The sequence below is a fragment of the Molothrus aeneus genome, chromosome 2, assembly GCF_037042795.1.
Source record: "Molothrus aeneus isolate 106 chromosome 2, BPBGC_Maene_1.0, whole genome shotgun sequence".
In the NCBI taxonomy this organism is placed as follows: Eukaryota; Metazoa; Chordata; class Aves; order Passeriformes; family Icteridae; genus Molothrus; species Molothrus aeneus.
The window spans coordinates 112063988-112207366 of NC_089647.1; the positions used below are offsets into that span (position 1 = coordinate 112063988).

At 43.0% G+C, this 143379-nt stretch overlaps 4 protein-coding genes across 9 annotated transcripts in view; 1 reads left to right on the top strand and 3 right to left on the bottom strand.

Annotated features, from left to right (window-relative positions):
- Positions 1-7611: 7611 nt before the first annotated feature.
- PKNOX1 (PBX/knotted 1 homeobox 1) lies at positions 7612-43397 on the bottom strand. The gene is made up of 12 exons (XM_066571682.1): positions 43303-43397; positions 32707-32786; positions 28421-28522; positions 26237-26364; positions 24901-25072; positions 16819-16989; positions 15330-15429; positions 14408-14505; positions 12209-12337; positions 11129-11205; positions 9414-9586; positions 7612-8017 (listed from the first exon to the last, which is right to left on the bottom strand). Exons 3-12 carry the CDS (start codon positions 28469-28471, stop codon positions 7806-7808), a joined length of 1311 nt encoding a protein of 436 aa, XP_066427779.1. The 5' UTR covers positions 28472-28522; positions 32707-32786; positions 43303-43397; the 3' UTR covers positions 7612-7805.
- A 17235-nt stretch (positions 43398-60632) lies between these two features.
- Positions 60633-69018, bottom strand: NDUFV3 (NADH:ubiquinone oxidoreductase subunit V3). 2 transcript variants are annotated; one of them, XM_066545529.1, is made up of 4 exons: positions 68920-69018; positions 68746-68821; positions 64587-65543; positions 60633-60921 (listed from the first exon to the last, which is right to left on the bottom strand). In XM_066545529.1, exons 1-4 carry the CDS (start codon positions 68968-68970, stop codon positions 60764-60766), a joined length of 1242 nt encoding a protein of 413 aa, XP_066401626.1. In that variant the 5' UTR covers positions 68971-69018; the 3' UTR covers positions 60633-60763. The 2 variants fall into 2 exon arrangements, with proteins under 2 accessions (XP_066401626.1, XP_066401627.1); XM_066545530.1 differs by lacking the exons at positions 68746-68821; positions 68920-69018 and adding an exon at positions 66866-66954.
- Positions 69019-69082: 64 nt separating this feature from the next.
- On the top strand, positions 69083-89878 carry WDR4 (WD repeat domain 4). Of its 2 annotated transcripts, none has more exons than XM_066545531.1 (11): positions 69083-69204; positions 71213-71275; positions 72035-72181; positions 74435-74591; positions 75129-75241; positions 77606-77666; positions 78701-78799; positions 83820-83884; positions 84553-84736; positions 85619-85688; positions 88731-89878. In XM_066545531.1, the coding sequence occupies exons 1-11, from the start codon at positions 69083-69085 to the stop codon at positions 88910-88912; spliced, it is 1263 nt and encodes a 420-aa protein (XP_066401628.1). In that variant the 3' UTR covers positions 88913-89878. The 2 variants fall into 2 exon arrangements, with proteins under 2 accessions (XP_066401628.1, XP_066401629.1); XM_066545532.1 differs by lacking the exon at positions 69083-69204 and adding an exon at positions 69435-69466.
- A 17870-nt stretch (positions 89879-107748) lies between these two features.
- The window catches only part of PDE9A (phosphodiesterase 9A), a 57916-nt gene continuing 22285 nt past the window's right edge, over positions 107749-143379 (bottom strand). The window contains exons 5-19 of one of the 4 annotated variants that reach the window (XR_010783219.1): positions 139471-139525; positions 138557-138627; positions 134167-134251; positions 129133-129214; positions 126905-126979; positions 123043-123129; positions 118505-118609; positions 115649-115731; positions 114396-114552; positions 112328-112441; positions 111571-111675; positions 110685-110813; positions 110392-110487; positions 108492-108856; positions 107749-108449 (exon numbers count right to left, since the gene is read on the bottom strand). Coding sequence is in view for 3 of the 4 variants with exons in the window: in XM_066545534.1 (XP_066401631.1) it covers positions 108806-108856; positions 110392-110487; positions 110685-110813; positions 111571-111675; positions 112328-112441; positions 114396-114552; positions 115649-115731; positions 118505-118609; positions 123043-123129; positions 126905-126979; positions 129133-129214; positions 134167-134251; positions 138557-138627; positions 139471-139525 (1295 nt within the window). In the remaining variant the exon portion in view is untranslated. Of the gene's footprint in view, positions 108857-110391; positions 110488-110684; positions 110814-111570; positions 111676-112327; positions 112442-114395; positions 114553-115648; positions 115732-118504; positions 118610-123042; positions 123130-126904; positions 126980-129132; positions 129215-134166; positions 134252-138556; positions 138628-139470; positions 139526-141742; positions 141830-143379 lie in introns of those variants that run through there. The other 3 variants (XM_066545536.1, XM_066545534.1, XM_066545535.1) reach the window with 3 other exon arrangements.

Consider the following 143379-nt stretch of genomic DNA (forward strand, 5'->3'; position numbering starts at 1 on the left):
TTGTAATTGCACATATCAATAAGTCCCCTTGTCTTTTCTGTGTGCCAGTCTCTGCTGAGAGCAAGGAGTCTAAACCTTAAAGACCAAACAGGGCCATGAACTGAGCTGTGCAGAAACGTGAGGAAACAGAATTTGATGAATGTTAAGAAATTAAGGGAAGTGTCCATAGTTTGTAGCTCATAGTGAGATGTTGCAGGAGGAGGGACACACACAACCCTCAAGGTGGAAAGTCAATCACTGGATACTTAATTACAGGACTATTAATGTTGGAAAAATCCTCTGAGATCGAGTCCAAGCTGTGCCTGGTCCCCACCTTGTCCCAGCCCAGAGCTCTGAGTGCCACATCCAGCCCTTCCTTGGGCACCTCCAGGGCTGGGCACTCCAAACCTCCCTGGGCAGCCCCTGCCAATGTTTAACAACCCTTTAATTGAATATATTCCTGCTGCTGCTGTCCAAGCTGAGCCTGCCCTGGCCCAGCCTGAGGCCGTTCCCTCTGCTCCTGTCCCTGTTCCCTGGGAGCAGAGCCCGACCCCCCCGGCTGTGCCCTCCTGGCAGGGACTTGTGCAGAGCCACAAGGGCCCCTGAGCCTCCTTTGCTCCAGCCTCAGCCCCTGCCCAGCTCCCTCAGCCCCTCCTGGGGCTCCAGCCCCTGCCCAGCTCCGTTCCCTGCCCTGGACACGCTCCAGCCCCTCCAGGGCTCTCCTGCACTGAGGGACCCAAAACTGGACACAGCCCCTGAGGTGTGGCCTCAGCAGGGCCAGCACAGAGGGACAATCCCTGCCCAGTATGATCTGCATATTTCTTCAAGACTTCCAAAAATCTAACTTGAGAAATCCTTGGATCTTAGCAAAAATTATCTAAATTAATTTTTATTACCACAGTCACATTTAGTGTATGCTTCAGTTCGTATTTAGGATTCAGGATCAAGTTAATGAAAAATGTGCAAGGAATAATTTTCAGGAGTTGGTCCAAGGGCCTCAGCTCCTGCTTTGTGCAGTGGTGACACCAAAGTCCAACAGAGAAGGGAAATACCCACAGATGTTCCCTGATTACTTCACAAGCCCTAGATCACAGCTCAGTTGCATCAGGAAGAAAAACCAAACTTCACCTGCACAGGTCACATTGCTTTCAGATTTTAGGAGGGTACCAAAATTGATTTTTAATTCTGTGTTTTAAATACACGACAGATGTAATCCCACATAACTCACACACTCTGAACTTGCATGAATTTATAAATGGATAAATAAATACCTACTGTGTCCCAGCCATGTTGTTGGGTTGTTTTTGCAGAATTCTCATTTCACACTGTGTGTGTAGTTTATTTTCCTTTGCTTTAGCTGTGAGGATATTGCTCTGGTTTTTATGAACAGAGTCATTTAGGAACAGCCCTAAGCTGCAGACTAAAGGGCTTTGTAAACTGATGCTCCACAAAAGCAAACCAGCTCACCAGTTATTTACAACTATTTACTTCTGATTCCTGTAATGGCTTCTTGAAGAGGGGATTTATCTCTCAGGGGAATTTGAAACCATCCAACTAAAAATACTCAATATGGGACCTAATTTAGTTGACATAATCATATAATCACAGAATGGTTTGGGTTGGAAGGGACCTGAATCCAATTCCAACTTCCCTCACATGGGCAGGGACACCTTCCACTGTCCCAGGCTGCTCCAGCCCCAGTGTCCAGCCTGGCCTTGGGCACTGCCAGGGATGCAGGGGCAGCCACAGCTGCTCTGGGCACCCTGTGCCAGGGCCTGCCCACCCTCCCAGGGAAGAATCTTCCCTAGGATCTAATCTAACCCGACTCCCTCTCAGTCTGAAGCCATTCCCCTTGTGCTTTTCAGGTGGGGGATTTTTTTGTTTGTTGGTTTGTTTATTCATTTCAGATTAAGGAAAAAATTGCTGCCTGGCAGCAGTGGAGTTAAAATTATTTCCAGTTATATCACCAGGAGTTATTGTCACTACTCTCAGACACCCTTCTAATGCCAGTCAAGGAAATGATAAATACTCCTTTGTCTGCAACACAAACTACTTGTCTATCCACAGATTAACCCTCTAACCACAAACATGATCCAAAATCTGCTCTCTTCCCTCTGGAGGCACTCGTGGGTGTCACCATGCCAGATGCTGGGGAAGAGACAGCAGGAATAAATAATGCTCCAGCAGGAATAAATACTGCTCCAGTACTCAACAAAAGTAAATCCAAAACTACCTAAATCTGATTTAATCTCTGCTGAGCAGAATTTGCTGGATATGAAATGAGTTTGAGATTCTTAGTTGAGAAGAATCTTGTAATAAAGGAGCTGCTCATTTCCTGAAGATTTCTGATTTGGTAGAACATGGTAATTTTAGAGATGTGTTTCAATCTGGCTAAACAAGTTAACACATGGGATTTGTAGGGAGGAAGTGTTTTCAAATAAGTCACTACCATATATGCTTGGAACCATTACTTGAAGTTTGATGTCCATGCCATTTTAATTAATAATTTCGAAACAACAACAAAAAGAAAACCCCACCCAAAGTCACAAACATTGTGGACTATTTACCTGCTAATTCTTTCTTTCATCCAAGCTGCTCCTGCATTACAAAAGAGTAATAAAAATCCCCACACTGGTAAGAACTAGTAAACATTTTTCTTCATTTGCATAAACAAGTAACCCCAAACAAATACAAGGGCCAAGGACTTTCCCTGGCCAAGAACTGGTTAAATAGTTTGAAACTCTGCTCAAGATTTCCTGAAAACGTATTTGTCTTTCAGCCAAACAATACTGTTAAAGCAATGTAAATGCTTTGCTTCCAAAATGTGCTTTTTCTGTTCACAGAGAGCAGCAGTGTAAAAATAAATCGTCCATGAAGCATATTCTCATTTTTAATTTCATCCCTTGATAGATCAGTTGCTCCAAAATCCCTTAACAACCAAAGAGAGAAAAGTTACAGGGTTCACATTTTAAAGATTGTCAATTGTACAGACCCAGTGCTGCAATCCTTGGGCAGGTCATGGGCAGCTTCTGTCACCACCTGAAACACTGGATTTTATTAACACCAACTATGAGTCTTTATGGGTGTCTACAAGGTTGGAAAGGCATTTCCCTGCCTTCTCACACCTTGCTTTTCTCTGGCAAAACCAACTGTGATCACTCAGCAGGTCCTAAAGAACTAAGTCACAGAAAAGGAATGGATTTTGTATTTCCAGGTGACGGGAATGAACAAATTACCTGATTTGGGCAACCACCAAAAAAACACATCAGTGCCAATTTCACTGCACTTTGCACTGGACCATCAGGCTCTTGTAGGACTTGAAAATTAAACAACCCAGAAGGTCTTTGAAGGAGCTGAGCATGCCAAGGGCAGGGGAGGGGGGGAAGGAATCCATGCTGAGTTTGAGTTTGGCAAAATGAAGCTGCTTTTGTCCTCAGCAGAGGGAAGAGCAAAGTGCATCCAGCTGCTGGTTGGGTGGTTTGCACATCACAGTCACACGTGCATGTTCATGGATCTGCTGTTTTCAGGAGGTGGTGAGAGCTTGAATTTATTATTAGGAAACCAAAACATTTCATTTAATTGTTTAACATGCGAGATTTTCATGAGGGAATGAAGGTTAGTTACATTTCCAACAGGATTTCAAAACTACATTTTGCCTGTTCAACTCCAAGCCAAATGTAAGGCTGAAAGGTTGAAGAGACTAATCAAAGGAACAGAAGTCAGAAAGACAATAACAATACAGTACCTAAATATGGGTAATTCACACATTTTTGACATTTGTGTCTTGCATAGACAAACACTTATTCATTTTTTTTCTCCCAAGATGACTCAGCTTCAGAAAATAAAATGTCAAATCAACTTTAATTACAATGAAATGCATGTGTTCCAATTTTTCAGAACGCCAGGGTGTTGTGGATTTTTGTTTGTTTAAGTGCAACTATCATCCCTTGGAAAGGCTTTGGGCTGCCAAGTTCCTAAAGTCAGGAAGGTGGACTTGTGATTCTTGCAGAAACAAATCCATGGATTAATTCACAGAATGTCTGAGGTGGAAGGGACCCACAAGGAGTCCAGCTCCCCAGGGAATGGCCCAAGTGGGGATCAGAGCTGTGCCCTGGCTGTCACTGGCACCAATCTCTGACCAACTGAGCCAAGCTCAGGCCAGGAGCTGGGATTTGAGCCACGTGTGCTCCTATTCCATTCCAATATCCATGGACCTAAAGCTACTTCGGAAGCACAGGAACTGGGAACTGCAATTCCTCACTCAGCTCTGCCTCCTGGCTGCATCCTGAACATCAAAAAACAATTTATTTGTTGCACCCCAGGTCACCATGAAATCCTGCCCTGCCAAGCTCTTCATCCATACCCAGGTTTCCACTGGAAAAGACCCAGGTGTGCAGCAAGGTAGAGCTGGAGGGCTCTCCAAATATTCCTGACAGAGAGCAGGTACCAGGAGAAGGCAAATGAGCCTGACATGGATCCATGTGGAGCTTCCCTGAGGTCAGCAGGACTCCATTGAGACACAAAATCCAGATGGAGAAAACCTTGTGCAAAGCCAGAGTTGATTCTGAGTATTTTCTGACGTGATTGTTTCTTTGTAACAGTCAGTCAGAAACCTCTCCTGATCGTTTTGGAATTGATTTGCTGAACTGCAATGCTTCCAAAGTTAATAAAAAACAACAGAAAATTGCCTTGCCTGTTCCAGGAATATTGAAAAAAACGGGCTGAGAACCCTGTTTTGGGTTAGAGTGAAAAAAATTTTTTTCAATAATTGTGTTTGCAGAAGAATCACATTGATTCAAAAACCAAATTAGTTCCATTGCATATGAATATGACTTTAACTGGGGGCAGGGGGAATTATACACAGACTCAAATCAGGTCCCCTGTAAAGACTTTTTAACTAATGTAAACATGTACCTTTCCTGAATGGTGATGCTTTGCTGAAACCAGCAATCTTTCCTACATAGAAAAAAAAACCAAAAACAAAAACAAACAAACAAACAAAAAACCAAAACCCCAAACTATTCATTTTTTCTTCTTTTAAATCATGAAAAGAACAAGCACTTCCCTGCAGTTCACACCCACTACAGAATTCTCACTAAACTGAAAGAAAATATTTGAGTTTCACATGTTAAGCAATACTTTTACACTGGTGAAGCCTTTTCAGTTATAGGAATTCAAGTCCCTGTATTTTTTTAATGTTTCTAATCTGACAGTGAAACTATTCCATATTCCCCTTTCACAGTACACTCTGTCAACTTCAGTCTCCAGGAATTGATAAAGTAGCCGAAGACAAGGTCATGTTTTGGAAGAACTTCTGCTGCATGTAAGGTGGGGGGAGTAATAATTTAAAATAAAATTAAAAGAAACTAACTAGAAAATGGCTTCTTTCTGAAAAATAAACTTTCAGAAGTTTTCAAACCCTGAGGCCTGGTTGTTTCCAATAAAAACCCCAAACAAACCAACAAATATAATCTGCTACTGAATGGAGATGGTGGGGGTAATGGAGCACTCTTGGAGTTAAAGACAATTAAAACCAAAAATACAGAATCTGAGTTCCAGTAATCTGAGCTATCTTTTGTAGGGCCAGGTCTGGCCCTAGGCTGAATGCTTCCAAAGGAGCAGGATTTGTACATGGTTTGTCTTTTAAAGTGCTTTGGGGTCAAACTGGATTTGACAGCAGCCTTTGAGATAGCCATGCTACGTCAAAGCCTTCCTAATTCATCTCCCATTATTCATTTACTGTGCTGTTTATCAAACATGGCACATGAGTGGCAAAGCAGAGAAGTCAGAAGAAAACAAATTCTTAGAAATCACCAGTCCAGTGGAGCAGATCATGACAGCACTTGAACTAAGGAAGATCATCAGCCAGGGCTCAGTGAGAGCCAGAGCAGAAACACCTCTCGTGTTGAGTAAAAACCATTAAAAATAAAAAACAAAACCAACTCCCAGTCACTGAGAATTCCTGTTAGTCTCCATGTGTGTATGGCAATGCCACTGATATTTTCTCCTGAAGCTTTTCTTCCTACCAACTCAGCCTTGCCTTGGAAGACAATCTGCCATGAGCAGCTTCCAGCCCCTTCAGCATGTCCAGCAGCACAATCCTCCATCCTCCTGAAACCAAGGGGACCTCAGCGTGTGCCTGAGTGTTCTGAGAAGCACAAATTAAGTATTCAATTAAATATTTGCATCTGCCAAAGGGCTTTGTTCAAATACAGTGTCTGAAGATTCTAAAGGTGACCACCTTTCTCCCTGTCATGTCAGAAACACGCCCAGATTTGGTCAAAATCAGAAGGAAATTCTGGCTTTGATCTAAGCCAACACTGTGACAAATGGACAGGCACAAAAGAGGGTGTTGATCATAGCATGAGGCTCTTGAGTCTCTTATTTGTACTCAACAATGGGAAATACAAAGTTCCAAAAGCAAGTGTTCATGGATAGACAATCACAGACTTCAAACCTTGGGAAAATGAAAGAAATTAACTGTTACCACAACAAAAAAAAAATCCCAAAACAAAACCAAACCAAAACCCAGCTGTTTTTATCACCAGCTCTTCATTTTTTAAATGACACACAAGGATTTCCTACTCTAACAAAGCCTGCTGTATATTCTGGTAGTAAACTTCAGATCTGAAGAAATTTTATATAAATCCATGTTATATTTTTCTTTTTGTATTAGGGGAAAATATTTCAAATGCAATAAAATAGCAGAATTCATGACTGTATAGTAGGCAACTTTTCATTTTTTTAGATTCAGTTGTACAAACTATAAACTGTTAAATTTCTCTAATAATTGGAAAAGTTGTGGGTATTTGAACTTACTTACCTGAATATTCATTTAGCAAATATTTTCAGATACAAGTCTAGATACAGAGTTATGCAATTTGAATATTAGTTTACACATAATATAAATCAATGTTTGACAATATCAAAATCCCATCAAACAGTGGGCCCTTCTTATGCTATTATCAAATATAGTATATCACTGTGGGATAGCTGAGAATCATAGAATGCTACTGTAGGCTTGTTTATTAAATTGGGTCAATTTTCAGACCTTCCAAATAGGAATACTAAACATTTATTTTTCCCCTCTGGAAATTATTTTTTTTTCCTCCTGCTTAATACAGTTGTCATCCCAATTTCTACTGAATTTATAAAAATATTTTTTTTTTTATCCAATAACCCCAGCAAGGTAAAAATAGGAGTTTTTATAGCAAATGATAAACAGGCTCACGGACTATGAGAGAAACTAAACTTATTTAAATTGCCATACATTCTCTACTGAATCACACATCAACAGTTCCTTTTTATGTGTGTTGCTGTCCACCTCAGACTAGCAGTTTTTAAGGTGCAGAAGCATCTTTCAAATATATGCATCTAACTCAATAATCAAGTTTCACACACTAGTGTCACATGCTTTAAATTTACATCACCTGCCCATCAAAAGCTGTGTTAAATAACAGCACTAATTGAAACTGCATAATTCCTCAGAAACTGCAGCACTTCCAATTCAGAGAACAAAGGGGTGCTTATGTGGTTCTTTATATTACTAGATATAATTTTCTGAAATAAGGAAAGGAAAATAAACAAACAAAAAAAAACCAAACCAACAAAACAAACCAAAACACATTTGAAAGAAGTTGCTGCACCTGCAAAAACACTCTTTAAGCTTACTATGAAATACAAAAAAGTGCACCCTTCTATATCTACATATAAAACATATTAGAAATAAAACTTGTGTAAAATGTTTGCTGTGCAAACTATAAAAAGTCAGTCAGTCAGTCCATTCTTTTTCCTAAGTGTTTTTTTCCTCCAGGCTCTCTGGCTTCCTACTGCAGAGAGTCGCTGTTGTCCAAGACCAGCCCACTGATGTTGGCTGTCGAGAGGTCGCCGCCGTCGTCCTCGCCGCTGTCCACGGACTCGTCCTCGCTCTGCCCTGCCATCATCACCTGCTGCACAGCCAGGGTGGCACCATCCGAGGACAAGGACTGCAGACTGTCCACATTCATGTTCACTGGAGCTGTGATGGTCACGACAGCACCTGCAGGAGGCACAAGCACAGCACCTCAGCACCTTTCCGGCCTTCTGTTTATGGGTAACGGGGATTTTTTCTAATCAGCAGCTACCGCAGAACAGTTATCTCTAATCAACAGCCACCCACCACAGAAACTCAAGGAACTACATTCAAATACAAGATACACAGGTTGTCAAATACTTAATGTCAGGAAATGCCAGAATTAGGTTGGTCAAGAATCTTAAACTTTGCTTTGTGAATCTTAAATCTGTCTTATGGACACCCACTACAGCGATTCTCCAATCAAGTCACCACAAGGCCATTTCTGCAAAGTATTCCAGCTTAATTCCTTGCAGAAAAAGGGTAGATTCAAGGTTCAAAATGTTCAAGATTCAAAAGGTTCAGATTCAAGGTAACTTCAGTGGATACAGCTGTTGTCAGATCCAGCAGAGGCTTGTCACAGACATGTTTTATGAAAAATCTTTTCTTTAAGATTTTTTCTTTTGAGAAGCCGAGAAGCTTCAGAAACAAAATGTAAACAATAATTATCTGCTGCTGTGGAATGCAACAGGTGCATTGCTGTGATTGGTCTCATGTGGTTGTTTCTAACTGATGGCCAATCATAGTCCAACTGTCCAGATTGTCTCAGTCAGTCACAAGCTTTTGTTATCATTCTTTTTGTATTCTTAGCTAGCTTTCTGATGAAATCCTTTCTTCTATTCTTTTAGTATAATTTTAATATAATATATATCATAAAACAATAAATCAAGCCTTCTGAAACATAAAGTCAACATTCTCATCTCTTCCCTCATCCTGAAACCCCTGTAAACACCACCACAGAGGCTGAAGGAAAATTTGTTACAAATTGGAAAGAATAAAGCACCAAGCAGCAGGACAGAAAGGATGATCCTGGCATTAAAGCAGTTATTTATCTTTCTTAAATTAAATCTTTTTGTTTGATCTGACATTGAGGAAGTTACTTCAGTCAAAGTCTGTGGAGGTTCTGTGATATTTTTCTGCCTCTCATTGTTCAGCTGGAAGCACGTGAGGCAGATATGGAACTGCAGCTGCTCAGCCATGAAGCTGCAGCCCAGTGTTGCTCATCTAACAGGACACTCCTGACGTGCACACAGAGAGAACTCAGCTGTACATCTCAGTTTTACATCTTTTATTCTGTCATTTCATAACTTCTGAAACAAAAGCAAGTTTCTCAACATGAATTCCAATACAATACCCTTGCTTAAACCACAGAAAAGTGTTAAAGAGAGGAAAAAGTGACATATTTCTGTTATGCTTTCCCAGATTAAAACCACATTAATACTGAAACATCCAGAAGTTTCCCTCCCAGCACAGGCATCAAACCCTCCCTTTCCCTGTCAGAGAGGAATAACTTTCTGCTCCATGTTCAGGCAGCTCTCCTCACCATCTGACATCGTGAGCTCGTTCGATTGCTGCTGAGCAACTCCTGAGGCAATGGAGTCAGGCCAGAACCTCTGCACTGGTCGGTTCTGAGCTGTTTTCTTCTTTGTTTTTGGAGTTTCAGAACAACTGGAATCCAGCATTGGCTGAAGAATTCGCCTTCTAGCATTGATAAACCTAAATACAATCAAGGGCAAGGTGAACTTAGGACCAGTTGGCTGTAAATTCTGTGTCTCTCTCTCACATTCACAAAGTATGCAGCAGGAAAAAAAAATTAGGAATATGAAATCTTCTATCAGCTGGGCTTCACATTCTTTTTAAAGTGTAGAACCACTCCTAGAACATTAGCATCCTTCAATTTTGGCAAACTAGCTAAGAAAGCACTTCTATCATTTTGCAGCTAACAGCATTTTTCCCCCACCTCAGAAGGAAAAATTCTCCAGACAGCACAACAGATGTATGTACCCTTCAGGATCTTATTAAAAACTAAGCACCAGAAAACCTGCTGACAGCCCAGCTCAGAAAGCTGATACTCCTCTCATTAGGGTTCACCTAAAGTCTAGCCCCTGCCTAACCTGCTTTGTTTGGTCTGGTTTCATTTACTCCCTTAAGCTTCTGCATCACTTATTTCACAGGCTCCCTGCCTTTCCAAGGGCTGGCTCCTGATCCAGGAGATGACAGCAAACACATCTGTCAGATCTGTCCTGGTTCCTTTTAGTTCTCTAATTTTCACTTCCTTACTTTAGCATGCTCATTGCTGCCCTTCCCCTTTCTGCTAGTGAACAAGAAAATACTGAAACTGAATCAACTTCAGCATGGTAAGCTATGGCAGGGAGTTGTGACTGAAGACATCATCTTCAAAAAAATACAAAATGATACATCTAGGTCCCAAGTTTACCTGCAATGGGAGGAAATCAGGTGCAGCTGGCAGGTTCCTAAGTTGTAACAGAATGCTCTGCAAAGACAGCAGTCAGATCCCAGCACAGAGCTCCATGGCCACATGTCACACAGGCACAGCCACCCTGTTCCACTTTTGGAACCAGTGTTCTGTCACTATCTTGGCTATTTCCCCCCTGGACCCCTCCACAGCCTCACAGCCAGTGTCATCTTTGAAATCTGAGGCAGATCCCAGCAGGACTTTGCTGCAGCAATTTTAGGAACTGATGCCACAAGGAGAACAGGACATGTGTCAGCACCTTCCCTCCTCTCTTCTGCAGGGCAGGTGTCTTATCTTACACCTCCAGGAAAGATAAGACATGACAAAACCTGCTGAACCATGAACTGGTGGAGCTGAGGAACTGCCTCTCCATTCAGACATCACTGCTCAGGAGAGCACCCTTTGATCCAAGAACAGAATCTGTTAACAGTAACTTCCTAAACACCTGCAGCCACCAGGCCACTAAATGCCTTTAGACTTCACTTACAGAAGAGAGATGAGAGTACTTCCATCTCTCTCAGCACTGGAACAGAACACAATTCCTAGTGCTGCAATGTTTTCTGGAGTCCTTATATAATTTAAATGGCATGAGTATTATTATATCTTATAAAAATAACATGCTTGTGTGCCAGTGCATAGCTCTTGTATTTCTATACATGTTTTGTAACATATGTAGAATGTTTAAGTTCAACTCCAGATGTCCAAGTTATCCTCCTCACTATTTCTGAGCTGTAAGCACGTGGAGACAAGGACAGATATTAAATTAAGGGCTTTGCTCTTACCAGTTGTTAACCTGGAGTAGTGTCAGATTTGTTTGTGCTGCAATCTGCTTCTTCTCATCCTCTGTTGGATATGGATGCTACAGAGGCCAGAAAAGCAAACAAAAAAAGCATAAGCTTGTTTTCCATCTCCTCATCAAAAATAAGAACTCCTTTATTATATCTGATTAAAAAGGGTGGATTAAGGCCACCTGACTCATTAAAACACAAACCTTAGAAAACCTCACAAACTTTTATAGACGAAAATAATTCAACAAAGAGTGCTTTACTACACAAAAACTGATTTTATCCTTGAGAGTGTCTGTGGCACCATGAAGCTACTGCTGTGTAATTCAGAAGAAAAAGCTTCTCATGGCTGACAGTTTTTATTAAAGAGCGTGATCCCTGGGCAGCACAGCATGTGAGCAGCTCTGATTAGTTCTGCTGGCCAGGGCAGTGTCATATGAGAGAAGTGAGGAGCACTCAGTTAAATAAAGGAGCACTGGAGTTAAATAAAGCTGCTCTAAGCAGATGAGGACAGGGCACGTAACACAAGAAGTGCACACGCAGCTTCCCTGGATCAGTTCTCTGCTCCAAACCAGTTGTAAAAGGCAAAATATCAATCAGCTCAGCATTGAAATAGCTTGGGAGCCATTTATCCTCTCAAAGTATTCATGCAAAGGGAGGACAACTGAAAGCACAAGCAGATAGTGACATGCTTGGTACACATCAGAAGGACTGGAAAGGAGATAAAGACAGAAAATGTGAAATACCCCTAAAACACTGCAAAATACAGGTGCAATTACTTTTCCTTGTGCCATGAACCAGGGTGTAGAGAGCATTAAATTCTCAACACAGTGAAATGAAGAAAGGCTCCTTGTAAAAGCACTTATTGAGACCATGCAGTACAAATGTAACATATTTATTAAAACACTATTAAAAGTCAACCAGCATTAGACTGTGGAACTACTCCAAATGACTCCAGGGAAAGCTGAACTGAGATTCCATAACTGACAACAGAATAAATTCAACTTGTTTATGAAGAAAAACTGTAAGAGACCACATGAAAGAGCTACATAAAAACTGCCCATGCTCAGTCCTTACCCCTATGTGCTGAAAAAGCCAAGATCTCATCACATTTGTAGCGTGCTTGGGAAGAACTCCTCTCTTATTTTTTGATGAGCCATCATCTTGATGCAAGATGCCTAGATCTTGGTTTAACTGCAACTGGAGCTGCACATTTAATTTTAGGAGAAATAAAACAGTTAACATAGTAATGGCAGTTTTGTATCAATAAATGAAAACTCATTTATAGAAGGAATGAAAAGAAATTAGGCTTGAATATCTTGCATATACTCACTGTGTGCAAACATAAACAACTATGGAAGCTGTAAAATATTACTGATTTAACACTTAAATGAAGGATAAAGTAAAATTAATTATTATGCTGCAGTTGTAAAAAAAAGATGCTAAAGGTCCTGCTAAATAAATGCATTAAATTCTCAAAGAGCATTAAAATCCATACAGCAGAACCTATAATTCACTTTACAACATTCATACTTCTTCCTAAATATTCATATTTTTTATCTTTGTTTTTCATTTCCTATGGATTCATCAAATCACTTGCACATTGGTAACCTGAACATTTGGGAATACATTCTTAAATGCTTATGCAAAAATAGAAAGAAAACAGCATAATTTATGTGCTGTCATATAAGATTCTATTTCAGACAATTGTAACCAAAATAATTCTAAATCAGGTTTTCCAGACAAATTGGAGCAATTTCTTAAGCCAATCAATATGTAGGAAATTAGTTTTAAACAAGGTTTAGGCTATCAAATTACTACAAATATATATCTGGAGCACATTTTAATTTCCAAAGTAATGTCTAACATTCTAAATAACCTGCTTGCATATGGAGGCTTTATAATGAACTTTCAATAGCTTTTCTACAGTGCTTTTCCCTACCTCCACAGCATTCTGAAACACTGAAAAAGAAGACACTGAAGAAGGATTTTCACTTAGTGACCTTTGCATAGGTGGGTTTGGAGACTCCAACTAACATCAAGAGTAGCCACAGATGTATCCAGGAGGTCAAGTCCTTTTTTATTTATAGGCTAGAGGCATTATTTTTTCCCTCAGTATTTTATTTTTTTTTCATTAAAGGTAAAAAACCCTCAATTTTTCCAAATCCCTCCAGTCCAGGAGAGTAATTTTACACATTTCTTTCTGAGAGGTGTGTGAGGACAGAGCTGTCTGTGTTCTAGGGAGGGGACATGGCTGAGTACAGATATTCTCCTGCCAAGTCAAAGAACACTCTGTGCACACTTTTTTGGTTGGAAGGCCAGAAAAGGGGGGGGAAAAAAGCCAGTGAGTCAGTGATTACCAACAGATTTTATGCTGGGGAGATGGGAGCTCCTCATTCACATTTCTAATTAAATCCAGATTCCAGGAAGATTTGGTTTACCACTTCCAGAGAAAGCCAGCAAGGTTTTCTATACCAGATGATGGTCTAGTTTTCATGTTTCTTTTTCTTTAGTTGTTTCTTTGAACTTCAGACCCAACTCTTAAGAGCCTCCCACAAAAGAGTGCTGGCCCTTATATTTTAGGGTATAAGGGGACAAAATTAGGAGCTCCCAGAGTCTCAATTAAATATTTTGAAGGTTAAACTCTGAAATACAGTTTCACAGTTCTATTGGTTGCCATTGTAATAAAAAGTCAAATTTCTCAAACTAGCAGTGTGGCACCTTAATGCAATACATGAAATCTATCCAGCCATAAACAGAGTTCAATGATTAGAAAAGTTCTAACCATTGAAAAAGTATTCATTTAATTCAGAGGGCTTTTTGGTTTGCATTGGTGTGGGGTTTGTCTGTCTTTGTTTTGTTTGTTTGTTTGTTTTGAATGTTGATTGTTTGGTTTTGTTTGGTTGTTTTGTTTGTTTTGGTTTGGGTTTTCTTTGTTGTTGTTGATTGGGTTTAGAGGTGGGGTTTTTTTAATTTTAGTTTCTTGTTTGTTTGTTTGTTTGTTTTTAATTTCATGTACCTATAATTCTTCTGGCATCAGCAAAGGAACACAATTAAAATGTAGGAACTCTGATGAGCTGCTGTGGCAAGAAGGACCTCATGACATATCCTACAACCTGTACCTCCCACAGCAGTGGCTGCACTAATTTACAATTCATTACTCTGTGTGTACACAGAGCTCCTTCTGCCAGTGTGTCCAATTTAAATCAAAACTCCTAAACCTCCTGAGATGTATTTCCAGCCAGATCACCATTGTGTGGAGCTTATGGAACAAACCTGGGAGTTCTGGATCCGAATAGTCCCAGGTGACAGTGCCTGTGTCACCACTTGTCCTTGTGGAGTGACCACAGTGACTGGCTGATACACTGTCCCCCCTTGAAGCAAAACACAAACACAGATTATGGGGAAGAAAAACCCCTTCAGGTATTATTTTCTTTAAACATATCACCACTGCACATCATACAAGACTTTTAATAATATATCAATTACTCTTTTCTAGTCAGCAGGCAAGATGTGCTCTTTGCACACTAAAATTTTCATCCATTCACAAAAAAGCTGTACAAAATTTGATTCTATTTCCCTGTATTTTAGGCATTCTAAATCTACTTTCAAAGGAAAATGCCATGATTATCAGGCTATAAAACAGTTCTTCATGTTGTTTTAACTGAGCTAAGGGTCCCAACACCAAAATCACACCTCAGTGTAGCCAATTCTTAGGACAGCTGAGTTTTAAAATCTTGCTGAGAGGCAAGACTAAACACTTCATCTCAAATGTAATTTCCATATAACAAGGACATCGAGGATTTTACAGACTTGTAGGTGTGGTTCCAAACTCCAAGGAGCATGAGGCAACCAACAAGTGCAATGGTTTAGGTAATGCATGCTTTTATCAAATAGAATTTTTCTTTTTAAAGGCAAAAAAAAAAAGTCAAACACCACATCCTGTGAAAATTTAACAAATGTAGTGTTGCACATTAAGATGTCTTAATATTATATACATAACTGCCCCTCCCATGGACATGCTTGGAAAATATATAAATTAAACAAACATTCAGAAACCAGTAAAGCACTTGACTGTACTACAACAACTTTTCAGGTATTAAAACACACTTTTTCAAGAATTTGTGTAGTTTTTGCAACAACCATAAAGGAAACCAAGATGAAGAGCAAGGTGCCAGTTGTTTTTAGTGTGTCATACCTGCTACTGTTGCCATAGTTACATTTCCCTGCTGCAATGCTGATGCTGGCACCACGATCCCTTGGGGACTGAGTGTGCCTGCAATGGCACTTGGAATTTGCTAGAAAAATAAAACAATTAGTTGCTTACATTTTTTAAATTTTTATTTTCATGTAAGGAGATCAAGCATGCTTGTGTATTTTTGTAATTTGTTTTAAGTATTTTTGGCTCTAAAATATGTTTGGAGTTTAATCACAGGATTACCTTCAAAGAGAAAAATACTTCATTAGGGGTTCATCATTACCTCATTAACTTCCTCATTATCACCAACCATTACCTTTGAAAACCCACATGAAAGCAACTGCTAGAAAAGATGTGAAACAATTTTGAGAAATTTTAGTTTTAGGTATGTAAAGAATAAGAAACAGTTTCCAAAGGCAAGAGGGAAAAAGGACAAATGAAATGATCCTTGATGCTCTTATTACAAGCATCAAAGCTTTAGAATTTTAGTTATTATCTCAATTCCTTCAATTTGAACATAATGTATTAAATATTCAATATGTTTTATTCTGCTCAAGGTAGCTCTTACTCAACCTTGGACATGCAAACTCTTACACATTTCCTTAGTATGTATGAATAATCTCTTTTGATAGCAAATGCAAAACGGGTCCCTCTTGTCTCTACAGAAAACTGTAAGAGATATACAGAAAAAAACTTTTAAAGCTTTTTTTGCCTGATTTAAAACCTCCTTTCCACACTTCCAGACATCAAAACCTATAAAAGGAGTACAGAAAGTGAAGTTTAAAAGTCATTGGGGCTTTTTTTAATACAGAGCATCAGATACATGAGTAATTCAGTAAAGGCTATTGGGGTGGCAGGGCTCACTCTGCAGCATCTGACAGCAAAAACATCAAGCATAACTATTAATTGTGATCCATTTGATACAAAAAATGAAATATTGCAACTTTAATCCATCAGATATTGTCTTTTTATTCCAGAATACAGGTTGTGTATAAAATGCATCAGACATCTCAATGTTTTAATGAAGGAGGCAGACTAAGGAGGCCTTAACAAGCAAAAGTTTTCTTCTTTGTTTATTCTGTTTCCTAACCTCCCTCCAACCAAATAGCAGATCCAGGCTATTCTGAATATCTCCACTTGCTGAACTGAGAGAAAATCATAAAAGGAAGACAGACGAGAGAAAACTGACTCTGTGCTCTGGCACATTTCAACAAATTTGTCCATAGGGCAGTAGCACAAAAAAACCACCCACCCTCCAAAAAAAACCCACCCCAAAAACAAAACAAAACAAAACAAATAAAAAACCAACAAAAAACCAAGACAAAGCAAAAAATAAACAAACAAAAACTCTTTCTACTCGTAATAACTGATTTGAGAGAATAGAGGAAATTGCAGAAACTCTGTTTGCAAATTGATAGCTAAAGAAGCATGGCTGTAACTTCCTAAGGAAATCTAAGCAAAAATCCACTGAACAGCATTGGAAACACACCTGAGATTGCACAGGTGAATAAGGACTTCCAGGCTCTCCACTTAATAGAGTTTCACTATTCATTTTTGTCTTCAGGCAGGCAATGTAACGACTACAGAAATCCTTGCAGAGTTCATTGACCTTTTCCAGCTCCAGCAGATGGATACGCAGAACTTGGATTGCTTTTACCATCTGGGGAGAGAATTGGAAAAAAAAATCAGAAAGAAAACAATTGTTCCTTAAAAAAAAAAAATTAATGTGAGATTTAAGCAAACACTGCTTCCCAGTAACAAAGATCACCCAATTAAAGCAGAGGTTCTAATTGCTAAATCCTGGAATGTGAAAGAACACAAGGAAACTACCACACAGGGGAAAGAGAACAGGACAACAAAGTGAACTTTGTCACGTGTGACACTTCAGGAAGACAGAGCAGCTGAGGTGTCACAGGGCACAGGATGAGCCTGGATGTCCATGTGGTCTTTAACCCCCTGCTACACCTCTGGGGCACAGACCACACAAGAGTGGAAGTGATGGAAAGCAATCCCATCCACAGAAATGGTTTGGAAGGCAGGGCTGGGACAGGCTTGGCCAGCAGCAGTTCTCTCTGGAGCTCTATAAATCAGAAACACCAGGTTCAGTTCCACCCTGACACAAGGAAACCAGAAGGGTTGGAGATACAGTGAGAAAGAAGACGCTCCTGTGATTAAGCATAAATTTGTTCCACAGATTGCTAGGGAGGATGAAAGCTTTTCTTTTTCAATAAAATTAGAATAAAGAGGTCCCAAATTTAGCTTAAAGTAATCAAACAGTTCTTCAGTGCTACAGCTTTTAAGTTCCTCTGTGATTGTATGTCAAAGATGAACAACTCTCAGGTAATATCTTGTAAGCACTTTCAGGTGAGGAGACTGATTCTGAAATACAAAACATTAAATACAAGGCACTAAACCAAATAAAAAAAATAATCCATGTTTAAGCTAAAATCCAAGTGCAGGAGATATGCATGTGAGGAGAATATTTGTCATGCTCACTGTGAGAAAAGCACTGTAAGCCTGGATAACCAATGGCATTACATACTGCACAAAAATAGCTTAGGTGATTGTAAGGGTCATGGCAGAAGATCAGAAGCTAAAACCAAATGCAGATGGTCTAACAGCAGCAGGAAATCCAGGACATTCAAATATGTACACAACACACCAGCAAAGTAATTATCTTTTATACAACATGCCACCCCCAACATTTCTGTGCTGTGCTGGATCTCTGAGAGAAATATCCTCCAGTTCCATGAAAATGAACAGTTGCAATTTTAAAGCATAGTGCAGAGCTTGACTTTACAATTATTTGGAAAAATCTGCCCACTATGAGGGGTTATTTACCTGGGCAGAGCACTGATCCAGTGAACAGAAATTAGACCCTCCAAACTATTATCTATCTATTAAATCTATTATAAATCTATCTATTACTTCCAACTCCAGAAGCCAACTGGGAGCTGAAGATGACTTTGCTCAAGGTACCCAAAGGAGATCAAGGCAGGAAAACTTTTGAGTGTGCTCCCATCTCCATCATGACATTTTAGCTTTCATTGAGACAGATATTTTCCCTGTTTTTTCAACAAAAGGTGCTAGGACACTCACTCAGTGTAGACAACTGTGTGTTAAAATAAAGAAGATGAAAAAAAAATTAAGAAATTAGGTGATTAAAAAAAAATTCTTTTCAGGGATAAAAAGAAAAAAAACATATTTCAAAAAACAGCTGCAGAAACACCTGAGCTGTAGATTTGAGGGAATTGATTCAAATTAATATCTGGTAACTCTTGTGACCTATGACACTGAAAGCCTTTGAAACACTGAGTGCAGTGACCCAGCACTTAGACACAAACCAGTGATTTTCTAACCCAGCCCAGGTTGCTTTTTAAACTGTGCTTAAGCACCTTTAAACACAACAAAGTTAAAGCATGCAAATGTAACTAAATTTTAACACAAAACAAAGGTCATCTGTTTCAAGAAATTCTGTTTCAGAGACAAAAAAGCTTAAAATAGAAAATTCTTCATGTGTGATCAGCAAACTGCACATCATATTAGTGAGTGTTTTAAACATTCAGCTAAAACTGAGGTAACAAAATGTGTTTTTGGACACAAAATATTTGACCATAATAGAGTTTAGTTTATTTTTGCTCAGTCAAGAGAGTTGTGTTTTTTAAAACATTCGCCACATTTGTACTGTTTATTTATCAGCATGTGCTTAGAGGAAAAATGAAAGCCCTTTCTTCAGCCTAGACTTAGTTTAAAATTGATGGTTGATACTTGAGGTGAAAATTGAATTAAAGTCAGAATTACCCACAAACCCAGAGTCAGTAACACTAGCCAGGCTTCTGCAGGGCCCCTCTCCATCACACTGCTCCTGCAGGAAGCTGTGCTGCTGTGTTAGGAGGAAAACAAAACTTTGTAAATGTGCCATGCCTGTCACCAGGACTTATGAATTCATTTATAGCTATATTAATTGTGCCCATATGGCTCCTGCTCTCTTGCAGCACAGGTGGACCAAACTTAATGTCAGCAGAAGTTCACTTTTCCATTAAAACTAAAAAAATCAAGAACTCCTGATAAAATAACTCAAGTTGGACAAAGGAAATACAAAAAGGTGTTTTCAGACAGGTCACAGCAGTAATATTTCATTCAGTGCTACTGCATAGAATGTGCCACAGAAAAATGACATTTTATAACTGATTCAGTCTTTTCAGCTGTAACAATAAAACTGGAGTATCACTTCAGAGAAATGCACAAAGATGAAGTAACCATGAGATTTGTGTATATTCACACAATCCTAGAATGGTTTGGGTTGGGAGAGACCTTAAAAATTATCCTGTTCCAACTCCTGCCATGAGCAGGGACACATTCCACTATTGCTGAAATTGCTGTAAATAAAGACAGTGGTAAACTATTAGAGAAAGAAAACTTATTGAATAAACTTCCAGTTCCTGCTATCCAGAGCCTATTTATATATAAATATGTCTCCAAATTTAAGAAATTGATGCTATCTTCAGCCTGAATATGTTCTAGGTTGTGCCTGTGTCCTGCCTGCAGTGCCTCAAGCCTGTGGTGCAAAGGCACAGAAAGCACAAACTGCCTCAGTCATGATCCCCAGCTCACCTGTGCTGATGTAAAACCCAGAGCCACATTCCTCATGGATTTCAGAGCACATCAACTGCACATGTGGGCAACACACATGAAAGAATCTCCATGTACTGACACATAATCTCACTCAAATGACTCTTCATTTGCAAAAAAACCCAATTGAAATAGATACATTCACAGCTTACCTACCTCCCTGACCCAAATCCTCCTGCAGCAATTCAGATTTTCAGTGGAAGAACACAAACTCTGGGAGAAAAGCTATTTTGTTTTCATTCATTTTGATTTGATAACCTCACTCCTCTATTTTGAGTCCTCAGCTATGAGACATAGCTAGAAAAGGTGTAACTAGAGGTTTATGGGACAGTTCTGCACATTAAAACAGCAAAAACACTTTTCAGAAAGGCTTGGTCAGTCAATATTCAAATGACACCAGCTGGCTTCACCTCTACAACTCAGGTTTCAGACACAACTGAGAATTCAAGAGAATTGAGAAGAGGGTACTGAACCAAAAATCCTTACCCCAAATGAAACAAAAAACTCGGGGGTCTTCAAAAAAGGCAGTGTCCTGTTCAAATACAAAAGGGAGAGTAGATTTAACAGCCCTTGTTTTGGACTGTGTCTAGACTTGACAAAGCCATAAGTAACCTGCTCTGACTTCACAGCTGACCCTACTTTGTGCAGCAGGTTGGAAACCTGAGCTTTTAGGGCAGCCCAAACCATCCTATGGTCCTGTGAATGTGGAGAAATTAAAAAATCCACCCATGTGTGGGAAGAGTTTACTCTGAACAGAGAGGCAGGAACCACCCTAAGGCAACGTGGTGTTTCTGCAGTGTCTGGGTTAGCAGTGAGCAACAAAAAAATGTTAAGCAATGAATGTCTTCAAACATACAATAATCTGAGAAAGGTCTAAAAAAACTCTCTGCAAGCAGCCATGCTGAACAGCTTCTTAGGCATGGAGGAGTCTGTGGATGTCCTATGCACAAAAGGAGACTGATGGAGAACACAGAGCAGTTGGTTCATTCCAGGATCTGTTTGATCTGTAAAAATGAGGCAGGGACAGCAAAGGGTAAGGGGAAAAGGTGATACTCCAAGTTATGTGGATAAGCTGAGCACACTTCCAGAAAGCAGCAACAGAGACCACCAAAATCTGGTTTTTGACAGCAAACACACATCTTCTGACACTGATGCTTGGTAAGAGGACTAAGGGGATGCAAATAACATTGCAAGAAGATATGGAGGAAGTTGAAGCTCTAGGAAAGCACATTTCCAGTCTAGTAAGAGCACAAGTACAACCTTCAGCTTCCAATTCCTTCCCACAGGATTTGAAAACAGGAGATCTGCAGGACAGAACCACAGGGTTATCCCAGAGCATGTGGCCCTGGATTGCACCCAGACCTGGGAAAGACCCTGCAGAAGTAAAAAAGGCCTGGCAACAATTCTCCTGGATTGACTATGATCCTTTGCCCTGCTGATTCAAGATCACCAGCTGATGTTGTTGGAGAGCTTAACTGGGAAGAACAGAATCCCCAGAACAGAATCCCTCCAGCTGCATAGTAACAAGGGTTTGAAACCTGGTTTACAGGCAATTTAGCAATTTATCCTTAAAATCGAGTTTAGGTGGATGCTACCTACATTTCCCAATGCTGAAATCCTTTTTAATACTAAACCAGGAAGCCACCAATTAATTTAGAATGGTAATTATAATACCAAAGTAACAAGATAATCTAGACCATAGCTTAGTAAGAGCTACTCAAATTGGAACAAGCATCCACTGCTCTTAATGAACTTCCTTTCTGGTCAAATTGATCTAATGCCTGTGCCACCAGATTAACATTCTGTGGTCCTCTGGATGAACTCCAAACTCCTCTTGTGGAGTATTCAAGGCACTTCAAGTGAGTGCACAATGTGGAACATTGCCAGGACTGTAAGTGACCCTACAATCACTATCTGTGACCCTTCCTAATTTCTGTTATCTATTTAATTAGCCCACAGGCAGCATGGAACATTATATTCTGGAGAATTCATGAAGAATTATATTCTGCTGCTTTGGAGCTGTCACAGTTGAAGCTCTGTCACAGAAACTGCAATCTGGCTGAGTTCTACATGCCACACCTCAAAGGGGTAAAAAGAAATAAAAAATGAAACAGCTGACCAATTTCCTTACTGTAACAGGCCTGTGACTCTCAGATAGGACTTGAATTTGACTCTTTAGCGTTGTGATGCTCAGTTCATCTCAGTTTAGCTCTGGCCCCGAGTTGATCCTACTGAGCAAACATTTACACCTTATTTGTTTGACTCTGCTCCACCCTTCTAGCCCAGTCTAATTATCAGCCTTAACAGCTTCTCCTTTCAGATGAATGGTTGAATTAACATTGGAGTTAAAAGGGGAAGGACAGCATGAGCAGAAGATGGAACAAAGTTGCACAACATTGTTTCTTGCTACTAAACAGAGATCTTTTAATCTCTATTAAAAATATATATGTGACAGGAGGCAGAAAAACTGCCTTCCCTGTGGCAAGCACCAATATTTCAAGCTGAAAAGAGACTGAAAGCCATGCTAGCCAGTTCACAACTTAAGAGAAACTTGTGCTCACTGCCCCACACCAAATGAGGAGCCTGTCAGAATGTCAGCTGTTCAGAGCTCCCAGCCTCCAGGACAGGCAGAGGACAAGCTGCACTCAGGTTTCATTGGTATCCAGTAACAGAAAGTCACAGCTCACAATACGACCACAGGACAGGAGTTCAATGCCAAGGATTTCTGATTTTGCAATGTGGTTCCAGTTTAAGCCACTACTGACCTCAGCAGCCATGGAATCCAGGACATAAACAATTCCTCACCCACTTCAAGCAAAACCAGCCAGGTCTGTGCAGCCCATCAGCAAAGGAGAACACCACATAATCCAAGAGACTTTGTCACTAGAGCCACAAACTGAAACCATAAACAGGTCAGTGACAGGAAGGACTTTTTGAACACACCAGACCCAGCTACAACCAATGCAAGCTGGATCTGAGAGTGTTTATATATGACCAAAAGCACAGGGAACAGGCCAAGGCAAGCAGGATCTTGGGGAAACCAATCTTTGGAGGCTCACAGAAGCCACAGAATTGGAATTGGCTGAGGTTGAAAGGGACCAACAGCTGAGGTTGGAAGGGACTCTGGAGATGGTTTAATCCAACCCCCCTGCTCAAAGCAAGGTCAGGTAGGGCAGGTTCCTCAGGTCATGTCCAGCTGAGTTTGAATATCTCCAAGGATGGAGACTCCACAACTCTCTGGGACTTCTTCTGCCCCACAGATGGGCAGAAGGAATCTGAGGCAGGATTTCAGGGTCTTGGAGCAGACAGGATCTATGGGGCACAGGGGATCTACAGGGCAGGATCTATGGGGCAGAAGGAATCTATGAGGCAGGATTTCAGCATCCATGGGGCACAGGGGATCTACAGGGCAGGATCTCTGGGGCAGAAGGAATCTATGAGGCAGGATTTCAGCATCTATGGGGCACAGGGGATCTACAGGGCAGGATCTATGGGGCAGAAGGAATCTCTGAGGCAGGATTTCAGGATCTATGGGGCACAGGGGATCTATAGGGCAGGATCTATGGGGCAGAAGGAATCTATGAGGCAGGATTTCAGGATCTATGGGGCAGAAGGAATCTCTGAGGCAGGATTTCAGCATCTATGGGGCACAGGGGATCTATAGGGCAGGATTCAATCACCCTCACAGTAAAAAAGGTTTAATGGAACCTCCTGTGTTTCATATCCATTCCTGATTAAGTTCATGCCCATTTCCTCTTGCCCTGCTGAGTCAGTCTGTCTTTTTCCCCCACGAGGACTTGGCATTTCCCTTTGCTGAATTCCATGAGGTTCCCATTTTTCTGCTTCTCCAAAAGCAATGAAGTAGCTCTGAATGGTGGCAGAGCCATGTGTGCATCAGCCCCTCCTCCCAGTTTTGCAACACCTGCAGCCCTGCTGAGGGCTCAGCCTGCCCCATCACCCCAGTCAGAAATGGAAATGTTAAACAGTTCTGGTTCCACAATCAGTCCCTGGAGAACAGCACTTATGGGAGCCCTCAACTGGATTTCCTGCTGCTGACCAGAACCCAGGGGTTCACCCATTTTTCAGTCCACCTCACTGCTCATTTATCTTGTCCCTGTCTTGTCAGTGTGTCAATGAGAACGTTGCAAGACACCTCAAAAGTCAAGATAAACCACAAGCACTGTTCTTTCCTCATCCACCGAGCCACAGCTACTACATTCCAGCTATTAGACCTCAAATGTGCTTCTGAAATTAGAGAAATATGGGTTAGAGAAATATGGGAAAACAGTAATTTTGTGTTGGATTCAGAGAGTTACAAATGAAGAAAATAACCTGAGGCTTAACAAGTCAGCAGACCTGCTTCATGCAGAACAGAACAAACTCTCATTTTTGAGTAAAATATTGAAGGCAGGTGTATTCAAAATAGGGAAATCACAGCTTCATCACAGGAATGACTTTCAGAAAGCTTAAAGGAGTTAATGACATGAAAGAAAAAATTCTATATGGTGAAGACTTTCTAAGATAATCTTATAATAGCTCTTCCCTCACATTAACTAGGTGAAGCATGATTTAAATAAAATTGGAAAAAAATTACATCAATTACATGTTTTTGATAAATATGTTAAACACCCAACACTCTAAAATTATTGGCAGAGTCAGTCTGGCTATGGAAAGGATTTTTTTCTGTTTGTCTCCAATACACTCATGTCAGCTGAGAATAGGAAACAACTGTGAAGAGCCCAAAGTAAATTTACAGATAAAAGGGAAAAGGGGGTCAGAAGGAATTTTAAAAAATATTTTTAATCATTAGCATAAAGAAGAATCTCTCACAGCAGAAAAATGAGAGGAGAAACTACAAGGACCAGTTGAGATCAGAAATTAGGAAGAGGCTGCAAATATGATGGTTATTTCAGAAATGAAAGAAACAGCCAATACTTACCAAATTATCAGTTTCTGGATCTTCACAGAAAAAGGGTTTTCCTTCTTTCTCCTGCTTCCTCACAAAGTTTTCAATATCTACATCAAAACTGGCAGAAGTTGTGCCTTCTGAGCCTTGTGTAGATTGTTCACATTTTTCAAATAATAGTGCTAACAAGGGAAATAGTGGGTGCCTAGAAATAAAAACAGTTTAAATACATGAATAAGTATTTTCACTTATGTGAAAATTAAGACATCTAGCTCAGAAAAGCTCACAGTCACTCATGTGAATGTGACAAGTTCTGGAACAGATTGCATATAACAGCATTGGCTAGAGCAAAATAAGATAAAAATTTATTTTCATTTTGATTTACCCCACTCCAGAGGCAAATACAGCAGTAAAATATGTATATATTTAATTAAAGAGAACAATCACAAGCAAAAAAAGCTCTGACTGTTTAATTCACTGTAATTGAGTGGCACTGAGACAGATTAATACAGTGCACTAGAAATGAGATTTAGGATTTACAAAGAGGATAAATGTAGATTTAAATGAAGCCTGATAAAATTAATTTATTCTTCAATGTGGGCCATACTTACACATCATGAAATAACTAAATAAAAAATTGAGAAGAATATTCAGGCTGTGCTCAGAGGCCTCCTGTGAAATCATGCTCTAAGGAGAAGATTTTGTTAGCAAAACTCTCTAAATGAATGGATACATCTTTCTGCTGAGGCTGAGGTTTTTTTGGTGTTTTGTTTGGCTTTTTCCTGTTTTGGTGGTTGTTTTTTGTTTTTTTTTTTAACCTGAAAACCAGTAATACTTCTGTCTTTATAAAGTAGTTAAAGTGAAAGAACACTCCACCCCGTGAAAACAGAGCATAGTGGTTAGCACAGCACTTTTCACTGAAAAATCTCAAATTAGTGTGCTCATATATATCAATATTTAATCCATTTTGAGGTAATTACTGGGGAATAGATTATTATCCCTAAAGAAACAGAGGAGTAAAAATTGACCTAATTACAATAAAAGTAAAAACCCATATTAAAGATAAAAACAACAATATGACAAATAGTGACCACAGTTTAAAGGGTAAAGCAGCTTTCTAAATTTGGCAACCACTCTTAGAATACCCTTTAAAATAGCTGAAATTGAAAAATCCCACAGGCTCAGGAGGTTTTTCCTTGGCTGATGACTTCCAGTGAAGCCTATTTGGTCTCACTCTTTCCCTACAAATGATGGAGACAGCCAAGAAATCACGTGATTTTATGCTACTTATTATTTATTTATTAAAAACCCCCAAATCCTCTACCCTATCCTTCACCCTTCAAAAGACAGAACAGGAGTCCATCACTACCTGTAAATGGCCTGCTTGTCTGCATCCATTGGAGTCTGAGATTCTACAGGGGCAGGACTCACCCCTTCGGCATCAGTTTCAGAGCAGTTGGGATCTTGTTCAGTTTTTAACTCTGTTACCACTTGCATCTGTAGAAAAAAAAAAAAAAGTAAATTCATAGCCCTGACGTAAAATAAGGGTGCTGTGTTCTTAGGAAAGAGCAATGCAAAGGGCTCCTAGATTGCCAGAAGGTTGGTGTGACTTGGCAGTGACACAAGAAGTTGTAGCAGCAACAAAACCCCTCTTTTAATCCCTGACACTTTTTGATGGATAAAGGTCATTTCCAAGTTTTAGCATTTGGCTTTAAAATGGGAATGATAGATATTAGTAAATTGCTGAAGCATTTTGTCTCTGAAGTAGCTGGTTTTGGAATAGCCTAGAGTACTTTGCTCCAAAAAGTTCATGGGAATGTGTGCATAAAAATCCTTTAGGATGAAATCAATGTAAAGAAAAGTTTATGCTCTTAAGAGTTCTTTTTTTTATTTTTTACTGTGCATTGTATAAGGGTACTGAAGAAAAGGATCTTCTAGGGTTTTTTGTCCATTAAAATGCACATTTGAAATATTCTGTGTCCCTCCAGTCCTTCAGTTATAGGAGCATAACCTCCCATGCCCCTTAGCACTCCATTTTACATATTGCAAGAACCAAGGATTTTAGTGCTCTCAAACTACAGGAGAACAGCAGTAACTCCTCCTACACACCCATTTTACCCACATTTATACCATGGAAAAGCACCACAGAGCCACAGCTTCACCTGAGCACCTTCTAAATTGAATTAGGAGGCTGGGCACACCTTTGGGGTGCTTTGAAGATGTTCCAAGTGTTTTTTCCATCACCTCCAGCTAAATATCTTTTGGACTAAAAGGTCTTCCAGGAACCTGAACTGTGAAAGTCACAGTTTCCACCTCATAGCCCAAACTCTTTGGTTTTCTCCCATTTGAGCATCTGCACAAAGACATGAAAACACTGGAATTTTTTCTCTTAATTCTCTTTTATCTCAGGTAGAGGACAGGCACTGTTCTAGGGACCTCCAGGCAGCCAGAACTGACAGTTCCAGAAACTATTAGAGAACCTGACTTTAACAGAAATTAATTTATTTCCACATAAATGCAGCAGAAAAAAATTACAGTATTTTTAACTATCTGGGAGAACCAAAAGGTTTGTTATTTAATACCTAGTGGGGCCAAGCCATCTCCTAGAAAAATTAGAAACTGAGAAAATTCAGCATCTCCCACCCAACAGAGCAGCCTGCCTTGCAGAGAGCTCCCTCAGCAAGCAGAGATGATTTTCAAACCAGAATGCTTAAAAAAAAAAAAAAGTAACTAATGGACTAATTTCTTGGCTAATGACAGGAAGGAGGAGCAAATTAGAAGGGGATGACTCAGACAAGTGATTATAAATGTTGGCCATAAATCTGCAGAGTTTGAAGGGAGGGAGTGTGCCCAGTGAGGGTTCTATTGCCCTAGGAGGAGGAAACAGCTCACTTAAAACTGCAAGTTTTTTTCTGTGGGCCATTTCCAAACTAGAAAAACAGCAGGCACCTGAATTGCCTGTCTACCTTGGACACTGAGAACTTGAAATACACAACAAATAGGAAGAAAAAGCTCTCTCCCAATCTGTTCTTTAGAAAAAACCATATTTTACTTTCACTGCCACAGGATGGTATTTGCTGGGGGAATAAAGTCAAATATGTAAAGTAGGTGAAAGGAGAGAGAGAAATTAGAATTGCAATAAAAGAAACAAACAATAAAACTAAAAATCAAAAACCTGACTGCATTGAGATGAACATTTTATAGGAGATGTGGAAAGTTGCTGGTTTTTTTCTGACAGTTCCCCATTGTTGCCATCTGCTGACAGAAGTATTTGCAGTTATAGCTTAGGGCTGACACAGAGTAACAGAAAAATGGGTCTTCAGAGTAGAGGCCACCCCATGAATTGCCTTCAGTTAACAACATTTTAATTTATCAATTTAAAGTGTAAAACTACACAGCCCATCATACAAAAAAGAAACATTACCAGATATGCATGACTATGTTTCATTATTCCAGCTTAAACAATGCCAAAGCAGGCACTAAGGACAAAGTCACTATTTTTTCCCCTCTTCCTAAGTGTATTTAGTTCCTATAGAAATGAAAACACACCTACCTGTTGTCCATCTTGATAGTTGTCTATACTTAATGTCTGTGTTGCCATCATGGTTATTAAGACATTAATTGTGTCAAATCATCCTAAGTGTGAACAAATAGTCTTTAAAGAAAAAGAAACAGTCAGTTAAAAAAGTGGCCACTTAGAATCCAGTTCTAAAGGGTGAAGAAAAAATAAAGGTAGAAATTCAGATTGATGCACACCTCTCAGAGAGTTTATTGACAACAATGGCCACATGCAAATTCAAACAACAAATAAATTCAGTTTGGAAATGTAACAGGTTTTATAAGCAAAAAGTTCATTGTCTCTTTATATTTTAAAGTAAAACTACTAGTAAGAGGCTGAGGTTTTTTTATACTCACAAGCTCAAGTGAACTTTAGCATTAATTTCTGCACTACTTAACTGACATTCTAAGGTCATACATGAAATCTAGAAATGGGCAGGTTTGTGTTTCTGTGTTTTGAAAAGGCTCCCAACCCACTGAGCATCACTGTAACTGAAATAATAACAGTTTAAAATGATGAACCAAATGCAAAATGTTAAGGAATACCCTGTTCACTTTTGGGTGTGAATCCCAGATTCTAAAGCAGGGCTGAAACCACTTTCAGAGACGAAGCCTCAAATCACTTCTGACATCAGGAATTTGCCATCCAAGTCATTTAAGCTTCAACAAAGAATGGAACAATATCAAACCATTTTTAAACAATTGGGCCCACGTGATTATAAAGTTTCAAAAAGGACCTAGGAATTCAGAACTCTCAATTTCAGAGACATTTGATACTTTGGGAAATATTAATTACAGTAGGATTTAAACACAAGTAAAAGCATCATGTTAATCTCTCTAGGCATTAGCTGGAGTTTGGTACCCAGATGAGTTAAACATTTTTAAATTAAGAGATACCATAATTAAAAAAAAATAAATTAGGAAAGCACCACCACCAGATAGAGTGTAGCCAACAAATTATTACTTCACATTTCATTTTCTTGTCAGGTCTGCAGCCATTACAACTGAAATCACGTAACTCATTAAGCTATTACCAGTAACTATTAACACAGAAGTCAATTTTCCTTGACACATAGGAGTTCTAATGTTTAGCTACTATTAAAAAAATCCATATTAAAAAAGAAGTCAGTGCTGATGTCTTGAAAAACATTATATCCAGGTAATAATTTCAGGCTTTCCGCTCTCTTTCACTTATGTCAGTATTGAAGAACTAAGTTTTAAAATTTTCAGCATTTTAAGATCTGAAACAGAATTTTTTTTTTCAATGTGTTCAATCACTATAAATTTTTCAACTATTTTAAGTCCTTCCCTTATTGCATACTACTACTGCACATGACCATTTTTAAGAGCAATTTTTACATTTCTGGATATTTTCCCCTGCAGATTATAACAGTCTCAAGTGAGTGTTTCATTTTGCAAACACAGGACAAATTTCAAGGTTCCCTTCTTTGACAACAGTTTCAGGCACAGAGACAAACCAAACTCCTCAGGAGAAACCTCAAGCCTTACTTTGCATCAAATTCACTCAGTGTAATTCCTAAGTATGAGTGCAATTTTTAAAATCTTTTTTTAAACATCTTCAAAGACCAGAGAAGTTCACCAAGATGATGTAAGCTTGGTTTCCTCTAAAAACTAGGTTATATCTGTTTTTACAGAACATCAGTATTCTTTCTTTGAAACTCCAAAAACATTACTGATTTCCCCACCAAAATGAAAAATAAAAAAGGAACAACCTAAGTGCACTCACTGATAGAAGTACTTCAGATTTTAAATTTTTTTTAGTTACAAATCATTTAGTGTTAAAAGCTAAATCAGCATTTGCCACAATAAGTGAGACACCTCTCAAAATCCTTTAAGGGAACACATTCTGAAGCATCAGCCCTGTAAGCATTTGTCTGATGTTTAAACATTTATTTTCTTTCATAAATGGCAGCTGACAGCCAATGCAAGTGCCTGTCTGTATTGACAGAGTGAACAGACACATAGAAAATGCTGCTTTTCTTCCTTCTCAAAAGACATACATTTAATTTATGACTGTGACATCCAAAGCATGGACCAGACTACCCTCAAAATAAAAGCAGAACAGTTGAAACGATCAACAAAGAAAGAGCAAACACTATTTAATGATTATTTTAAAGCTAAGAAAAGCACAGAAAACACTGCTAAAGAAATTGTTTAACTGTGGGAGAAAGATGAAATTCTTAGGCAAAAATGAGAAAATAAAAGTACAAGTTGTTGAAAAGGAAGAAAGTCTTAAGAGTTCACAGGGATGTAAGATCATATTTGTGGCATGAAGAAAAACCTGGAGAGAGGCCACAAAGATAATACATGTAAATTGGTAAAGACAGTAGGACATGGCAAGAATTTTTGGAGAACAAGACAAGCTGGAGCAACCCCTCCTTCCAGATTTCCATAATGAAGAGACGTTCCACATCTGGAAGGCCCTCAGGTCCCACAAAAGAAGAAAGGAGGTGCACAGCTTTGAGCTAGATCCATAGATTATTGCATCTAGAAGGACTTTGGCCATATTTTCTCCCAGAGGAATGACTGGAAAGAATTCTACATGGGTATTTCCTTTATTTCTCACAAGAGCTTCCCCTCTGACTTATAATTACAGTAGAAAAAGATTAAGCTATTAGGAGAGATAGGAACCGATGAGATTTAGTGAAGACAACCACTGCAAATCAAGAAGAACAAATTGAGCTAATCACACACTTAAATCGAGGCAATTAACTGAGGAATTACTTCTGTTCACTAAAAAGAAACATTTCCTCATTACTCAGTAGAGACAAGAAACAAAGTGAGTTAAACTTTAAGAAAAGTAACCGGGAAGGTATTTACAGATTTGGCTTTCATGGCCTCATTTGGGATGCAGCAGCCAGGGCTCGTTAGCAGGCACAGCCCCAGCAGATGCTCAGGCTGCTATAGCTCCCAGATGTTTATCACTGCCACAGCTAATTACTTCCACAGCTCCTCCACCGAGCTCACACAACACGTGGATGGTTTCTGATGCTTTTTACACCGAGTCAGGCAGGCTGGTTCAGGCCTCTCCCCGCTGAAGGTGGCTGTGATGGAAAGCAGCTGATGTGGTCTGAAGGGGTTGTGGTGCTCTCCAATGAGCCCTGCTCTTGGCTGACCCACTCTGTGTGTCCATTCTCAGCTCACAGACCAGCTCCAACCAGCACACCCTGCCCCAGCACACAGAGTGTTTGGGTGTCTGAGGGGAACCCAACAATATATATGACTTCTGGATATCTTACCTTTCAAAATGCCAATTTTTCTCTGTGAAAGAAATTGAGAGCAGAGGGAAAAGTGTGTTTTCGTGTTATAGTCAAAGACTTACAAATAACAAAAATAACCCGAGGGTGAGTCTGCTGGTCTGCTTCACACAGAACTAACTCTCATTCTATTTATTTTGAAAGTAAAATGTGTAGAAAACCCAAGGAAAAACTTAAGGTCATGTAACTGGAAGCTAATGCATGACCTGCAATCAGAAACTCCACTGATACCTGTGGTGAAAGGGAATTCATAAAAGATCATGGTCTACAAAGCAAAGGGAAAAAAAAAAAGAGAAGCCTTTCATAAAATGAGGTATGAAGGAAAATGTAAAGCAGAAAGGAAGCTAAATGAAGAGGGGTAATCATAATTAGAAATGTGGAGAGCTTGTGCAAGTTGAGTATGTAAGAGAAGAGATTAAATGTGAGCTGAAACACACACACCAAGTGATCACTTAATACTCATCACTCCACTCCTGGCTTGTTCCACTTACTCCTTCATAATTAAGGGCACAGGGACCACCCAGTAACGTTAACAGGAGGTACAAGTGAGCTGCTGGAGATCAGTGGTATCATTTTTAACATACACAAGCTACAACAGATGTTTGTAAGAGATATAAATAGTTACGCTTCAGGCTACGACCTAAGCACCGACCCTCTCAGGGTTGTGAAGGAACTGCCCAACAGACTTGTTAACAAGTAATCATTCCTTCTCATTTTCTTCATACATGTTTCTTTGAAGTCCTTCAGAGAGAAATGCCTGACTGGCAGATTCAGCATGGCTTTTTGTTCATTCTTATTTAACTTCAGTCCTGGCACTTGCTATGCAACATTAGATGCTTACATTCACACAGCAAGTTAAAAAGAAACAAAAATCAATTCTCTCTGACACATGAAAAGCAACAAGAACTGGCTTCCTTTTCAACACAATGGAGGATGATATTTATTTCCAAGGCACGCTGTTTTCTAAAGAAGATAAAATATTGGCCATGAGAAAGCTGCTCACCCCTTTCCTTCAATGAGTTGAAGACATTATCTTGTTCCAGCACAGAGATCCCACTTATGTACAAGGTGGATGACAGAAACCTAAAAACCAACAGAGAAATAGTCAGAAGAAAATAACACCTTAGAACAAACATTCTAAGACTCAATATGATTTTTTTAAAAAATTGTTTTATTATGTGGTTCCCTCATCAAGTGTTAATTAACAGACAAGAATTTTTTTGCACATTTTGCAAATCTTTGCATTGTTAATAATCTCTAATCACACCCATTATCCCACACTTGAACTTCTTATCCCATTATTTGATCTTTCTCTCATCTTATTCCATTCATTCTCTACATTCACCTTTGTCTGTTGACACCTCTAACAGAAGGCTCCATTTGGATAATAACTCCCTCACTGTTAAATTTTCATATTTTACTCCTTGGCTCAGTGTCTGTCTGCCAAGACAAGACACATGCCAAAAATAAAACCATGAAATGCAAATTGGAGTAACTCACCACTGTTGTGAAAATTAAGCACGAAATCAAGAAAGGTGAGAGATATTTTTGCCCTATTTAAATCTCCTTCATCATCATTTGAATATAATCCATGGTAAAATCAAAGCATGATGCTAGAAATGGGCCATTGTTAGGATCCTCTGTTCTGTGAGGACAGGTTCTGCTACAGGATTATTTGACCATTAAAAAAAGTTTTCCAAAAATTACCACTTAAAATTACTTTAATTACATTTAATAGCACCCATTTGATACAGTGAAGCTACTTTTCAAAAGTAGTAAGGATTGTGAAAGCAAAGTAGCAAAGATTGTAAAAACATATTTAGAAAACACAACTGCTGAAAAGCATTAAAAAACCATCTCAGGAGAAATTCCAGACACTAAGGTTGCACAGAGGCCACCAGAAATTAAATGATGGCTAAAACACAGCTGAGATCTTGAATCTGATTATCTCTGTTTCTCACACAGATAAAGTTCACAACAAGAACTAGAGAGAAAGTAACTCCAACATTTTTGAAAGCAAGATGAAATTGGTAATTGAATTGGTCTTTAAATTAATTAAAATTTATGCATGTGTTGTTTTCCAAGAAGTGATGTTTTTCAGACAAGTTTACAGAAAAACAAAATGTGAAGGGCCACTCAATCTAGATGGCATCTCTGGTTCATGAAACCTGGTTCTAAACAGGGCAGGGAAGGTATGGGAGAAGTTTTAAGGCAATTTAAATTTCAGCCATTGGTTAGAGACTGAACACTGAGCAAGAAGGAGTTTCAGCCCAAAGTGATAGACCTGGTCCTGAAGGTTCAAGGAGCAGATGGCACATTAAAAGTTCTTCCCACTTTTCCTTAAAATGTCCAAGATCTATGTCTTCAGAAAATGGGCTTCTCTCATTTTTGCAGCTTCTTAATTCTGTTCTGAGGACAGTGTAACCCTCTTATTCCCTTCTTCACATGCCATGCATTTTGGTACTCATTCTCACTTCAATTTACTGGGCTACTTTCAAATAAAAGACTTCTCACTATTCATGGCATCTTCAGAACAGAGGTCACTGACAGATAAATCAGGATAGATAAATAGATGAATTATCCATTCCTTGTCTCTGCTCAGACATAAGGAGGACTGCTGCAAACCTGAAAATCCTGCTCCTGCATTCAGAAATAACTGCAGCCAAGAAATGGTTGGGCCACTGCTGCCAGATCTGGTCACACAATATTCAGTGTATGAAGAAGTAGCCTTTGCCTGCAAAGCCCTCAGCTGAAACTCTGGAAACAGCAAATTTCTGGACAGTTTATGAGATATCCAGGGCAGGAACAAAGAGGTGCTAAAGAAATGCAGGCCTGGGTGAAAGATGCTGCAGAGGGAAGGATGTGGCTGAGAAGAGCCAAAGGATGTTGCAGTGATATTGCCCATTTCAAAGAGACACTGGACAACATTTAACACTGCTGAACCCTAAAACATATCAGACAAGAGAGATCTGAGCTTGCAGATGATGATGCCTTGCACATTTCAGTGGGAAAAGGAAGAGGGAGCAGATACACCGTTACAGGGTGGAGACAACACCCAGGCACTGTGGAGTCTTCACCTGGACTTGCTATTGCCAATTTTTGTTTTCCTTTAATTCCTCTGGCAGACAAGCTTTAAAGTAATGCCATGATAATAAAAATACCTAAGTATGAAACCAAAACAAAGGGCAACTTGCTTTGTCTCTCAGAAAGTGAATCAGCACTGAAGTTTTAACTACAAAGTCAAATAGGAACTTGTTCATTCAAGCATTGAAGAGCCCTTGTTTGAGTCACCCTCTCATTCTGCATTTCAGATCACAGGATGCAAAGACCCGTGAGCACATTCACATGAACAAATATGAGCAGACATTAAGATCCATGTATTTTTATAGTTTCAAATGATGATAGTAATAATTGGTTCAAATAATGAAGCAGTAAGTAGAGCACACATGCCAACATCCAGGATTCATTCCACCTTTGCTGCAGTTCATTTCCATCTCCACTGACCTGCCCACGCAGAGTCATTCACAGAAATTAAGACAAACAAATCAATATGAAGTTGATGCAGACAAGTTTATTAAAAATGTGCTCAATGAGAATGTTCTCCTCATTTAGCACCAAGGTGGCTTCCATTTCCTCTGTCTCATGTACTTAAAAAGTACAGTCATTATTTAGAATATTATACTTTTAAGAAAGACAATGTTCCTGTTCAGGAACATAATACCAGCCTCAGGGAGTTCCATCACACAGATACAGCCACTCAGTTACTCTACAACAGCTATGCTGTCAATTGCCCTGGGAGTCAAGCCCTAAAAAGCCACAAAACCAATTTTGGGCTGCAGTAAAATGAGATTTATTTTGTGTCACTTTGTTCCCTTTATTGTTTGGTGGTGCAATAGAGTTATTTATATGTTAATCTTGATGAATATGAGATTACATTAAAAAAATGAATGCAAATTATACTTTAAGAAACGGAAAATTAAAAATCAATTAAAATCCACAGCTAAAGTTGAATTTCTGCAGAAATACAGGCTACATTCCAAGCTACCATCAACCTTTCTTTACATGGAGGATTTTGGACAGAGATGCTACAACAGTGACTTTATTCAGCAAGGCCTCTCCAACAGTGCATCCACCGCTTTGTTGTCCCATTAATCTTTCCTAGCATCCTCTTTTCATGTCCCTCCATCTCAGATCTTAACAATCCATATAAAATATTCATACCACCACACACTCTCACACAGCATGACCCACAACAAACCATCTCATTGCAAGATTTGTGCTCCTTTAGCAACTCACTCTTGTTTAAACTCTGCTTTTGGTACATTTAATTCTATAAATTCTCCTATATGCAAGTAACAAATTAAAATATATATATATATATATATAATGTGCCACTTTATGAGCTAAAATTGCTTCTGCTGTTAACTGATAAAATGAATATTAAGGATGCATAGATCATAGGGATTTCTCCAGGCACAACAACAGAAATAAAACTGAGGGGATCTTGGAGTGAAGAACTCCAGCTCCTGATTCTGCACACATCCTTGGTGTGTACACCAGCATATTTCTAGGGAAAGGAGCAAAATCATGGCTCACATTCCTGATTGCATGTCATCACCAATTTACCACAGTCCTTCTCAACAAGGATGAGAAAGATGAGGAATTCTACCCAATCCAGTCATAAAATGATGTGTGCCAGGTATCCTGCCCCCAGGCAGCTCTTGGAATTCTGGAAGGAAATCCTCAGGTTGCTCTCCTACCTTCTGCAAAATAGAATCCTCATTCTTCTGACTGTGGAAAGATCCTCAAATTCAAGGAACTTCCTGCAGCATCTCATTTCTCCTACCCAATTCACACTGTAATTTGACCCTGCTTTATTAGCCCCATAAAGTAATAGTAAGGAATTTAGGGGACTAAACAGCAATTTTGGCAAGAGAAAAACAAAACTTGGGGGAAAGGAAACCTCCTTCTTTAATTGTTCCAAGACTCTTGAGGGATTAGGGTATGAGGGAGCAAAAATATTTCCCATCACTCTCATCCACCATCAATATTCACATAATAAATGAAGATTCCTTTTTTTTTTTCTGTATCCTTAACTACACACAGAAGGACTTTTGGGTCCAGCATGAGAATCCTCACACTCACATCATGAATCCTCACACATATTTATTGTTACAGGACAGAGAAGGAGTTTTTGCCCTCAGTTTTTACCCAATGTGCTTTCAGAACATTTTGGACCCAAAAATCAGGAAGATGGTGTCACATCTGCCCTGCTGCTCTTGTGACAGGAGGGTGGCACTGGAAAGACTCCAAACACTCCTCACATCCCAGACCAAATTTCATTAAAAAAAGACAAAAAACAACTCAATAAACAGAAAAAAAGGTGAGAACTCCATCAGCCTCACCATTTCTCTGGCATTCCCCACATGGATAAACAGGGTTGCTTATACCCCAGACACAAATCCAGCCCTCTGCCACTGAAGCCTTTGGAGTATCCACATGAGCACATCCCAAAATTCTTAATTTTGGAGACACTCATGCAACCATCTCCTTCCAGGCAAATTAATCCAAAGCAACAGGAAATCCTATTTTAATCATGATTTGCATCAGCACCCAATAAACTATGACTGAAATGAATCTTGTTTTGTGTTTATACTTTGTGGTTTCATAAGGAAGACACAGAATAACCACCAGCCTCTCTGCCTTTATTGCCATTGAATACTTTACAATGTGAGCAGTTTGTGTAAGCATATGTTATGTTTTCCAACCTTTTTATTATAAAACCATAAAAGTTTCCAATTATTCTATGAAGGGGTGAATTCCTGATGCTGTTGAAGTACAGTTGAAGAGTGAATAGGAGTTTTTATTTAAATAATAAATGCATTTAAAATGGACTTTAGATGTTGAATGGATAAGAAAATGCCCTCTACACATTTTTGGCATTTAAACAATTCATCAAGATCAAGATGTTCCCTTACCATCATTTAATTTTTATATCTTTAATGATTTCTGGAATAACAAGCCCATTAATGAATCAAGCATTAACTTGGACCCGAAAGTGAAACAAAAAACCTGAAAGTGACAGAAAATCCTGGCCCTGCAACCCTCTGTGAAATCCAATTCCAATCCATCACTAACTTTCCCAGAATCTTCCCTGTTCTGACTCCAACATTTGGTCAAACCTGAACAACTAACTTTGTTTTGCTACTGAGTTTAGGTCTTAAAATGAACTGTTCTTTTCATTTTGAAGTGAGGATGAAATAAAAACTCTTCCTTTCCTGCTCCACTCTTGTTTCCCACCTCTCCCAAACACAAGTCTCCATCCTCCCAGGAGTTATGACTGCTGCCTAAGTGTTCTGGGGTAAAAAACCACAATTTAGGATTAAACATACCCATCACCTACTGCTGTGAACTGCATCATGCTGAACTGCTTGGTCCAGGTGATGCCTGCACAGGCAGGTGGCATGCAAGGACCAGCAGACAGGAGGACACTCACAGAATATTCAGGTAATTTAGGTAATAAATATTTGCCCAGTACCATATAAAGCAGGTTTTCCAAGAGGTTTTGGTGTGGTGAAGGTTCTCAAGGAACAGCCAAATGCTCCATGTGAATGCTTTTATGATCCTTTCCCCTCTGCAACACTAAAATCCACAACTCAGCTGCTGATATGCTCCTAAATAAGAAGAATCCTGCCTTTTTTATAAATGAACATATTTACTTAGAGTCATTCTCAAGATGCTGAGTCATTTTTAAGTTGGCAGAATAACCCTGCTCAAACACATTCATCCTGGCAAATTTCAGTAGGACTAAGAATTAAGCTACTGAAATTAACACCTCAAAATAATAAGAAAGATAACCAGGTAATCTTCCTTGTGGTATTGCTACTATTATAGCCTAGACCACATAAAAATGGGCTAGAAAACATAAATTAAGTGATCACAGACTGACCCAGAAGTTCTTTAGTTACAAAATCATACAGCACACATATTTTCATTCCCCTGTTCTCTAGGTGTGTCAAAAACATGTAAAGATCCAATTTCTGTTCTCTAATTGCCTCTGTTTCCTTGGAATATAAAAGGCTTGGACTTTATTTTTCAGCAAGTATGATAATATCCTTTTTCCTTTGCTTTGTTTGCTGTGTAACTCATAAAAAGCCAAGCAGGATGTGAAGTACAGCCACACTTCCTAGCTTCTTCTGCCATCAAGAAAAAACACAGGCAATTTCAAAACCTCACCGATAAAATAAAAATTGGAATTTGGAGGTTTAAAAGAAATAGATCCCCCTTTCAGTATACCAGAAGTAAGCTGCCATATTCTACTTTTTGCTTGTATTTTCCATCAGCTGCAGAAGAGAGCTGCAGATCCCTGGGCACAGCAGGGTGAGGGACAGTCTGTGATCATCACACTCAGCTCCCATTTTCAAAAATCACCTTTTGACTCTCTGTGTACTTAAACAGCCCTCAGCTTTAACAGCAAATACCTCTTTTGTACACCTTGGTACTAAAAAATGAGAACACCACGGCCTGGAGCAGCTGCCACATCAAACCCCAAACAAAGTGTTCCTGTGGAGGATGAGAACCAACCATGCCAGAACAAGATCTGAGTTTTATTTCCATTTCTAGCACCAACATTTGCCTCCCAGTGCCATACAGGATGTGGGATCCCCTCACTGCTGGCAGGGGAACCACGTTGCTGCCCCTCAGCAGCTTGATAAAAATGTGCCACAGCTCCAGAACACCAAAACTGGCATTTCCAGATCCATAGTGCCACTATTTTCTTTTCCACCCCACCCCTGATCTACCTGATGAATCCCATGTTCCACAGTTCTGGCATGAAACCACCTCACAGTGAACAAAGTGAAGAAGCTGCCACAAGTGTGAATATTTCACTGTTCAATTCCCTTGGGGACATCTAAAATGGTCTGGGTAAAAGATTTTGGCAACATCTGGCATCAAGTAAGCAAATGAAAGAACTCCATCAGCAGCTTTTTCTCCTTGCTCTTGGAATCCTCTTGTTTAGAAGAGCAGTAAGTTGTTTTACATTTTGTACAGCACTGAGCTGTAGCAAAATAAACCCCTCTGAGACTTCTCATTTTTAAACCTACAGACTCTTTGAACAAGTGAGAAGTGAAGTAACCAGCTGCTGCTGCTGCTGCAAGAGAAGTAACATTTGCAACATTTTTAATTTCACACACAAAAAAATTGCATTTGGTCTTACTTAGACCAAAATAAAAATATTAATCTGCTTTACTGTAAGCTTTCACATATGTGCCAGTTTTGCAGAGGCAACATTTGGCTGCCAGACCACGACATAATATTCTGAAATACAATTTGGGCTGCTCCTCTCAGGACATTAACATGGCCATTAGAACAGGCAGTTCCACTGCCACAGTGGTGGCTCTGTGATCAGTCACCCTCGGCCACTAACACAGGGTTTCATTTCACCAGAGAGTTCCTCTTTTCCAGGAAATGGAATTGCTCCTCAACACAACTTGCTGTGGTAGCAATCAGAATTATTAGAGATTTATTCGAGCACTGCATTTACAGTACAGAAAAATACAGTTGGAAAGCTTGGAAAAAAAACAGTTGAAAAATTCTGAAGAAGAAATTACAGCTTCCAGAAGACTTAGCATTTTGTAAGACTAAAGCACTTAAAATAAATTAAATTTATATTTAATTCATCCTGAACTCCTTTCAGTCCTATCATGGAAAATTACAAGGATTTAGCTTTAAAATATTATTTTTATTTAACCCAAATATTACAAATTGTATTAAGAGTACAAATCAAAGCTGTAAGTACTTAATACCAGCTTGACTTTTTACATGCCCAAGTGAAATTTCCAAATACAAAACAAAATCCCCACCAACCCTAACAACAACAACAATGTACTTAAAATGCAAAGAATTCTTGGGTTTTCTATCAGCAAATGGGAAATGGCAACAAGAAAAAAATTCAGCCCAGTAAAACACACTTTAAAAAAATGCATGGCCAAAATCCACTGGGGAGATGAATGAGAAATGATCTGAGCCTCCAAAATGTCAGTGCAGCACAACAGCCCCTACTTTACCCTGTGACTTTCCCTTTTCACCCCGAGACTGCAGCACACTGAGCTCTGCCTTTCACCACTGAACTGGAGATTATGTAAAGAAAACACAGTAAAACCTACACTGAAGTTTTCCTGTGGATACTTTCATTATGAGATGACAAGAAAATATGTCAAGTGGTGACAGTCAAAAAAATATACTCTGTAGTTAATAAAATAAACTGAAGATAGAACATTAGTGAGAAAAATAATTATATTGAATAGATTACGTGAAATGTTTAGGGGATTTTTTTCCATCAGAAATTGTTGAAAATTTGAATGTAATGATTCTCTATGTGATGACACACAGACTCAAAAAAGGATAAATCTGCGATTTTACTTGACAGAAAATGCACTCAAAATGCATTTGCTGTTGCTTGATACTGTAGCAATGACAGAGTCTGGAAAACCATGTAAGGATGGATTTCTGATACAATCACAACATCTTGTTTCCTGGTTGAGTGTAATCCATAAAATTCACACATGCAGCTAACAGGGACTGACCAGGGCTCCATGCAGCTGCAGAAGCCATCTCACTCCAACCACACACACAGCCACAGCTAAAGGGATGCAACCCCACGGCCCAAAACAGATTATATCCCACAGAGGACAGGGAACAGCCTGTGAGTGTGTGCACAGTGTGGAGAACAGCAGCATGGGTGGACAGCCTAAGCCACGCTTGTTACAATTCTCCTCATCAAACAATCTACACTAATGAAATTTTGTGCAAGAGCATGCTCGAGAATAAAATTAGGAGCTAACTAAACGTGGGCTTTTTCATAAAAAGAAAGGAATTTTTTTTTTAAAAATTAAATGAGATATTTAGCATACTTTGAGAGTGACCTACAGCCTCTTGCTTTCCTCCACAGGATTTTGGCCCAAGTGTTTTCCCACATCCAGAACATAATGCCATGTTCCCTGCTCCTGGGATCTGTTTAATGAAATGCACACAACCTATTCCAAAGAGGGGCAAGGACAAAAAAATGAATCTTGCCTGGGCAGCACTCAAGTGCAAGCGGGGAAAACAAAAAGCCAACAAACCAGCAATTCATTCACTTTTAAGGGTTTCATACCAGATATATTGGCTTGCATGAGGAATAAATTATTTACTGCCCCATCCATAGAAGTGTCCAAAGCCAGGTTGGACACTGGGGCTTGGAGCAACCTGGGATATTGGATAATATCCACATTGCTCATGGCAGGGGTTTGGAACAAGATGAGCTTTTACGTCCCTTCCAACTCAAATAATTCTGGGATTCTCCCTCCCTAAACCACACCATTTACTCAGACAAAACTACAAAAGGGACTAAAAACTTCAGCAGCAGTTGATGAAAAAAATAAGCCAATACTGTGACTTGTCTATAAAATTCCACTACATATTATCATTTAAGCAAATATTTAATAAATTATATTTTTTTAAAACAGCAATAAGCTATACAGAGAATTACCACAGGAACGTGTTAACTACTCATATTATTATATTGTTAATTGACCAACTCCGGCGTGGTGGGAGCGAAGGAAAGCCGGGGGCTGCTCCATGAGACCTGGGACACGCGGCTCGCCGAGGCAACACTCGGGGATAAAACCAGCGCTTGATTTATTATTGTTTACACACATCCCCAGCAGGGCCTCTGGCCAGTGTCAAGTCTCAGCTCCTAATTGCGGCCGCGTAAACACCCGGCAACCCTGGGCCTGGCTGTGGGGAAGGTGTCAGCTCCCAGCCCAGCCGGGACAGCGCGGGGTCACAGCGACAAGGAGCCGGGAGCGAGGGACAAACCCGAGCGGGCTCCGCTCGCTGCCAACGGCAGGCGGGGGGACATCCCCCGAAGCGAGGGGAGCGTCCCCCAAAGCGGGGAACATCCCCCAGAGCGGGGCGCATCTCCGCCTCCCCCCGGGCAGGGCAGGTGTGCCGGGGGAGCGGGATGGCAGCGCGCAGAGGAGGAGAGCGGGGAGCAGCAGCTGCGGCGGCGGAGCGAGCCCGCGGTGCGGCCCCGGAGCGCCCCCCGTTTTCCCCCCCCACCGCCTCCGAGGAGCGGCCGGCACGGCGCTGCCCCTTTAAGCACCGCGTCGCCTCCTCTCCCTCCTTCCCTCCCTCCCTTCTTCCCTCCTTCCCCCCCATCCCATCGCCCCCATCTCCTTCCTCCTCCTCTTCCTCCTCCTCCTCCTCCGCGCGGACCCGCGCGCGCTCCCGCGTCCCCTCCCCGCGCGCGCCCCCGCCGGGACACAACGGGCGCACGGCGGCCGTTCCAGAACCTTCCTCGCTTCGCTCCCCCCCCCACACCCCTCCCCGCTTTTCCCCTCCTTCCCCTCCCCGCGCCCGCCACCGCCCCTTAAACCCCCCGGTCCGTGCGAGCGGCGGCGGAGCGCGGGTGCCGCTTTCTCCCCTCGCCGCCGCCGCCGCCCCGCTCGCCCCTTCCCCAGCCGCTGTGCCGCTTCCCCGGTGCGGCCGTGCCCGGGCGGCGGGCGCGCCGTGATGGACGGCGGGGCTGGAGCGGGGTTTGAGTGACAGCGCTTACCTCGGGTGCCAATCTTCGTCACACTGACAAGCGGCTGCAGCAATCGGGACCCGCACCGCCGCCGCGCGCGTCACCGCGCGCCGCCGCGCCCGGCCAATCACCGCCCGCGCCGCCCCCGACGCCACGGCGCGCCTCATCAATATTCATCGCTCGGGGGCGGGGTTTGGGTGCACCGCCCCTCCGCATTGGGGCCGCCCGTCTCTCCTCATGAATATGGATGAGAGGGCGGGGAAAGCCGTGAGGGTGAGGCCACGCCCCTCGCCGTGTGTGAGGCGGGGGGTGAAACCACTGCTGGGGCTGGGGGGAGAAGGGAGGTACCAAGTGTTTCCGCCATGAGGGGACCGGCGGCGGTCGGGTTTGTGCCGCGTTCCCTCGGGCAGCGCTTGGTGCTCGCCCTGGGGTCGCCTCAGGGCGCTGCTCCCCGGGCTTGGGGGAGTCCCTGGCCTCGGCTGTTGGAGCTGCGAGCCCCCGCGCCTTGTGGGGTGCCCCCGGGAGCCGCCCCCCGGGGAGCCCCGAGTGCGGGAGCCGCGCTGGGGGGCTCCTCACAGGCTGTCCCAGGAACTTCTCCGGCCTGTGTGGGGTGAAACTGCCCAGCTGAGCCTTGCGACCCTTCCGGCCCCCAAGCTGCGCCCCCCTGTTCTCCCCAAACCCCCGAACTGCGGGGTCTGAGGGAGGGCGGACCTGCGCTGTCCCTCAGGATCCTGCCCACGGATCGGGCGCTGCCCGGGTTCTGCCATGCCCTGAAATAAAGATGTTGATCACACACCGGGTTTTTTCTACTGAAACTCCGCTTGGGAGGAACCAGTGCTGTCACATCTTCTTCCCGCTGTTAAATATTCCCCCTTTTCCCAAACCATTCCTATACAAGTGTCAGGAATGTGCTTTCAGGAGGGTGCCCTATGGCTTGGCCGTTTTGCTGTTGGGATATTTAAAAAGTGGCTCTGCTGTGCAAAAGGGCTGGGATGCCTTTGAGTCATGCGTGTCACAGGTGATGGATCTGCCATCTCCACCTTGTTCCTCATTCTCAAGGCTTCTGGAAGATCATCCCCACATCACCTCGCTGGCTTTGAGAGCAGAGAGCAAGGGGAGGAAGAAAGTGCTACATAAAAAATCTCATTTTAGGGAGCTCAGTTTAAACCCAAAGCAGTTTTGCTTTCAGGTCTTGTACTCTCTCTGCAAAGCCGCCACTGGGAATCTACTTGATTATCCTGTTCCCATTAAACTGGGAATACCCTACATTTTTTCATGATCCGTGTCTCTCTCCCTGGTTTAACAGTAGCAAGTCAGCTATTTTTTTTTTTTTGGTTTTACATAACACTTTTCCTGGGCTAGGCCACTTTTTAAAGATCTGGCTAATAGTTTGGCAATAGGAACAGCTACTTAAATGTTCCTGCAAGCCAGGTCTGCCCTCAGTCCTCTGCATGTCACTGCTGTGTCAAGCCAACACAGTTGCTGCAGGAATCTTGTCACCCTGTCCACACTGCCACCATTTGTCCACTGACAAAACAGTTGCTCCATCCCCTTGCCAGACTGCCTGGAGCCTTCTCAGGGGTTCCTTTTCCATTGCCATTTCCCCCTGCCCAGTCAGAACCATGTGGACATCAGGCTTGTGAGCGAAGAGGGAACTTCTGCACCAAGCAGAGAGGGTGGAATGGAGCTGTGCTAATCCAGAGTGCTCAGATGGGTAAATCATGGTTCAAAGTTAATGGGAATGATTTATTTAAACAAGATTAGGAAAAAAAAAATTACCCAACCAACTCTTAGTTTGTCTCATTCACAGGAGAATCTCTGTTTCCGCTTCTGTGCTGTGTAACAGCACCTCTCATACAGTTCCTGTGGCCAGGTTGGCTGCTTCTACCACAAGTTTCAGCTCTCATTATCCCTGACACATTCATTAGTGACACATTCACTAAACAGTACTTAAAATTAACTGCTTCCCATGTCCAGACCTGCCTCTTCTTCAAATTTGATTCTCCCTGCAACCCCTTTGTTCTCCTTCTGCCTCGCCTGCACTTCTTTGGATGGGAGTTCACTGATTTCTTCTGAGAGCGAACAGATTAAATTAAAACTAATTTAGTTTCTGTTTAATCTTTCCTCCCAGTGATCTTCAAAGCCTTTCTTGATGCCTTTCTCAACCTGAATTTTCTTTTCTCCTCCTGCTTCCCTTTGCTTTTCCTTCCCTTCCTGGCTGCCACTTTCTATTCCTGAGCTCCCCCCTCACACACAACAGGTGTAGAAATTCCTCATCTGCTGTTTCTCCCTCACCCCAGTAATCCCATATTTTGGTCGCCTTTGTAGTTAAAGTTACTCCATTCATTACTCTCCTCAGCCTCTTACTCTTTTTGTGATTTCAGTAGATGTTTAACTCCCTCAAAAAATTAAAGTTTTTTATCAGAATGAAGGAAGCCTGGTTCCCTACACATCTGTGCCTCATGGTTTGTTAAACTTAAGAGTGTAAGGTGCAAGTTTTAACTGAAATCTCTTCCAAAGCTGTGATTTATTTAAGATTTCTCTTTAGCCAGTGCATGCTCTTGCCCAAAAGTTCCCGCTGCAGATTTTCCATGATTAGGGGAGAACATGATACATCCTCCCTGCTCCACAACTTATCTTCATGAAAGTCACAGGAACTAAATTATTCTGTCAGATTTAATCCTGTCTGGAGTAAGCCAGTAGATTCAAACATTATTAAATAACATGGATACATCCTCAGATATACCTCTGCCTACATGACATGATCATATAAACCTCATTCCCACAAGAAAATAACCTAAAAATCATTCCTGATCAAACTTGTGACTTTCAGCTCACCGAAAGGTCTGATCCCACTCACTGTCAAGAGTTCCCTGCTTTTCAGTTTGTCTTCAGTCATGTCTGATACAGCTTCTGCAGGCTTAGTTTTTAAAGGTTAAACTTAATTTTTAAAATATCACAGCTGAAATGGCTCCAGGAGATGAAGATTTAAGAAAAGCTCTAAAAATTACAGGACCCTTGAGAGAAGCTGATAACTTGGAAAGCAGGAGCAACAGGGGAAAAAGAATGAAGAAGTAACTGAGATGAGTGATCCAAAAGCAAACAACAAAAAATCCCAACAAAATGAAACAGAAAGAGAAAGTACAGGTGCCTTTCCTTTCTATTTCTGATTGTCCAAACAAGCAGTGTTGTCCCTTGTCAGTTCTGCAAAAGAACAAGGATCCAATCCATGGGATGAAAGACAGCACTCCTGAGGGAATTCTCCACACTACAAATCTTACAAGGATTATTACACAGCTGATGAGGTTTTGTGCTCAGAGCTCCCATTGGTATGGGTGCACTCACTTCAGTGCAGTGGTGAGAGGGCTGCTTTTCTTTCTAAAAAAGCAAAGTGCCAGGGTGAATTAAATGTAACTTTAATACTTTGTAATAGCAAATTACAAGTACATAAAAATGGGGTTTGACAACATTCAAGCAAATAACACTCAGGTTCTCTAACTTCTGTTACCTTCTTCACATTGTACATATTAAATGGAATTATTAAGTATAGCTCATTATTTCAAGCATGCCCAGATAGGTTTGTGACCCAGATAGGGTCAGGGCCTTACCTGACTACTCAGAACATTCCCCACTATATAAGAGCACTCCTCACAGCTGGCACAAATAATTGCACACACTGAGCTGTTGAGGTCCTGCCTCATCAAATGAGAAAAGCACCTTCCCAGATCTCTTAAATACACTTTCAGTATCTATTTAGGCACAGTAGGATTGTGTAAGTGTATTGGGGAGGGGGGGCAAAACTCTATCATACATACAACTGCTAGAGGAATTAAGCTCACTCTGACATCCTTCAGCAATTACCAAGTTATGAATATTACAACTGTGTGCAAAACATAACATTCACCTGCATTTAACCTGTTCAGATCACTTCTCGTACCTCTCGACTGTGTACTGGCAACTCTTTCATAATTAAGCTTTCAAAGGCAACATTTACATAAAGGTGAAGGATGGGCTTCCATGCAGGTGGCAGTAATCTGTACTCATAACTTGTGGAATAAAGCCTGTAATTGCAGCGATAAGACTGGAATAATCTAAAGAGAACAGGGTTTCCCCCAGATTTCCATAAAAATCAGGTGAGTTTTTAAGTGTTGATCTCCTGACAATGGGAGGCCTCTGCAGAAAACCAGTTTCTCCTTTCGTCATTCCAAGGGAATAAAAGGATGTAGTAAGACATGGCAGGAGCTTAGATGTCCTCTGGCTGTTTGGAGAGCGTTCCCAAGAGCAGCATGGTGTGCCCTGTTTGCAGGCACAGCACATTCACATCTGCAGCCACAACTTTACGTGGTACAGGAGGAGCCTGGAGAAAACGTGGGATTTACTTTATGGTGGAGACAGCTTTTAAGATCTTAAAGCCAAAATTAATGAGTTAACTCAGTCTAAATAAATGCTTTTGCTTGAACTAGATCATAGAGATCTGTGTAACTCGGCTGGGAACACTCCCTCTGGAGAAATTAGGAGCTCGTGTCCCACAGCAGGACTTGGGCTCAGACCAAGAGCTGGCACTGCAGTGCAGCACTGCTGCAAGGAGTTTCTCTGCAAGGACCAGGGATGCCATCCCTTGAATCAGCTGTTATGGGCTTATGTTTTTCTACTCTGTTCAGTAGAAAAAACAACCTACTTAAAGCCTCCTGAAACAAAAGGAAAAATTAGAAATGTCTTATTCAATAATTCTCCTCATGTTAAATCAAATTTGAATTTTCCAGAGCTGTACATTAGCTGAATCACTGGCTGCACGCTACTCACTCCATCTGTTTATATGGTTGAGTCACTGCATTACCAATATTTTAACACGTTACTTGGAAAGAATTTTGGGCGATCTGGAAGACAACCCCCCAGAGCTCTGTAAGATAATGTTCCCTTCTCTGGGCTCTGTAGCACCATACTCTACTCAATGCTCCCTTTCTGCTACCAGAAGGATGTTAATTGGAACAAATGGCTATTTTAGGAATAAAAGCACTTCCACTGAAAAGCTGAAGATTGAGCTGTGCTGTAGAAATCCACTGTCACCTCCCTGTGTGCCATGTCTTGCCCTGGGAGCTGTGCAAGGAGTTTCATGGTGATGGAACAAACATCTTTCACAACCCAGCATATCTTTTTTTCCACTTGAGATACTACAAATAGCTTATTTTCTGAGGGCAAACCGTCTGTTTTTAATGATGTGGAAAGCTGAGGGTATTTTACTGTTCAAAGTTTCTTCCAAAATGTGTAAATATTTTATGTAAATTAGAAAAAATAATTTTAAAATTGTATGAAAAAAAATTATTTACCTCTGTGTAGAATGTCAGGAGGGTGGAAGGGGCCAAAAAACAGGATTGAAAAACAGAGTCAGAAGGACAGAGGTGGAATTGCTGATATGCATTTTATTTTACAAAAAACATAAAAAGAGAATATTTTGTATGAATGTCACCATGGAGGACTATGAATGCATTCATGTTATTCTGGGAGTTGAGAAGCAGAAAGTGAAACCAACTGAAATAAAAGAAAACCAGCGAGACTAGTTTTACTTTTCAGACCAGGGGTTAGATCCAACTCTCACAGAAGTCAGTGGAACAATTCCCACCAGCTTGAGCAGGATTTGGATTCAGCAAAGTGAAATGCAGAAAAAATGGCCAGGAAGCACTAATGAAAGGTTCTCAAACACTGCTCTACAGAACACTTTCTTCAGTCCATGGAGACGTGACTTCCCTCTCCATTCCTCATTTACTTCCAGCTGCTTTTATGGGTTTCTGCATTTTGGAGCTCTGAAGGGCTGAGAGGTGTTGGTAGCCAGGAATGAGAATGGGCAGCCAGCAGAGCTGGCTCTTTTGGAGATGGAAGAGGAAAAGGAATAAAGAAGGGACTATCTGAAGGAGCAGAAGGCCATTAAGCTGAGAGGATTAGGTGGCCTTCAGTGAGGATTAGGTGCTTTGCTGCCTAATGCAACTGTCTAGCCAGGCACCTGAGCTCCAGCACAAGGCAGAAGCAAAGCTGAGCCCCTCACAGGCGTCTGCACGGAGCTGAAAGCAAAGAGGAAATGCCAAGGGCAGAAGCCTTCCACAAACATTCCCCTTCTCCTCTCTGCCAAGGTGGGATTTGTGGAAACTACCACACACCCCCTCCCTTGGGGTGAAGGGAGCCAAGCCCATCTCTGATGGTCCTGGAGCACTTGCACCATCTCCTCCAGGCCCACATCCACAGTGAATCCCAGAGCTGACACACGTTCCTACCACCATCTCCTCCAGGCCCACATCCACAGGGACATCCCAGAGCTGACACACATTCCTACCACCATCTCCTCCAGGCCCACATCCACAGTGAATCCCAGAGCTGACACACGTTCCTACCACCATCTCCTCCAGGCCCACATCCACAGGGACATCCCAGAGCTGACACACATTCCTACCACCATCTCCTCCAGGCCCACATCCACAGTGAATCCCAGAGCTGACACACGTTCCTACCACCATCTCCTCCAGGCCCACATCCACAGTGACATCCCAGAGCTGACACACGTTCCTACCACCATCTCCTCCAGGCCCACATCCACAGTGAATCCCAGAGCTGACACACATTCCTACCACCACATCTGGCTGAAGCCCTGAGCTTTGGAGCAGCCAGGCCTCTGGAGCAGGCTCTGGATCAGCTGATGGGTTATGTTTGGGGCAGCATTCCCATGAATGCTTTCAGGCTCTTCTCAACACAAGGGGCTGCTTTCATCTGGGTACAAGGACAACACAGGCATTTAGGTTGGAAAAGACCTCCAAGATCATCAAGTTCCACCTTTATGGATCTCCCTCTTGTCAGCCAGAGCAAAGCAGTGAGTGCCACATCCAGATGTTTCTTGAACACCCCCAGGAATGGGGACTCCAACACCTCTCTTGCAATGCTTGGCAGCCCTTTCCATGAAGAGATTCTTCCTGATTTCTAACCTGAACCTCCCCTGGCACAGCTTGCACCTTTCTGAATCAGAAGTTGCAATCAGACCATCATATTCAATGGCCAGTGACAGACCTCACCTCCATTAATTCCTTTATTCCCATTTTGAACAGATTGCAATTCTACAATGTCCTTTTGCCTGCCAATTAAGTCTCTCCTGGAGTCAGATTACCCAAGTCAGCCTTTCCTCACAAGAAAGAGGAGATACAAGAGAATTTCTAGACAGTTTTTCTAAGATTTACTGATAAGAAAACATTCTAGGAAAGAAAGGCTACGTCAACACCTTGCAGAGCAGTAAGGTACAGAGATCCCCATACTGGCTCTGCATGAAAGAGCTTTGGATCTGGAAGCAGCAGAAGAAATACCAACCTCAGGCTGTGCCTGGGTTAGCTGGGGGGCTGGGAGGCAAATTGGCTTGAGAATGAATGCTGTGCCAGCAAGGCAGTGCTGCTTCTGGGATCCAGGCTTGAATCCCTGCCAAGCTCTGCTTCTTCCTCTGAGGAAGACTGGCCCATTCCGCCCTGGGCTGGGGATGGGCAGCACAGAGATGCTTTGTGTATGGCATCCTCCCAAAGCTCTGCAATACCTGCAGCTACAGACCCACCTCCCCCATGGACCACCAAACTGGGCAGTGACTTTTCAGCCCTTTCCAGTTTGCAGCATCCTGTTCATTTCCCAGAGCAGGGCAGAGAGACTCAAGCCTCCTCCCATAGAAGGGGTGCACAAAACCCCACAGACCCCACAGCCCACACCATGGCTGTAGGGCCTCCTGGGACAGGGGCTGTGCCCATCCAGCACTGGGATTCTTCCTCACCACACACAACATTTATTCATTGACCAGCACAGAAAACAATGGAACAATGCTCTGCAAGGGGATGTTTGGGTTGGCTATCAGGAAAAGCTTTTCACCCAGAGAGTGGTTGGGCATTGGAACAGGCTCTTCTGGGCAGTGGTCACATCCCCAAGCCTGACAGAGCTCAAGAAACTTTTGGACAATGCTCTCAGGGACATTGTGGGATTCTTGGGGTCCCAGCTCACAGCTCCAGGCAACAGCCAATGCAGCCCTGGAGAGGAGAGCTGTTAGCAACTGATTCCCTTTTACTCATGTAAGGAGTAAGTCACATTAGTAAGATTTTTCTTTTTTAAATCTAGTAAGTGAAGTTCAGGTAGACTGCATCTCTTTTCTAATAATCTGTATGTTTTCAAAGAAATAAAGAATCCCAGAATGGTGTGGGCTGGAAGGGACCTCAAAGGTCCTCTTGTTTCACTCCCCTGCCATGGACAGGGACACCTGCCACTAGACCAGGTTGATCAGAGCTCCATTGAATGTGGTCTTGAACACTTCCAGAGATGGGGCAGCCACAGCTTCTCTGGGCAACCTGTGCCAGGGCCTCAGCACCCTCACAGGGGAGAATTTCTTCCCAATATCCAGTCTAAAGCTACTCTCTGTCAGTGTGAAGCCATTCACCCTTGTCCTGTCACTCCAGACCCTTGTAAAAAATCCCTCTCCAGCTCTCTTGAAGGGTCCCTTCAGGTATTGGAAAGTCACAATTAGGTCACCCAGCATATTTTGATAGCTTTACTCTCATAAATACAGCATTGATCATGGGTAGAGGGACTGGAATCAGCAGAGACCCTTCAAAAGGTGCCAGAAACAATTCTGCTTCTGGCTTTGCAGGTTCATAGAGCAGGGCCAGCACTGCAGCCCATTTCATGACTAAACCCTGCTCTCCAGAAGTAGTTTAAATTAACAGAAAAGGCAGCAATGAAATCCACCCTTCATTGAGAGGTGACTCTTGCTCTGCCCCCTCCCCATTTCAGGGATTTACAGTTCAGCTCCCTCCAGGGTTTGCTTCCCTCAGTTCTACTTTCTGACAACTATCACCAAAGCCAGTCAAAATTGTGCTTTTGCTTTGCACTGCCTTCTCCAATTCTCTTCTAAAAATGGTCATGCTTTTGCTTTTCCAGTCACACAGGAATCAAAAAGCTGTTTCAAACCCAGCGTGTTTGTTTCCGTACAACATCCCACATATAAAACGTGTGCCTACTTTGCATGTCAGTCTTCATTATTTTCTTTACAGATACAGGGAAGCAATCATGAGATACTTAGTGGATTTTTTTTTTCCTCAGTGCTTCTTCAGGATGCTGGCATTCCTTTGGCTGCCAAGGAAGATATCCCCTGACTCCACAGTCTCCACAGGCAGCAAGCAGCTGAGCTCCCATGCTCCAGTTTGTGCAACAGACTGCCTTTGCACAGTGAGATTCAATCCTGTCTGCTTTTAGGGACATTCTTTCTTTTTGAAAACTTAGGAACAAAGTTTTACATTATCAAAGGTTTGATGTTTTGTGTTTTTTCCCTCAAACAGTGTAACACAAGCTGCATGCAGCCAGAATCTGTGGTGACTATAAATTCCAGCTGCTTCCTTGGTCAGTGCAGTGTAGGACATTACTGAGGCAGTTAAACATGGAAAAATGGAAGCTTTCAGAGCCTCCATTTTCCTGTCATACCTAGAGCCAGCCTTGCCCCTTACTCATCCTCCTGTTCCGTTTTGTATCACCACCTCCACTGCTGACAGTCCTTTTTTCAATGGGAATATCACAGCTGCGGCCACTGCCAGAATCTCTTGGCAAAGGAGCTGCTCTCTGAGTCAGAGCCTAATGCCATTACAAGGTCTGCAACAGCTGCAGCAGTCAGACATCTGCAAGTCATTTGAACATTTTATGATGAATAAAAACTATCCATTACATAGACCTATACATTATATATTAACCCTAATACTTATTCAGTTACACTAACAATAACCTTTTCCCTCTGCATGCTGTAAACTTCTTTGGCTGCAGCACATGGTAACAGAGATACTCAGAGCTCCAGTCTGGTGGAGCAGTCCCTGTGTACATATTACCTAACTTTTCTACCTATTTAACCATGAAATGATGGAAAGAAAGAAAGAAAGTGAATGCAAAGCTATAAAAACTCATACCATGCATAAGGAAACCATTTTTATATAATTGCATGAGACTGCATACAAATGGAGAGGATACAAAACAATGAGAAATGCAGAGGAAGAATGAGAACATGGACTCAAAATGTAGAGTGAAGAGATCTGATTATGATATGCACAGATTTCAGACCCATCCAGATGTCTCCAGCCAGCAACCTGATCCTCCAGCCAAGCCATTTGAAATCTAAAAAATCAGAATACTGAAGACAGAAGAGCAAGGCTCATGGAAAAAGAAACTGGAGTTGCGAGTAGTTAAAATCCTTTAAAATAATAACGACAATAAAGAAACATAAATGTGGTTTCATGAAGGAAATATATCCACAGCCACAAATTATGAAGTCAGCCCTCCAGGACATTGCATTCCTCGTGCAACCTGCTGAGCCCGCTGCACATAAAGAGGTGTAAAATACACTCACCGGCTGGGTGACTTCAGGAGCAGAGCCCCATATGTGATTCCCTACCACTGAGTCCTCTACATATCTACACTTTACAACACCAAATGCAAACTGGGCAACACATACCTCTCCCTGAGTTTCACCATAAGAGTTTTAAAGAGACAAGGCAAAAGTCTGGCATGACAGAAGTTACCATAAATTCTCTGTGAGGTTCATCCAGAGCCAGAATTTTCCTAGCAATCCATATGCACATCAATATGATTTCATGTTTGCTTGTAAGTATCATTTGCAAACTCTTTGGATTCTCAGAAATGCACCCCTACTGCTTCCCATTCACTTCTAATCTGTATTTCACGTGGCAGTTTGGTGCCCATCATAACAGCAGGATTGCTTTGGAAGCAGAATGTCAATTAACTTCCACTTTCACACCAAGTTAAATGTGTGGGTTAATAAACTGGAGAACAGTGTAGGTTTAAGTAAGAATCAGCCATTAGAATTGCCTTACAGTTAGAAAAGTGACTTTTAGGAAATGTTTTCTTGACTTGATCTGCTTCCTCTGTGCAGTCAGAGGCCAAACTGTTTATTTTACTGGCAATCCATCTTTATTGCTTGAGTTGGCTTTAATGTTTCCATTCAGACAATCCACACATTAAATATGAGACAGCCCCTAATATCCTAAAATCCTAATAAGTTTACAAACCATTCATTTAAAGTGGATTCAAAGGGAGTCCAGCAAAGTTCTTTTTTTTTTAAGGGTCAGAAAAGCATTACATTTCAAGGATGAAAACCCACTTTACCTCTGACAGAAGGGACACTTTACTCAATATGACCAAATCCCCACCATCAATTTGTGGAGCACCTAAAAATCTTTTAAAAAAGGAACAAATTTTTTTTTTTTTAAAGAAAAAAAAAAAAAAGAAAGAAAAAAAAAGGGAAAATCCTGGCCCTTCTGATGGCAAAGATAACTTACCCAGCGTGACGTGACGCAATGATGCCTTTCTAAGTCAGCAGCCAGCCAGCTGTCTCCCTGCTGCTGCTCCTGCTTTTCCCATGCTCTGGAGGAGCAGGGCTGGAGCAGCCAGGCCACTTGCACAGCCGCTGTCAAGTCAAAGGGCAAGAGCAAAGCTTAGAATAAACACGTTGTTTTCACCCGCTCGCTTGAAGTGCTGCCAAATCTCTAAACATCAACGCGCATAAATCGGGTGAGGATCACGGAGCCCGAGGCCCGAGCAGCAGCTGGAATCTTGTAGCTGTTACCTGGAATCCTAAGGTCCGAATAAACAGCTTCCCCATTCCTTGGGGCTACGTGGAAAAGCTCAGAAAACACAATCGTAAAAGTGCAGCCAACACCAAGGAAAAGAAACCCCCAATTATTTCTGTCTTTGGTTCTCTTTTTTTATAGTCATCTCAAATTTGCAGCGATGGAAGCAGAGGGGGGAGGAATGGGGTGTCCTTTTGGAGATCTTTAAAGATGCTGGTTTTCCAAGAAGAAAGCAGCCATTGATTCTAGAGATAAATACTGAAGTTATTCAGAGGGGAGGAAGACTGAAGATAAGCAGCTCTGGGCCCAGCAGTAAAACCCAAACAGCAGGAGCTGAGCAGCTGCAGGAAGGGTAGACTGGTCGATTTTTCTCAGTCCAGTGGTGACCTTCAAGAGGCAGGAGTGGGGCAGAGTAGTGAAGTTCCCTCCCTGAACTCCAAAATTCAACAGCTTTGAAATGGTTCTTCAGCAAGGACTTGAGAGAAAAACTCCTTCTCCACATCCAGCTGCCAAGAGAAAAGGAGTTGAAAAACACCAATTTCTTATGGCTAACGGGAGGGTGATATAAAAGATGGAGTCCATTGACTGGTGTCCAGAGACAACAACCTGGTATGAATTCCAGCACCATTCCACTTCCCAGCAGCTGGATTTCTCACCAGGGTGGATTGCTGGTTTTGGACACCTCCCCATTTTTTCCTGTCTGTTAACAGTCTTCCACTAGTAAGTATTTGGAACAGTTGTAAAGCTTTTTTTGTATCTCAACGGCCTTGCCATTGCCTGAATGCAGTTTCAAAATCTCTGGCATTTCTGCCCAGCCTATCTGAAGTGTATTTTTGTCACGCTGTTAATAAGCACTGCATCTCCTGGGAGAACCTCAGCTAGCTCAGAGCTCTTAAACAATGTGTGCCCCCAAGACAGAAGTTGTAAGGAAAACATGTTTCCCATGTTTTACTCGTTTTTATTCTGGGTTGCTCGCTAAATAGATGTGATGTACAAAGAGAAAGTTGGGACCACTAACTCCTCATCTATAAAGTAAGGATGAGAACCTAAGGAATTATGCAATTTGCCAGGCAGCCAGAGGTCTCACAAATGATCCAGTCCAACACCTGAGTCATAAGGAGCCATAAGGATTCATTAGGACCATCCTTGCTCTCAGTTCTTGCATTTTCCTTCTGTATTCTGAGTTTCTTTCCAGCTCCCCTCCCTTTTCTCACAGTCCTCAAACTATAGGATGGAGCTCACTTCTAGGAATACCCCAGGAGGCCTTGGAAACATCCATGCACTTCAGAATGGCTTTGTTTGGCATGATTTTAAGCTAAATTAAAAAAAGCATGGAACTGCCTTTTGGAAAAGGAGCACGTGGAAATGAGCAATGGAAGTGTGGAGGGGTGGTGATCTCAAGTCCCTTTCCAAGCCTCCAGGGAAGGGTAACTCCTGCTCTCTTCTTTGAGGCACAACATGAGCATTTGTGTAGCACAAGGTGTGCCATGGCTTGCATGTTCCCTCTCCCCTGCCAGAGAGATGCTGTCACACATTTTAGAAACCAAGTGTCCCCCCATGGCCAAATGGAATAGCAAGAGCACCTCACTATCATGGACTAGAAACAGAAAATGAAGCAAAATCACAACCAAAAACAACCAAAAAAATCAAGCATAAATAATCTACATTAGCTCATTTTTTACATTACTGCTTCAGGAAGTGTCTGCTTGGGAAAGGGCACTGCCATTTCAACCGCAATTCAGACTGGAGTAACAAAAACAAGCCCATGAAGAATTTTAGGTGTTGATTATAACAAAGACATGTGGCCTTGGCTCTGTGAGTGTTAGAAATTAAAATGCATATAGGCTGTATTCTGTGGTGCTACGGATTTACAGAAGCATGTTCCTGTCAATCTATTCTGCAGTTAAAAGTTTGTAAAGAGGCCAGGAGAGACCAAAACAAATTTTGAGACTGACTCCACGCACTGAGCCAAAGTTGTTGGGATATTTCATTATAAATACATGTACTTAAACATGTCTCTAACTATGCATTGATACATAGTTACCAAAACTGCCACATATCCAAGACTTCCAGAGGTGGGTATGAATTTCCAAGTGTAATTGAATGTGTGTAGACAAAAAAAAAAAGGGGAGCTCAAAAATATTTGTAGATTGCATTAGGAGTGATCCTGAACTGAACACTGAGGATAACATCTAAGCATTGAAAACATAGAATCATAGAAAAATTCTTTAAAATTCCACTAAAAAGAGCCACATGAGATAAGGATGATCTGGAAACTTGGTGGGATTTGTTTAAAATCCTAAGAGTTTAATTAATGTTACTCAGAGTTGAGAGGATCTCTGGTTAAGGAGTCAATCACTCAGGTGTTAGAAGTAACCTGGTCTGAAAGGGACAACAAGGTGGATTCTTGCCTTTATTCACCTCCTTGGAGGGTGCAGAAAGGACAAAGCCAGGCTTGTCAGAAATGTGGAGTAAGGATCAGCATCAGGTGACAAAAAAAATTCTAATTAGGCAACAGGTAAAGGCTTTTTGTCTTTTAAATCACAAGAATGTCCAAATGGTGGAGAAGGTGACCAGAGAGCCTGCAGGATCTCCATCCCTGAGTGTATTTGGAACTCAACTGGACGAGGTCCAGGACAAGCTGATCTAATTGCAGCTGCTGCAGAGCAGAGGACTGAGCATCTCAGGACTTCCAAGCTCAGTCTGCACAATTCTGATGTTTGGATGCTACACAGGATACTGGGAGTTCTGCTCACTCACTGCACATCAGCCACTGAGGGGACCCACCAGGAATTCCAGCTGTTTGGAGCAGACAAGCAATGGCATCTCTTGTGCTGAGAGAAAAGACTGGGGCAGGTTTTTAGGGCTCAGTGGATTTGTTCTGGTTTTTGAACACTGATGACATTCTGTGGAAGATCTGTCAGTGCACTCAGTGAAAATTCTCATTTCCCAGTTTGAAAGAAAACTTGAAGAGATCTTTATAGATTTCAATTCTCATCATGACTGGAGGCCACAGGAAGCCCCAGAAGGAGCAGAAAAGTTTTGAACTTTTTTAATACCTAAAGCTGTAATACCACAGGCTGTGTTTGCAGTACCACTTCTGGACCTTGAATTAGGGGTTTCCAATGGCTGTCCAGAACCTAATGGGTTCCAAGCTACTTTGGAAGATCTAAGTGTGAAAAAATGATGAAAAGCAATTTTGTGCAAAACTGCACTTAAAAAAAATACATAAAGTTTAAAAACCATCTCCTTTGACAAGGAAAGTGGTTGCTTCATCTTTTCAATGAGAGGAAAGTGAATTCCACTTTCCAGATTTTCTTGTATTCTCCCAGTAATGCAATTTACATTGAAAACCCCACTTCTGAAGTCTGTGCTGGGCCTGAACAGCTGGCTTTCACAGTAACTAAGCTGAGACTTAATTTCTTTCACATTTGAGGTTTTCCAGGAATTATGTTAGCATCCTGGATTATACATTCTTCCAAACAAGATCCCTGACTTATCTGACAAGTGCCTAGCACAGCAAGCAAAGTTACTAACGTTACAGAATTTGAGCATATTGTGTCACATCCTGCTTACAATTTAAATGTTAGCATATGACTCAAGCACAGCAACATCTGATAATAGCCAAGGACAAAAACATGAAGCCTTTTTCATTGAAATCCAGGAAAACACAACAGTGGGAAAAAAATTATTGGTGCCTTCCTTGCACAATCTGCCTTCCCAGGGCAGACTGGTTCACTGAGCAGGGCAAACCTAAGACATGCAGCACAAGAGTTATGAGGTTATTTGACTTCCAGCTTCATTTTAGAGGTGCAGAAAGATCACCAGAAGACACCAAGGCAGGGTTACATGGATAGAAAAGGCATCCACCATTAATTTTTGCTGTGATCTTGAAACAAGGGTAGCAAAATGCCTGTCCCCAAACCAGATAGAATCTCCTTAGTTAGAAAGGGAGCTGAGCAGAAGGTGGGAGTTGACTGAAAAAAAAGATACATTTCTACCTCAACCCACTCCTCCTGGGCTGATCCAGTCCCTGTTTCAAACACCAACCCTCCCGAGAAATAAAAAGGGCACGAGGTGAGCAAGTCTGATTCCTAACAGCCACCAGTGACAGCTACTGTGGGCAGCCAGAGTAAATACACATTTCACTTTTACTGCAGAGTCTGACAATTTGCAGCCTCCTTCTGCAGTCCCAGAGCAGCTCAGAGCACAGTTCAGCACCAGTGCAGCTCTGAGCTCTGGGGCTCAGGTTTCCTCGTGGAGTCTCAGGTAATAACAAATCACAGCAGCATTACTGGGGCCTCCTGTGGGCCCTTCACAAAGGAAGACCCCAATTCTTTCATGTTTTTAATGCTAGCAGCAAATTTCTCTCCCTTTTACAAGGACAGAGTACATGGGACCATTGGTGTCTCCAAGTGACTTTCTGCTCTTTATTCCTCAGCACGTGGATTTATACATTAACAGATTTCTAAATTTTAGTTGGAGTCACTAACATGCTCTTTATTTTTTACAGGACAATAAAATTGCTTGCCAGGGGTTTCTGACTTAAAATTCTGCACAGCAAATTGATGTAGGCCTCTTGATCCTTCTTACCACATTTTTGCCAAGTTACAGTATAAAATATCTGCTCTACTAATTGCACCCAGGGATTCACATCCAATATCCAGATAGACTCCTAAAGCTGACTCTGTTTTCTCTTTGATCTTGCCTGGTCTGTTGCTTGAAAGAATACAGACAGGTGATGGAAAATGCTGGAGTTATTGCAAGAACTGCTTAAAGGCCAATTAACTCCAAAAAAGCCCAAAATGAACAAGAAGCCAAAATGGAACTAAACCCACAACAGCTGGCGGCCATCAAGGCGATTTTCCCAGAAGGCAGAAGACTGTTACTAATAGGATGGAAATACAAAATTTACTGAGACCAACTGTAACTGCTGATAACGTGCATTGAGAAGTGCCTCATGGCTCACATTTTCTGCAGAGCAAGGCTGAGGCTGGACAGCAATTTTAACTTTTAGTGTGGGGAAAAAAAAGAAGTGGGAAATTAAACATACTCCCAACAATTAGTACCAGGAGCTGTTTTTACCCTTATGGTGTTTTCATCACATTTAAAAATAATCATTCAATAGAAATAGGTTTTTTCCTACAAGTTTAATCAACACAGTAAAAGTCTATTAGGAACTGCCCACTGAGATTCTCTTACATTTAAAATGATTTCAATTACTGCTGGAGCCCCCAACAGATGATTAAATAAAGTTCTATGTTCTGTTCTCCCTTTACAAGAGCAGAGGTTTTGAGATGTTTCAATCACATTACATAAACTTGCATTCCTCCACTAACACAAAACATTCACTCTTGCCACAGGAGACAAACACTTCTTGTGCTGCTCCCAGCCAATGATTTGAACTCCCAAATCCAGAGTAAACATTACCCCTTCAGGGCTGGGAACATGTTTGTGTGCAAGGAGCACAGCCCACTGCAGTACAGTGACACCAAATGAAACATGGCCCATACTCCACAGGAGCTGAACCCCACAGGAATCTTTGATGTGGTCCTGTAAGAATGGTCACTATCCAAAGTTTGGAGACACTGAAAAATCAAAAAGACTTTTTTACACTATCACCAAATAATATATATGGAGAGGTAGAAAAGATACTTTTATTCAGTGATGATTCATTTGCAGTTCACTCATAAAAGTCAAGAAGTGAGGGACTCCAACAGCCAGGAATAACTGTTCAAAAGCCCAAGTTATTATGCCTTTATTATTTAGTATCTGATTTCAATTATACAGATGAAGCAACAGTGCTAAATAGAACAATTCCCCATCCTGCCTGGGTGTTTGTTGAAGGTGTGGCTCTCTCAGTGCCTTGGTGATGGTCTTCCAGAGGATGGCTGAGGCTGCCTGTACTTTGCAAGGATAGCAACATAGTCATGGAAGGTGAACGTGTGATAGTCGTGGTGCTGCAGGTTCTTGTAGGTGGAATTATCCAACTCCTCTGGAGCAGGCTGAGCTGGCTCTGTGAAAACAAACAGCAACTGGTGACTATGAGGATGCCACACCAGAAGACAATGTTTTTAAGCCCTGAGTCAGCCTTCATAAATTGTCAGATCCCTCATCCAGTCAATATTTGAAAGAAATAAAAGTCAGCAACTTGAACAAAAGGAGAAGTTTACTAAGTCCAGCTGGTGCCTAAGGCAGCACATGCAGTGGGGAACAGGGATCAGCACAAGGCATCTCGTACAGGTTTGAAACCCAAACCACCACCTAATGCTGGGGGTGGAAAGGGCAGAACATTCCATTTATCTCTGGAAGACATATGTCTGCATTTCCTGGCTCTCTCATATTTGCCTTGGTTTTCATTCCAGCCAGAACAGTAGGTGACATTCTTAGCAAACCAGGAGGGGCAAAGGAGCAGTACAAGTCATGTATCATCCTGTCAGACTACGAGATACAGCTCTCAGAGCTGCTTTACAGATTGAATTTTTGCCATGGGGAGAAGCAATGGAATTAGCAACATCTCCACCATTTAATTTCAAATGTGGTTATATCAAACAGTAATCTATCAAGAGCCTTTGATATAAATTTCTTTTCTTGTAAATATAACCTTCTAACCTTTGTATTAACTCTCCTTCAAAAAAGAATAACCCAATAAAGTGATTTAGAACTCATTACTTCCTCTAAAGCCAACATAAATTCTTGTGCTTTTAGAATATTATGCAGATCTAGGCAGTATCATTTACATAAAAGGTTCTTACACAGGCTGATTTTACAACCAAGCAAATTGCAAGAAATAAAACTTTACTCCCAATATTAATTTATTCTTGTATACCCAGAGTTTTAACAACAGAAGAAGACACACAGTGTAGTGAAAAGCTTTGTTGTATAAATTTGTATGTGGTGGCTCAGGTTAGATTGTATTAAGCCCTTATTTTAACAGATCCATCTACAATAAAAACACAAGAACTTGAACACCAGGATTTCCCTTTACTTATGACATAATTAATGCAGTGTGAAGCTATCAGATTAAGAGAAATATCTGTAGCATTTAGCAAGGCTTGCTTATAAAACTCAAGGTAGTAAGTCATGGTTTCAGCAAAACATGACAGGAAATGCCCCTGTGCCTGCTGCTCAGCTCTCCTGACAGAGCTCACAGGAGATGAGATGCAGGCAGAAAAAGCAGATGATGCTCTTTGCTGCAAAGAGCCCCAGGAACAGGCAAGGGGAGGCAAGAGTAGCTCAACCTGCAAGAGCCAGTTCCAAACTCAGAGACAGATGTGCAGGAAGGGAAGCAGATGGAGCCGTGCTCTTCCTGCCCAAATACACTGCACTTGGCTTCTCAAGGAAAAAATTATTCCTGAGTTCATCCTCCCCACACTTCATCCTTCATCTCTGCTTTGTCTCCTAAAGAGCAAGCACTTCTTGGGATGCTCTTCTGAAATGAATCACAGGCCTATTTCTGAGCTCCCAGCTACAACTTTGCTCCTCACTCAGCAGTTCAAGGCAGCAGTTTTTGCTGACTGCTCTACAAAGGGATGACATCACCTCAACATCCAGGTTTGCATTGAGAAAAATTCTTTTTACATCTTTTGTGTGGCTGCTGCAGAGTTTGCAAACTTAAGGACACAGGGGCAAGGCAGAAGTAGGAGTTACAGGTGGTACAGTCAGCTGTGAATGTTGAACAAGGAAAAGCAGTGGCTGCTCTCAAAGAAGCAAGAGAGAACAAGATACATCTGGAGAAACCAGAAAAGAAAAATGTTTGAGCATCTAGAACTCCACTGTGGATGAATGGTGAGAAAAGCATCATCTGTAGATAAAAACAAAGAGCCCTTCCCAAATTTTTGTTATTTTTAAAAGAAAGCTTATGCTGTTGATTGCAAGAAGGAACAAGCAAATCAAAATATCAACAACAGTGCTGCATTTTGGTTTTTAAACTGCAGAATTATTTAGGTTGGAAAAGACCTCCAAGGTCGAGTCCAGCACTGAGTGCCACTTCCAGTCATCTGAGCTGCTGTCAAGGAAGAAGGAAAGGGAACAGATGAATTATGAGCCACCTAACCCCTGAAACAGAAGGCAGGCCTTTCACTCAGCACCATCTCCTGGAAGCTGCCATACAAATGCAATTATTTTGTCCCTTAACCTGGTGAGGCAGTTCAGAGTCACAGAATGGCTGAGGTTGGAAGACACCTCTGTAGGTCAGCTGGTCCAACCCCAAATGCTGGGGCAGGGTCAGCTACAGCAGGAGGCCCAGGGCCCTGTCCAGACAGTTTCTGAGTGTCTGACAGGATGGAGACCCCACCACCTCTCTGTGCAACTTGTGCAGTGCACCATCACTCACAGGAAAGAAGTGCTTACTGATGTTCAGGCAAAACCCTGTGTTTCAGTTTGTACCCACTGCTTCATGCCCCACCACTGTGCACCACTGAAAAGCCTCACCTCTGTCTTCTCTGCACTCCCCTTCTGCTATTCCCACACATGGATGATGTCCTGTCTAAACCTTCTCTTTTCTGGGCAGGACAGTCCCAGCTCTCTCAGACTTTCCCCACAACAGAGATACTCCAGTCCCTCCATCATTTCAGTGGCACTTTGCTGGTGTCTGTCCAGCATTCCCACATTTCCCTTGCACTGGGGAGCCCCAAAATGAACACTGCACCCCCAGTGCACCTCAGCAGGGGAGGAGCTGCAGCTCCCTCAGTCTGCTCCTCCCAGGTCACCCTCGGTGGCCTTTGCAAGGGCACATTGCTGGCTCATGTTCAATCTGCTGTTCCCTTGGCCCTCAGGGCCTTTCCTGAAGGATGATACCCAAGCAACCTTAAATTAATGCTGCTTTTACTTCCAGCAGGAAATTCTTTAATTCAAAGTAGCAATGAGAAGAGGGGTCTCAAGAATGGCAGATTTATACTGCCTAGATGAAAAGCAGAATCTCAAGAGATCAGGACAGAGAGACATCTGCTACTGGGATAGACAAAATGAGATCAGCAGGACCATCAATGAACAGGATGGCAGTAAATAAGAAGGGAAGGTCAGACAGGGAAGCACAGCTGAGGAGATGATTATGTGATGGTGTTTCCTGAAAACACACCACTGTCTCCTCCCCAGCCCTCTACAACACTGACTCACTACTTCCACACGAGTTGCTTGCAACCTTCCAGTGTCAGAATCAGCAGTGCCTGTTTCTGGCATTACACTATGATTTCTCGAAGTCTTCTGAAATCTGAAACATTGACAGCTTGGGAAAAAACCCATCAAAACAAAACCCCAAAAAACCCAAAACAAAACCAGAAAGATGGCAGGGTTTAAGCAACAATGAGATGGCACCAAATTTGACTCATGAGAATGGCAGCCACCAAATCCTTCCAAGAAAAGAGAAGAATGAAAACAAGTGTTGTCATATAAAGCCCATGATTTTGCTCACAGTGGAAACAATCTTGATTCCATTTTATAAGTAACTGTTTTATGAAACTATAAATACAGAGAAATGAAACCACTTCCTTTCCCAGCATAACTGGAGACTGAGTATTACTGACAGCTTATAACAATTAGCAATGAACAATTTATCTTCCAGAAAGTCACTGCCACTCTGCCAGCTTCAGTAGAAAGATCAGAGAAGATGTAGAGACCCTTTAAAAAAGTCAAACCCTAGCCCAGATGAACCAAAACAGTTCAAACAATTTAAAGCTGTACCCTCTGTTGTGCTGCTTTCTCCAGCCTGGACTCCTGCTTCCTGCATGGTCTCCTCTTTTGCTGTGGTGCCCATCACCAACGTTGTGCTTCCAGAAATCTCTTCCACTTTAGGAGCAGTTACTCCTTTTGCTTCCAACTCCTGTGCCTCCTTCATCTTTTCCTTCTCTCCTCTGGATAGCAGATCTTGCTTTTTGTCTTCCTGAGTCACTTCTGAGGCTTTCAGCTGAATAGCTGCTACCTGGGGTCCAATGGATTTTTCCTCCACATGATCAGATTTAGCAGTGACATCGGTCAGGTCCAGACTTTTCACCACATGTGGTTCTAAGCCCAGCTTCTGCTCTTTTGGAGGGGATTTTACTTTGGGGTGTCTTGCTTTGGATTTTGATGTTTCCTGGCTGACTGATGTTTTAGAAAATTTGACCTGCTTTACAGGAGACACGTCAATTTCTGGTTTGCGTGGCAGCTTCTTAATTCCATATTCTTTGAGGGATTTCTGGGACAATTTCTCTTTTGCCAGCAGTGATGCCTTTACTGCTATATTCTCAGAAAAGATGGGATCTCGTCTGGGAAACTCAACTTTAGTTTTAGTGGCAACTTCTGAATCACCAACATTTTCATCCTCAGAATCTGAGCTAGAATCTGACTCTGAGCTGGATGAAGATGAAGACTGTTCCTCAGCTAACTTTTTCCTCAGGCCTCCTCCTGTTGCAGGCGTGGTGAGGTTTTTGTCCTCACGGGAGGAAACAATTCCTCGCTGAGGAAACACAACCTGAGTTTTTCTTGGCATGGGCATCCTCGTGTCTTCAGCAGGTTTTGCAGCTTCCTTGAGGGTGGTACTAGAAATGCTCTCACCTTTGTCTGCAGACAGCAGGTGAGAGCTAGAAGACAACATTTTACGAAATTCAACTGGTGCCTTCATGGCAAGCAGCTTGGTGCTCCCCTGTGGTGCCGCTACATCTAGGAAACGGCATAGAGAGGATTATCATCATTGTATCTGACATCACTATCACTGATCTTAGTCACACAGTTTTAACTTTCAGAGGTAATCTGCTACAAAAATAAACTGAAAGTAATTAGAATGCTAAATAGAGGCATTGCAAAGCAGAAAGTTTTTAGATTTAGGTTAAAGGAACTGGAGTTCTACTAGCATGTAACAGTTTTTGCTGCTGCGATACCAAAACTTGAGAGATAAACCCTCGTGTTCCTCACTTTGCCAGACCCCTCCAAGAGCTGGTTTTCCCTCAACTCTGCAGCTGGAGAAGGTCTGCAGACACTTCCCTATCCCAGGTGAGCATTAATTAGGATGGCTCAGCCAAGCTCTTCAAGCACTGCTGCAGACAAGCCTGGTCTGTGAACAAGCCAGGGAAGCAGAGAGACAGTGAAGAGACACAGCCACAGCTGCTGCAAGAGTTACCCTGGGAGCAGAGGGCAGGGATGACTCCCAAAAGGAAAAGCAGCAGAGGAAGAGATACCTGAGGCCATCCATGAAAATGTTACTTGCTCTCTGTCCCATGAGCTGCCCCCTGAGGTGTGCCCCCACAGCTCAACACCATTTCCCCAAGACCTCATCTCCTCCAGGCTTCACTCCCTATTTCTCGTTGGAGACCTCTTTGTTAAAGGGCTCATAGAAGATCTCCTGATGCTCCACGTTTGTTTCTGTCTCAGTTTCTTCTCCCTCATGGACACCCGCACTAGGCTAAACTCTCCAGACAAGGAAACCAACATTTGAAGGAGAAGGCAGCAATTTTCAGGTCCTTTCAGGGAATACATAGTATCTCTTGGATGCTTATTATCATCCTCAAGAGGCTGTGCAACAGCAAATACTGTTGTGGTTACAGAAAACGGGAGGTCAAGGAGGGCTGGGAGCACACTAAGAAGATTCACCACGGCTGAAATTGGCTACAATAAAGCCAACTCCATTACAAGTTGCACCACTTCCAACCAGCAGCAAAATTCAACACACTTCCAGCCTATTATGCAGATTTTTCTGCAGAGTTTGGAAATCCAGATCTACTTTATATGCCCATAAACTAAATACAGCTTTCCCCTCACTGGTATTGTGTGGTAATACCTTGTATGAATCAAGGAGTTATTACCATTAGCTCTGAACAGAAGCAAGTCTTGAGCAATGTCTAAATGAAAACATCACAGAAGAGACAAGCACATGAAAATAAAAGCAAAGTATTTAAGAAAGAAATGCAAAGATTTATGATAACAAAATACAATAAAAGAAGGTATCGGGTTTGCAGGTAGTATTTGGAATAATTTCAAGCACATACTTCTCTCTGGCAGATGGAAGGTGCAGGATGGGAAGGAAGGGCAGGGGGAGGCAGGAGGATGGGCAGCCACCTTTGGAAGAGGTCTGACTCCCTGCACAGACTGACCCAGCCAAACAGCAGCCTGCAGAAACTAACACGGGAGGAAGCGTCACTCGGCATGGAAGAGCTCCTCAGAGAGGCAGAGAAAAGGTTAAACTAACACAAGGATGGCAGAAGGAGGATAGAAAAGGGAAAGCTGAGCAAAACCTGAAGAAGTATTAATGTTAAAACATCCTAAGAAACCAAGAGGGCAGGAAAAATTTAACTTGACCATTAGTTACTGGGATAATAACTTTAAACAGTTAAGTTTGGATAAGTGAAAATGATAGATTTTATGATTAAAAGCTGAAACATCCAACACAACTGATCCACTCTAGTTAAGGTATTTCAAACTTTGCAGCAGCTAATCTGTACCTGCATCACTTTGCCAAAAGAACAACACCCCCAAATCAGTGACAGAAACAGCATTCCCAGATGTGTTCCTCCTGCATCATTCCCAGCATGTATCTAAAGGCTGATCACACTCAGAGAGATGACAGGCAGAAATCACAGCTCTACTTCCCATCATTGACTCTGTGTGTAAACACAACCTTTTTATCAAAGCAAGGAAAATTTGCACATCCTGTTCCAGCCAGAATCTGGCAAAGGCAGCTGCATCCTATAATCTTAATTCTATACATCTTAATTAACCTGGAGTGTTTGCAGGGGAAGCAGCTGGCCTAAGAGGGCTCCTGACACAAATCAGACCTGCAGGACAGTGAATCCAGAAACTGACACCAAAGTGCATCTCAAACACACTTAATGCAAAAAAATAAATCATAATAAAAAGCAATTTGCTGGTCAATGAATCTATGCAGTGAAGGCTCTCTTAATGGAACAGCCAGGCTTTTATTTGCTTTGGCATTTAAGAAGGTGCCTTCAACTGCTTTTTCAGTGATCTTTTCTACAGCAGTCAACAAGTCTGATCACTCCTACATATGGTTCCATGGAGCTTTCCTGTTTCAGCACCTGGATCTCTAATTTGGGACAGGAAACCTCACTGAACCACTGAGCCTCCATTTACACAAACAAGACATCAGTCTTTGAAATTTGTATTCCTGCTTTGACTCAGGGATAAAAGGGGCTCAAATACTCCTCAATTCAGGATGTAGGGCAGCATCCAAACCAAGGTTCAGGCTTGCAGATCCATGGGGCAAGAAGCATTATAACCAAATTTAACACACAGGGCGATGGCAGCTTCTTACACCGCTGCCTGGAGCTGCTCTTTGAGATATTTGGATTTTGGAAGTCCTTCTCTAAGTCCTTCTATTTTTTAAACTTGACAACACAAACATTTCAAAGGACAAGAGCAAACATCTAAAGTTGAAAACTAGATTTTACACCTCATTAAAAACACTTCCAGGGATGGGGCATCCACAGCTTCTCTGGCCAACCTGTGCTAGGGACTCATTTTACTTTCAGAGTAAAGAATTTTTCCTGATATCTGACCTAACCCTAATTTCTTTCAGTTTGACATACACATTGAACAGTCTGACACTTCCCTATCCAGCTTGGCCTTGAATATTATTAAGGTGAACGTAAACAGGAAAGACGTGACAAATAAAACTATATATGTATATATAGCCTATAAATATACTCCATACAGCCAGACCTTTACTTTTACCTTTATTACTACACGGTACATTTTATCAGAAACCCTCGTTTACATGGCGGTGACCTTTCAGTCCTTGTTCTTCGCAGCTTATGCAGGGCCTCTTCCGAGGCCTGACCTTGCCCAGCTCTCCTCACCCTTTCCTTTTACTGACACCCCGATTCCTCTTACAGTCAAACCCCCCTCTTACTCTTTGGCGGCGGCGGCGGCGCCGTCCCGGTGCCCACCGGCTTCGTGCAAAGCCCCCGCGCCTCCAGCTGCAGCACCTGCACGGCACAACACAACAAGAGTTAACAGAGCGGGAGGAAATCCCGACAGCTGAGGGGGTGCGGGGGCAGGAACTCTCCCGGAGGAGCCCCTTTACCTCGCGGCCCACCGCCCTCCCGCCGCCCCTCAGCGCCGCGGCCGCCGCCATCTTGCCCAGAGCCCTCACGGCGCCCCCGCGGCCTCCGGGTGGGCGGGGCGGGCTCGGGGTGACGTCAGCGCGGTGCGCGGTGACGCAATCGCGCGCGTGGCGGCGCGGGCGCATGGCGGGCGGCGATGGCGGCGGGCGCAGCCCCGGGGCCCGGCCGGCGCTGGCGCTGCGCGGGGCCCTGGCGGTGGCGAGCGGCGGGGGGCGGCTGCTGGCGGCGCGGCCCGGCCACGGCGGGTCAGTGCGGGGCGTGCGGGGCCGGGACACTGCGGGAAGGGGGCGGCCGGGCGAGTCCGAGCGGCCGAGGCCGCCCGGTGCCCCCTGAGGGGGCTCGCAGGGGCCCGTGTGGGCTGAGGGGAGGTGCTGGGGCAGTGCCGGAGCTGCTGGCCCTGCTGCGGGTCGTGCCTTTCCCGGCTCCTCGGCAGCGTTTTCTAGTACAGAAACAGCACTTTGGAACTTTTCAGCCTTGGCGGTTTTCCGTCATGGTTTGCCTCCCCAGGTAAACTGTAGCATAGAGAATATATAGATAAACACACACCATATATATACATATATATGTGTGTCCACACATATATATATACATATATGTTATAGCTGTATAACACAGTGTATATGTGTACATAACTTATAGAAAGCATATCTTATTATACATAAAACCACATTATTATACATAAACTGACATTGTTATACATAAAACATGCATTATACCTAAAACTATAAACTATATATAGTTTATATATATATAAACTATAAAACCATAAACTATGCCTAGAATGTATACAATATTATTTTATATATAGATATACACACACCCTATATATATGTACACATACATATATTTATACATATATATATAAAATAGTGTATATGTGTACCTAACAGAAAGTATGTATTATTATACATAAAACTACATTATTATTCATAAAACCACATTTTTGTGCATAAAATCACATTATGCATAAAACATGCATTATACCTAAAACTATAAATGCCTAGAATGTATACAATATTATTTTATATTTATGTACACACACATATATATACATATATATTGTATATATATAACATAGTGTGTATGTGTATATAACTTTTATAGAAAGCATATATTATTATACATAAAAATACATTATTATACATAAAACCACATTAATATGCATAAAACTATATTATTATGCATAAAACATGCTTTATATCTAAAACTATAAATGCCTAGAATGTATACAATATTATTTTGTGTATATATATATACACACACATATATACATGTATAATAATGGTGTATTTTATGTCCATAAAGAAGGTGCATGTAAATATCTCCAAGGTGGGTGACAAAAGGATGGTGCCAGACTCTTTCCAGCTCCTGCTGCCCAGTGACAGGGTGAGGAGCAATGGCCATAAAATAAAACACAAGAAGTTCCACCTCAACAGAAGGAAGAAGTTCTTTACATGGGGGTGGCAGAGCTCTGGAACAGCTGCCCAGGGAGGGTGTGGAGTCTCTGGTGCCATTCCAGAGCCATCTGGACACATCCCTGTGTCACTGTTCCAGGTGACCTTGCCTGGGCAGGGGGTTGGACTGGGTGATCTCCAGAGGTCACTGAGTGATCTCCAGAGGTGCTTTCCAACCCAGATGATTCTGAGGTTCTGTGAGGTGTCAGAGGATGGGCCAGGCTCTGCTCTGTGGTGCCCAGCAGTGGGACAAGAGGCAAGGGGCAGAAACTGATGCCCAGGAAGCTCCACCTGAGCATGAGGAAGAACTTTTCTATTGTGCAGTGACCAAACACTGGACAGATTGTCCAGAGAGGCTGTGGAGTCTCCCTTTCTAGAGATATTGCAGAACCATCTGGACACAGTCCTGTGCTGTGTGCTCTGGGATGGCCCTGCTGGAGCAGAGGGGTTGGACCTGGTGGCCCACTGTGGTCCCTTCCAGCCTGACCCATCTGTGATTCTGTGACTGGGTAAATGCTACTGGCAGATGTGCTGAGTCTGACAGAAATAACATTTATGCAAAATACAGGGTTACTTCACCAGCAGGGGAGGATTTCCTTTTTGACACGTGCACACAGTCCAAAATTTTAAGCTTCTGCCACAGCTGTAGCACTCTGGGAGCCCACTTGGGCAGAGGTGGTTCTAAGATGGGGGGCAGTTGTGCCTAATAACTAAAATGAGAGAGTTTTACAAAAGAGTTGCCACTCTCCATAGTTAAGCATGGTTGTTCCAGTAATTTTGGGTTTGTTTTTCCTTGCAGTGATGAGAGTCTCTTCGTGTACGATTGCAGCAGTGCAGAGAAGCAGCCCTTAGGAGAGAAAGGGTGAGAAAATCTGCTCTTTTCTGGAGGGTGCATCCCTGAGCTTGTGTGGCTGTGAAGGCACTAGAAGGAAGCCACAGGATAACTCCTTGAGCAGGTGAAGGGTTGGTTTTGCTAACCCTGATGGATATGTATGGATCTGGTTTTAATTTCTGTTTCATCCAGAGTTTCATTCTACTGTGCACCTTTTTTCTCTTTTTTTCTAAAATAAAAACAGCAGTGGCAAAATCAAATTCAATAATTCTGTCTCTTGTCAGTCAAGACATTTGTGGAAAAGTCCTGCATTTTTTGTTAGACATCTAAAACCAAAAAAACCCACAAACCACTTACATAAGTACTCCTCCAGATCTGTTCTATAAGTCATGAGAATTCAAAATACACAAAAAAGTATTTTTCTTAGTTTAAATTCAAGCACTGGACATTGTTTTACTTGTAGGCAAACAAGAAACATTTTACTGTTTTCCTCATAATTTATATCAAGATGTGCCAGCATCTTGTTTTTAGAAAAGCTTTAGAAAACTTTTTAGAAAATTTTTGTTTTCTAAACAGGCTTTGATCCAGGCTTAGACTTGACAGTTTCCTTTGTCTTGGTTCATTTCTTTGCATTAATGTCCATGTTGGCCCAACATTTCAAGCAGAAATAAAAGCATTTAATACAAAGTTTTACTTAGTTCCTCACACTCCTGGTGGTTTGGGAACAACCCCCTGAGGGAATGTTGTAGCTATCAGGTTGTGAACTGTTGGTCCCCTTCTCTCTATTAGGCAGGATGGAAAAGGGACAGATAAAGGAAGTGATGACATCCTGGCTTTTGCCTTCTCCCCATCAGGAGGTTATTTTGCCTTGACAGATGACAACAAACGCCTGATTCTGTTCCAGACAAAGCCTTCCTGGGAATGTCTTAGTGTCAGGTAAGGAACTGGAGTTATGGCTGATGGATTTAGAGTTCTAAAATTGGATTATTTAGGATGTTGATATTTGTTATTACTCAGCTTCCTTTATTTATTTTTTTTAATTCCTTCACACAGATAAATTTAATGGTTTTGGGTATTCAGAGTATTTGTCAAAAATTGATGTGTGGTCTTCCCCTCACCAAAAATGGGAGTGCAGATGTTTAATATCACTGTCCAAGGAAGGATAATATCTTTCCTTATCCTAAACACAGTGTTTTTTATCTTTAAGAACTAAAACTCTGCCCACTCCTGGTACACTGGGGTTGGGGCTGTAAGACTGATGCCAAGCAGTTCAGTGAGTGCATTCTCTGTTCCTTCTGATTTTGAGGAGTTTTGGGGAGTTTGTGAACTTTCTAAAAACTTGTGATCTTTTCAAAAAGCATGTCTTTAGAGATGCTGCAGCTGCTTTTCTTCAGTACATTCCTCTTGAGGAAACAGCCTGTAGCTGTCCACCAGAGGTCCTCCAGTTCCAAGTTTTCTGCTGCTGCTTGTGACAATTCTCTGTAGAAAAACCAGGATTGTGAAGGGCTTCCTGAGAAAGTACCTGAGCATGTGGCATCTCTGCTTCTGTTGGTCTCTGACAAATGTGAGACCCTGGTTGCAAAACAATTCAAGTCTCTGTAGCTTGGCTCTGTGTGTAGGATACAGGATGGACCCTTGGGGTTAAAGTGTTGTAGTGAGGAAGTGACCATGGCATGAAGCTGTGCCAGGGGACATTTAGGTTGGGTATTAGGAAAAGGTTTTTCACCCAGAGTGGTTGAGCACTGGAACAGCTCCCCAGGGAAGTGCTCACAGCTCCAAGGCTCACACAGCTCAGGAAGGGTTTGGACAATGCTCTCAGGCACATGGTGGGATTGTTGGGGTGTCCTCTGCAGGGCCAGGAGTTGGACTCAGTAATCCTTGTGGGTCCCTTCCAGCTCAGGATGTTCTATGATAAAACCAGAAATTCTGTTCATTCTGTGTCCTGCCTTCCCTGCTGCCCAGCCTTGTGTGTGTCTTGCCTGTAACCATGCCACTGAATAATGGTTTGGTGTTTAGTTTCTGCTGAAAGTTTAACTAGGACCACAGATTTTTTTGGAATGTCATTACCTCATATTAGGAAAAGGGGAATACAGGAAAAAGGCTTTCTGCATGGATAACAATACCAAAGTTTGAGCTATGTGACTTGTGTTGGTGTTTTGTAGCAAGCTGTGTAAAGGTCTCACACAGTGCTGGCCTTTGGAGTCAGCTTGTGTCACACAAAGGGGAACTTTTGAATCTTTGTGCTCAAGATCACAGGTGGTACAGTGAACTTGGAGCAGGACTTTCTGGTTGGCAGAGTAACCTTTTTTGGAGCTGTGTTGCCTGTGATCCTGTTGTTGTGATGTTCCTTTAAACAGCCACTAAAAAGTCTGGGAATTTCTCTCTTCTTACCTGAAGCATAGTGTATTGTCCTCTTGCCCCTCCACATGGCCACTGAATTTCAGAGTAGGTGAATATCAATATCCATTCCTATGATCCTTGGTGCCCACAGTCCTGTGCTAGCACTCAGGATGTGTTTTCTGGCATCTGTGGTTCTTATGTTGATCTGAGTAGTTGTAAGAAAGCTGATACCTACTACACTGGCAACTGGAACTATGGGATGGTGGCAGATGATGAGGGAAACTCAGAGTTCAAGTTCAGAGCTTTGTCTGGACAAGGAGCACAGAGCCTGTGGCTCTGTGACTTGGGATATGAGGAGAAAAGAGTTCCAAGGCTCTCCATCAAGGGCTTCCCTTTGCAGTACGGAGTGGTAACTGGAGTAGCTCCTACACAGTTTCTAAAAGTGTTGCTATAAAGGACTCCTAATAGGACAAATCCTGCCTTGTCTTTTCTAGGTGTTTAACTCATGTTTTTATGATGTAGAGTGCAAGGAAGTCTACCAGCCTTCATTAGAATCCTGGCATGCTGCCTGGGTGAGGTGCTCAGTTGAGAAAATACCAAAGCAAAATGCAGTCATGCAGCTTTTAATGGTCTCCTGTTCCTCTCCCCAGCCCAGGTGTTTGCTATTACATCAGTCACTCATTTACTGGGCTCAAAAGTGCCATTTCAGCCCCTTAGTGTTACTCTCATTGCTGCCATTTCAGTAATGTTGCATCTGAGAACTTTTTGCCCAGCCTCTTGGTCTGTTTAACTTCAGGCTTGCTGAAGCTGCCATCCAGAGCTGTTCAAGCTGTGCCATTTGTCTTTCAGGTTTGTGAACAGGAGATGCACATCCCTGGTTATCACAGCTGCAGAGGATAAGATTTTTGTTGCAGATAAGTCTGGTGATGTCTATTCTTACTCAATAACAGAACCTAAAGCTGATGGAAAACTTGAGCTGGGTCATGTCTCTCTGCTAATGGATGTGGTAAGTGTGTGTATTTACAAACCTGCATTCCTGCTTGTGCTCTCATTGTTGCTCTTGTCCCAGATTTCTGGTTTGCTTTTTATATTTTTTTTAATTATATAAATGAAATGTGGTCCAGATTTCTTCCTACTGAGTTTGTGTTGGCAGAGTTTGGTAAGGAAAAAAGCTTATGGGTGTTGAAAAAGTCTTCATGTTACAGTCACAGAAGTCTTGGTGACAGAGTGTCTGTGGGAGTTCATCCACTCTGCCATGTCAGCTCAGCTCTTTGATGTGATGAGTTTCATTTTAAGATGCAAGGGGTCTTGCAGCTCTACTGTTGGGGCTCAGTGGCTTTCACTGGACCTAGAAGTCAGTGTTGCTCGTCTTAGTGAGTGAGAACATTACTGTCACAAAGATTTAGCCTCCCATTGTTGGTGGAAAAAAGTGGCTTTGTGTCTATACCTGCCTTTTGGGGTGAGGAGATTTTTTTTTTTTCTTAGTTAAGGAGAATTTCAAGCCTTGAACTGCTGGGCACTAAAGCTCTCCCTCTGCCAACAGGCCCTGAGTGCTGATGACCAATATATCCTGACTGCAGACAGAGATGAGAAGATCAGAGTCAGCTTGACCAAGGCTCCCTACAGCATTGTGTCCTACTGCATGGGACACAGAGAGTGAGTGCCTTGTGTGCCTGTGTGCAGCCATTCCCTGCACAGCCACCTCCATCCACTCCCAGTGGGTGAAATCTCCTCAAATCATGTTAAACAGCACCTTGCTCTGTGGTGGAGTCATGGAATGGCCTGGGTGGAAAGAGGCCTTTAAAAGTCACCCAGTCCAACCCCCTGCCATGAATACATTAAACAACAGCTTGGTCTGTGGTGGAGTCATGGAATGGCCTTTAAAAGTCACCCAGTCCAACCCCCTGCCATGAGCAGGGACATGTTCAGCAAGATCAGGTTGCTCAGAGCCCTGTCCTAGCTGGCCTTGAATGTTTCCAGGGATTGGGCTCTACCACCTCTCTGCATAACCTGTGTTTCACCAGCCTCATTGTAAAAAATTTTTTTCCTTATATCTAGTCTGAGTCTACAGTGAGTTTAAACCTGTTATCCCTCCTCCTATTGCAACAGGTCCTTCTAAAGAAGTCTGTCCCCATCTCTTTTATAAAGCCCCCTTTATGAAGGCTGCAGTAAGGTCTGCCCAGAGCCTTCTCCAGGCTTCACAGCCCCCAGTTCTCTCAGCCTTTCCTCACAGCAGAGGTGCACCCTGGGAGCTCTCCTGAGCTTCCAGCCTCTACATCAGCAGTCTCATAGAAATTTGGGGTGCTGCTGTGATTTGAGATGCTCACCTGATGTGGGCAGTTGTTTTGGTAGTGCTTGAAATGTAGTTTTTTTTCTTGTCATTTAATGTGCCATAAGACCAATTAGCAGTGAAATAGCACTGTCCTTGTCCCTGCTGCATGCATGGAATTAAACCACCTGCTCATCTGCTGGGTTGATTACACCTCACCACCCATCCTGCTGTGTGTGATTTTTCATGTCAATCTCTAAAAACACTTCTTTCCCTGCCCTCTGCTTGTGTTTGTGGCCTCCTCTGGACCTGCTCCAACAAGTCCATGTCCTCCTTGTAGCCAGGAGTCCAGACACAACCTCTGGGGCTTCAGCAGAGCAGAGGAGCAGAATCATCTCCCTCCACATGCTGGTCACAAGAGGCTCCAGAAATGGCTAGCTCAGGATGGAGCCTCTCTTAGTCTTAGGAAGGGAAATCCCTAGGAACTGTCTTTAGAGGTTTGAACATATTCTAATTAAATTTATGGCATCTCAATGCAGAACTCAGACTGGTTAGGTTCTGTGGTAAGACAAAAAAACCTGGCTGTGTCACCAGGGTGGATAGAACATATCTGCCTGGACACCAGACTGCAGTGTGCTGGAGGCTGCACTATGAAATACATTCAAGAAGATGGAGAGGCTCTGTAAGAGCTTGGAGTGACAGGACAAGGGGGAATGGCTTTGAGCTGACAGAGAGTAGGTTTAAATTAGATATTAAGAAAAAATTCTTTACTGTGAGGGTGGTGAGGCACAGGTTACCCAGGGAAGTTGTGGATGTCCCAGCCCTGGAAGTGTCCAAGGTGTTCATTGGTGGTTGGAGGGTGAAAAGCAGTATAAATTAATTGAAATGTATTCCAAAATTAAATATTTAAATTAGAAATTAATAAAAAAGGGTTACATAAAGCAATAATTGTCTCATTTCACAGTCCTGGATTTTTTCTCTTAGTGGGGCTCATGGTGATTCTTTCTGGATCTGTTGTGCCTGCTTTGTCCTGGAAGTTTGTATTACAGTGATCAAATCTCTTCCTTTTATTTTTTCACTCTGTGGCTTTAAAGCTGTGCCTGTTTTCAAAGGCAAGACTGTCCCATTCAGGTCATGTTCTGCTCAGCTCACTGTGTTTGAGCTCTGAGATAATAATGATCCCCAGAAGTTCAGGTCACCACCGCTCACCAAAGACAAAACAGGATCACCAACTTCTGGAAAACAGAACTTCTGGCTGAATGTAGGCACTGGTAAACTGCCACATTAAAATTGTCTAAAGATTCCTTTAAAATCATGTCCCAACTGTGTCTGGGGAGATGTGGTGCTCTGGAGCCTGAGCCATCACTGCTCTGTTTTAAAGGATCTGTTGATTCATGTTTTTAATGTGCATCATGAACTGAGAAAGGGGAATTTGCTACCTGAGTAAATCTGTCTCCATTGGCACTTTTTGATCTAAATGACAGTGTTCTCAGCTGGGAGGAAGTCAGTAGAATTTCCTGAGTGCAAATGGGGAAATGTAATTCTTTATTAAGTAGAAAGTCAGTAGCTTGTGTAGTGCATGTTTACTAAGTACTGGTGACATTTTCTTCTTCCTCCTAATTATCTTGATGTGGAAAATCTGTTTGTTTATTGTAAGGTTCTCTTTAAAACTGCTGTTTTCTCTTACTGTGTGTGTTTAAAGATCAGGGTGTCAAGCAAGAGAGTTCAACTTTTGACTGCTTTTCCTTTAGATTTGTAAGCAAAATACTTGTAATACCCAACTGTCCTGACCTGCTGTTGTCAGCTTCTGGGGTATGTATTGCAATTTCTTCCAAAAAGTGTTGGTTTTTTATATGTTTGGGTTTTTAAATTATTCTTTATACTTGTGTTTTGGCCAAATTGATTGGGATACTTGGAATAATCTCTCATGGTTTGCAGCATGACCTCCCTCCTCCTTCTCCTGCCCCCTTTTTCTTGATTCTGTTCAGTGTTCAGCCATTCTGTTGCTGGATCACTAAGAACCTTTTACTGTGCTTATAGTAAAAGGCATCTTTGGGATTGTGAAATTACCATTAACTCTTGCTCTGGAGCACAGACATTGCCTTCTTGGGTGAGAACTGTAGAGATCAATGTTCCCTCCCTTCCCTCCCCAGCCCTTTTCCTGAACTGATGGCATCCTGCTGCCATGCCACATCTGTACAGAGATGGAGCTGGCCTAAAAGAAGGGAAACAATATTCTTTGTTCCCCAGACTACCAAAACTGCACAGGAAACAAATAATATTTCCTGTGAAGATCACAGTAACTCCTGCCATTTGATTTCAGCTGCTGTTCTTGCTTCCCTAAGGCTCTTGTCCCTCTTAATTATTGAAGCAGCTCTAGTGCTAGTGCTGCACATGGCTGTATTTCACTCCTAGCAAATGCTCTTGGCTTTGTTGTTCCAGAGAGGTGTTTAGTCTCTCTTCAGGAGGTTGCTAAATCAAATGACAATTTGGTTGATAACAAGAGCATGGGGCAGAGAAGGGCAGCCTGGAAGAATTGCCATTAAAATGCTGAGCACATGCATGACTGTGCTGTTTGAGACAGGCTTGAAATGCCCTCCTCCAGCTCCCCAATTTCCACTTCAAAAGGAGAATTAAAATTAGCATGATTGAATAATTTAGAATGCAGGGGGAAATTATGTTAATTAAAATGCTTTATCTGCAATTTGAGGTCTTAACTAGGTGACTATTTAGCAGCTTCTGTGGGGAGCTCTTCAGGGAAACAGGGTTTAGCTGAAGGCCAGGAATGGCCTCTCTTTGCCTGAGTGCTGATAGTAACAGACTTGTGTCCACTTCCACCTGTCCAGGACTCCACTCTGAGACTTTGGCAGTATAAAAGTGGAGAAGAAGTGCACTGCTGTCAGCTGAGTACCATCTGTGGGCCTCAGGCAACCAAACCAGACCAGGTATGTCCATGAGTGCCAGTGCTTTTGCTGTGCTCCTGATCCTTGGCACTGCCAAACGTCTTGGTTGCATTTCCCCTTCTGTCACTGGCTTTAGAACTTAAAAAAGCTGTTACAACAGTCTGGGATTTTGGGAAGACGGTCCCTGAAATCCATTCCTGTGTTTTGTGTGAATTTCTAAACTGTGCCAAGCACTGATCAAAAGAAGCTGCTTCTAATTCTTCCCAAATTTAAGTTCTGCACAGTGGACAAAGCCTTCACTTGAAATTTTTTCTCCAAAACCCCAGGTGTTCTAGTCTCCTAAGCAGAAAACAACCTGTGACACTGGGAAGATCTAAACATTCACCCATTTTTTTGAAATGCTTAGAATTTCAAGTGTTAAAGCTGCAATTTTTCTGAGCAAAAAGAAGCTTTGTAATATTTTTAACCAGTGACCTGCAATAGTGCCCTGTGGAGTCAAAACTCTGGCCTTGTTATTTTAGGTTCTCTTGCAGCTGGACAGTGTCCAGAATTTAAATGTGTGAGTCCTACAAAAACTGGAGCTCTCCTGAGCTTCCAGTCTGTACATCAGCAGTCTCACACACACAAGTTTGTGGTGCTGCTGTGATTTGAGATCCTCACCTGATGTGAGCAGTTGTTTTGGTAGTGCTTGAAATGTAGTTTTGTTTCTTTTTTTATTTTTGTCATTTAATGTGCCATAAGACCAATTAGCAGTGAAATAGCACTGTCCTTGTCCCTGCTGCATGCATGGAATTTAACCACCTACTCATCTGCTGGGTTGTTTGAGTTCTCCTCACCACCCATCCTGCTGTGTGTGATTTTTCATGTGAATCTCTAAGAATGCTTCTTTCCCTGCAGACCACAGCTGCCTCCCAGTTGTCAGTGACTGGGAAGCCATGCAGGCAAATCCACTGTGGAATCCATATCCAGGCAGAAACTGAACTGAAAATTCTGCTTTCCCCCCCTCTGTGTGGTGGTTTTGGTGGTGGAAATGTGTTGTGCTTCACCTCCCAGCAGCTGGGAGCCTCTTTGATCACAGCTGTCCCATTTACATACTGGAAATCTTGGGTTTGGCCAAGGCTTGGGCTCCTGGGTTCCTGTTAGCAGAGGTTCAGGGTGATGTCCATATGGACAATTTAACCTGCTCCTTGGACCCTGGAGTCTTCTTGAAAACACACCTGAGGCACACACCTCTCACACACATTCACAAGGTCTCTGCCTCTTTTCACCTTGATGCCAGGGCTTGAAATCATTGAAAAAGCTGTTCTTGGGGTTTTTGGCCAGTGAAAAATGTACAAGATTGGGTGACAAGCCCATCTAACTGATATCCACTGATACTTTGGGTGCAGCAGGATTTGAGCATTTGTATTAGGGGGAATAATGGGTTTATTTTAAAACAGTTTGCCTTCTAGATTTGTAGGATCACTGAGGACAAGTAAGCAACTAACTGAAGTGGGGGATTCTAGGATTAATATTAAAAATGCTATTTGTTCCTTAGACTGGCTTAGCAATGTTAAGACGGCTTGTGAGTAAATTAGCAGTGCTTGATCTGACACTGAATCCTAATTCCACTGATTCCAAACAAGTTAATAAAAAATAATATTGAACTGTATAATAAACCTTGAATGTAGCACTGGATAAACAAATGTCAAAAAACTTGTTGCTGCAGGTAGGAGCTGATCTAAGAGAACCTCTCCAACTCTCTTAGAATATTTTTAAATGTAGTTTAGTAATATTTGCCTTGTCTCCCCTCCATAAAATCCCTTCCATAAGATATTCCTCATGCTGATATAACCTCAGGAGAAATTGGAGGTGCCCTTTGCTTGAGGAGTCTCCATTTAGCTTCTTTACCCCAGTGTGAGTAAGCAGAGACAGAAAGGGAAAGCCCATAGACTGTGGGTTAATAAATAGAACACAGTAATGAAGTAATAAACCTTATTCCTGCAGTGCTTTGCAGTTTTTCCATCCACTGCCACGTGTGGTGGTGCTGTTGGAAGCCACCTGGTGGCCTGTGACTTGACTCTCTGAAATCCTGGACATTGCTCACTCTCACAGGTGTTCTGCAGTGAAAAAAACTTGTGTTCTGCTGGCATCAGAGTGCTAGAAACGCCAGAGGTGGCATCTGGTGACAGTGTTCAGTCATGCTGTGCATCCTGGTATGTCACAGGTCATCTCCCCAACCTAGAGTGACATTCATGGTGTGAATTTAAGGACACCATCTCTTGAGCCAGCACTTTGCAGCTTGTAACAAGCATTGTGTGCAAAGGACTCTGCAGCCAGGGATCAGATGGGGATAGAAGTGCTTTTTCTCTTTTTCTTTTCTTTTTTTCCTTTCTTTTTTGTATTGTCACATTTCATTTTTACCATTGATAGCCAGTGTGAATGCACTGGAGCTTTAAACACAGCTTGAAGCTCAATGGGGATGGAATCATCAGTAATGGTGGGTCATGTGAGCAATAAAAATGTGGGCTTATTTTGCTTGGCAGATGATGAATATGTGTCTGTTTGGGGAATGTAGGAGTGCTTTGAGCAGTGTAGCATTGGTTTCAGCTGATGGCTTACAGATCCTCAGTTCATTTTCCCACTAGAATGGGAGTAATTCTCTTAATTCCATAGTGCTATATAAATATTTTCCTGCTTCAGAGCTTTCACCTCATCTGATCCTCTTGACAGCAGAAGCTTGTTTAAAGTCCAGAACATAAATTGCACAATTCTACCCCAATGCACCAGTACATTAATTTTTTATAGGGTCACCTCTTCTCACAGATGACATCAAAAGTTAATTTTAAGGTGTTGGCAGGCTGATAACAGTGCCATATAAATACTGTCTTGAGTTCAGAGAGTATCAAGTGAACATCTGTTTGTCACAGAATGTTCTTGTAGCCCTTCCTTAACTGATTTCATAGCCCTGTCCTTGACCATGATACTGCTGTGGGTCTTGCATTCATTTTGCTGATTTTTTAAGTTACCCACACATGGAAAGAACTTGGAAAGAAGAAGCATTTTCTTGTCTCTCTCCAGCTGTGAATAAAACCTGGTTTAAATCAAAACAGCCTCCTCCTCCTTCCTCCAGTGGGGTTGGGAGAGAGCTGCTGCCTAATTCAAGTTCACAGAGCCCTTTGTCTCTCTAACAAAGCTCTTGGCTGTGTAGGTGGGCACTTCCCTGCATGTTTGTCAGGCAACAGGCAGAGAGGCAGAGCTTTGTTATTAGAAATAAATAGCACAGGTTTCAGCTTTTATATACATATATATATATATAAAATCTATTTTGGCTTGTTCCTTTAAGTGTCTGAAGAACCCACTCATGGCTTACAGTAAATAGGAGTTGTCAGTTCTACTCCAAAGCTGTGCTGTAAGTGGCTCCATCCTGCAGAAACAGCATTTAGCCACATTAGCTACACAGAACCTTTCTGCTTCAGCCCACTCATCCTACCTGCTACTTGTTTTGTGTCTGTGTGAAACAGGGGTCCTGGGTCCCAGTGTTAAATATGGACTAATAACTTCATATCTCTGCAGAGTAGCAGCAGATCAGTCCCATCTGTTCCCAGGAGCTCTGAACTATATCAGTCCTTTTGATAATATTTTTATTAAGTGCTCCTCTTCTGTCCAAACAGGTGGTTGAGATGAGTGAAAAGTGTGTGCATGCTGTTCTTGCTTCCCCCTATGAAATCCTATCACACAATTTTTCTCATGTGCTGGAGAAAAAAAAAAATGTTTTCAGCTCTCTTATACCATGAATTAATTTTCTTTCCCACAGTTGGTTTATCTGTTAGTGGTTGCATCATGTGCTGTTGACAAAATGGTTAGCTTCTGGTGTTAAACTTGCTGACTTGAATTTTTGGAAGCTGTACAGCTTGTTTTGCTTTCCTACATGGATTGCAAAACTGTGAAACAAGCACCCTGACAATATCTATACATCATCTGGTAGCTGCAAGGGTAAAATCCTGTGGTAACTCCCAAATCTACCCTAACTTAGTGAACCAGAGGTTCTGTCCAGTCACCAGTGTCGTGTTAGGGAAGAAGGTGGAGGTTAAAAAAATGAATATTTGAAGATACATCAGAATTCTGCCAGCAGAGTGTCAAAAAGATGTATATTCCCTGCCCTAGAGAAAATAAATCTCTGCTTCTCTACTTGGAAGGTTTTAGTCATCAGCAGTGTTGGTGTTGTCACTGCTTATAAAATACACTTGAGAACCAGCCTTTTGCTGTTGCAGTTTTACTGTTCACATTATATAATAGATACTTTTGAAAAAGCACCCCAGGACATCATTTTGCAGTTTTTCTACTCCTCCCAAGTTCATCCCACTCCAGGAACCTCAAATCAGTTGTTTTATATTCCAAGTAGAGTGGTTTGTGCTGCAAAGGTGCTGCTTCTCTCAGATAAAACAGGAGTGTGATGTGGGTTTTTTTTTGTTGTTGTTTTTGTGTTGGTTTTGTTGTTGTTTGGTTTTTTTTTTTTAATGAGGAAAATGGCCTCAGGCAGGCCTTCCTTGTTGTTCAGAACACATTTTCCATGGGGCAGGATAGCTTCACCCAGACTCAGGTTGGAACAGAGGCAGCACAGCAGGGATATTGGGGATATTAGCTATGCATCACTATCTTCGTTTTTTAACAAACAGAGCAGCAGCTAATAGCTTGTGTTTGGAATGTCTGAGCTGCTGGAGTGATACTCTGCCTGAGCAGGCTTAATGGCAATGTTTTTGTCATTAGCATTGCAGGAGAGAATGTTTGGAGGTGGTGTATTTTCCTTCATCTTTTGGTTTGTCTGCTAAGAGTACTTCACTCACACCTTTACATTTGATCTCAGGACAGTGTGGAAGGGAGAAGTGTGGAAAACTTTATAAAACAGCAAACACTGGTACAAAAATAACCTTGACTGCAGTTAGAAGGTAATTAAGTTGCTTAACTTGCTGTAAATTAAGACATCTGCTAAATTTTAAAGGCTCATAGTGAAATGGAATGTGAACTTTTTGCCCGTAAATGGCCTTAACTTACAAGGATGATTTTTTTCTATTCCTAATAGAAATACACCGTGTCAAGAATAACCTACTGCTGTCAAGGTGGTTATGTTGCCATTCTATGTGACAGGTAAGAGCACATGGAGTAATGCTTAAAATCATCACAGCTACTGCAAAGGCATGAGCAGCTTGCCCTGAGCCTGGAGTTCTTGGTACTGTGGATCTCCAGATGTCCAGGAATGCCTTTGGCCTTCCAGGGAGCCTTTGTGTCCTGGACTTGCTCTGAGTGCAGTGGGGAGTGCAAGGGTTACCTGGCTCAGTTAATTTTTGTGATTCAAACATGGTTCAAACAAACGATTCAGGGTTTGTGATGCCTTTCCATCACTGGAGGAAACACAAGGATGGGATGTACAAGAGCTGGGGACGTTTTATTTTGGCTGGTGCTCAGCTGTATATTTACCTTCAAGTGCAGCCCTGTAGGCCAGTGAGTCACAGTGCAACACTCCTCATAAAAGTCCTTAGTAATCCTTCTGAAATTCCCTTTACTACCCTTTCTTTTAAAGAGGAGGCAGCACTGGCTGCTTTTTCTTTCACATAACACTTGAAAAGCTGTTTGACACTTTGGGTATTTACAGCTCCTGACTCAGATCATGTAAGCAAACAGCATTTGAAGTGCTCATTCCAGCCACTTTACTTTGGCTCTGTTTGGAATTGGAGTGGGTGTCTGTAGTTTGCTGTACAAGTGATGGCTGTAGGTGGATTTGGTAATAATGGTAATTAAGTTTTTCCTTTCAAAAGTATTCCCACAGTCTACATCTTTCAGCTCGATGCCAGTGCCCAGCAGCTGCTTTACAAACAGCAGATCTCCCTGAAACACAAAGGCTGGGACATTGCATTTGAGGAAATGGGAGACCTGTGGATTTTGCAGGAAGACAAGGAAGCTCCTCTTCTTATGTACAGAGCATGTGATGGACAGTGGAAGGTACTTTCTTAATGCTGAAAATCCTGAGTGTTTGGTGATGTCTTGAGGCCACAACAGAAGTGGAGTTTGCTGTTCCATGAAAGCTAAAAAGGCACCTTTCTCTCTGTCTGGAGTAAAAGCCATAGGTACACATCCCATTCTTCTTCTCACCTGTGTGTGATGCACATGTGTCAGGAGCTTGTTGTGAACCCCAGCCTGTCTGTTCTGAGCTAAAGCTGCCATCTGCCACAGCAGGATCAGTCAGCACTCACTGCTTTAAACCATTGCCTGAGCTTTCTGTGGGCTACACTTGATGATTTAAAAAAAACCCAAAACCACAAACCAACAAAATCCCTTTGGATTTGCTCAGGAATTCTTCCCACCCAGCTTTCCTTGTGCCTGCCTCTGAGGGATCCTTTCCAGGACAAGGCATCCTGGAAGCAGTAAGGGAATTACTTTTATTTTCAATGAGAACAGGGAATCAGGTTTGGGTTAGGTGCTATCAAGTTCTCTTTTATTGCCTATTAAAAAACTGGAAACTCATTTGTTATCCTTGTAAGTCCCCAGCTAATTTTGGTCTGGTTGTGAAGAGGTTTTAATGAAACTTCTGAGTGTGTTCTTTGACCCTAATGTGTTCCCTGGGATATTTCTTTTCCTCACAGATTAGCAAGTGGGAATCAATTTCTTTGTTCAAATGGCAAAGCTTTCCTAGCAGAACTTGAGCTCTCAGGCCAGGTTTCAATAACAATCCTAGAAAAAAGGAGCCTGGAAGAGATCATGGAGGTTTTACACCTGCTCTGTTTCACTACACACTTCTGAGAGCTGGTGCATTTTCAGCATGCTGTGGAACATGAAATTGTCTGTTAATCCCAAAATAACATGCAGCCTTCCTTCTTTTCCCAGGCTGTAACTGATGACAAGGGATTACAGAAGATGTCAAAATACATTCAAGACAACTGGACAATGTTTGAAGGTGAGAAATTTGGCCTAAAGGTTCAGGGAATACAGTTTTTACAGCTGAAGCATAAGATTTTGAACAAGATTGGAGTTCAGGTCAGTTCAGCTGGCTCTTGAAGTCACTCAGTCTTTTCTCAGTTTCACCACTCTGTCTGGTGTGGAAGTCAGTGCAGATAATGAAGTGTGTTGAGGGCTCTGTTATCACAGAACCATGGAGGTATTTAAAGCTGAATTGCAGCCTTATAACTTTTCCATAGACACCTTATCACAGGAATGCATCAAACAGCCTCTGGCAGAGCTGCTGGAGTCTGCCTTACTGCTGTGGTATCAAAAACTGGTGTTTGTTGTCTTGTCTCCTGCCTGGGTGTGAGACTTTATCACAGGTACAGTGGAGACAGGATGGAACAGCTCTGCTGTAAAGATGGGCTCACCTTGGCAGGGCAGGACGTGGAGCCTGATGTGACTGGAAGGTGTGACCCTGGATGGGACAACAGATGACATTGCTTTGTGTCTGGCTGGTTCATTTTGTTCTTGCTTCCTGCCCCACTCCCAGTCTCTGTCAGAAAAATAATGCCTGGTTTTCTCATTCAGACTCACCCTATGTTTCCAGGATTTTTTGTATTATAAAAAACACCCAGCTGAAACTATAGCAGTGGTTGTGGCTGCAGGGTAGAGAAGGGCTGTGTCATGTTCTAAAATATCAATTAGGTATTGAAACTTCATTCACAGAAATTTCTATCCTGCACTTTGCTGGGAGACTGGAATCTTCCTTAAAAAACATGGTACAGATCCCACCAGTCTTATGGTCTGCTCATGGTAGCCATATGTAAAGATGGAAGAGCTGCAGAAATGTTCAGTCTGGTGTAAATCCTCCTTAATATCTGGTACTGGATGGTTTAGCATGTAGCTCTCATTAAGTTGGTCATTAAATTATAATTAAGGTGGTGCAGTCTTTGTAAGTCAGGTGTTCCTTTGGAAGGGAGATGTTTGCATGGAGATGCTGCAGACTTGATAGTTACAGGCAGGCAGATAATTAGGAGGATGAGGGCTGGGTGGAAATGAGCACAGAGGAGTAGAGAGAGCAGGCAGGGGGAGAGGTTCTGGGCACAATTAGCACGTGGAAACTCAGTCACCAGCTCATCTGCAGCTGGGAAAGGAGCACAGCTCACATGACAGGGTTCATTAGTGTTAATTAGTAAGGGGAGGCTCACTTGATGAGCACTTATTCCAATGCATAATTAGTGCTTTAAAGGGAGTTATGTCTTCTGAAACAAGTGATCATTACATTGTGTTCAGTCCCAATCCTTGCATATTGTCCTTTTATAAGCTTTTCTCACCTGTCTGAGGATGTACAAGAGCTGGGGGATGTTTTATTCTGTAGGATTTAGGATGTAATGGTCAATCTGGAAGTATCACAGCATCCCAGGATGGTTTGGCTTGAAAGGAACCTTAAAGACAACCCAGTTCAACTCTCTGCTGTGGACAGGGACACCTTCCACTAGTCCAGGCTGGTCAGAGCCTCATCCAGCCTGGCCTTCAGCACTTACAGGGATGGGGCATCCACAGCCCCTCTGGGCAGTCTGTTCAAAGTGCCTCACTCACCACCCTCACAGGGGAGAATTTCTTCCTAATGTTGAATCTAAAGCCACTCTCAGTTTGAAGCCATTCCCCCTTGTACCCATTAACCAGTTTGGCATTGTGCTGTAACTGATCCCAGGAGAGGATTTAGTGCAGACTGGTCACTTGGAGAGCAGCATGGCTGTTCAAACTGGCAGCATGCAACTTCTCCCAGGGCCAAAGGCCAGTAAAGCCTCTATGAGTGCAACACCCCTGACAGTGAAAGCTTGAGCATTGCTGGGTACCACAGAAGGAAACTTGATTTGTTTGTGTGCCAAGAAGCAGGGGGATGCTGCATGTGGGTTTCTGTGGAGCAGCACACTTAGCTTCAGGACCAGACCTTAGCAGGTACTGGATTTCTCTTTATTTGTCCTTTAAAGATTGTGAATTTTGGTAAGTGGGAAAAGATGAGAACTGGAGATAACTGGCTTTGTCAAGTGCCATTCCAACAATTTTTTAGAAATCTGGACCGAGCCAGCTGGTCTCATTCTGTATTCTCTACAGAAACAATCTGATGAGGGATTTTTGGATAGCAGTTAGTTCCCTGCTAAACTCATCTAAACCTGCAGTCTTGGGGATGCTGTGGGGAATATTACCCTGAATTCACAGAAGGTGTAACATTGGAACAAAGGCTTGGGAATCTATGTGCTATAGAACATGACTATTTGAAGTCTGCTCCTTTGTCCTTCTTTGAAGTTAATACTCTAGAAAAGCTAGATAAGCACAGTTAGGTGGCAACTCCCTTTGTAGTATTTGGGTCTCAGGGAGCAACATCAGCAGCTGAAAAACAGAAGCCCTGAAATTTGCAAGTGTCCAGTGTGTGAGGAGAGCTGTGGCCTCTCTTTGCTTCACTGTCAGCTGCTTGACTCTGTGTGAATTTTTTAGCCTAATGTGGAGGCCATGCCTGGCTGATGAATGCTGAACAGGTGCTTGCCAACACAAATCAGGCTTACACAGTGTAAATGTTGATATTTAATCACAGAGTGGTTTGGGTTGGAAAGGACATGAAAAATGATCTCATTCCATCCCCCTGCCATGGGCAGGGATACTTTCCACTATGCCAGGTTGCTCCAAGCCCTGTCCAGCCTGGCCTTGGACACTTCCAGGGATCCAGGGACAGCCACAGCCTCTCTGGGCACCCTGTGCCACGGCCTCACCACCCTCACAGTCAAGAATTTCTTCCCAATATTTAATCTCAATCTGCCCACCTTCAGTTTAAGACCATTCCTCCTTGTCCTGTCACTACATGCCTTTGTGAAAATCCTTCTCCATCTCTCCTGATGCCCCTAGGGGTATTGGAAGGTATTGATACAGTGGATAGGACCACAGTAAATGAACTGGAATGCCACTATCTAAAATTACAGTCCAGGAAGTCATCAATGAGACCTCTGAGGAAATTAACAGCTGTGTTAATTAAACACCTTGCTTTGCCCAACTCCAGGTTTTGTTGGTGCAGGGAGCTGCTACAGCCACCTGTACAAGGCCTCCTTTGATAACATGGATGAGTACCTGCAGAAGAAGGAGAAAAAGTTACAGCAGCAGAAGAAGAAAAAGCAGGATCTGCAGGATAGTTCCAGTGGACAGGCAAAAAAAAAGATGAAGACTGAAGAGCCATCACTATGACTGCTGTGAGCTTTGTGACCTTTGCCTTGAGGAAAGGAAGTGATCCAACTGTGGACTGTTTTTATATGAAAAATTAATTATGCAAAAGGACTGGTTTAAAGTTTTATTCAGGTTTTCAGGCAGGCTGAAATGGCAATATCCTGTTTGCAGCAAGTAATGCATTTACAACATACCTAAACTTTCTAGCAGAATACAGTGTTAGTGGCTCAGTCCTGTGAATCTCTGATGCATGTTATATGAATATTGGAGATGGTCTTTTGCTTGAAACAGGATGTTCTTTTTGCCTACTGTGTTCAGGCTGTTTTTTCAGGTGGAAACATGCTGATTAAAGTGGATGCAACTTTATTACTTTTGGTTTGAGTTGTTTTGTTTTTTTTTTTTTTTAACTTTTTTTTTTTAAAGTCTGTTAATGTAACTAACTTAGTGTGCCTGGGTACGGGAAAGGGAGTGTAGAAAAAAATTCTTGCTGGGTATGAGAGGTTTTAGCTGAGATTTTGCCTTCTCTGTTTTTATCCTTTAACTTTGGTTCATATGGTTGGGATTTTGCCTAGCTTCTAATCCATTACTTCCTACTTGTGGAATATCTCTGTAGGAAGAAGTGCAAAAGTTAATTTTGTATGCTGCAAAGTAAAAGTAAAACGTGTCAGTCAACATTGTATTATTGGAAGCTCCTTCCATTGCAATATGATCATACTGGTGTCTGTGAAAATCATTCCAGAGGCCTGGGAGCAAAATTTGGAGTGTATCCTGCTTTTTTCATCGAGAACTTTTCCATTTTAATTATCCAAGAGATACATCTTCTTGAGAAGTTATCAGTGAGAGCCTTACGGGACCACTTGTTGCTTCATCAGGGGGGCAGAAGATGTGTTCATCTGCCAGATGGTGTCATGTTCATGTGGAATATCATGTCCTTCACAAAACCAGGTGTGGAAATCTGTACAGTCCATTAAAAGTACTCAGAATTAACCTGTGCCCTGTGAGTGGTTCTCTCTGGAGTGTCTGGACACGTAGAATTTCTGCATTCAAATGCAGATGTGGGGCCCAGCTGCTTGGTTTGCTGACAGCTTCTCCCTTTCTCCATGGAAGATGCTGAATGTCAATAATAGAGCAACAGGTAGGCAAATTTCTTGGTAGTTCACCTAGATGCCATGCTGGGATGAAAACCCTGTGATTTCAGTCTTCTGAGGGAAGGTGTGAGGTGAAAAGCTGCTGGGCTGTACCTGGGACAGCCAGTGCAGTGGTGCAGGATGAGGATGAGGATTTTTGGTGATGAGGATTTTTCTTGGGTCTCAGGAAGGGGTGAGAAGCTGCCATCTGAAGTGCTTTGATACTGGGTAGGAGTGGTGGCTTGGCTTTTAAAACTTGGTGATTCTTGTGTTTATTTAATTGAAGAGAGGCTCTAGGGAAAGCAGTTGGGGAAGCATTTAAGGAAGCTCAGCCTCAGAGTGTAGCTTTTATTTAGGAGTAGAGTTTGCTGGTGTGCAGATTCTGTAAAATACCACCAGAAACAGGGTTGTATTCACACTGCCTGTGAACCAGACAGGACAGGAGGAAAAGGTTCTGACTAGATCTTTTGCTAGCTGTGAAAAAGAAATGATCCCATGATGAAGCTTGCAGACGCCGTGTAAACTCCAACATTTCTTCACAAATTTGAATCTGCAGCAGGAGCCTGTATTGGTTCACTTCCAATCCATTTTCTCACTGGAGGAAAATCTGAGGAGGACACAGGTAACTGCCTTCAGTGGTTGGTTTCAGATCCTGTATGTCAGTATTAAACTTCTGAAGGATCAGATAGCAGTTCCTATTCCTGTGAGGGATATTTTTCCCCAGCACAGGATAGACCTTGACAGTGATCTCCACTGGCTGCAGGCACTCCTGTGATCCTCACCCTGCTGCTCTCCTGGAAGAAACCCAAATTTTCTTCCAACACTTGAACTCATGACAGATTGTGGTGTGTGGGAGTGACATGAGATGTGATATCTGGCAGATGGCTCAAGCCTTTTTGTTCTTCCTACAAGTTCTCCTTTCCTATTCCATTTCATGTTTCCTTTTCTGCACACAGCAGCTCCTGAGCTTCAGTTGTGAGACCACATGTGCCTGGGCATTGCTTTGAAGGGCTCTGTGCAAAGTGATCAGAGAAAGAAAGGTCTAAATCCTTCTTTTAGATGCTTTCCAATCTGCCTTGTCTAACTGGAAAACACAAATCATTAAAAGGGAGTGGATACCACTGCTGCAGAGAGGAAGACAACAGTCCTTTCCCTGGAATTTGAACTATTTATTTCTAGTGGTTAAACCTGAAGTCACTTGCTGGTGTTTATTTTCTGAACTTGAACCAAGGCCTGTCTGTGTGCCTGGCAAAAGGGAATAGGTCAGTGAGGGTGTAGTTTTATAGCAGGACTGGAAACCCTCAAACCATTCCAAGAATATTTGTAGGCCACAGAAGTTCACCCCATGCTGCACTGGAGCTTTTTGTGGTGATTGAGCAACTCCTTTGCCTCTCTCCACAGCACTGACAATCCAAGGAGCTTTTAAAAATGCAGGTAGGGGAAAAGGTGTTTCTTTTCCTCAGTACTTCAAACCAAAGCAGCTCCTTCCCACTCCTGTTGCTGGGATTTCACCAAACCCCCTTCAGCAGCACACAGTTGAGCAGAGTGACCTTTTATCTGTCAAAGCAGGAAGGAGCCCTAATCAAATGCAGCCCAGAACTATGCTTTGGAACAGTCCTTACATTTTTAAGAAAACTTTGAAAACAAGCTTGTTCTATAAACAAAAATGACTGTAAACAAAGATGTTCCCTTCTTTAAAAAGAAAAACCCCAATACAATGCAGTATTGCTTTATCTCCAGGCTAATAAAAAGTTGCTGCCGATTTCAGTGCACTCCAAAATCTGCCTCAGCTTTCTTTGCTGAACTATTTTGTGTGGAGTGCTTTGATCTGAGGAGGAAACACCCTGTGGGTTTAACTCTTACTGCCTGTCCCTGCTGCCATCAGTCCTGGTGTGAAAGCAGACCAGGGTGACTTGGAGTGTGGTGAGGGAAAGCACATTGTGATTTGTCAGTAGCTGTGGATGCAGAGGCTGGAAAGAGAATTAAATATTGATTTTAAATGTATTTGCACAGGTTTATTCCCCACTACTGCACACAACAGTTCTTTCAATATTCTATTTCCCCTCTCCCTCTCTCTTAATACAGGTAATGGGTGTGTTTGCACAGGTAGATGTGCCCATGGGCATGACCTGAACATCCAGGGGAGTGGCTGCCCCTCATTTCCTAACTAGCCCTGGCTGTGAACAACTTCTGGAAAATTTATTAGAGTCAGGGCATTGGGAATGGGAGTTGGGTGCTGTTGGTTGCTTAATTCAACATTGAGTTCAAACAACTCTTTATAGCTGGGTGGAGGCAGTAACTCCAGAGAATCAGCATGAAGCAAATACAGGGAGAAGCAAATTGAACTCAGCCGTGGAGCCTCCCCTGCTTCTGTCAACAGCCAGGCTCCAGATCCCCATGGAAATCTTTGTACAGTTCCTCACCTGTCTGAGATTTATCACATTTACACCTGCAGGCAGGATCTAGTGTTTCTGCATGTTGCCATAGGGATAATCAGAATTTAATAGTCTTAGCTGGCATGGAAATTCTGATTTTTGACTGCCAGACCTACTCATACATATACATATATATGTGTATATATATATATATATATATATAAAAAAATATGCACACACACATATATATATTATACACATGTATATATATATGTATATATACATATTATATATAATATATATAATACATGTATATATATTATATATAATATATATATAATACATGTATATATGTATATATACATACAGATAGAAATATATACATATATACACAAATATATATATAAAAATATGCATAAAATATATATGGATAAATATACATATATAGAGAGAGATAAATATGCATATCTATATGGATATATGGAAAAAATATGGATACATATGGATATATGTATAAAGTAAATAAATATATAAATATATATATATAAAGATAACCATATAAAATGCATATAATTATATATATATATAATAAAATATATATATATATATAAAATTATATGCATTTTATATGGTTATCTTTATATATATATTTATATATTTATTTACTTTATACATATATCCATATGTATCCATATTTTTTCCATATTTTCACCCTGTGTTGTATCTTGCTGTTATATCACCCTTTGGCTTAAGCTTCATTTGTACTTGGGAAAGGAATTATTCTGCATACTGCACATGGCCCTCACCTCCTCAAGCTCCACGGGAGAAAGAGACAACCTCAGTCCTGTGAAATGTCCAGGGAGCAGCACAGGTTGGCACTTCAGAGTTTTCCATGCCTTGTGTTAAAGAAAACAGAGTATAAACAAGTAGCTGTGCTGTTAATCCTTTCTGAAGTGACTACAGGAGGGAGGCAGTTATGAAACACAATATTCAACATGAAAACACAATTAAAGCATCCATTTTTGGCATTCCATCTGTGCAGGTTTTCAGGCTTGCAGCTTGATCCACTGCCTTTACAGCTGTGCTGCAACCCACCAGCGTTTTGTGCTTTAAAATAAGAGCTGTGTCACTGTATTTTTTCATCAGCATCTTGTCAAGATGGCAGCATCCCATACAAATTCTGGTTAGTTTTTTGCAGTTCTGGATGTCTTGGATGTCTCCATTGACATTTCCCCTTTATCACTGCAATATTTCACATAGCAGTGCTTCATTTGCTTTCTAATATTTCAAAGCTCAAGAAGGGCAGAATGTGATACACCAGCTATATCAAATTAAAAGCAATATTACTCTGATTTTTTCCCCGTTTCCTGGCCTGTGGAAGAATTCATATTATTATCTACATGCATTTAGTTTTACCTGAAGTAATAACTCATCATTGCCTCTAAAGCCAACAGTATTCAGAAAATAAACCAGCAATTTAAAAGTGAAAGCTTCTTATCTTCAAGGAAATAATGATTGTAGTATTTAGTCACTGTCTCTAAGATTTGCATGTACTGAACTTCTGGAATGCTTTACTGGGAAATTCTGTTTTGTAAACAAGGCAGAACTGTTCTGTGTCATGCAACTCCTAGTAAGAGCAATATAAATCAGCTGGTACTTCTCAGCTTCCCTGGAATATATGGGAGTTTCTTTAGGGGGAAGAGCAGCTTTTACCTGCTTGTTTTAGTACAGAGGCACAGGGACTTTGGCCATTAGATCATAAAATTGAATTTAAGCCTTAAAATTGGATTTAAGCCTTTTCCCTCTATTGCTACCACCTTCATTAAAAACAAAATAAAGATCTCCAAAACCCCAAAGTGACAAAAAAACCCCAACCTGTGGCAAATTAGAACAAAAGATCCCAGTGATCCCTCTGCTCAGTGTAAAGCCACCTAAATAAGATTTCAAAGATTTTTGGTCAAAAGTAGTTATATTAAATCAAGCTCTGTCCCTTCTCTCCTCTCCATGGTGCAGCCAGGAGGAAGTTTCAGCACAGGTACAATCTACAATAAAAAGAAAAAATAAAAAGGGGGAAATCCTCCTGTTTCACCTTAGCAGCTGCAGAGACCCCTGAACACTCGGAGCACTCAGTTGTAGCAGCTCTGTTTGGATGTGTCAGGCATGGAAAAGCTGCTGCTGCATTTTCATTTCCTGTAAATAAGCAGTGGGTATATTCAGGAAGGCACTGGAAACAAATTGATTAAATCAAAAAGCAAGAGGTTTTCTTCACTCTCAGATTCTGTTATGTTTGCTGGGAAACCCAGCAGCATTGTGGAGCTAGCAGAAGGGAAATAAATCCATGTGTGAGTTAGTCACAGCTACAGTGGATATTTTCACCCCCAACGAAGGAGGAATGATGAGGAGGACTCCATCTTATCAGAAGGTTAATTAATTAGCTTATTATACTATATTATTCTATATTTTATTACACTATATTAGATTACATCTAAACTGAATCTGCCAAGCACTCAAACGCACAGAATCTCATGGCTGTCACCCCACAGTCCTGACACACACACACACTGCCCAGAATGCTTGATACCAGAGATTTCCCTCTAATGTATAACCCTCCTTTTTCATTTTTAATTCTTATGGAATTTAGGGGGTTTTCTTCCCCATTGTTTCTTTCATCTCTCAATGTCTAATTTTGTTTATCAGCAAAGCTAAAGTTTATTTGTAAAAGCAAAAATCTTTTTCCATTCATCAATCAGTGAAATCCTTCCCATTGTTTCTTTTATCTTCCAGAGCTAGCAGACCCACAGCTTGTTTGTAAAGACAAATTCACTATTCCTCCTCAAGCTGTTCAGTGATTCTGTGGTGTTTTCCTGCCCCTGGGCAGGGGGCGTCACTGGGAGCAGATCCCACCCTGGCCAGCTCTAAGCCATAGGGGACATTTGCAGAAGCAGATGCCAGAGAAGCCCAACTGCCCTCAGGCTTTGCTCCAGAGCTGGGGGAGCCCCCAGTTTGCAGCACTGAGCTGCCAGCCCTGCCCAGAGAGAGCTCCTGCCCACCTGCAGCACACACACATGTGGGGGGACAGAATGTAAGAAAATAAAGATAGTGCAGAAGGTAATCTCCCACCTGAGGAGTTGCAGCTGTACCAGTCACCAAAGATTAGGAACAGGCCTGCCCTTAACAGGCCACAGCTGTGTCCAGTGAGGATGAGTGCTATAAAAGAGTGGGTTATATGGGTGAAGAGAGAGTGGGAGTTTGTTGGCTGTGCTGTGAGGAGCTGCCCATGAGAAATCACTGAGAAGGTATGGGAGATTTGCAGTAAGATGATGACACACGCACCCACACAGTCCCTCTGCTCTGCCTGACTCAGCCCTTCTAAACCTCAAATAAAGGGAATTCAGCCCTAGTGAGCAGCAACTGCTCATTTTTAGCCTTGACAGAGCAAAGCCAGCTCCTCTTGGAGCAGGCAGGGCTGCACCACCCTGTGATGGGCGCTGAGTTACCCAGCCCTGACTCACCTGGGAGGGGGTGAGAGTGACCTGTGGTGACTCTGCCCTGCTGCCCAGGCAGCACTGGGCGCTGATTTCCAGGGAAATCATGTGTGGTGAGTAAAGCACACCCCATGGAAAGGAAAAGCCTCTCCTGGGCTGGCAGGGGCTGCCTGGTCTCACCCCAGGGCTCTTTGCGAGTTCAATGGGCTCTTGGCATTCAGCTGGGCTGAGCACGGTGTTCCCAACTCAGCTCATCCACTTACAATAAAATGACTAATTCATGAGGAAATCATATCTAAATTATGCTGGTTTAAATTCATCAGAGGAGGTGAATGCTCAGGGGAACACAGGGACCTAGGGCAGGAAAGGAAAGTCTTCCTGGAGCTGGGGTTTCAGCCTCTGGGAAGTGAGCAGAGCCCCTCTGTAGAGTTTCCAAGCATGGTTCTGTCTGTCTGTCTGTAGAGGAGCTGTATCAGTCCCTGCACACCCTGCCATGGGAGGGGGGGAGTTGTGCAATCAGCAAATCATTCCTGAGCTACAACAGGAGAAACAAGCTGTGGCCATCACTGCCCCTGCCACAAGCCAGGCAAGAAACTTCAGCCAAAAAAAAAAAAACAACCAGCCAAAGACAAAACAAAACCCAAAAGCCAAAAAAAAAAACCAAAACAAAGAAAAAACCAAAAAACTCCAAAAAATGAAAACCAAGACAAAACAAAAGCCAAAAAAAAAAACAAAACCAAAAAACCCCAAAAAATGAAAACCAAAACAAAACAAAAACCAAGCAAGAAACTTCAGCCAAAAAAACCCCAACCAAACAAAAACAAAATAAAACCCAAAAAACCCCCAAAAACACAAACAAACACCAAAAAAACCCCCCACCAAAACAAACAAACAAAACAAAAAAAATCCCTAAAAAACCCCCCAAAATACCAAACCAAAAAAAAAAAAGAAAAAGGCAAATGGCTTTGCACTGGCAACTTCTCTCTGGAGGAATGTAATTAGTGTTTTACTGCTTGGGTTCTGCATGCTTGGTGACTTTCCTGAGATGGTCAGCACTGCGTTCACCCAGAGGCTCAGAGCAGAACCTGCACAAGGGTTGAGGTGGGAGGAGGAGTTTGCTGTCCCTGCAGAACTCCAGCACTGCCATCATCTGCTGCCCTGCCCTGGGGCATGCAGTGCAGCCCTGGAACTCATGAATGTCCCTTTTTGGGTTATGTGCTTGCACCCCTGGCATTCATGAATGCCTCTTTTTGGGTTATGTGCTCAGCTCCTTGAGGCAGGAACTGTGCTTCACTTGTGACCACCAAACTCCCCAATAACTCACTTCATTTTCAAACCAGGACAACTTCCCACCTGCAGCCTGCCCAGCACCTTGGGGCTACCATGGTTTGAGGCCCTCTTGCAGAGAAAGTAACATGCAGGATTAGAAATGGAAATAAAATTAATGTCATCTGCTTCTCCTAGGAAAAGGTGACAGCCATCCCCATCTTATCCTGGCAGGGATCTGTCTCCTGCTGGGATGTGGCTGTCCCTGGAGAAAGATGGGTGAATTTTAAACTGAGAGGCTGCCAGAGCAATGTGACAGTTTTATGGAGCCATGTGGATCAGCACTGTGGAAGTGCTGCTAGAGCCAGACTGAAGAAGCAGTGTTTAGATTTGAGAGATTTAGTCTCAGATTTGAGGTCAAAGTTGCAGCTTGAGCCAAACCCATTTGGGATGATTCACACCAGAGACCTTCACTATCAATGATAATCACATCTGTGATTATTGTAAAATTGCCAACTGGTAAATCTCTGCTTGATATGGAGGAAGAAATTACTGTAAAAACTTCATGGTGGACTCAGTGTTGAGAGTATCGCAGACATCTTTTATGAAAAATCCTTTCCTTTGGATTTTTCCTCCTGAGAAGCTGAGAGGCCTCAGGAACAAAATGTAACCAATGGTTATCTGCTGCTGTGGAATGCAACAGGTGCATCTGGGATTGGGCTCATGGGGTTGTTTCTCATTAATGGCCAATCACAGCCCAGCTGGCTCGGACTCTCTGTCTGAGACACAAGCCTTTGTTATTCATTCCTTCTTTTTCTATTCTTAGCCAGCCTTCTGATGAAATCCTTTCTTCTATTCTTTTAGCATAGTTTTAATATAATATATATAATAAAATAATAAATCAGCCTTCTGAAACATGGAGTCAGATCCTCATCTCTTCCCTCGTCCTGGGACCCCTGTGAACACGGTCACATTGAGAGGGTGAGCTGTGGCTCCATTTCAGCTGCTGTGGTTTTAGGGGATTTTTTGCCTTTCTGGTGGCCCTGCCTGTGGAACCACTCAGGGCTGGGGGGCTGATGTACATTTCTTCTGGATTCATATTCCTGGCTGAGGTGTTGGAAGTGATCAGTAGCTCTTGGTCGTTGCAAAATTTACTGCCAGCACCATGTAATCACTGAGAAAAGTGGTTATTATCCTCTCCACCCCGCTAACTCCTTGAGGATAAAAATAATCTAAAAATTTGGTGTAATTTTCTTCTTTGATCCTCTCTTGGCAATTCTTGAGAGCAGTGGTTGTGCAGCTGGGAGTGGGGAGACTGATGTGGGTGTCATGTGAAGGATTTCAGTGTGTTCTGTGAAGGGATAATGAAACAGCCCTCAAAGATGAGGAGTCCTTTCAAATGATTAGTCCCCTTCACCTGTGTAAAGACAGACATTAATATTCTTCTGGGACGTTGTGAACAGTATGTACCAGCATGAAAAGAAATGTCAGGCTCTTATACATGTCCTTGTTATTATGCTGCTTTTCCTTACATGAGAATACATTTAGATGGGCTAAAAAGAGGCTCTTAATGGACTGGAGTAGCTAATACTATAATGCTGAAAAAATGAGATGGTGGAGAAGATGAAAGGTTTCATCTTCAGGCAGTGTGGGACATGGCTGGGGCTGATGCCAGCTGATGAACCAACCTGTGTTTGGGCAGGAGGAGGTAAAATCATGCCTGATGTCTTTCCTGCAGCCATCACATGGCAGGAATCCTCCTGTAAGGCCTCCTGCACCCATGAATCTCTAACTGGAATTTTGCCCAATTAGCCTGGTCTGCAAATCAGTGTGCAAACCTTTGTTAAAAGTTGTGCTGCAACTGGAGAAACACACCAGCTGCATGGAGACATTTAGCTGGTGTCCAGGTGACCTCATCCTGGTGCTTGGCAGCAATGCCTGGCACTTTGCTCCTGGCTAAAGCCAGCCCAGCCCTCGTTTTAGTCTTTGCACAGAGGTCCAGGTGAGGGTGTCATTGTCCTGTGTCCCCCTGGCTCAGCTCCTGCCTCTGCTGCCCTGGGGGCTGCACCTTGCATGGAGGGACCCCAGTGCCCTTCCCGAGCCTAAAACAGGATCCCAGAATGGTTTGGGTTGGAGGGGACCTTCAAGATCATCTTGTCCCACCCCCCTGCCATGGCAGGGACACCTCCCACTGTCCCAGGCTGCTCCAGCCCCAGTGTCCAACCTGGCCTTGGGCACTGCCAGGGATCCAGGGGCAGCCACAGCTGCTCTGGGCACCCTGTGCCAGGGCCTCACCACCCTCACAGGGAGGAGTTTATTCCTAATTTCTAATCTAACCCTGCTGTCTTCTGGTTTGAAGCCACTTCCCCTTGTCCTGTCACTTTTTAAAGGGACTGCCCTTGCTGGGAGTGCAGATTGGAGCATGAGCTCCCTGTCCTGCAGATCAAAATCCTCCTGCTGTGCACAGAGGGAAATGGCAAAAGGGTTTGGCTGCAGATCTCCTTTAATGCCTGCAGTGATCTGGGAACCCAGGACACCCCTCTGGCTGCCCTGGAGGGCTCCAGCCCCTGCCCAGGGGGCTCAGAGACCCTGGCACAGAGCCCAAGACCCCTGTGCCTTTGATTTAGCCCTTGGAAAAAACAATTACCAACCTTGTATGAAGAATTACAAGTCATGACAGTTTAAGTAGAATGATAGTGAATTTATCATGGGGTGAAAAAGTAGATTTTTAGGGGATTTTTTTAGGGGTTTTTAGAATGAGGGTTCAGGGGGTGAGATGGAGGGAACTAGGCATGTCCAGCCTTTCTCCTTCTTCTTCCTGGCCTCCATCTCTTCTGGGTGATGTTGGCACTTTTAGATTGGTTTAGAGTAGAAGCTCACTGTCTAACATAGGTGATAGGGATTGGGAAGTAACTGTAAATATTGTACACATAGTTTTTAGTATAAAAAGATAACACTGCCCCAGGGGCAGGCAGAGTGCCTGGACTGTCTTGCTGAGCTGACCTCAGCAGGACAGGAGAAAGAGTTTTATAGCTAAGGAACAATAAACAACCTTGAGACCAAGAACTGAAGAGCTCTGACTCCTTCTTCAAGCGCCAGGCTGGGAAAAGAGACTTTGGAACTCATCTCGAGGTCACTCTGAGCAGCAAGAGACCTGAGACAGTGATTCCTCCTCCTCCTCTGGGCAAGGGAGGAGGGAAGAGGGAGCCCCACAGCACAGAGCATCCGTGGCTGTGTCCCTGGCAGCAAGGGCAGCATGTGCCACACACCCAGAGCTGATCCAGGCACTTCCATCTGCCCTGCTCTGGTCACAGCCAAGCTCATTTTCCAGGCACTTCTTGCAGGCACCAGCCTGCAGCTTCAGGAAGGCTGCCCTGGGTAAGTGCACATTCAGAGAGCACATTTTAATACAACTCAGGGTGGTGAAATGAACTTTTTGCTGAGCTCTGAAAAAGACAGGGCTCAAAAATATAACTTAAAAACCTCAGGCAAACTCCATGTGGCAAACGGGCTTTGATTTTGACCCCATGCTATGGAGTAACAAATCCATCCATGAAGCAAAGCACAGGACTCAGTTCTTTTTTTGAAAGAATGTCAATGTGAATAAAGGTTGTTATTCACTTTTACAGTCTGCAAACACCATTCTCACTCTGCAAACTCTGAGTTCCTCCTGCGAGTCACGCCACGGAGCCCCTCTCCATGTACAATGTGTCCCTCAGAGTGATTATTGTCTCCCTGGTTAAATGTTAACGACTGGGATGAGAAAAGACCTTTGTCCTGGAGATAAATTCAGAGGTGTCACAAGGTTGTTGCACTGGAAATAATGGACTTAAGCTCAGCATTGAAAGGAGTAAACACTCTGAGTTAGCCTGCACAGTTCATGTTTGAAAGAAAGAGCTGTGCCATACTAATTGGTGCAAGCTTTTAATATTAATCAGCTTGTAACCTTTTCAATTTAATTTTAGGTATTTTCATGCAAAAGATGCCTGGATTTGTGGAACACCTACATGAAGCCATGTGAATGTCTATAATTCAGTGCAGTTCAAAGCTGTGGGAGCTGCTGAGTGCTCACAATTTTCTCCTCAATAGAAACAGTTAGATAAATACACAAATAAAAATGTAGGCTTAGAAATGCAATTTTTTCTGCCTTTTTGCATACAGTTGCCAGTGGATGAAGCTGGATGACCTGTCCTAGCTCTGTTCTTTGGAGCTGCAGCCATCAGGCAGCACCTGATGCTTCCTGCATGGGTGGAAAAGGCAGCCTGAAGCACAGGTCAAGGAGTAAAAATCACCCTGCAGGGTGGAGAAATGACACAACTGGGAGAATAAAATGAAAGACTGTAAATAAAGGGGACATTCCTGCACTTTTTGTCCATTGCAAGCCAGGATCTCCCTGGCTCTGGATGACACAGCCTTGGCTCAACAACCCTAAAATGGGTGATGTGTCCTTTGCAGGGAAAGGAGCTGGGAAGAGTCACTGCCCTGGAGATCTGCCCTTGGCAACACACACAGCAGGCAGGAGGAGGAGGAGGATCACATCTTGGGTGAGGGGGAGAAAAATGGAGAAGAAAATAAACGAGGCAATGAAATCATCCTTTATGACACACATGCCACCCCGGTGAATTGTCAGGAGGACATGGTGGTTTACACCTGTGACCCCAGAACATTTAGGAATATACCTTTTGGACCTATGATCCCATAACATTTAGGAACATATCTTTTACACCTATGATCCCAGAACATTTAGGAATATATCTTTTAGACCTGTGACCCCATAACATTTAGGAATATATATTTTACTCCTGTGACCCCAGAACATTTAGGAACATATCTTTTGGATCTATGACCCCCATAACCTTTAGGAACATATCTTTTAGACCTGTGATCCCATAACATTTAGGAATATATATTTTACACCTGTGACCCCATAACATTTAGGAATATATCTTTTAGACCTATGATCCCATAACATTTAGGAATATATCTTTTGGACCTGTGACCCCATAGCCTTTAGGAACACATTTCTTCAGCTCTTCCCCACGATAAGAACTCAGCTCCCTGCAGCCAGTCCTGGAGGCACCAGTGGGTCCAGTTGCCCTGGGCAGCACTGGGGGGTGGTGGGAGGGCAGCTGCCCCTGGGGAAACCCCAAATTCCCAGTGTGAGAGGGTTTGGTGGCTGTTTAACCTGCTGCCTGCACAGCTCCCTGTGCATTATCCATCTCTTTGCTGCCCACCACGCTCCACAGGGCCCAAGGGCAGCAGGAATCCCAGCCCCAACCACGAATTTCCATCTCTATTCCAAAGCCTGGCAAGGAAAAGTGGTGGAAAACACTTCTAACAGGCATGTTAGGGGTTTGTTTGTTAATATAACTCTGCCTGAAATGAATTTTTTTTTTTTTTGGGAAGGGAAATAATAACTCAAACACATAAGCACTGCTCTGAACGTTCATTTCATTTAGCTGGGGCTTGCTCAGTAAAGAAAATTAAATTTTGAGCTTTCAATTTTTTACTGGTTTTTGGGCTTCTGGGATTGTTTGGTGGGGAATTTGCTCATCAAAAGGGAAATGTTTCCACCTTCCTAGAGAGGTGGTTAGTGCCCCAAGCCTGCTGGTGCTTAAGGTGTGTTTTGGCAATGCCCTGAATAACAAGCTGCAATTTTGGCCAGCCCTGAAGGGGCAGCAGCAGCACTGAGGGACAAATTGGCTCCCAGGGCTTACCCAGGGCAGCTGCTAGCTGGCCATTCCAGAAGGCATGCCTTGGGCACACAAATTTGAGGAGGATTTATGTGGTTTTGTCTTGATTTTCTCCTGTCATTTCCAGCCTGGAGCGTGTCCCAGCTGTCCTGAGCGCAGAATGCCATCAGTAGGCTGAGAACAAGCTTTTATTTAAATTTTTTTTTTTTTTGGTATAAAATGGCAGAGCTGCTCCAAGTCCCTGTCAGTTTGGAGCTTTAGGGCAGAGGATCTGCTGGGTCTGCCAGCCAGGCTGTAACTGTGCTTCCACACAGTTTGGAAAACAGATTTTTCCTCAGAGACTTTACAGCAAACGTTTGGCTGCGACAACGCCGGGCTGCACTTTCCAAACCCTCCTGGTTCTAAGTTTGTCTTGCAACAGAGCCAAGAGTGGCGTTACAAAATTGTCTACAGATAGCTGCTTTCTGTGTGTGCTTGTGCCTGAGCACACCTGTGATTCCTGACTACCTGCCAAAAGAGCCAGAAAGCTTTTTTTGTGTCTGTGAGTTTGATTTCTCACCAGCCAAGGGCCAGGTTTGCTACACCTCAGTGTCTGACCTGTTGGTTACAGCTCCTTCCTTTATGGGGACACCCAAAAAGTGGGGTTGGCCAGAAGTTTTTGTTTTCTGGTAATGGGAATGTTGGTTTTTGCACCCAAAAAACCACAAGGTGCTTTACAAATGTGGATTGTTTGAAAGGAGAGGGAAGCTCTGGCTTGCTGACTCACTCTAGAAGGGATTTGAAGCCAGTGAGAGATTATTAAATTTATTATTATGATTTACTGGTGAGAGGAATAGCAGATTTGTCTTCACAAACAAGCTGTGGGTCTGCTGGTAGATAAAACCAGCACTGGGAGATAAAAGAAACAATGGGAGGGATTCCACTGATTGATGGATGGAAAAAGAGATTTTGCTTTTACAAATAAACTTTAGGTTTGCTGACAAATGAAATTAGACATTGAGAGATGAAAGAAACAATGGGGAAACCCCCTAAATTCCATAAGAATTAAAAATGAAAAGGGAGGGTTATACATTAGAGGGAAATCTCTGGTGTCAGGCATTCTGGGCAGTCTGTACCTCTCAAGTACCTCAGCCAATGGGGAAAGAGAGAAGGGAAATGCAGCCAGGAAATTGGGATAAAAAGGAGGCTGTAGATTTTGGGGTTTTTAGAATGGGGGTTCAGGGGGCAAAATGGAGGAATTTGGGTGTGTCCAGCCTTTCTCCTTCTTCTTCTTCTTGGCCTCCATCTTCTGCTGTGATGGTGGCACTTTTAGATTGGTGTAGAGTAGAAGCTCACTGTCTAACATAGGTGATAGGTATTGGGAAGTAATTGTAAACATTGTACATGTAGTTTTTAGTATAAAAAGATAAGACTGCCCCAGGGGCAGGCAGAGTGCCTTGGGCTGTCTTACTGAGCGGACCTCAGCAGGACAGGAGAAAGAATTTTATAGCTAAGGATCAATAAACAACCTTGAGAACGAGAAGTGAAGAGCTCTGACTCCTTCTTCAAGTGCCAGGCTGGGAAAAGAGACTTTGGAACTCATCTTGGGGTCACTCTGAGCAGCGAGAGACCCTGATAACCAGGCATGCAGGTAAACTTGCCCTTCAGATGTTTTTAGAGAGAAGCTTGCAGCAAAAAATCTGCTGTTAAAATGGGAAAATTGAACAGTGCATGGCAGTGCTTCTCCTGACAGGCTCAAACTCCCACATGGGGCAGATGCTGTTATTGCTGCTCAGAGGCAGCTCTGGGATGAACAATTTCCATGCACAGACACTCCTGTGGCATTACAAGGCTCCTGTATTAACAGGCACTAAACTTCCTTTGTAAATTGGCTGCTGTGGGGGTACTCACATTTTTAAAAAGCTCTTCCCCTCCCAAGGCGTGCAGCCTCAGTTTGATCTGATTATCAAACCACACTAAAACACAGAGTAATGGGCTGTGGGATCTCACAGCTCTAAAAAAAAAAAAAAAAAAAAGTAGTAAAATCCCAGAGCTCATCATTAGTTTCCCAGGCTAAATGGTGTGGAATTGTTATAACCCATTTTATGTTCAGCTTTGATCACAAGTCTAGGACAGCAGTGCAAGGCTGGGGAGCACCTGACACTGCCATGATGCTGAAAGCTGCCACAGGTCATAGAAAATTCTCTGTAAGACACCTACTGTAAGCAGAAACAACACTGAGACACAATACCCACTCTTAGTCATTGGAACAGGGGGAGAAAAGATTAAATCACACTCAGACATCTGTCTCCCTGCCTCAAAAAACTTCATTCTCATGCTGAGTCTGGTTTTAAAATGTCACCTTGAAAATGTGTGACATTTTAATGGGCTGATTGCCTGAGACTCTCAAATCCTTTAATTAGCATGTGAATCACAATGTTAAATATTGTGGGGAAAGCATAAGAAACTAGAATTATGAGAGAATGCCTTGCATTTCCCTTGGTTAAACATATCTTGGGAGGACTGTCTTATAGAAATCTAATATTACAAAGACAAATGAGATTAAAAAAAAATACTGTGGTATTCCCATTAATACCATCAGCTGGTTGTCATTGCATGTTTTTGGGTTTTTTTAAATTTATTTTACAGCTGCCTGTGAAAGCAGCCTGGGTGTTGCCTGTTTATTCAATAACCCTCACAGCACATTACAGCATCACCACAGTCACTGCTGCAGCCCTGAGGATGGGCTGCATTCCCTTTTTCCACATTTGTGATGCAGCTCCAAAATATTCAGCAGGATTTCATCAGCGTCTTTTGTTCATCTCTCTCCAGTAAACAGGTTTTTTTTGGTTTTTTTTTTTGGTTGCTCCTAAAATTGTTGCAGGCCAAAACAAACCATCAGTTCCCAAAAATCCTTCAGTCAGAGAAAGGCAAGGAAGAAGTTCCTTTCTGCCAGGGCTGGTGGGAGCTCAGCAGATGCATAAATAATTGCTGGATTAGGGTTTGTGGTTAGAGAAAACCCTTCCAGCTGAAACAAAACTTCCTGTAAGGATCTCACTCTTAGGAAGCTTTGGTGGGAGGAGGGGGCAGTGGAGGTTGCACAGCAGGTTTTCTCATCTGGTGTGAGCAGCTCAGTGCAGGAGCTGGCAAGGCCTGAGCAATTGTTGGTGGCTCCTGCACAGCTCATCTGCCCTGGGAGCTGGTCTGGGACAGAAATCTGCCTGAAGGGAGATGGCAAATTCCATTTACCCGTGCATAAGAGGTGAAGAATTCCACAGAGGAACAATCTGGGAACGTACTTTGGATTATAAGGTTTAGGAAAGAAAAAGGGCACAAACCACATGTTAAATGGATAATGAGATGATTGGCTCTGGCAATTAAACGTTAACTATTGTGTGAAAGTCAATAAAAGCTTTAGTGATGTATGGTTATGTTATTGTGGTTTAGATGTCCTCTGTTCTCCCCACAGTTCCCTTTCCCCCCTGTATTGTTGCCATCAGACAGCCTGGGCTGTCCAGGACAGGTACAAAGAAGCTGCACAGGTGTCCCTTGCATGGGGCAGCTGGGAATGGAAAAGCTTGGGGGTGCTCAGGGGGTGGGCATGGCACCACCTGAGCTCCAATCCAGTGACAAGAAAGCAGTTTGCACTGATAAATGGCACAGAAGAGCTGAGTGACAGACTCTGGGAGGGCCAGGGCTGGCTGATGCAGCCCCCAGGGGTATAAAAGACTGAGCATCCATCCTGAAGATGAACTGGCCATGTGGTGTGCATGAGGGGCAGTTCCCAGCACTGCAGCTTTTTCCTTATGCAGTCCTTTGCTGTATTTTTGTCAAGGTTTAATAAACCTCTTTAACTTTTCAAAGTAAGCAGTTGTTTCTCATACCACATAATTCAGATTCGACCTTCGAGCATCAGGAGTTTGAGGTAAATCAAAACCAGGGTGTAGTTCATCCATTCATGAAGATTCTGTGTGAGTTGGAGCCGACCCTGGGCTTGGATCTTTCCATTTCCCTTGGGATCTGTTCAAATCCAGGGATCAGAGCCCTTTCCAGTTTGCAGCAGAAAGCCCAAAACCACACACAAAAAGCTGTTTAAAGGAGGAGGCACAGCAGACAGAACCAGCTGTGAGTCTGTCCTGGGTCTCTGGTAGGAACAGAGTAGAGGGATGGAAGTTTTGGGGTAATTTGGATCTCCCTGAGAGATTGGAGAGTAACTGCAATAACACAATTTTTGTGCTAATGAAGGAGACCAAACACAGGAAATGGCACTGGGGAGAAATGAGAGTTAAACTCAGGATTAATGTGCAGAAACAACAGGAGGACAATCTGAATTTCCAGGGTAGGAGGCAGGATTTGCTGTTCAGGGCTGGTAGCTGAGACCTGGGAGAGAGGCTGAGCTGCCTGAAGTGTTTCCTGGGCCATGGGGGGAAGGATTGTCCCCTTTGACAAACCAGCTGCAGCTTTGGGATTTACAGAGCGGGGGGAGCAAGGGGAACCTGAGCACTGTCCATGCCTGTGACTGCCAGTGTGGGAGATCCCTGCTCCCACACCATGGTAGGGCCTGAATCCCTCAGCAAGGACAACTTTTCCCAGCTGGGAGAAACCAGGTGAGCAGCATGGCTGTGCCTTGATTCCCGTGGGATTTATTCCAGCCTTCCCTTTGGTGAGCTGGAGCACAGGAATCAATCCCAGCTCTGTCTGCTCTCACTGCTGCAACACCTGGGCACAGCTTGGCTCCCAACCATCACTAAACCATCCATGGAACTGCAGCTTTCCATGATGTACCACAGGAATAATTCCAAAGCTTCTCCTCCAAGGAAAACCATCCCCCCCACCCCTTTCCAAGCCCCTTCCCTTGTATTCATTACTGGTCTTTAGGAACATGGACTGTTCTCATGTGAACACATACACAAAAGGAAACAATAACACCCATTTCTGTAGAAGAATATATTATTTAGCAGATCAGTTTAAAAGTTAAAAAAAAAATCTGTACATCTTTGAAGCTGTCTCTTGTTGGTTTTTTTTTTTTTTTCATCAACAAGGATAAAAATGTGTTTGCACTGTGGCTTTTTCAGCTTTGTGCTCCCTTCTTTGTCCATGCTGAAGGATCCCATGGTGTCCAGCTGTACCAGGCCACAAAGCCACCCTGCAAACTCACCAAGGTTTCTTCTGATTTCTTCTAGTGTAGAAAATAAAAAAAAAAAGAAAATTGCATCCACTATGCTGGGCTTCTGAATGTACTGTGAACACTATAAAATTCAGAGGATAATGAGGAGAAATGTGTCATTAGGGCTTACCAGGCAAACAAAAATGCATGCCTGGACCCTTGTCAGTGTATAAGCATCTGGTGAGCTATGCTGTAATTAGCATCCTGCTGTATACATATAGAGAGTGTCTTGACTAAAACAACCCCTGGTGCCAGGGGATCATGTCCCAGAAAAGGCTCCTTAGCTAAGCTCTGGTTTGTCTCTACAGCCTGTGGGCAGCTGGGTCACCAGAGAGGCAGATCTGCTGAAGGATGGAGCTGTGCTGCAGCCTGAGCAGTGTCCACAGGGAGAATCCTGCCAGGAGGCTGTGGTGGGAATTCAGAGCCTGGGGGATCCTGCCAGGAGGCTGTGGTGGGAATTCAGAGCCTGGGGGATCCTGCCAGGAGGCTGTGGTGGGAATGCTGGAGCCTGGGGGATCCTGCCAGGAGGCTGTGGTGGGAATTCAGAGCCTGGGGGATCCTGCCAGGAGGCTGTGGTGACAATTCAGGAGCCTGGGGGATCCTGCCAGGAGGCTGTGGTGACAGTTCAGGGGTCTGGGTTGCCCGCGGTGTCCGACGGCAGCGGCCCCTCTGTGAGGAGGCTGCAGGCTGTGGATCCATCTCTCCCTGCATGGTCCCTCTTGGATTTTGATGTAGCCACCACCTCTGCTTGGCTAATGGAGCATTTCTCAAAGCAGGGCAGCCTCAAGGCTCGTGGTTTATTTGTTCAAAGGCCGTTTCCTCTCACTTTTCGCTGCTGCCGGTGGTCAAACCTTCACTTTTCTGTTTCTGCAGCTGGAATGAAGAGCAGAGCAGGGTTAATCCCCCCTGACTCACTCTCACAGTGCTGCTGTGCTCTCCACAAGGCATGTGCAGCATTTCCTGGGAAATAATAGGCAGCAGCTTGGAATATCACAGGCATTGTTTCATCCAAACTGCTCTGGATAAACATCCTGGGCAAACAGAACTCAGTCTTTCTCATCAGCTATTGTACCAGGTTCTCAGATTATTAATTAAGTCCTCTTGTTTCTGAATATCTCTGAATTCAAGCAGCTCCTATTTTTAAGGCCTCTTACAGTGCCAATACACTGCAATTAAAGCTCCATCAGTTTGTGTAAAAATGCTGTTTTGACACATGCTGTAAACCAGAAGTAAAATCTCAGCTCAACTTGAAAGGTGAATAAAACTCAGAAAGTCTGGCAGTTGTATTTGAGTTCTTTTGCCCTCGTTTGACAAATGCTCCTTTCTAAATGGAAAAGTGCCCAAAAGGCTTTGTTCTCCTTTAAAATTTAGTGCCCTCAGAGCCTGTGCTCTTTGATCAACCAGCCTCAGTACTTGAAGTGCTGAGGGGCTTTTTCTCCAAAGCACTTGGGAGGAGATGGGAGCTACAGCAAAGCCTCAGTTCCACTCATGGATGATCAAGTGGAGGAACCTTCATTACCCACACATCAAATATCAGCACAACTGGTGCTCCAGGGCACTTCCCACCTTATTTTAATGATGGAGTGGCTGATAGTAGCCTGCCTACATGGTGAATTTTTTCATGTCAGAAACTCCCTACTCTGTGATGCCATTAGGGCAGGTTTTGTAGTGGATCTTGGCAGGGAAAAGAGGCAGTGGAAGAGGTGTGCAAGAAAGGAGTGCAGAGCCACAGGGAGCTGGACCAGCACTCTGCCTGCTGCCCTGGGCACTGCTCTCTGCCCTGCCAGTCTCCTGAGGCAATGCACACCTGCTGAGAGGCAGCAAATGGGCTTACCTGGAATTCCCACCTCCCCTGAGCCCTACAAAATGAGAGATGCTCTGTACATTAAAGTCCGCAGTGGGCAATTAAAGAGCTTCACTGGTTGTGTGTTTAATCCTCCTGGGTGCTTTGCATGACACAATGATTCCTCATAAAACACCAAGCACATCCTTGATGACACACAGGTGACTGGAAGTTCCTTCCCAGAAAATAAACTCATGCACTGGTGCTGCAAAACTTGAACTGCCCGACCCCAGAGCATTTTGTTGCAGTGTAACCCAAGCAAATTCCTTTCCAAAGGAGGGCAGATCCCTCCAGGGAGATCTGTGCTCCCTTTAGGGGTTATCCCTGGGTTCTGTGCCTTGCAAGCAGCTCCTGTCCCATGCCCATATTTGTGTGGTTCCTGGTGGACTCTGCAAGGACTGGTGGCACACACCTCTCTCCAGGCAGGTGTAATGAATGTGTTTCTCAGGATAATGATTATGCCATGAGCAATCCCACTGTTTCAGAATTGAGCTACTGCTTAATTATAGTGTTTGGCTTATTAAATTCTAATGTTTGCAGTATCAAGGAGATAATTGGAGTTTACCTCTTTCATAGCATCATCTATCTGTTTTAACCCTTCATAGTGGTCCCTGGATTCCCACAGAGGCTGGAGCATCACTTCCTCCACTTCTGGGAACAGCTAGGTGGGAACAAGAAAAAGACTATCAGCATTTCCTTTTGCATTCCTCAACTTGCTGCTGCATCATTTAACTGTACATGCTGAAAACGGGGTGTGGAAGGTACATCCCCATTTCCCTGGGTAACCAGACACCTGCTGAGGCAAACACTGCAGTTCTGCTCTCCCCCTGCCTGGTTTCTGGCCCTGGGTGACTTTACCTTGGTCACTGTCTCGAACATGGGGATGAGGACAAACTTGAGGAAGCCAATCTGTGCCGTGGGTTTGGTCACTTTGTCGCGGTCCATGAACGGCGCCACCGGGAGCCCCTCGGATTTTTCTCGGTCGCTCTGGAACAAACGCAGAGAAACAACCCAGAGATAACAAAGGCAGAGATAACAAATATTAATCCTGTCTAGCAGGCTGTGAGGAGAGTGATGCAGCAAGCAGATGAGCAGCCCTCAGATGCAGATCACAGAGGTGTCTGTAGGCAGCACAGAATGGGGATGTGCTGCCCTCAGGGCAATGTCTCTGCTTTGTGGAGAGCAGCATCTGAATAAAGAGAATCCTGTTCAGTTATTTCTGCTCAGCACCAGCATCAAAGTGTTCACCTCCAGGCTTGCAGGGCAGCTGACTCCCTTTGCAAACCCACTGGACTTGTGAGGTGAAATATTTCAGAGCATTCAGAAAGCTGGTAATGGCTCTTGCTGCTCTGAAAGAGATGGAAGACTTCTGTGATTTCCTCATTGTTCTCCAGAGAGTGATTATTTTCAGGTATTCAAACAGAAATTATATCTCATTCTTTACTAATGATTAAAAGAGAAAATCAGTTGCATCCACTTGAGCAGGTTCTTTTGCTGGCATTCCTCTCTGACTTTCTGTAATAGAAGCTTTCCATGGAATCACAGAATGGTTTGGGTTGGAAAGGACCTTAAAGATCATCCAGTTCCAACCCCCTGCCATGGGCAGGGAAACTTCCACTAAACCAGGTAGTTCAGAGCTAGAACCAGACTGGGCTGTCAAACAGTGAGGCACCTGTGAGATTTGGAAATAGCAGAAAATTGTGAAATTGTGTAATTGTGCAATTGCATCCACCCTCTCTCTTACCTGCATAAAATACTCCTCCAGCAAGCAATCTACCCAGGGCTCTGCCACCTCCATCGGGCGGACTTCGTTGGAGATGTCACAGCATTTTATCAGCACCATCTTCAGCTGAAAGAGGATGACACTTCAATGCTGCACTCCTAAAGCCAGCCCTTTGCCCCTTTCCCCCTTTCCCCCCTTTCCACAGCCCCTGTCCTTGCAATGCTTTCAACCAGAAAGGACAATTTCAGGATTTAACCAGAGCTCTTAAGTGACCTGGATCCTTTTCCCCTCTCTCAGCTGCTCTGTGTAAATCATTTATCCCCTCTCTGCCTTGGTTTCCCCCTCTGGGATGTGTCACAGTGGGATGTGCACTTATCTGCTGCAGGAAGAGATTCAGTCACAAGTGACCATTAAGGCTTTTGTGGCGGAGGCAGCTGGGAAAAGATTTCCCTGGAAATCAAACACAGCTGCACTGGGGAATAGAGGAGACTAGAGGTTTTACTCATGGATTTTTTTTGCCCCACAGTAAAGGACGGTAAAAATTTGTGGCCTAATAGAGTAATTTTTTTGTTGTTGTTTTCCTGATGGGATTCCAGGATTCCTAAAGCTGGAGAAATCTGTTTAATATAAAGCACTTCCACATTGTAATTATTTCTTGGTGTAGGATGGATTATTTTTTGATAATACATACTGAATCTCAGTTTTTCAACATACAAAAGTTAATCTACAAGCTTTCACTCCACACACAGAAAAATAACAATCCACAAAACCTCCTTACACAGGTCATGTGTTCTTCATTTGTGTAATCAAAGTTTTCCATTTTTTCCTTGAAAGAGTCCAGTATTTCTGCATGTCTCGCCATGTCTGTAGCCAGGATTAATGTAATTATCCCCTAGCAAAGAAAACATGTTCACATATTAACTTGACATTCCTTACAAGGTCTGATATTGCAAAGCCAAATAGGATCTGTCTTGCACACAAAATGCCTCAGATGCACTGAATTGCTCATGCTGGAGGGGGAAGTTTCTGACTTGGAACTGCCAAGGAAATGGGAAGAGGGTTATAAAGAGTTCGTGGTACATGAGGATCACGGTTTTATGTGATATTCCAGAGACACTGAGGTTTTTCCTTTCTCATTGACTAATTGTAGAAAAGCAAACTGTACAACAGGATGTTAAAAGCCACACTCTGGCTGCCAAGATCCACTTTCCTCTCCTTGGAAGGCACTGTGGGTTTTGCTGCTGACTCTTAGAGGCCCTGAGACAAAAATCATGATGTGGATGCCAGCTGTGCCCATCCTCTTTGGATTAGGGCTTTGAAACATTTGGATGAAGACAAGGAGCTCTGTATCCCCACTCTGTGCAGAATTTATGATGGGAAAACATGTGGTTAATTTAAATTTTTGGGTTTTCATACAGAAAAGTCCATTTTGGGCCCGTGCCAGTTTCCCACACATCGACAGAATCAGGAACTCCAACCAGCCTTTATACCACTTCTTCACTCGCTGTGTAAGGAAGGTGTCATGTGGAAATTAAGACTGAATTTTGGCCCTTAGAGCCCTGATGGGAGTTCTAACACTGTTCAGTGCCTCAGAGATAACTGAGATGACTCCCAGTGCATCAGGGCCTCTTCCAACAGTACAAGTGCTCTGCTGTTGCAAATCTTTTCCCTTTTTGAAGCCCCTCTTAAAATTAATACAATGTTCCTGTAAAGCACAAACTTCTGCCCTGAGAGCTTAATCCTTCTCCAGTCAGAGCTAATTGGCTCCTCTAACAATCTAAACATCTACCCCCAAAATGTCATAGGCTTTAACAGTCAGGATGCACTCATCATTCCTCAGCAATGCATTCCAGGGAGTGCTGCTGTGGAAATTTTCCAAGAATCCCTTTCAGATCCTGTCACTGTGATATTTTATGAAAAATCCCTTCACCAGGATTTCTTCTCCTGACAAGGCAAGAAGCCTCAGCTTCTCCATGTTTTGCTCCTCTGGAATGTGATTTGGAGAATTGTTTACCCAGCATCTGAATTGTTTTTAATTAATGGCCAATCACAGCCAGCTGTGTCAGGCTCTCTGAGTCTGTCACGAGTTTTTATTATTCATTCTTTTCTAGCCTTCTGATGTATCCTTTCTCTTTCTTTAGAATAGTTTTAGTATATAATATAATATAATATAATATAATATAATATAATATAATATAATATAATATAATATAATATAATATAATATAATATAATAATAAGAAATAATATAATATAAATATATAAAATAATATAAAATAATATAATTATACAATATATAAAATAAATAATAATATATAAATAAATAAAAATAAAAATATATATAAATAAATAATATTATAAGGATAATATTAATATAATATAATATAATAATAAATATAATATAAATAAATAAATTATATTAGATAAATATATGAAAATTATATATAAAAATATAAAAATACTATAATTATATAATATATAATACAAATAATATTATATAAGTAAAAATAAAGATTATATAAATAATAAAAATAAATAATGAATATCAAAATAAATAATATTATTAAAATAATATAATATTACATAATGCAATGTAATGTAATGTAATGTAATGTAATGTAATATAATATAATATATAATAATATATCAACCTTCCAAGAACTTGGAGAGATTCTCATCATCTCTCACCTCATCCTGGGGACCCTCACAACACCACCACAGGACCCTCCCAAGTGTGAGGGGCTTTTCCAGCCCTGCCCTCCAGGGAGGGCAAATCCCTCCCCTCGCGGAGCAGGGAACTCCGTGCGTGTTTGCACCCTCAGGAACGGCGTGTCCAGCACTCCTACCTGTCTTATCTGCTTGAACTGGTCCTGGTCCACGTTGGAGAAGATGTTGAACTCGGGCTGGGAGATGATCTGGAAGGCCACGGCGCAGTGGTGGTTCTCCAGCGGGGAGATGTCGTTGTAGCGCACGGCCAGCTCCGTTCGCGCGTTGATCTGGTAGCTGAGGGCAGGCAAACCCTGAGCAGAAAGCTCCCCAGACACCCCCCAGCTGCTCCAAACCACCTGCTTGCATTCTTTTCTGTGCTTATTCAATGAGCTGCAGCTTTGGGGGTTTTTTGGTCGTTGGTATGAAGTCAGATTTTCACAGAAAATAGATATTTAATAAAATCTCAGGTGTTGATCCCCCTCAGTGGGTGAATACTAATAAAGATTATAATATATAGAATATATTATAAAATACCAAAATACAATATATAAAATGCCAAAATACCAATACCAAAAAAAAACCCCAAACGGTTTTTATTCCTTCTTTAAATTTTGCCACATTTCTAGTTTAGAATGTCTAGTTTAAATTTCTAGTTTAATATTTTGCCACGTTTCTGGTTTAAAACAATGTACAACAAAAGCAGAAGGAACTGGTTTTGGGTTTTTTTGATTCTGAACAAATCAAAGACTGTTTTGACATTTTTTCCACCTCTAAAACACCATCCAAACTGTTTTTTTTTTGTTTTGACATAGAACAAAACCAGAATTGAACTGTTTAATTCAACCCCTACTAATGGCAGATGCAGAGATTCTCACTGATCCCAGTCAGAACTGGTTTCTGCCCTTATTTAATGAGTGGTTACAAATAAATCAGACTCTCTCTCTTTCACATGCACACTAAAGTGTCTGTGGGTCAATAGCAATAATTTCCTCACATGAAAATAAACAGAGTAAAGTACACTTCATGATTTATAATTATGAAATAAAGTGTAAGCTAAATCCCCCTTTGAATCTTAGTGTAATTATTCCAGTATAATAATTTATAACTCTGTTACCAGCCGTAAAGTATTTCACCTTGTTTTCTCAGGAGTTAGGGGGGAAAGGGTTTAAATAGAAATCTGAAAAAAAACCCCCATTTTCCTTACAGAACCAAGGACAGCTGGCAAAGCCCATCCCAGACCTGAGCTCTGCTTTGGCCCATGTGAGTGACCAGCAGTGCCTTGGGAAAAGGTCAGGCTGTGAGGAGGAAAACCTGATCTACCAAAAATTGCCGATCAGTGTTACCTTCCCAAGAGATTTTAAGGGAAGAGAAGGCAAGAGAGCAGACTCACGTGTTGTTATAGCCTGGATGGTCCAAGTCATGGCACACTGCAGCAGTCATGAGAATCAAAATGTCAATTTGGGAAAATTTCTCCTGTAAAATACAAAACATGAATGTAATATTATGATTTTTACTTCCCCTATCCCTGGAAATCAAAAGAAATAAAGAAATCAGACATATTTACTTTTTAGAGAAATGCAAATCTGAGCAAAATGAGGCATTTTTCCTTAGATGAATTTACTTCAGTCAAAAGAGAGAAATCTGCCTTCCCTTCTAGTAAAAACGACTCAGATTTGCCTTTGTTGCATGAAATAACAGCAGCTCAGAGGAGGCAATTTCCTTGAAATTTGCTATTGCTGCAGAGATGATATAAAAGCACTGAGACATCAGTTCAGTCTCTTAGAAGTCGTTTGAGCACCCTGATTAGGTAAAGGGAGGGCTGGAAGATGGCTCTGTTGCCGCTGCATTCTGCATTAAATAAAGTTAGTAAAAGAGCAAGAAAAATTAAATGTTGAGTTCCCACAGCTTTTGAGCACCATGGACTTGTATTAAAGCAAATTTTTCTTCATATTGCTACTGGCAAGAAAACAGAATTAGGCCAGTAACTGATATGTGTAACTATAGAGAAAAAAGGGGTTTTTTAAAGTGAAAAAAAGCAGTTTTGTAAAGAAATGAAATGAATATATGAGTGCAGGTTATCCAGACAGTGAAATTAATTGATGCTTATGGTTTTGGACAAAATAAAGGTGAAATGTGTGCATACAATACCTGCCAGGCTACAGGACAAGCACAGGTCAAAACACACATTTGGAGAAAACCTCTTGTGGGAGCATTTTGTGTCCCAAACAAAGAACAAACCCACAGACCATAACTCAGCAGAGGTTTATCTGTCATTCCTAAATATTTCACTCCATCAGAGTACAAACTGTGGACATCCAGGAGGTGCAGTTACCTCCCCAGCAGCCTCAGAAAGCTGTGCAGGTGCTGGGGGTCAGGAATGGAAATGCAACACATCTCCTTGTGTACCTGGGTGTCAGATTAAGATTTCTTCTGATCTAGACTGAGATGATGGGGTAACTGAGAGGCATTTAAAAAACTTATATTCTATTTTCAGTTTCATATGAAGGCTGAGACAATACAGATGTTATAATCCACACCATCACAATCAGAAGTCCTTTGCTAAAATGCCACAAGTAGCTCAATTTTACTTCTTCTTGAACAACGTTTAGTTTATGATTTTACAGGCATGCAAATATTAGTTTGAAATTTCAATAACACAACTATTTTTAAAATACCTTAAATATCGGTAAAAATTTTGGTAAAAATTAGTAAAAAAAGCTATTTCTTAATTATAATACACTATAAGTGTTTATTGGCCTATCAGTTTTTGCCATGCTATACTTTAAATAATACTGTGATTAATAATAATGTAATAATAATGTAGTTAATACTGTAAATGCCTTAAAGCCAATCATCTAAAATCACTCTTTATGGGTCTTAATACAATGCACCTTTCATAGTTCTATTTCCCTAAAGCATCCAGAGGCCATCCTTTGCAAGGCCATCCTTTCAAGCTTGTTTCTAGCTCCATTTCTCTCTTCACAATGTCTATCCTATTCCATGGCATTTCTAAGCCAGCATTTCTTGTCTCAAGGTTTGCACAGGGATGCACACACTGCGTGAGTCTTCTGTCAGGATTGGAGAATCCTCTACAAATCCATTTCCCACACCCAGGGACTGGGTGCAGCCTCCTCAGAAGCCACCACTTGGCAGCACAGCAGGCTGTGGCCCGTTCTGCAGGAGAAGTGGCTCAGGTTTCAGGGTGGGAATGGAGTGGGTGCCCTGTGTCAGGACCCAGGACATTCCTCTGGCTGCCCTGGAGGACTCCAGACCCTGGCAGGGGGCTCAGAGACCTTGGCACGGAGTCAAAGACACCTGTGCCTTTGATTTTAACCCATGGAAACAATTCCCAACTTTGTGTGAGGAGTTACAAGCCACAAGGGTTTGAGTAGAATGATAGTGAATTTGTCACAGGGTGAAAAAATAGAATTTTGGGGATTTAGAATGGGGGTTCAAGAAGCAAGATGGAGAAATCTGGGTGTGTCCTGTGTTTCTCCTTCTTCTTCTTGTCCTCCATCTTCTGCTGGGATGGTGGCACTTCTGGATTGGTTTAGAGTAGAGACAGACTGTCTAAAATAGGTGATAGGTATTGGAGAATTATTGTAAATAAAGTACACGTAGTTCTTAGTATAAAAAGATGTTGGAATTCAGGACATCCCTCTGGCTGTCCTGGATTGCTCAAACCAGGCTCAGAGACCCTGGCACAGAGCCCAAGACCCCTGTGCCTTTGATTATGACCCATGGAAAAAATTACCAACCTTATATGAGGATCTGCAAGCCACGAAAGTCTAAGTAGAATAATAGTTAGTCACAGGGTGAAAAATAGATTTTTGGAGTTTTTAGAATGGGGATTCAGGGGGCAAGATGGAGGAATCTGGGCATGTCCTGCCTTTCTTCTTCTTCTTCTTGGCCTCTATCTTCTGCTGTGATGTTGGCACTTCTGGATTGGTTTAAGGTAGAAGCTCACTGTCTAACATAGGTGATAGGTATTGGGAAGTAATTGTAAATAAAGTACACATAGATCTTAGTATAAAAAGAGAACATCACCCCAAGGCAGTCAGTGTGCCATGAACCAACCTGCTGGACAGATCTCAGATAACAAAAAATAAACAACCTTGAGAACGAGAGCCAAGGAATTCTGCCTTTTTTTTTTTTTTTTGATCTCAGGGCTGGGAAAAGCAGACTTTCTAACACCTCGGGGTCACCTCAACACCAGAGCCCTGATAAAACCACGGAGGGGCTGTACCTGGAGGCTGCAGAGCGAGATCATGCTGTACATCATCTGGGTGACGCAGAAGCAGTGCCGAAAATTGTGGAAGGGGTTGTTCCTGTAATTGTCGTGGATGCACAGCTGCAGAGAGAGGGAATGGAGCTGTCAGAGGTGGCAGAGCTGTTTCCCAAGCCCTGGAAATCCTTAAAGGAGTTCTATCATGAAATAGGGGTCTCCTCAAGCCAGGTCTTATGAGCTCTTGGAGATCTGTATCACACCCGAGATAGCTCAGCTACCTCAGCTGGCATAAAATCAGCAGGATGGCTTCTGTGGCAGTGTTGGAAACAGAAAAGTTTTAATAAAAGGCAAAATAACAAAACTCTTTACAGAGAAAAACCGAGCCAGGTGCAAGAGGTTCTTGCTCCTGGTAAAACACCTCACAAAAGCCATTAGTTTCTTTGTTCTCTTCTTTTTCTAGTAAATTGCTCAGGCCAGACTTTTTGCCTCTTATCCAATTGGCTATCCTAAAGTTTGAGGTGAAGTCCCCCAAGCCCTATGAGGTGTCTTTTTACCTAATTGAGGAAAGAAACTTCTGGGCTCTTTTCCTTTTTGAGGAGACAAAGGATAGTTTTGTTACTCCATCAAGAAGGGGCATATTCCTATACTATGGGGCCCAGGATTATCCTCTGCTAGGACAGAGTGACAGCACAGGGCCTCTGACAATTTCTGCCTTCCTGGCTAAGATTTGTGTTATAATACATATTATTATATTGGCTTTTTGAAAATATTAAAATAGATTCTATATGTGTGATGTTAAAGTAACTTAGTTATAAAGATATAGATTTTATTTCTGTTGTTAATTAAGCTTAGACATAGTAGTGAAATAGCTGATGTAAGTCTGAAATAGTGACGAAATAGTGAAATAGTGATGTAAGTATGCTTGTGTTAAAATTCCTGCTTGGATGGGATAACACCCTATGAACACAGGATGAGGACACCTGTACAGATATTCCAATTATCAGCACTCATTGTCTGAAGATAGTGTGGGCCAAAGCCCAAAATCTGGAGGTGATAAAAAAGGACTAAAACCGCAGCCAAGGATTGTACATGCTCAAAAAAGGTGGATCCCAAGGAGGAGATGTGCTAAACAATTCTTGGAACATGTAAACTAGCTTGGAGAAAAGTTTACTATGCATAAGGGTCTATGACTATGCAAAGGGCTGATGTAATTAAAAGGTATTTAGGGGTACCTCTGAAGATAACAGTGTGCTCTCAGCTGAGTGCCAAGATGCACCCAGCCATAATAACCTTTGCTCCATGGTCCTTGTCTCCTATTGTCCTTTATTAAACATTACATTTTCACAGGAGAGTGAAGGTGTTTTTCACGTTTGTGCGTTCCAAGAATTCACCAGCAGGTAAGGCTCACAGAAAATCCCCTCTCATGCCAGCCAGCAATGGGCAAACATCCCAGCACAGCTGCATCTCTGTCCTCTGACCTCATCCTGAATTTGTATTTCAAACCTTGCCGTGGCTAAAGGGGGACTGTAAAGGGCTCAGAGCCCACCCCTGTCCCCCTCTCCTTCTGAATACAAACCAGAGCTCTGATACCTTGAGGGCTGACATGTGGCTGTCATGTCATTTCCCAGCGCTCAGAGGCGGCACTTTGGGACGTGTTGCTTGGCAAAGAGAAGGTGTGAATGCACACCAGGCTGGAGCACACCTGGGTGGGTTTTCTATGCTGGGTTTCTATGTTTCTATGGTGGGTTTTCTTTTCTGTCAGCCTGGCAGAGATTGAGCTGTCATGGGCTCACATGAGCCATTCTTGTGTGGTTTGAATTTCTACAGGTCCTGGCTTGGTTGCCCTCATTCCACAGCAGGATAAAGCCTGCCTGTCCCTGTGTCCTGGCTGGTGCCAGCCAGGCTGGCAGAGGGAGGCTGGCACAGCTGGGTTGACACATGCCATGGTCATTATTCCAATGCTCCTCTGGCTTCCTGTCCCTCAGAGAGCAGCACTGCTGGACCCCTCTGCTGAGTCCTCCTCCAAAGCCTGGAGAGCCTTCATGCTTCAGTTACTGAGCCTGAATTAATGGCATGGACAGAATTCCTGCCCCCTTCTCCAGCTAAATCAGGAATTTACCTCAGGAGTCCTCACACCCCATCAGGATCAAACACTTCAACCCATCACCTGACTTCCAGGAGACCTCAAAGCTCTGGATGAGGTCAAGAGAAGTGTGGCATTTCAGTGCTTATTCAGTATTTGTGGGCTTCATTGCAAAAGCTGCACAGATGATTCTGCAAGTAAGGATTTTAGAAACACATTTCATTACTTTAAAATGACTTAGGAATGGCATGATATGGTTGTCAGCCAGGCTCACAGGTGGTATCTCAGAGCCTGCACATGGCACTGCACAAAGCTGCATGGATGTAATGTGCACATCCAGCTCTGGAGCCCAGAGCATCCCAAGGGACTCCTGATGGAATGACTGGGTTGCATTAATCATTCTTTCCTCCTCTTTTTGGAAGACTTCTGTAGCCAGTGGATGTGGGGTAAGCATGAGGTGGCTTTTTCTCTCCCACTTGAGTTCAAAGTTACTGGTAATATTTTTGTTTGATCTTTGGAAGGAATGATGAGGAGGATTGGATTTTATTAGAAGTTTAAATATTATATTATATTATATTATATTATATTATATTATATTATATTATATTATATTATATTACATTACATTATAATTGAATTTGTTAAGTATTTAATTGTATTTTATTGTATAGTATTTTGTGATTGTTTGCTGATGGTGTTGATATACATATATATGGATTTAATTGGTTAGTGAAGTAAAATACTTACACCAGAATTTAATTATTAATTTCTTTTAGGTAAATAATTTTTTATAATGTGTTTTACTTGTGAACAAACACAGGTGCAGCAAATGAGATAAGAATTTTTTTTTTGAGGTTTAGAGAATGTGAATTTTAGAAATATTTTGGGAAGCTGTGCTTTGTTTTTTCCTGTAAATAGGAACGTGGTGACACAAAGTGATGCCCACACTGTGCCACTTTGGAGCAGAGCCCTTGAGGCTTTTAAAAATCATTTTTCTTTCTTCACGAAGATGGGAGACCTCACCCTGCCTTACCATTGTAGAAAATACACAACAAACTCCCCTTTTTGTTGCTCAGAGTGAGGCTGCCTTAAATGCTAGTGGTGACAAATTGCTTGGAGACAGCTCGGGGAAGCTGCCTGCAGCAGGGTGTGTGGGTGGGCTGTTGGTGTGTGTTGACATATCACCTTGCTTCCCATGTTTTTGGGCTGTGAAACAGGAGGAGGAGGAGATCTTCTGCTTTATCTACTCTGTGTTACCCTTGTTTGTGTTGGGATTCATCCCACCCCTTGTCTCCAGCTGCTTTATAGGGTCAACACCACCCAGATTTTCATTTGCCTTCTTCAGAGGGAGAGATTTGCTAGATGTTGATAATTTTTGGTGTCTCCTTTAATGCAGTCAATATTATTTTTCTAAAAAAAGCTTCACCGGTGCTGGGAATAAATTTCAGGTGAGGCTCCTGCCTTGTGTGGTGACATTTTATCCCTTATGGCAGGCTCTGCTCAGCCCTGTGCCTCACTGTGTCCTCCTGCAGCAGGACACCCAGCAGTGACAGCCCCATGTGCCTCCTGCTGTGCTGGAACATGTGATGGGACCTGGTCTTTTCTTTGTCCTTTCCAGCTACCTCCTGATTTTGTGGCATTTTTAGGAGTCCACATCCATGCAAACCAGTGCCCTCAGGGAATTAGAAGAGATTAATGAGGTGTAAGTCTTTATTTTATAAAACATCTGTGTGATGTATTCACACCATGATGTTTTTAATTATTGTCTCAGTCAATTTGTGAGACACAGAGGTAAGTTTTTCCTAGTTATAATTCCTCAGGCTATCCCTGGATGTTTTTTAAACAATGGTTAAAATATTTACTGGTCCACAGTTCTCTAGGAACATGATGGGTTTTTTCTAAGAAAGCAAATATATTCTTCAGCTTCTTAGCAAACACTTTCCTTTGCTCTCCCTTGGACCTGAAAACTCTTTGCTTTTTTAAATATTCCAGTGTTTCTCCCTCAGCCATCTCACTTTTGGTGTGATCTCATCTTTCTCACATTTTGCAACATTCTCACATCAAAGACTGAAGCACAGAAAGTTACCTTCTCAGCAATTCCTTTTCCTTCCTGACTTGCTCTTTCCTCTGCTCCCTGTATTTAGTCCTTTGAATGATTATTGCACTTTCTAGCTATATCTGAAGGCACTTGTCTTGCCTCCATTTACAGTAGGTATCAAGAGCATTCAGCAGAAATGAACTGCTTTCAGTAATAGGAACCTCAGCAAATGAATGCAAAACAGTTTAAAAAGAGTCATTTGTGACCACAAGAATGCAAACATTTTCTGAAGAACTTAAATTTTAAGAATTTGTATAGACTGACTGCTTTCATTGGGACTACTCGTGCCAGTCATGTTAATGCCATGATTAAATGCCTTGTTTATAGATTCTTGAATGTGAAAAACTGCAAACACCAGTAACTTGAAATACTCACCAGCCACCTCTTCAAGGTGATAGGATTGATGTTGAAGTCTTTTACCAGCCCAAGGTCGTGGTACATGTGCTCCAAGCAGCTCAGCATCTGCAGCCAGAACAGGCAGGTTATGGTTGGTTCTGTAAACACCCCTTGAGGACACCCTGTGAAGTGAATTTCCCCCTTGCAAGCATCAAATAATTGCAGAGCCCTCTTCGGATGAAAGAAAGATGTTCAAAGACTGCATGATTAAAGTGCAAGAGGGGAGGCAGAGAGGGCTGAAAGCTTTTTGAAGCAGAGGCGCTGCTGTTGGCTTCGCAGGTTCTGTGCAGGGCTTTGAATATCACACCAGCCCTCTTCAGTGGCTGTGACTGGTGTGTGTCACAGCAATTCCTGCTCACAAACAGAGCACTGCCATTTTCCCAGTTCAGCTGGGATGTGTCCCAGTGCTCAGTGAAACCAGTGGGAGCTTCTCCCTGGCTGCACAGAAATGGATCAGGCTCCGGCAGAACAGAAAATGGCAGCGGAAAACAAGAGATCCCTGAAGAAACGCTTATCTCACACATTTGTCAATACCTTCTTTCTTTATGACTTCTTGTGAGCTCCTAACGCCACTAGCTTACCTCATATTTCTTGTTTAAAAGATTTCCCATTATAACCCTACGAAATTGCAGCAGTTTTGTGATTATCCCCTCATGGAGACTGTAACTATGAATTCCTAGAGCTGAAATGCAAGCACAGACAGCTCTTTTGAGACAACTTCTGCTCTGCAGCAGCAAGGGGGATTCAGGTAATTTAGCACCACCCCTCATGTTTAATCATCTGGGCTTAAAAGAACTGAAAACAGAAGATATTGATAATCTCAAAGAATTGAAAACAAAAGATATTGGTAATCTGAAAGAATTGAAAACAAAAGATATTGATAATCTGAAAGAATTGAAAACAAAAGATATTGACAATCTCAAAATATTGATAATCTGAAAGAATTGAAAACAAAAAATATTGATAATCTCAAAGAATTGAAAACAAAAGATATTGATAATCTCAAAATATTGATAATCTCAAAGAATTGAAACCAAAAAATATTGATAATCTCAAAGAATTGAAATCAAAAGACATTGATAATCTCAATATATTGATAATCTGAAAGAATTGAAAACAATATATATTGATAATCTCAAAGAATTGAAAACAAAAGATATTGACAATCTCAAAATATTGATAATCTCAAAGAATTGAAAACAAAAGATATTGATAATCTGAAAGAATTGAAAACAAAAAATATTGATAATCTGAAAGAATTGAAAACAAAAGATATTGATAATCTCAAAGAATTGAAAACAAAAAAATATTGATAATCTCAAAGAATTGAAATCAAAAGACATTGACAATCTCAAGATATTGATAATCTGAAAGAATTGAAAACAATATATATTGATAATCTCAAAGAATTGAAAACAAAAGATATTGATAATCTGAAAGAATTGAAAGCAAAAAAATAATGACAATCTCAATCTAACAGCCTCCACCAGTCAGAAATGAACAGGTTTCCTGGAGTTCAGGAGTTTATGTGTATATTCATTCCCATTTCTGAAGGGCCAATCTGCAGGGGATGGAATGTGGCCATTGTGTTAGAAAATGCAGTTTTTAGACTGTAAAGCAATCCAGGGGTTTCAGCATGAGGGGTATAATGTCACAAATACAGCCCTGAAGGCGTTTCTAGTTAGTTTTCTGTTATTTAGACTCTTAGAAACTCAGCAGAAAAAAAGATTTAATCTAATGAAACTTTATATTTATCCAGGGAAATATAAATGTACATCATGGAGTAACAACAGGGCTGATTTTGAGTAATCCAAACAGGAAGAGACTTTCCTGCAAGACCTGAGGGACAATGCCATGAGCTGAATGCGGCTCAGATCACATGAACAGCATTTTGCTGAAAATCCCCTTGTCCTGGTAGAATATATGTTTTGCAACAGTTCCATAAAAGCCTTTCCAAGACAAGAAACTTTATCCAGAAGTGCTGAATTAGAAATGCAGCTGTTGCCAAGAGAGCTTTGGGTGAGCGAGGAGGAGACTCTCAGTCCCAAAACTCCCCTGAACACAGGGGAATCTCAGTTTTCATATTCAGCTTTCTTGGTCAGCAGCAAAAGCTTGGAAATGGGACTCTTGTAAGGCTTGAAAAGTGAGAGGGCATTTGAGAAGGAGGAGCAGGCTTGCTGCAAAGCTGTGCTTGCTGAGATGTTTTTCTTGAGTGAGATTTGCTAGTCCTTGCTAAATCTGGTTTTACATTATATTATAAGCTAGTTTTGTACATTATATTATATATATCTGGTTTTACATTATATTATAAGCTGGTTTTATACATTATATTATATATCTGGTTTTACATCATGTTATAAACTGTCCACTCTTAACATCCTTCTCCTTCATGCTTCTGGAGGTTTACACATAGAACCTTCCAGACCCTTCTGCAGTACAAGTGATGAGCCATGAATAACACTAATAGCAGTAAAAAAAGGAAGAAAATCAAGTAATTTGGGTGATTGCTGCTGGGGGTGCTGCCAGAGCTACCCAAGCGTTTCCCTGGGAAAAAAACCAGCACTAAACCCCTGATTTAGTCCTGTCCTCCATTATGTTTTTCTTGAGTGCGATTTGCTAGTCCTTGCTAAATCTGGTTTTACATTATGTTATAAACTGAGTTTATACTTTACATTATATATGTCTGGTTTTACATTATATTATAAGCTGGTTTTGTACATTATATTATATATGTCTGGTTTTACATTATATTATAAGCTGGTTTTATACATTATATTATATATATATATGGTTTTACATTATATTATAAACTGTCCACTCTTAACATCCTTCTCCTTCACACTTCTGGAGGTTTACACATAGAACCTTCCAGAACCTTCTGCAATACAAGTGATGAACCATGAATAACACTAATAGCAGTTAAAAAGGGAAGAAAATTAGCAGTTAAAAAAGGAAGAAAATAATTAAGTAATTTGGGTGATTGCTGCTGGGGGTGCTGCCAGAGCTACCCAAGCATTTCCCTGGGAAAAAAACAGCACTAAACCCCTGATTTAGTCCTGTCCTCCATTATGTTTTTCTTGAGTGAGATTTGCTAGTCCTTGCTAAATCTGGTTTTACATTATATTATAAACTGAGTTTATACTTTACATTATATATATCTGGTTTTACATTATATTATAAGCTGGTTTTATACATTATATTATATATATCTGGTTTTACATTATATTATAAGCTGTCTACTCTTAATATCCTTCTCCTTCACACTTCTGGAGGTTTACACATAGAACCTTCCAGAATCTTCTGCAGTGCAAATGATGAGCCATGAATAACACTAACAGCAGTAAAAAAAGGAAGAAAATGAAGCAATAAGGAGATACTAATTGGCTTTCAATGCAGCCCTGCAACCTCTTCAGAACAAGCTGCAGAAAAAACCCTCAGCTGAAGGGTGTGAATCAATGCCTGCACCTCTGCCCTGCTGCTTTATTGATCTGAGTGGAGTTATTGATGATGTGCTTAAGCACACACTTCACTGGGTATTGATTTGTTCAGATAAAATGGCATGGGAGAACTCATGTGGCAGTAATGGCAGTGCAGCAGTTGAGGGACTTTACTAGGAAGAGATTAAGGAGCAAATAAAGAGGAGCCAAGATATGATGAGCAGCATAATCCACCTGGCATCTGCTAGGAAGAAGCACTGCCTTTCTGGTGTGGTATGGAAATGAAAAAAATATAGAGAGTAAGGTGCAGGAAAGGGGGGAAAACCCTGCAGACTGCCTCAAAGGGCTCTTCTGGCCTTATTGGCTCTCAGAAAGTGCCACCCCAGCTAACCTGGCATCCTCACCTCATTGGGCTCCCACAGCCAGACATCGAAAGTTGGTTTCCGCAGAGCCTCGATGGTCTCCTGGGACAGCATGTACTGCAGACAGAAAGGCAGGAGGGTAAACAAGGGTGTCCCTGCCATGGGAATGCTGCTGGCATGTCCTTGGGACTGCCAGGGTTCCATTCATGAGGGATTCAGCCACATTCCCCAAGGAGAGAGCAAATGATCTCTCTCCCTCTGGCCAGTCAACCCTCTTCACCCTTCCCACCAGCTGGCAGCTGCTCATTGGGGCAGATCCTGTGGAAAAGAACTTGGGAGAAAAGGGAGAGTGGAGGTGTTAAGGAGAGGGTCATGGCTAAATCCAGCACAGAAAATCAAAGGCACAGGGCACAGACCCATCCCTGCACTGGTTCTGCTGCATGCAGAGCATCAGCTGCACTCAAAGCTGCCAGTTAGGGAGGGTGGTGTGAAGTGTCTCTGCTTACAGTGCTAAATTAGCTGGTGGGGATGATATGTTTATTTTCAGATGATTTATGCTCTCATTTCAAGTGTTTTTTCAAGAGTGCCCACAGTTTCAAATTGGTTGTCAGCCTGCAAGATTCAAGTGATTTTTTATCATTACGCTCAAAGCCTAAAACAAAATCAAGCTCATTCACCAGTTATGGCTGCATAGAAAATGAAAAGAAAAGGAATGTGCAGGGTTAAAAGACATGGGGATATCAGGACTCTACAGATTGATCTTTTCAGGATCCGATTCATCAGTGGTTTTGGGATTCAAAACCCTTGTGGCTTCAATTGGCCCATTTACCATGGCTGTCTCTAGTCTGGGTTTACTCTCCTGAGCAGGTGAATGACAATTTCTGGGCCATCAAATTGATACTGAATCCAACACAGAGGATTAATTTTTCTTCTTCAAAAGGCAAGGAGTTTTGCATTTACACACACAATGCACATTTAGTGTGACTTTCTGCAAGAAAACTGCAAATTAGCAGTACAGATTTGGTGTTGTGATGACATCTTCCTTCAGCCTCACTAACATTGGACAAATCCAGCACCTGACAACTGATAACAAATTTTGCAAATGTCCAAAACCCCAAACTCCCATGAGTTTTGGTCTAGGAATAATGCAGAAATACGAAAGTTTACTCTGCAGCAAGTCAGTGCAACTCTATGTAGCCTTTATTCTTAATTCAAGATCCTAATGCAGCAGTCCATCAAAGTTTAATCTGACATATATACTTATCAAGGGAAAAAAACTGGCTTAGAACTGATGTGTTCTGTGAAATCATGTGTTAGTGTCAGGAGCACAAGCCTCCTGGGCAAAAGTTAACTAAAAGAAATAGAAGTGCCAGAGTCTGTGCTTCAGTGGAGGTCACTTTAGCAAGGCAGAGCAGAACAAAGAGCAGAATTTGTTGCTCTCTTGGGCTCTGAGGACAAATGTGCACAGAGCCATGTCCATGTCATAGATCTGCATCACACAGGACTGTGAGGATTCAGGGTGCCTGAGCCAGCTTTGGTGTGTGTGAGGAGATGCTCATGGTTAAACCATGATTTGCAAATGGGTGAGCTGGTGTTTTGTCAAGGTCTGAGCTGGGCACTGGGCAGGCATAACCAGGCAGCTTTAAATAATTCTTGTGGGCAAAGACTGCAGGTTCTGGGATTCAAGACCCTGTGCTCTTCATGGTTTCAGCCTCATTCATCACTGTGGATTTGTAGTTGTGCTTGCCCAGGAGACATTTTTCTTCCAGCATTACTGTTTTCTCTAGCAAATACACTAACTCATTTTCACAGGGACAATGAATCATTTTGGAGAGAATCCAATGTCGCATTTTTTCTTTGTTTCCCTAGGTGAAGCATCCCCACAAATTACTTTTTAAATTAAAAAATAATCTATTAGGAGAAAACAGGCAGCAGCACTACTTTCAATTAGAACACAGCATTACAGGGTGTTTTTGATTGTTTCTATGAGTGTGAAGAATAAACAAATATAACTGGACAAAAGAGTTTTAAATGTTATGAATGCACAATGTTCATTAACATTTCAAACACTAACGAGCTTTCAAGTATTAAAGACTACTGAGAATTAAACTTTAAGTCACCATGGGCAACTGATGGCTTTTTCCATTGGCATTTTGGATCAGACCCTGGATTTAGAATAGCAGGGAATTAATGGCTAAGGAGTCACACATTGTAAAGCAGCAATTGTCAGGATGGCAGCAGGAATATGGGAAGAGAAAACTGTGTGGTACCTTTGGGTAGGATGGTACATCCCTCCGGGGAGCTGGCCTCTTGTTTTCATCCAAAAAGCTGTACTTGCAGGGACAGTTAGTCCTGAAATGAAATATTCATCTCTTAACATTGAGGGAACACAAGCACAGTGCCTCAGTGGCTACCCCTCAGAGTACCACCCAGCTCCAACACCTCTCCCTTTCTAATGCAGTGTTGTTCAAAATGCTTTGGAAGTGTGATCCTCCTCAGGATTTTCTCCCCTTGTGCAACACCCCTGTTGCCCTTTCTTGGTCTATTTGCATTCAAGAGAGAAGCATCTGAGTTCAGGCATGTATCCATGGATACATGTTCCAGATTGCAAAGCAAGACTTATTCTATTTGCCATCTGGATGGCAGTTGTCTTTTGTCAAGTAGGCAGCTTTCCTTATCTCTTCCACACCCAATCCTTCCTCTGGGGGGACATCTGCTGATAACAGCTATTGAATGTCACTGCATGGCTGATAAGACCTGCAGCATCCCATTGGGAGATGTGAGCCCAGAGGGAGGAGCCAAGCATTCCTGCCTGGATATAATCTGGAGATTCTGGAACACCAGCACAGCTTCTCCACTGGATTCCCCAGAGGAACAGCAGCTGCCTCTTCCTCCACTGGATCTTCAGAGGAAGAGACTGCACCTTTCTCCAGGATCCCTGCTCCAGCAGAACCAGCCCTGACACTGCAGGAGGGCTGAGCCACAATTCCACAATTCCAATGGTTCTGCTGCCAACACCCTGACCCACAGGGTGTGTTCTGACTCTGTCAGTGTTGTTCTAGTGCACTGCATTGTTCATTTTATCCTTTTATTTTCTTCCCTAGTAAAGAACTGTTATTTCCTGCTGCCATATTTGTTGCCTGAGAGCCCCTAATTTAAATTTTATAGCAATTCGGAGGGAGAGGGGGTTTACATTTTCCATTTCAGGGAAGCTCCTGCCTTCCTTAGCAGACACCTGTCTTTCCAAACCAAGACACTAACCAACCACTTCTCCTTAGACTTCCAGTGAGCAGCTTGCTGTCCATGGCAGGCATCCTTCTCCAGGGCTGCCAGGGACCACGCTGGCTATGGGCACACCTGTGCTGATTCACTGCTGAGGGCACCCACTGAGCCTTGCTGCAGCCCATGAGAACTTCCACCTTGATGCTGTGACCTCCTTGGCTGCTGCCCCTCGTGTGGGACAACAGCAGAGAGGCACAGACTTGGCAGACACCTCTGCCTGGCTCCCTGATCCTGGAGAAAGGGAGCCACTGCCAGCAATTACAGGTAATTAACACTTGCCTGGTTGTTAACACTGCCAGTTATCAACTCTTCTTTCCTCTGCATATGGAAAAGCCAAGCTGATGCTTTCCCATCTGAGCAGAGGTCCAGGAGGACCTCATCACTCTGCAATTCCCTGATGATGCTGCTGCCAGGAGAGGGTTGGGCTGTTCTCCCAAATGGCTTCAAACTGTGCCAGGGGAGGGACAGATTGGACATCAGGGAGAATTCCTTCATTGAAAAGGTGGCCAAGCATTGGAAGGAGCTGTCCAGGGAGGTTTGGAGTCCCCATCCCTGGAGGTGTCCAAGGAAGGCCTGGACATGGCACTCAGAGCTCTGGGGACAAGGTGGGGACCAGGCACATCTTGGCCAAGATGGCCTTGCAGGGCTTTTCCCAGCTCGCTGTCCGCATGGACTTTATCAACTCTTGTGTAAGGCTGATCTTCCTGCATTTTGCATTTACAGAGTCATGGAATGGTTTGGGTTGGAAGGGACCTTAAAAACCATCCAGCTCCACCCACCCTGCCGTGGGCAGGGGTGCTGCTCACTGGGTCAGGCTGCTCAGGGCCCCTTCCAATCTGGCCTTGAGCACTGCCAGGGATTTATCCCCGGAGTCCTAACATTTGGATTATCCTCTCTCAGTTTTCAAGCCTCCTGCCAAAGGAAGCAGAAATAAACCTCCCAAAAGAAGCCAAGCAAAGCATTCCATTAACTTGGTTTGTGCATTTTTGATTATTACATTTTGTATTGTATCTCTTTTGAATGATTCTCTTCTCTGTTGGGAATTAGTCCAGGTCTCTTTTCTCCTCTTAACATTGATGTCTGATGTAATTTCTGATGGCTGTGTCAGAATCCTGTGAAAGTTATGTCATTTCACAGCTCATGGTGGTCAGCTGACATCAACCAGCTGCCTTTCCTGCCCTGTGTAAGGAGATTCTCACTTGATGAAAAGCTGTCTTAATCACTTCTAAAGCCCTTTCCTCAGAACTCCACTGTGTGGGGTATTAGTAGGATAAAAACAGTGAGATTGGGGCATTCCTTGCCCTAATTGGAGCTGACTGCCAGGGTCAGCTGAGGGTCAGCCAGCTATCTCTAATTCCCAGCTGTAGTAGGATATTGAAGCCTTCATCCCAGCACACTGGGGAACACACCAGAGCCAGGATGCATCAGACCTTCACAAATGCAAGACTGGATCTGCAAATGATCATGATTTTAAATGACACCATAATGCTATAGCATCTGCCAGTGGTGAGTGCAAAAAGCAGACAAGCAAAAAAAAAAAAAAAGCAATTTGAGGAGGATGCAAATGGAGCTGCTTTGCTCTTCTGAACAGAGAGATGCACAATTCACTGAGCTTTTATAAACCTGCCTGCCCTGCCTTACTCTCTCATTTGGTAATGTAACAGCAAATATAAGAAAAGGTAAACACCCATACAGCTGTGTACACTGTGATCTTACTGAAGGAATACAGGCACTCACAAATATTTATGTACATCAATTAAATTTAGATGGGATCCCCAATTGCAACCACAATGCATTATCCAGCAAATGACACTGCACAAGGGATGACAGGTCTAAATGAGAGTAAATAACATTTCCACTTCCCTGGGATGCCTCTGTTCCCAACACATCCTATGCCAGCAGGAGAGGGTTTGCTCAGCCCCCCTGGGCTGGGGTGACCTGGGGCTCTGGTGGCTTGGGAATAAGGAACCTCAGCTCATTCCTCAGCAGCTCCTGATGGGAGCCACCAAGGAGCATCATCATCTCCTCAGTCTTGTACCCACGTCCAGCTGCTGCTTTGGCTCCCACACCCACAGGGTGCAGAATTCTGCATGAGCAGGAGGAGCCTTTGAGCAGCTGGGAGGAGGGAGAGGCAGCTCGGGGTAACCAGGAGGAGCTGTGACAGAGCCACGTGGACACAGCACCAAGGTGATGCTGAGCAGAGCAAGCCCTGCTCCTGCTCCTGCTCCTGCTCCAGAGAGAGCAGCTGTGAGTGTGAGCCCAGAGCAAGCCAGGGTGGCTGTCTGTGCCCAGCTGAGCCCACTCCCACCTTCAGCACAGCTCTCCAGCCTCACACCCCGTGCTGGTCCCTCCTTTTGGAGCCTGTCACAGCTCACTACCAGCCCTCGGTGGAGGTGACACCCCAGCTGGAGCTGGCTGCACTGAGCAGATGGAACACCCCCCATCCCAGCTTTTCTTGTTAGCAGGTTGCTGTTTGGACCACAAAATATAGATTGGAGGGTGACAGGATCTGGGATGGGAATTAGTCATGGCTGCTGGGACAGTCTGGTACTCCCTGATGTGCTGTGGTGGTGACGGAGTGAACATGAACTTGCCATAACTTCTTTTTTTGGACCTAATTCCCTGTCCACCTGTGCATCACTGCTCATCTTCATTATTGTGCATCACAGTTCAGCTCTGCCAGCTCCCTGCCACAGCTGAGGCAAAGACACATGGGCACACACGTTTCTCACATCACACCCAGCACAAACCAGCACACATGCTCCTGCATTGGCTGCCAGCCTGGGCTTGGATTTTTTAATGAGATTTCTCCACACACCCCAAAAAGAAATGATGCAAGTCACAGGGCAGACTGCATTCCACCCTGCTGGGATAAATCTGAGGCACACAAATCTGAGGTTAATAATGTTACTCTGCTTTTATGCTAATATGACAGCTGAATTTGGCCTTGGACTTCATGGGAATGAATTATCATTGTACCTCCTGACATATCTGCTTGGCAACATTTACAAAAACGAGTGACTATAAAGCCTGAATCTTTTAGCACATTTCCCACTGCCCTCAGTAGGAAACAGTTTTGATTAAGGGTCAGACAATTTGACCCCGAGGCTGTTAAGACAGCAAAGTTACATTTGCTGAGAAAAATCCCCTTCACCCCCATTTTGAGCAGCAGGGTATATTCCTCTCCAGAAAAATCCCCTTCACCCCCATTTTCAGCAGCAGGGTGTATTCCTCTCCAGAAAAATCCCCTTCACCCCCATTTTCAGCCGCAGGGTATATTCCTCTCCAGAAAAATCCCATTCACCCACATTTTGAGCAGCAGGGTATATTCCTCTCCAGAGAAATCCCCTTCACCCCCATTTTGAGCTGCAGGGTATATTCCTCTCCAGTATCTTTCCCAGGAGCATTCCCAATCTCAGAGTGATTTGTTTGTCCTAGTGGGGCACTTCAGTGGCACAGGGGCCGTTTTCCAGCTGAGACCACGCACCGTAGGAAATGCAATTTTTTCTGCTGCTGTTTTAATTACAGCAAAACCCAGTTCCACCATCACAATGAGCCCTTGCATTAGAATGCAAATTCTCAATTTCTCGTTGAATTTGAAACGGGTGATTTATAATAGCATGAGATCATAATTAGAGGAGCTGCTACATATTTATTTGGTAATCTCCCAGAATATATTGGAGCTGATTCGAGTGCTAACTGGTTCCCAACCAAAGGCTGCAGTGTGCAGAAGTTCTTTTCCCATTCTCTCTCTCTCTCTCTCCCAGTAAATCTGGATGAAGAATTCCCATTCTGTATGGTGACAAATAACTCCCAGGACCTTTTTCTCCATTCCCATGGCCCAAGCTAAATTAACTGGTGAATGGCTATAAATCTTCAAATGGTAAAATAAAGTCTCTGTCCTTGATGGTTATTGGTTTCCTTGCTCTTTTACTTCTAAGCCCAGGAGATAATTCTGTGGAAATGTTGCATCAGGGTTTGAAACCAGACATTCCTGTGCTTGGGTGCCAAGCAGAACTTACCTGCTGCTCCTTGCTGCCATTTCCTCCCTCATCTTTTTAATGTCATGCTTGCATTTCTCAATCTCCACCACCTTCAGGCCTTCCACTGTCAACAAAGGGAAACAACAGGGCTGTTACCATGGCCAGAAGTCGCAGGGTCTGGTTCCACAATGGTGCAAAACTTCAGGGAGCTCTGCCAGTGGGGTTATCCAGCTCCCACAGGCTGCTGGGCTCTCCCACAGGTGAGAGGCGCTGCCAAAGCGAGAGGAGACCTTGGAAACCCACAGGGATTCTCTGCTGTCAGTGCAGATAACAGCCCCAGAGCTTTAATTCTCTCGATGGCTAAAACATCTCAGCTTCTGCACAGCAGCAGGCAGCTCCTCTGGTGCCTTCACTCCTGGGCTGCAGAGCAGGAATCAGAGGAAATCCTGAGCAGGAAAAAGCCCCACTCCCCTGATGGGATGATAAGCAGGGCCATGCAAACGCGTCCCGGTAGGATTAGAATTCCCATTAAGATAAAAGGTTTTAATTCAGAAGTTCACGCAGAGCATTAAGGAGATCTGAGAGGCATTGCTGGATACAGAAAAACCAAAGGGAGAATGCAAGGGGGAGAGACAAATGTTGAAAATTCGATGATAGATTTTTTTCTTTTTTTTTTTACTATTGAAATCCTGTCACTTCTTTTTGCCAATCGATTCTGTAATCAAAGGTTATTTCTACATGCAGCACAGAAAATCCTATATTTGCCTTCTGCATGTAATTGTAAGAGCCACGAGGCAAAAAGTTTGATTGCCTTTTTATGCAGCAGGGCACTTTATTCCCCATAGCTGAGAGAGCCCAATGCAATGAGAGTGTGAGAATAACTCTCCCTTTTCTTTCCCCCTCGCTGAACTGTCAGTGTGATCAAGGACACAGCCCCATTTATTACTGCAGGTCATTCACGTGCAATCATTTCACAGCTCATTTGTTCGCTGAACTCCTTGTTTGCATGGAGCAGCATCGGTATTCAGCAACTTTCTCAGAAAATCACAGTCTGGATCTCACTTATCTGGAGAGCAAGTGATAAAACCCTGCCTTGAAGGGCACAGCTCTGGAGATAAGCAGAGACCTCAGTTTTGTTTACCTTTAGGAGAGTAACAACAAAGATTGCAGCTGGAACTGGGAAAAGGGAAAGAGATGTGTCTGAACTAAGCCCAGAATGCCACATATTAGGACAGGAAAGGGAAAGGGGGTTAGTTTATTTTTGTTTACAGGGATGCTCTCTTAAAAATCCCATTTAGGCATTTATATTTTTTCATCTGTCATTGTTACAGGCAATTTCTTTGGGTGATCACAACGTGGTGGTGCAGGCAAGCTGCTGTCCTGCTCATTGGATATCTTAGTTCTGGATACCTGCACTTTTTTTGCTGCTTTGTTCAATTGCTGATGGTCAGCTCTAGCTGACCTGCAGGCCCTGTGCTGCTCTGTACCCCACTGGTGCATTCACCTGGGAGAAATTCCATTTGCCAAGGTGTCTAATTGGTGGCCAGTGCTTATTTGAAGCAGTGGGAGCCAAACAGAGTTATCAGTGACAGGGAGGTGGGACAGGCAACTGCAGGGAGAAGAGGAGTTCTGGTGCAAAATGGGCAGCCCTGAGCATTTTTTTCCTGTTGCATCTCTTTGATTTTCGTCCCAAATCTCTCTAGGGGAGCAGAGAATTTTACATAATTGTTTTCTAAAGGTAGATGTGAAGTGCTGACAAATTGCAAAGGGTTTTTTGCCAGCTTCCTTGTTCTTGTGTGGGCTGCTGTGCAGAATAAGTCAAGCCGTGGGACAAAGCATTCCCAGGGCTTGCTCTGCACAGGCTCGTCTTCCAAGGGGAACTGACAAACTTTAGCTGGGATTTAAAAATCAGCTAAAAGATTTGGCTCCCTGAAAACACATCTCTGGTGAGGTCTCTAGGCAGGAATGGGAAGGAAGCTGAGAACATTTCATGGGAGGTGCAGATGTGGTGCTGTCATGAGCATTCATCCCCACACACACACACACACGTCCCTGGGGAAGAAATCCTGGAGAGCACATGTGGAAGTGATGGAAAAGGGATCTCTGAAGGAGGCAGGAGAAAAGGCAAAATAAAAGCACAATTCTTTCCACATTTGGCTTGCAAATGATAAACGGCCATGTCATGTGCACTGATTAAGGGCCCATTACACTGTTCTGCAGTGAGAAATACCTTCTGAAAAGACCCTGTGCTGTCTAAAGAAATCCTTGGGCTGAATCCAGCAGTGAAACGTGGCTCTCAGAGCAACCTCTGGGAGCCCAGCTCAAGCAGGGAGGTTGGACACTCCCTCTCTCCCACGGTTTTGCTTCTTAAACAGGACAGCCCAGGGAGTTATTTCAGGATGCTGCAGAATGGGCTCTGTTGCAAACCCTGGAAGTCTGATTTGGAGCAGAGGGGCAGCCCAGGGAGCTCTTTCTCAAGGATTGCTCCATCAGCTGCTGGTTCCATCAGCAGTGGGACCCACCCAGGGAGAGAGCCCTCCTTTGGGGAATTCACCCACCTGCATGGCTCTGGGCATGCTGCCTTCCCTAAACCAGCTCTAAATAAAGTGCTGGAGTGGGCAGGTGCTCAGTTTTTTCCTGCCAGGAATGGCATGAATGCCTTGGTTATCTCCCTCCTGTGCCAGTGCTGAGAGGCAGAGTTGGGCCAGGGATCCCAAAAGCAGCCCCTGGCTGTCTGGGATTGTTCCTTTCTTGGGCTGCCAAGGGGATACAAAGACCCACAGCTTACCTCATGTGCTCTAACCCATGGCATTTAGCCCTGAGGAATGGAGCTGGGCAGAAGTTTCACTGAAAATGCAGAGTGACTGAGCTCATTCCTCTTTTCTCTTTCTTTTGGGGGGATCAAAGAAGAAACCAGCAGAGCCTTGGGAGAAGCAGCAGCCAGACAGACAGGGAGGAATTCATACCTGGGTTCCTTTCTGGGGCTAGGAAAGCTGCAGGTTGCCCCCTCCATGGACATCCCTCAGCACCAGGAGCTGAGGCTGGGGAGGCACAGGGAGAGGCTTCCCTGCAGCTGCTCCTCAAATGAGGACATTTCTTCCTCTCTCTCTGACAAAGGGATCAGTCTCCCTGAGCAGCTGCAGGGTCAAGGTAGCTTCTGGTCAGGGGAAGTTCCAGCAACCAGAAACTCTTTTTTTTTCCCCATCCAGCTCTAGTGGGAAAGTTGTTTCTGCAGCTGTAGTGCTGGGAAAGGCTCTCCCTGCTCCTGAGTTCAATGCTGAGCATCCTCAAGGATGTGGGGTTTGAAGTCAAAATTGGATGGCAGCACCTTATTCACACCCTTCCCTGCCTCTCTGGGACCTGTGTTCTGCCTAATGTACTGAAACAACTCAGAAGCTGCACAGGGGGAAACAAAACAACCCAAAACACCAGGAAAGGAGCTCATTGACCGGGTGAATTGAATTTGGCTGTTGCACTGTAAAAATATGGTTGTGTTACAGTGCAAGGAACCCCTGAGGGAGCTGGGGGTGCTCAGCCTGGAGCAAAGGAGACTCAGGGCTGCCCTCCTCACTCTGCACAGCTCCTGAAAGGGGCCTGGGCTCAGCTGGCCCTGGGCTCTTTCTCCAGCAGCACTGACACAACCAGAGCACACAGCCTCGAGCTGCACCAAGGGAAATCCAGGCTGGAGAGCAGGGAAAAGGTTTTTCCAGCAAGGGTGAGAAAGTTCTGGAATGGCTGCCCGGGGAGGTGGTGGAGTCCCCATGCCTGGGTGTGTTTAACAAAGCCTGGATGTGGCACTGGGTGCCAGGGTTCAGTTGAGGGGTTGGGGCTGGGCTGGACTCGATGGTCTTGAAGGTCTCTTCCAACCCAGGGATTCTGGGAATTCTGTGAATTCATTCAGTGGATTCTGTGAATTCTCTGGGGGATGGGACTGACAGCAGCAGGAGGGTGTTACCCCCTGGAATCACAGACCAAAAGCCCCAGTGAGGGTGGGAGCAGGTTCCCCAGAGGATCAGGGAGTGCAGAGGGATGGGGAGGTCACTGCTGGGTGCAGCGGGTGACAGAGCCCCGGGCCATGGGGGACAGGGGAGGGCTGGCCAGGGGCTGGGAGGTGGAGATGGGGAGGGGGGTGGTGGAGACCCCTCTGCCACAGGGACATGGGAACAGCAGGACATGGCCCCAGCCCCAAAGCTCAGTGGAGGGCTCAGCAGCCCCTCAGAGGGAGGCCAGGAGGAGCTGTGGATGCTGGCAGCACCAGCCAGCCCACCCTGGTCCCCACAGTGCTCCCACCATCCCCACGGGCTGACCTGTGGCCTTTGGGGCTCAGGGTTGGCCAAATGACAAGGGGTTAGAGAAAGTGGAGGAGCAGGACAGGTCAGAGGTCACAAGGCACCAGTTCCCACTGTGACAGGAATAAAGGGACACTCACATTCAACCTTTTTCTCCAGCATTGCCAAGTGATTAGCTACTTCCGTTTTCAGTTCATTGATTTTAAAAATCCTGGAAAGAAAACCCTCATGTATTAATGTCATACATTTAATGCTCTACCTACCCTAGGTGCTAAGGGCATCTGCTAGAAATGTCCATATTTGTGTCTCTATGACTGATCTGCCCAGCCCATGTTTGTCATAAGGAAAAGCAAATTTTCCATGGGAATGCTAACACTGGGGCAGAAAATACACCTGGGGTTAATTTTCAGAAAAATTAACAGGAGAGATTTTTTCTTTTTATGGCCCTCGGAATGTCTTGTGGCTCTACAACACTTCATCTGCCCCTCTCTCAGCAGTGACTTGCTACTGTACCCCCCCAGGGAAGCATAAGTTGGTAATTGTTCAATTGGTAATTCACAATTGTCCAAGAGCAGCGACTTGGTGTCTGCAGACTCTGAAACCTCCTCCTCCCCTCCTGCCGCGTTACGCTGCTGATTTCTGGGCTGTGGTGGGACTGATCTGCCTTATTGAAACCAGCTGGGATTAAATAAGCAGCTACACAGATGTTGAGAAATCCTCTCTGAGTAGAGACATTTTTGGGTGATAAAGGGGAAAATGAAACAAATCTGATGATTTGACTGCTCAACGAAGCAGCGTTTCTTTTGCTTCCTGAGAGGGAAGGAGCGTTTACTATGTGATCTCCTTTTTAGATCAAAGATAATCACTGAAATTGCTTTTGGTTTGAGCTACTGTATTGCTGTCAGCAGGAAATAATGTGTCCCAGACCTAAATTTGGCAGGCAGAGTGGGATTTGAAAGATGTCTTAAATGCCCCTCTGCCTCCTGTGAAAATTTCACTTCAGGCTGATAAAAGAAATAGCATTTTAAATTAATAATGATGTTCAGTTTCTTACCTCGAGAACTGCTCAGCAATCTGTCCCAATAAATTCTGGAACAATTCTTCTTTCTCTGAAAAAAAAAATAGTAGGAAGACATGATAGGAAAAAAAAAAAAAAGAAAGGAAAGAAGACGCCCTCAGCCCTTCTGCAAAGTGGTGTCCCCAGGCTTCCAGTTCTGATGGTGAGGCCAAAAAATTGTTTAGGTGCTTTGAAGAGTGACAGGGTTTGGGAAAGACTCCTTGTCTTACCTGCTTTCCCTGCAGATTACAGCCAGGGTTTTATTTTTGGGAGGCTGGGTCTCTGAGAGGTGGCTTGCTTTAGGGCAGCACCTTCTGGAGAGGAGACCCTTTCACAGACCTTGGGTGGGACACCAAGAATCCCAACTGGCTTTTGAAATTTCCTGCTCACAGTCGGTGTCTCTCACACCACCAGCACTCTGTGACAGAGTGCCCATGAGCAGCCCCACAGCTCAGGAACAGCCCCACAGCTCATGAACAGCCCCATGAACAGCCCATGAACAACCCCACAGCTCGTGAACAATCCCATGAACAGCCCCACAGCCCATGAACAACCCCACAGCTCATGAACAATCCCATGAACAGCCCCACAGCCCATGAACAGCCCCACAGCCTATGAACAATCCCACAGTCGATGAACAGCCCCACAGCTCATGAACAATCCCATAGACCATGAACAACCCCACAGCTCATGAACAACCCCACAGCCCATGAACAGCCCCACAGCTCAGGAACAGCCCCACAGCTCAGGAACAGCCCCATGAACAGCCCCACAGCCCATGAACAACCCCACAGCTCGTGAACAATCCCATGAACAGCCCCACAGCCCATGAACAACCCCACAGCCCATGAACAACCCCACAGCCCGTGAACAATCCCATGAACAGCCCCACAGCCCATGAACAACCCCACAGCCCATGAACAACCCCACAGCTCATGAACAATCCCATGAACAGCCCCCACAGTCCATGAACAGCCCCACAGCTCATGAACAGCCCCACAGCTCAGGAACAGCCCCACAGCCCATGAACAATCCCACAGTCCATGAACAGCCCCACAGCTCATGAACAATCCCCTAGCCCATGAACAGCCCCACAGCCCATGAACACTAAATAAAACCCAGCCTGCCTTTCAGTCTTATCCTGGAGACCATTTATTTTTTTTTCCTGGTGCAAATGCCTGAGGATTGTGCTGCCTTGCATAAACTCCAGACAAACATGAGATGACAAAGTGCTGTCCCTGCAGAATGAGCTCTGCCCTTCCTGGTTTGTGGGATGGGCACAGCAGGGTACAACTTTCCCAGCCCCTTTTCCCTTGAGAACACAGCCTGGACGGAGCTGCCACAGGGATCCTGTCAAGATCCCATTGTTCCCTGAGTTCCTCCATGCTGGGAGCCCTCGTGGGCTCTCAGGATCTTCTGCTGGCTCAGGAAAGTCAGCCTGATGAAGCCCCAGCCTCTTCTCAAGAAAATCACAGGATTGCAATTCCCAACACAAGGAAAAGCAAACAATCCCTCAAAGCAGGACCCTAGATTTCAAGGGACAGCACACTTTAGGAAGGAAGAAGCATGATAGCAAGGTTTTCCCATCTTTTAGCATGTCCACAGAGAAAGGGGAAGCCCAAATCACCTTTGCTGAGCCCTGAGATGCTGTTTTGGGACTGTTCCCTCTTTGCCCCAGCAGCTAATGCCAACTGCCCCACAGTGCTGCAGTGATTCCTGCACTGGGGGTGTGCTCAAGGAAAGGAAGCACTGAGTGCACTAGAAACACGCTGCAGATCTCAGAACACCTATTTATACCCACACAGAAACACCCCATGGCATTTCTGCAGATAGTTCTTGTCCTTCCCCGAGGGAACTCAAAACCTCACGAGTGCAATCACCCAGGCAAAACACATGGGATGGAAATACAGCCCAGCATTTACCATTTATTTCTAACTAACAGCTCTTGTACCTGTTGAAAGGATTTGCAGCTCCTCGGGTATTAGAGACATCAGCAGTACTTGTCGAGAGCATTCACATCAAAACAATTTGCCTGTTACCCCCTGCGCCTCAAAACTGGAGCAAGCATTCTGTGCTCTGAAAGTCTCAGATCTAATTCCCTCTTTTTTTTCCCCCTTTTTCCCCCCTCTCCAGCTCCCAGCTGAGTGGCTAGCAGAGAAAACAGAAATTGCTTCTTCTCACAGAGACCCATTTTCCAGTTTTCTCACAAAACCCAAGCGCTGAAACAAAGCAAACGCCGCGTCCTGTTTAAGAGAGGAGGAAAACTTACCGTGGGCAGCACCTGGGATGGCACAGAGTCCAACAGGGAAAATAAGCAGGGAAAGCAGAGAAACCCCTGTCCTCTCCCTTCGATGCTGCTCAGCCCTCTGACAGTGGCTGGATCGTGCCAGAGACTGACAAGTTCCCTATAAACACTGCTCCAGCAAAAAAAAAAAAACAAACCAAAAAAAAACCAAACCCCAACAATCTTACTTTCACTCCCTCCCCCTGTCAAAACTCACTGGAGTACTAAGAAATTCCCATCCAGGGAACAGTCAGCTGCAATCTGATGTTTATGGATGTAATAAAAGACTTTCAAAATGAAGATGTATGTTTTTATAACCCTAGGGTGCAGTAAAGATATATGACTAAGAGTGGCAGCTCGCCTCATCTTAAAGAGACAAAGATCCATTTCTCTGCCCTCTTCCTTTCTGAGGGGAAGACCTCTGGTAACCCTGGGTTCTGAAGAAAACAAGACACCGTTCTGACATAATTTAGTCTTGTTTGTCCCCTCCTTTGTAAAATAGGAGGGCCAGGTGTGCTTTTGCTCCCTTCATTACCCTCTGCCTTACTTTTTTATATGTCTGGGCAGGGCTGAAGCCCCAGGTTCACACAGACACCTTTCCCCTCGGATTGCTTCCTTTGTTTTGCTGCAATTCCCTCTCTGAAAAGGAAATCCTGCTGCAAGCAGCACTGGCAGCAGCTCTGGGTGCTTTACTGAGGGTCTTGTTGCAGCACCCCCAAAAAATTCCCCTTTCTTCTCCCCTCATTTCAAACGAGCAATATTTACAGATGCAGGTGCTCAGCAAGTTAGGTTTTTGCACAGCACCCTGGCTGTTTTGCAGCTGACAAATGACAGCCAGAACCCCCCAGAGGATGCTGCAGTGGTTAATGCTGGGCAGAGCTGAGGCTCCCCCAGGCTGCCCAGGGCTCTGTGCCCTGCTGGGCACAGCCACTCCTGCTCTTTGCCCTATGGCCTCTGCCAAGCTCAGCAGGGAGCTTGGCCAGGACACGGTGGAGAGAGGAGCTGTTCTGCCTGGTGCCCAGCAGGTTCTGGGAGGAAGGCAGGTGTGGGGGAATTTGGCAGCAGCGTTTTTTCCTGCGCCCCCGCCGCGGCCGGGGGGGAGGCTGGCAGGGAGAGCCCAGATTCCCTGCCAGCCTGGCACCAGGGGCACGCTGAGCAGCTCAGGTGAGCTGTCCTGGCACAGATGGTTTATTACCCACTGGCAGGCACCCTCTGCCTCCACCACCCTGCTCACAGAACCTCTTCCTGTGCCCTCTCACCCTCTGGGATCACGGCCAGGGAGAGCCTCCATCCTCCCTCTCTCATGGCTCCCTTTGCCACCCTGCCAGGCTCTGCCACCCTGCCAGCCTCAACAGGCTGTGGGCAGGGAGTCCCTGGGGCTGGGGGGGTGGCTTGGTTTCCCCCTGGTTTTTCTGCTTTGGCCAAGCAAGTCTGGGAGGGCACGGGCATCTCCCTTTCCTCGCCAGCATCAGGCTGGTGAATTCCTGCCCTGTTTCTCACAAATGCTTCTGGCTCAGGCTTCTGTCTGCATCTCACTTTCTGTGGTTTGCTCTGTTTTAATTCAGAGGAATTAAAATAACGCCACAAGCAGCCAGGTGGACAAAAGTCTTGGGAAGGGGTGA

Bases quoted from the DNA above. Each gene is read 5' to 3' on its own strand.
- PKNOX1 (XM_066571682.1), bottom strand. From the start codon at position 28,471: ATGATGGCAACACAGACATTAAGTATAGACAACTATCAAGATGGACAA. The intron at 25,073-26,236 runs GTAGTGATGGAC...TTTTATTTCTAG, and splicing joins GACAAGCAGGCCATTTACAG to GCACCCACTATTTCCCTTGT. The intron at 16,990-24,900 runs GTAAGTATTGGC...TTCTCTCCCCAG, and splicing joins ATCCAGAAACTGATAATTTG to ATGGTAAAAGCAATCCAAGT.
- NDUFV3 (XM_066545529.1), bottom strand. From the start codon at position 68,970: ATGGCGGCGGCCGCGGCGCTGAGGGGCGGCGGGAGGGCGGTGGGCCGC. The intron at 65,544-68,745 runs GTAAGAGGGGGG...GCCGTTTCCTAG, and splicing joins GCCGCCGCCGCCGCCAAAGA to ATGTAGCGGCACCACAGGGG. The intron at 60,922-64,586 runs GTACAGCTTTAA...TTGTTTTCACAG, and splicing joins AGAAAGCAGCACAACAGAGG to AGCCAGCTCAGCCTGCTCCA.
- WDR4 (XM_066545531.1), top strand. From the start codon at position 69,083: ATGGCGGGCGGCGATGGCGGCGGGCGCAGCCCCGGGGCCCGGCCGGCG. The intron at 71,276-72,034 runs GTGAGAAAATCT...TCTCTCTATTAG, and splicing joins CAGCCCTTAGGAGAGAAAGG to GCAGGATGGAAAAGGGACAG. The intron at 75,242-77,605 runs GTGAGTGCCTTG...CTTTTCCTTTAG, and splicing joins TACTGCATGGGACACAGAGA to ATTTGTAAGCAAAATACTTG.